The 120,839-nt window shown below is 30.2% G+C and overlaps 6 protein-coding genes and 1 long non-coding RNA gene across 8 annotated transcripts; 3 read left to right on the top strand and 4 right to left on the bottom strand.

Annotated features, from left to right (window-relative positions):
• Positions 1-3,743: 3,743 nt before the first annotated feature.
• LOC126674183 (uncharacterized) lies at positions 3,744-5,558 on the bottom strand. The gene has a single exon (XM_050368592.1). It carries the CDS (start codon positions 5,556-5,558, stop codon positions 3,744-3,746), a length of 1,815 nt encoding a protein of 604 aa, XP_050224549.1.
• A 3,768-nt stretch (positions 5,559-9,326) lies between these two features.
• LOC126674167 (uncharacterized) lies at positions 9,327-11,126 on the bottom strand. The gene has a single exon (XM_050368572.1). The coding sequence runs from the start codon at positions 11,124-11,126 to the stop codon at positions 9,327-9,329; it is 1,800 nt and encodes a 599-aa protein (XP_050224529.1).
• A 2,788-nt stretch (positions 11,127-13,914) lies between these two features.
• On the bottom strand, positions 13,915-15,344 carry LOC126678691 (RING-H2 finger protein ATL54-like). The gene has a single exon (XM_050373588.2). It carries the CDS (start codon positions 15,084-15,086, stop codon positions 14,103-14,105), a length of 984 nt encoding a protein of 327 aa, XP_050229545.1. The 5' UTR covers positions 15,087-15,344; the 3' UTR covers positions 13,915-14,102.
• A 25,493-nt stretch (positions 15,345-40,837) lies between these two features.
• Positions 40,838-42,669, bottom strand: LOC126679818 (transcription factor bHLH96-like). The gene is made up of 3 exons (XM_050374821.2): positions 41,865-42,669; positions 41,193-41,603; positions 40,838-41,076 (listed from the first exon to the last, which is right to left on the bottom strand). Exons 1-3 carry the CDS (start codon positions 42,276-42,278, stop codon positions 40,978-40,980), a joined length of 924 nt encoding a protein of 307 aa, XP_050230778.1. The 5' UTR covers positions 42,279-42,669; the 3' UTR covers positions 40,838-40,977.
• A 16,729-nt stretch (positions 42,670-59,398) lies between these two features.
• LOC126665258 (uncharacterized) lies at positions 59,399-60,539 on the top strand. 2 transcript variants are annotated; one of them, XR_007637573.2, is made up of 3 exons: positions 59,417-59,594; positions 59,691-59,986; positions 60,204-60,539. It is a non-coding gene; the product is annotated as an uncharacterized LOC126665258 (long non-coding RNA). The 2 variants fall into 2 exon arrangements; XR_007637572.2 differs by having other exon boundaries at positions 59,399-59,986.
• A 20,695-nt stretch (positions 60,540-81,234) lies between these two features.
• LOC126677454 (RING-H2 finger protein ATL11-like) lies at positions 81,235-82,889 on the top strand. The gene has a single exon (XM_050372084.2). The coding sequence runs from the start codon at positions 81,500-81,502 to the stop codon at positions 82,763-82,765; it is 1,266 nt and encodes a 421-aa protein (XP_050228041.1). The 5' UTR covers positions 81,235-81,499; the 3' UTR covers positions 82,766-82,889.
• Positions 82,890-114,200: 31,311 nt separating this feature from the next.
• LOC126664218 (2-oxoglutarate-dependent dioxygenase 19-like) lies at positions 114,201-120,543 on the top strand. Its single transcript, XM_050356499.2, has 4 exons — positions 114,201-114,503; positions 115,059-115,294; positions 118,956-119,283; positions 120,172-120,543. The coding sequence occupies exons 1-4, from the start codon at positions 114,291-114,293 to the stop codon at positions 120,403-120,405; spliced, it is 1,011 nt and encodes a 336-aa protein (XP_050212456.1). The 5' UTR covers positions 114,201-114,290; the 3' UTR covers positions 120,406-120,543.
• Positions 120,544-120,839: the final 296 nt, after the last annotated feature.

The raw sequence follows: 120,839 nt of genomic DNA, 5'->3' as shown, positions 1-120,839 counted from the left end.
CACTACTTAAGTAAGGATTAATATGTATGTGAAAGAAATAAAAGTGTCGTTTTATCATTAAAATCCGTGCAAAAAATCTCATAGACCTAATACCCAAAAAAAGGCTCGTTTGTAGTATTACTAAAATTGATAAAAATGATATTAATCATAAATTTAAGTACATGTTGTAGCTGTTATTGCCCATAATTTGAAAATAAAAATATTATATTTAAAATTATTTAAATTATAAAGTGCAAGTAAAAAATATATAAACAGATGGACTTAAATTGTAAATAATTTACAAAAAGTTGTTTAGTATATAATTTAGGTTAAGTAAATAAAAAATCACGACCTTTACATGTAGTCTCATTTTAATTACGACTTTAAAAGTTGGCATTCATATACACGACCTTTCACTTTGTTTCAAATCTATCACGAAAGTAAAATTCGGTATATTTTTATGACTAAAAATTCATGATCCTACATACTCTAACCGAAAGATAATAAGATTTGATGTCGATTTATAATTTCGGTCTTTAATTAATAATTTAGTGAAGAATTTAGTCAATAAAAATACATTAAAATGATGAATTTGAAAAAAATTAAAAGGTCGTGCCTTTAAATGTTATAATTTAAAAGTCGTGATTTAAATAAAATTTCATGTAAAGATGGTGATTTTTTATGTAATTAATTTTATAATTGAATGATTGCATATCTTCATGTTCAATTAAATTTTTTGGACAAAGATAATGAGCAGGAGAGTTCAAATTCAATTAGTCTACACTTTTCCGACAAAAAAAATTAGTCTACACTTGTAAAAAACTGAATGATGTAAAGTGTAAAAATATATAAATTAAATTAAATCGATCTGTATAATTCTTTATTTTTTGTAAAACAAGTGTAGACTAAATTTTCTTGACTTCTCATACTCATGAGAACATAAGATGATTCTAATCATATTTGTTGGGGTTAATTATTTAAAAAAAATTCACGTTGAATTTTTTTTCGTTTATACCCTAATTTTGTAAAACGGTCATTTTTACTTAATTTTGTGTTTTTATGTTTGATCGCTACCTAAAAATATTAAAATTGCCTTTTTTCACTTGAAAAAAAGTTTAAGATAATCCTTTAATTTATATTTATATACTAATTAAATGTATGATATAATTTTTAATTTAATTGTTTTTAATTTTTTCATTCTTTAATTCATTAAATTGTCAATTATATTCTTGTATTGGGTATAGATGAAACCTAAAAATTCAAAATTGAATACAAATAATATTTTTATAAAGTTAGGGTATAAACGAAAAAAAGTTGAAGGTGGTGGGTTTATTAAATAATTAGGCCTATTTGTCATATCAATACTTTTTCGTAACAACATTTCCAAAAAATTATCAATCACTCTAACAAGCAAAGTTTATCAACTATTAAAATATATAAATTGTGATTGAATTGCGCACGTATGTTAAAACTATTCTCTCATAGTTTAAGACGTATAAGGCAATAAAGCACAATCGTTGATCAAGAAATGTGTGACAAGAAAGATAATTCAATTATTATAATTCTTTTATCTGAGTAATAAATAAATCACATAATTATTTAAAAAAAAACCCACTTTATAATATTTTTTTATTTATAACATGACCTAAAAAAGTTCATTTGTACTATTTTTTTGATTTTTCGTTTTCAGCTCTACCCTAAAGCACTAAATTGAATTTTTTTTATTTAAAAAAAAGCTTAAAACAATCCTTCATTTTTTAATTTATTTATATTTTTTCAAATAGAAAAAGATGATATAATCCTTTTATTTAATTATTTTTAATATTTTTATCTTTTAATTAATTAAATTGTCAAAAAATAAAATTTTGGGTACAGTTGAAAACGAAAAATCAAAAAAAGGGTACAAATGAACTTTTTTTTAGGTCAGAGTTTAAACAAAAAAATATTTCAAGGTGGGGTTTTTTTTAAGTAATTAGGCCTAAATAAATTACAGTTCAAGTATACTAATTTATTAGATTGGCACATAACTTATGTTTGTGTTGCTTATTATCTAACTTTGGTTCTTTGATTAATTTCCTCTACCTGCATTTTTATTTACGTCCAGAACACTAATTTATCAAATATTGTAATTACAAGGCCAAATTCCTTAAGTTAAAACCTGTTGGTCCAGATGGCTTCTCAAGAGGGGGGGTGAATTGAGAATTAAAAACTTTGATAAAAATAACTTATAAAAATATTCGAAAGCTAATGCAAGTATGATTAAAGCTAAACTGGAAATAAACAGATAAGCAGTAAACGAAGAACACTGAATTTTTATAGTGGTTCTGCAACTGCATACATCCACTCCCCAAGCAATACTTCTTGGGAATTCCACTATCCAGTTTCTTTTACGGGCAAGAAACAACAGCCTTGAAATACAGAGCTAAACACTACCCGTTCTAGTCTGATTTCCCAACCACTGGTTTTACCAAGATCCAGAAAACTTAAACCCAGTAAACTTATCACCTAGGTGTTTACAAAAACCTTTAACCAAAACTGTTTATGCAAAAATAACTCGTTGAATACAAATCAACCTATTAAGTAAACCGAGTTAAGTAAAGCATTAAATAATGAAGCTCAGATTTAAAACCAAAGAGTAAAAAGCATCTTTTAGCGAAACATTAAAACCTCCATTGAAAAGCTTTGAAAAGATTGTTTACTCAGAAATCTTGCTTAAGGAGAAAGGTGAGGAAGATGGTCTATTTATAGAAAACCTTTTCTCCAAAAAGCCCTCAGATATTTTCAAAGATTCCTTTAAAGATTTGCCACCTATCCAGTTTCTAGAAGCAATAGGAAAGAGAAAATGATTGCTTGTGAAGAAACCGTTGCACCAGAAAACAAGAGAATGTTTTTATTCTTTGTGTGTGCATGTGACTGAAAAGGACATTTTGATGATGTCACAATCTTTAAAACCGTTTTGATCAAAAGAGAATCAAAAACATTTTCTAGAGCTTCAGAATTTTAATGACTTTATTTAGCCCATTTACCTTTACAGATAAATCTATAAACTCTTGAGGCCCATTGTACTTGATGATCCAGACTTGTTCATACTTTGTTCTTTCTTGATCTTTGACTGTTCTTCTGCTTCCAGAATTAGCTTGAGCCTGGTTCTGCATTTACTCAAGTTCCACTGAATACTCCACATTAGCCTTACTTCTTTAAAGTTTATGTTATATCAAAAAATAGGGGTAACCTTTAGCCAACAATCTCCCCCTTTTTGATAATGACAAAACTTTGAACAAGTAGAATGATTTAAGAGACAAGGAGTAAATCACAGTATGAATGAATGAGATGCAGATTTTCGAAAACTAGTTTGATCTCTGCTCAAATTAGCTCCCCCTGAATTTGTGCCAAACTAATTTTCAAGAGTTTCTTTAACTTCTTTCTAAAAAACAACTGCACGAAGACTCTTAATCAAATTATCTTGATAGAAGCAAAAAGTGGATAAGATCAGTTAGAATACATAAGACTTATAGCAGAAACAGCCATACTGAAAAGATAATGTAGAAAATTCTGCAAGCAAATGGCATTCATATATATAAGAGCAAGAAAGAAAAAGCACAAGTATTTACTCCCCCTTTTTGTCAGACATCAAAAAGAGTAAGGGGAATAAACAAAATAGCATGGATAGGAAAATAAAATGAAGCATAAGCTATCTTAGCAAAACATAAAGAGCATAGTTTTAAGGGAAGATAAAAAGTGCTAAAAATCTAGAAGCAGCTAGATTAATCTTTTAACACAGCAGGTTTGTCCTTGGAACCTATTTCACCAGGTGAGATCTTTGCGGTTTCAAACTTGGTGGATGAACGGGTGGCTCTTTTAGAAACAGAAGGGGGAATGCTGGACTGAACAGCTTTTGAGATAGGAGAATCAATGTTCAAAGGCTCAGTAGTTTCTGGATCAGCTCCAGAGATACTTCTCACCACATCAGTACCTTTTGATTCCTTCTCAACTTGCTTTAATGGAGATAAGGCAGGGATAGGAGCAGTTGGAATCATCAAGTTCAGAAGCTCCTTTTTCATCTCAGTGAGCCATAAATCCAAGCTTTCCCTTGCAGCTCTATCAAACATCTGAAATTTGTCAGCTAGGAGAGCTCTAGCTTTAGCTTCAGATGTGTCCATATTAGCCTCAGTGGAAGCAGCTTCAACAGTCTTCTTAGTTTTGCTAGTCTCTCCTTTTGTGTTGTCCCCCAAAGTTGTCTGCTCAAAGTCCTTCTTTGTTTCAATGTCTGCTTCCTCTGTATTTTTCCCAGTTTCCATAATGGCATCAATGTTGTAACTTGGAAGCTCCTGTGAGGGAGTTTTTGAATCCTTCTTCCTGTGAGCAGTTTCTTTTGGAACACCATGCTTGGTTAACACAATTTTTCTTCGGATTGGAAGCTTTGGAATTCGAGTACTAGTTGCCTTGATCTGGATGGCTTGATTCCTTTTCTTTTGAAGAGCTTCTTGCAGAGTCTCCATGTCTTCTGAGTCAGTCTTCTCTGAATTGATAGAGTCAGAAACCTCCAAAGCCAAATCTTTGCCTTTTGCAGATTCAAAAATCTCTTTTTCTGAGGATTCTGCTTCTTCTTCTGAGTCCTCCTTTTCCTCAGAGCTAACCGCTTTCTCAGATGCCTCTTCTGATTTTTCCTTTTCCTCAGTCTTATCTTCACCACTTGCCAGCTCTTCATCATCCACAAACTGAGTTGTTTCAATTTCTTTGGACTCCTTAAATTTCTTTGTTTTTGACACAAAGCCTTGACCTATAACATCTGACTCCTTCAAAGCAGTAGAGACTGCCTTTGACAAGTTTACACCAATATGATCAAACAACACAGTTAACAACATAGCATAGGGCATACCTTTAGATTTTGAAGAGTTGGTGAGCAAGTTCATGATCAAGTAACAAAGGTTGAACTTCCTTTTCTTAACAATGTGCCACATCAAACACAGCTCAATACTACTCACATAATCAAGAGAGCCTGACTTTGGGGCAATGAAAGCAGTAATGAACTTGTGTAATACCCGAAAGTTTGTACTTAGAGATGCTGAAGAAACATCTAAAAGCCCAGCTCTTTTTCCTTCACAGATTTCCTTTTTGAATTGATCCTCCTGAAAGTCTGAAGCTTTCTTGATCTCACTCTTCTTGGCTATTTTAGCTCCTCTGTTTGGTATTCCAAAAGCTTCTGAAAGAACATCAAGAGTGATGGTAAAGCTTTTACCTTTGAGAGTCACCTTAAAGCTGTCTTCTTTTCCCACAGAGAGTGTAGAGAAGAATTCTTTCACCAACAGAACATACATCACCTCTTTGATCTTTAGAAAGCTTAACCATCCTTGAACTTCGAACCATTCTCTGAAAGGCATGTCCTTTTTCCCAAAAAATTTCCAATCTATAAACTTTGGCCGGATCAAAGTGTTGACAGCCATTCCTCCTTCTTCCTTCAACCCTTTGCTTTTGACTGAACTAGCTCCTTCAGTTTTTGCCTTTTTCGAAGTGGGAGTCTTTGAGGTAGACCCATCAGACTCAATGACAGCAGCCCTTTTCCTTCCTTTAATAACCATTGCAGTCGGTTGAGAGAAGATGCAAGAATCAAGTGAGACCGATGTGTTGAGGAGTAACTCTAAGGGATTTGAACTTTAGAAATAAATCAGTCAAGTGATTTTCTTTTTAAAGAAGAAACCAAAGGTGGTTCCTTTTTGAATTTTGAAGAGCTGATCCTGTGGAGATTGCGTGTTATCAAGGATATTCACAATAAAGGGAGATCTTTCCACGTGGCAGAGATAGGAGGCAAGGACATATTACCGTTTTAAAGAGAAGTCTAGAAGCTAAAGATCCGTTAGAAACAGTTTTATCCCTTTTTACCAGCATGCTTCGAAATTTGAAAAGATAACTTATGATAATTTATTTTTCAAATTTCTGCTATTTGAGCTCAAATGACAAAACTGATCTCTTTTAAAAAAATAGCTACACCTTTTTTTTTTTTTTTAATATAATAACTATTAAAGATAAGATTATAAAGATGCAAAAAAAAAATAATTCAGAAAAGAGAAGTAGCACAGATTGATTGCTAGAAGAAATCAAAAATAAACTGAAAAAGCATTTAAAACCCAAAAACAGGAAAGATATTATTTTGAGCAGAAAAAAAATGCAGATGCATGACCAATCAACTTTCTAGGATCATAAGTCCTATCTCTCTACGAATCCTGCAAAAAGTTTCTTCATTTAAGGGTTTAGTGAAGATATCAGCAAGCTGTTTTTCAGTTGGAACAAAAATTAGCTCAATGTCATTAGCTTGAACATGATCACGAATGAAATGATGTCTGATTTCAATATGCTTAGTTCTAGAATGCATGACAGGATTTTTTGTCAAATTGATAGCACTGGTGTTATCACACATAATGGGAATCTTGGTGTACCTCAGGTTGTAATCTTCTAGCTCTTGTTTCATCCAGATTATTTGAGCAACACAGCTTCCAGCAGCTATATATTCAGCTTCAGCTGTGGATAAAGCCACAGAGGTTTGCTTTTTGCTGAACCAAGAAATTAGTGCATGACCTAGGAATTGACATGCTCCTGAAGTGCTTTTCCTGTCTGTTTTGCTTCCTGCAAAATCAGCATCACTATATCCCACAAGATCAAATGAGATATCTCTTGGATACCAAAGACCAAGTTCTTGAGTACCTAGAAGATATCTAAGAATTCTTTTTACAGCAATAATATGAGACTCTTTAGGATCAGCTTGAAATCTAGCACACACACAAACACTGAAATGAATATCAGGTCGACTGGCAGTTAAATAAAGTAATGAACCGATCATACCTCTATAGAGTTTGCAGTCAACTGATTTACCTTTTTCATCTTTCTCAACTTTGAAGGTGGCACTCATTGGAATTTTGGTAGCTTTAGCTTCGGTCATTTTGAACTTTTTGAGAAGTTCTTTGACATATTTAGACTGAGTAATGAAAGTACCATCCTTGCATTGCTTGATTTGCAGACCCAGAAAGAAGTTAAGTTCTCCCATCATGCTCATCTCAAACTCATTTTTCATCATGTCAGAGAATTCTTTGCACAAGCTATTTTTGGTGGATCCAAAAACTATGTCATCCACATAAATTTGTACAATGAGAATATCTCTGAGTTGCTTTTTGATGAATAATGTTTTATCAACTCTCCCTCTGGAAAAACCATTTTTAAGCATGAAGTTGCTTAATCTTTCATACCATGCTCTAGGAGCTTGTTTTAGCCCATACAGAGCCTTCTTTAGCTTGAACACATGATCAGGAAACTCATAGCTTTCAAAACCTTGAGGTTGTTCCACAAAAACCTCTTCATTCAGATAACCATTTAGGAAGGCACTTTTTACATCCATTTGCTGTAGTTTGAAATTCATGTAGCTGGCATATGCACAAAGCATTCTTATGGATTCAAGCCTTGCAACTGGAGCAAATGTTTCATCATAGTCAATGCCTTCAGCTTGATTATAACCTTTAGCCACAAGTCTTGCTTTGTTTCTGACAACATTGCCTTGATCATCAAGTTTGTTTCTGAACACCCATTTAGTTCCAATAATGGTTTTGTTCCTTGGTCGAGGCACAAGATTCCACACTTCATTTCTCTCAAACTGATTCAGCTCCTCTTGCATAGCTAGAAGCCAGTTTTCATCTTTCAGCCCTTCTTCTATTCCTTTTGGCTCTACTTTTGAGACATAGGCTATGTGAGCTACATTGGCAATCATCTTTTTTAGCTCACTCCTAGTCATCATTTTGTGAGAAGGACTAGTAAGAAGATTTTCTTGAGAGTGATACTTGTGATATCTCCATTCTCTTGGCAGATCCTCATTGCTGTTAGAAACAGCTTCGTTCTGAAAATTAGCTTGATCAGACTGCTCATTAGTCTGGTTCTCTGTTTCTTCAGTTTCAATTTGTTCCTGATTTACGTTCTGTTCATCCAGGATATTTTGCTGCTGATTCTCTTCTGAGTTGTTGCTGTTACCTGTAAAGAGTTCATCTCCAGACAAATCTCTACTGGGTAGAGGATTGTTAGTTTCTTTAAAGACTACATGCATGGATTCCTCAATAAGAAGAGATCGTTTATTAAAAACCCTATAAGCCTTGCTGTGCTCAGAGTAACCCATAAAAATAGCTTCATCAGATTTAGCATCAAATTTTGCAAGATGAGTTTTATTGTTATTATGAACATAACAAATGCAGCCAAAAATTCTGAAGTAACTTACATTGGGTTTTCTTCCTCTCCATAGCTCATACGGGGTCTTTTTCAGAGTAGACCTTACTAAGGCTCTGTTCTGAATGTAGCAGGCAGTACTCACAGCTTCAGCCCAGAAGTACTTTGGTAGATTAGCTTCACTAATCATTGTTCGAGCCATTTCTTGCAAAGACCTATTCTTTCTTTCAACCACTCCATTTTGCTGAGGAGTTCTGGGAGCAGAGTAGTTATGAGATATGCCTTGAGAGTTGCAGAAATCCTCAAATTTCTTATTTTCAAATTCCTTTCCATGATCACTTCTAATGGAGATGATTTTGAGTCCTTTTTGATTTTGGAGCTTTTTACACAGAACTTCGAATCTCTCAAAAACTTCATCTTTATGAGTTAGAAATAGTGTCCACGAGTACCTGGAGTGATCATCAACAACAACAAGGGCATAGAATTTTCCTCCTAAGCTAGAAGGGGTAATTGGTCCAAATAAATCAAGATGCAGCAGCTCTAAACAATTAGTAGTTGCAATATGACCAGAGGATTTAAAAGAAGATCTAGCATGTTTACCTTTTAAGCAAGCATCACAAACATCGTTTTTCTCATAGTTCAGTTTAGGCAAACCACGAACCAGTTCCTTTTTAGAGAGTTTAGAAATGAGATGCATACTAGCATGTCCTAATCTTTTATGCCAAAGCCAACTTTCATCCATAAGAGATGCAAGACAAATATCAGGGATAGGAGAGTCATTGAAATCAACCAGATACACATTTTCAAATCTCTTACCAAAGAAGAGAGTTTTATTATTGTGTAGATCCTGTACCTCACAGTGAGTTGGTTCAAAGATGACTCTGTTTTGCTTATCACAGAGCTGACTTACACTTAAAAGATTGTACTTCAGTCCATCCACTAAAGAGACACCTTCAATAGATGGATATTTGCCAATAGCTCCAATTCCGATAATTTTAGCTTTACTGTCATCACCGAAGCAAACTGTTCCTCTATCCTTTAGTTTGATACTGGTGAATTTTGACTTGTCACCAGTCATGTGCCTTGAGCAAGCACTATCCATATGCCAATTTTGATCATCCTTGCTCCTTAGGCAGACCTGTAACAAATCAAGCATGTTTAGGTACCCAAACTGATTTGGGTCCTTCTGGGTTAGTGACTTTCTCAGGTTTAGTTCCTTTGACAACCCAGATAAGTTTAGTCTGAGATATTTTCTGTTTAGCTTTACAAAACTTCGAAACATGACCTTTGATATTGCAGTAAAAACAGGTGGCATGTGACATGTAAGGAATGAAGGTCCTTTTGGTTATGGTTTTGATTTTTGTGGGAATATTTTTTAGGAATGATTCCATTTTCTTTGGTTTGGTAAAACCTTCAAAACCAATACCGCCAGTATCTCCATAGGGACGTTGATTTCCCAAAAGCATGTTCAGATTAGCTTTTCCCTTAGTGAATTTTGCGAGATCTTGAATGAGAAGATCAATCTTCTTTTGCATAGCATCATTCTGTTGCAAAAGATTGATTCTAAGGTTGTTTGAAGTTTCAAGTTCCTTCTTTAGGAATGAAACCTCAGTTTCAGCTTTCTGAATCTTTTCAGTCATTAAGTCAAAATCCTTTTGCATTATGTTTTCTTTTTCAGTTTCATTGGCTTGAGAAATTTTGACATTAGCTTCAGAAATGACATTTTTAGTTTTAGCTTTCAGTTTGACATACTTCTTTGAGACAACCTTATAAGCCATAAAGATATCATTACAGTTATGAAGTAATTCATCATAAGATAAATGTTTTAGGTTTTCTACCTCATTGTCAGATGAATCAGCCTCATATGCATCAGTTTGACCACTGTTATCTCCGGTTTCAATTGCCATTAAACAGAGATTAGCTTTCTCTTCTGGTTTATCTTCATCTGAGTCATCAGAATCACTCCAAGCTGCTAGACCCTTCTTTGGTTTTTCAACTCTTGTTGATCTTTTCAGTTTTGGACAATCAGCTTTGAAATGTCCAGGTTTGTTACACCCAAAACATAAGCCATCAGCTCCTTCCAAATCTACTTTTCCTTTAATGAATTTCTTCATGTTGTTTCTGTATCGTTTGTCTCCCTTGCGATACATCTTTGAGAATCTCTTGGTCATCAGAGCTATTTCTTCATCTGAGCTGATTTGATCATCACTTTCAGATTCAATCTTCAGAGCCAGATCAGCTTTCTTCCTTCTTTCCTGAGCTATCTCCTTTCCCTTGTATTTCACCATTTCATGTGTCATGAGAGAACCCATGAGTTCATCAAAGCTGTAGTTTTTCAGATTTTTAGCTTCAATGATTGCTGTGGTCTTGCTTTCCCATTTCTCAGTCAAAGATCTTAATATCTTTTTCACCAGCTGTTCATCAGTAAAGTTTTCTCCCAAACTTTTGAGACCATTTATGATGTTAGAGAATCTGGAGCTAAACTCAGACATACCTTCATCAGATTTCATTTGGAAAAGCTCATAATCACGTTGAAGAAGATTGATCTTAGTTTCCCTTACTTGGTCGGTTCCTTCATAGGTAATCTGTAGTTTTTCCCATACATGTTTTGCAGTGACACAGTTTCTAACACGATTGTATTCACTGATGTCAAGAGCACAGTGAATCATAGTAATAGCTTTTGCATTAGTCTGTACCACTCTCCAATCAGCTTCAGTAAACTCAGTTTCATCTTTTCTTACTTCTGTTCCATCAGCATTGACCTTGGTTGGAGGAGTAACTCCATACAAGATGCTTTTCCAGCATTCAATGTCCTGTGACTGAATAAAACTTTTCATTCTGTTTTTCCAGTAGTCATAATTAGATCCATTGAATAGAGGAGGTCTAGTAATGGAATTTCCTTCTGGTAGCCCAGAAGCACTTAGGTAAGATCCACCATGAGTAGCCATTGATCAACTCTGAGAATGCTAAAATAGCAAGAAGCAAGCAGAGCCTGCTCCGATACCAATTGTTGGTCCAGATGGCTTCTCAAGAGGGGGGGGGGGGGTGAATTGAGAATTAAAAACTTTGATAAAAATAACTTATAAAAATATTCGAAAGCTAATGCAAGTATGATTAAAGCTAAACTGGAAATAAACAGATAAGCAGTAAACGAAGAACACTGAATTTTTATAGTGGTTCTGCAACTGCATACATCCACTCCCCAAGCAATACTTCTTGGGAATTCCACTATCCAGTTTCTTTTACGGGCAAGAAACAACAGCCTTGAAATACAGAGCTAAACACTACCCGTTCTAGTCTGATTTCCCAACCACTGGTTTTACCAAGATCCAGAAAACTTAAACCCAGTAAACTTATCACCTAGGTGTTTACAAAAACCTTTAACCAAAACTGTTTATGCAAAAATAACTCGTTGAATACAAATCAACCTATTAAGTAAACCGAGTTAAGTAAAGCATTAAATAATGAAGCTCAGATTTAAAACCAAAGAGTAAAAAGCATCTTTTAGCAAAACATTAAAACCTCCATTGAAAAGCTTTGAAAAGATTGTTTACTCAGAAATCTTGCTTAAGGAGAAAGGTGAGGAAGATGGTCTATTTATAGAAAACCTTTTCTCCAAAAAGCCCTCAGATATTTTCAAAGATTCCTTTAAAGATTTGCCACCTATCCAGTTTCTAGAAGCAATAGGAAAGAGAAAATGATTGCTTGTGAAGAAACCGTTGCACCAGAAAACAAGAGAATGTTTTTATTCTTTGTGTGTGCATGTGACTGAAAAGGACATTTTGATGATGTCACAATCTTTAAAACCGTTTTGATCAAAAGAGAATCAAAAACATTTTCTAGAGCTTCAGAATTTTAATGACTTTATTTAGCCCATTTACCTTTACAGATAAATCTATAAACTCTTGAGGCCCATTGTACTTGATGATCCAGACTTGTTCATACTTTGTTCTTTCTTGATCTTTGACTGTTCTTCTGCTTCCAGAATTAGCTTGAGCCTGGTTCTGCATTTACTCAAGTTCCACTGAATACTCCACATTAACCTTACTTCTTTAAAGTTTATGTTATATCAAAAAATAGGGGTAACCTTTAGCCAACAAAACCAATTGGCAATATTTTTATGCACAAGCAAACTGAACTATTTTTTGTTTTTCTTATCTTTAAGTAATAAAGAAGCATGTCAGATTATTGAGTTGATGATTAAGAAGTGAAACTAGGCTTAAGATAATCTAAGCATGTTGATAACACATTTTAAATAATATAATAAGAAACCCTACAAAATTTTGACTTTTTCTAGAGAATATTTTTGACTTGTTATTACAGTAACTTAAATTAATACAAATTGTTCGATTTAATTTAAATTTTGACCACTTATTTTTTTTTACTTAAAATTAGCTTTTCAAATATACAAAAAACTAAAGCAAATTTATTTATCTACCTGTAATTATAGTTCGTTTGTCAGTACACTATAATTTTATCAGTTTAATTTTTTTTTTACTTTTGTCAAATATTATTAGAATATTGTTGATCAATAGGTAGAAGTATTTAATTATACATAATTAGATTAGAATGCACTAATATACATGCATATAAATGTGTTAGCTTTAACTATGACGTAGTAGTTAGTACTAGTTAATAGATGGTTGAACCATCGCACTTATAAACTCTTTATATTTGTGTTATTTTAACAATATAAAATTACCTTAATAAATATATTCATGTTTAGTTTGTAACTGACGTGACACAATGTTATGCAAAGTCTAATAATTTTTGTACACGTGAACATATAATATTGCATCATGTAATCTCTAAATAAGTAGTAATTATATCAAACAAAAATCAAATGAATTTTTTTTATTAAACTACTAAAAAAATCAATTTTTTAATTTGCTGTTTTATTTTACAGACTCAAATCAAATTATATAGAGTTAAGTACAAATTAGCACGATTTGCAATTATAACAATAATTTTAAAATTTGACAAAATCAGTTATCAACTTTCATGTTTTTGCAAATCAGAATATCGAGTTATGAAAAATACTGGCGTGAGTATTATAGTATACATTGCTCCACTATTCATATCAGCGTTTCTTTAACGGAAAATATGCTGGTGTTTCGAGTTACCAAAATTTAAAAATTGATGACTAGTTTTTTAAAATTTTAAAATCTGTATTATAATTATAAAATACAAGTTGATTATTTATGCAATTAATTCTATAACTTAAAGATGGCAATATATGACTGGTACGTATATGGAAAAAGTTGAGTTTGCGGCAAACTGTTTGCCGATATTTTAGAAACATGTTGGCGCTTGCAAGTTAGAGACATGCCTTTATTGGTCTAAGAATCAAATAAATATAAATAAAATGTTGAGTCTCTGTTTCTGCATATTGTTTAATGTTTTTTTAAGTCTCTGTTTCTATATAGCCTCAGGTCATGCATATTTTTGGTCAATACTACGTATCATCATCAAGAACTCTTCACCAAATATTAGGGGTTGTAAAACAAGGGGCAAGAGCAAATAATCTCGAACGGACGGATTAAAAAGAAACACATAAATTTCTAAAAAAAAACAAACAAATTTCCTCGATCTTGATAAACCAAATCAATGAGCCATCTATGCAGAAACAATTTTTTTTCACACATCAAATTTTTGTTTTAAAGGCACATTAAATGGATTGTTCTTGTTATAAATCTCTTAAAGCATTGAATTATTATTATTTTTCCAAATCACAAATTTGCGATACAGAAACTTATTATTTATTCATTCACAACCTCTTCCAAATCCAACTAATTACTTATCTTTTATGCTTCTTTCTCTCCATGTTTCAATAACCTACAGCTTATTTGTTAAGCCCTAGCTTATTCAAAGGGCATATATGTAACATAAACTCTATAGTAATCCAAAAAGGAGTATTCAAATATTTACAGGGGTAAAATTGAATTAAAGTTTCTGTTTTGTCTTGATGAGAAAAACCTACCACTGCATGAAAATGATCTTTTCATAGGATCTGGACTTTTACGCAAACATTCTGCAATAGAAGAGGTACCTGTAATTTGTTTAAAAGAACTCAAACTTTCAACTGATGTCAAAAAATCCATTGAAACAGATCGTCTGATGAGCTGAATTTCACAAATTATCTCAAAATTTTCTTTGTTATGATCAGAATCAACCTCTTCTTTTGAATTTATTTCAGTTCCTTCGTCTGGTGCGGCTCTGTTATCGATTCTTTCTCGAAATTCTCTATCAACGTCGGAATTCTCCACTGGAGGATTCAAACTCTGGTTAATCGGAGCGGTTACAGAGTCGTTGATGACGACAAGAGCACGGCATAACGGGCAGTTAGTGTGAGACCTAAACCAAGTATCAATACAAGAGATGTGAAACGCGTGGTTACACTTGGGCAACAATCTAAGAGTCTCGTCTTGTTGAAACTCACTCAGGCAAACTGAACATTCATTGCCTTCAATCAACCCTTCACCTTTTTTGTACTTACAAACCGTAATCGAGTTGATAACCGACTGTTGCAAACCGGCGGTGGTTATAAACCAAATCGGATGGTCAACCGCGTGATTCTCGTCAACAAACTCTTCATCTGTGGTATCTCCTTCTTCATTCTGCGGCGGCTGCCTTGAACTGCACCAACCAGGACAGGATTTAGCTATGATGACGTAATAGCTAATCAGAAGGAAAAAACTGGCGACAACAGAAACTATGACGATCACGTAGGGTGATAAGTGGTGCTCTTCCGGTAAGAGCGGCGGAGGCGGCGGCGGTGGAGGCAAGAAATAGTAGTCGGAATAAGGATAACAGCTGTACGGACAAGCTGGATCGCAGAAATCAGGGCAATCAACGGTTTGGTTAGTTGCAGAAGGAGCTGGAAAGAGTTTTCTGTGCTTGATTGCCATTAAAGAGAGGAAGAAATTAAAATGTTGAATTATGAAACAAGTGAAGAAAAATTAGTAGGTTTGTTTTTGATATTTGGTTGCAATTGGAAGAGAAGAAATGAATAATTAATTAAGGATTTGATTAAGCTAAATGTCATTTTCAAGTTGGAGTAAAGAGTGAAGGGTGATGTAGTTGGTATGTTGGGCTCATAAGTCGTATCTAGAAGTTCCGTTTCTAGTTTCCTCTGTGCAATACAAATCTCATCAGCTTTCTGTCATTTTAAATATTTCTCTGTGTATATATAGTATCTCTTTGCAAGATTTAAGGGGCCGTTTGTTTTGAAGAAAAAAAAAATGGAAATCGGAATGGTAATGATTTCCATTATTTGTATTTATTTTGTGAAATTGTACTAGGAAATGGGATTGTGATACCCTTCAATGAGAATCACCTATTCTCTCCCTACCACATGGGAATGAACTTTTAGAAATAAGAATCAAAATTTAACAAAATATTTTAATAATAAATAATAAATATATTATCATTAAAAAAACTATTTTTAAATATTTATTTTAAAATATATTAATATTTTAAAAAAATTAATCCTTTCTAAATTAATTTTTAGTTTTTTAAAAATATTTTTTTAATATTTTTTGTATAAAAAAATATTTTTAATAAATATTAAATATTCTTTTTATTAAAGTTTATCTATTCTCATTCCTGCACTAATTTTAAACAAAACAAAAAATAAAAACAATCATTCTCATTCTCTTTCCTTCCCATTATGATTCTCATTCTGATTCCATTCTCAACCTTATACCAAACGACCCTTAAATTCTTTGATTATTAAGCCATTAAAACTATTGCTAATACTAAATTTTGATTTTTATTAATATAGATGAGGCTAGTATTTTTTTTGTCTTGACATGTTTGTTTATATTGAATTCGGCTTATATCAAATTAAAATATGGAGTCATTAATATAGTATAAGAAACAACAAACATATCTGAATTTAACTGGAATTTGCGGTGGCGGGAAAACTAGATCAGAAAGTCGAGATTGAAACAAAAAATTAAGTGACTATAGTTTCTAACTTTCTATGGACATTTGCATTGGTCTTTGATAAACCTCAATTTATTGTCTTCTTTGCACCAATAATATCTACTCCCTGAACTTTTTCTGCTTCTTAAGCAGCATTTCTATCAGTTAGTGAGCTAATCGCATTTTGGGTTGATAGAAGGACGTATCATTCAAGCCTTTTTATGCTTTTATTTAACCTCTTAAATTTAGAGGCCGTTTGGTTCAAGGTTGGGAATGGAAATCGGAATGGGAATCGGAATGAGAAGAAATGGAAATGGGAATGATTGTCTTCATTTTTTATTTGGTTCAAAGTGTAGGAATGGAAATGGGAATGAGAATGGAAATGGGTAAAGTTTAATAAAAAAAATTATTTATTATTTATGAAAAATAGTTTTTTTAATTTTTTAAATATTTTTTTGTATAAAAAAATATTTTAAAAAATATTTTAAAAAATATTATTTTAAAAAAATAAAAAAAAACATTTTTTTTAAAATATAATTTTTTTAAGTATATTTTAAAATAACTTTTTTTAATAATTATATATTTATTAATTATCATTAAAATATTTTGTTAAATTTTGATTCTCATTCCCAAAAGTTCATTCTCATGAGGTAAGGGGGGAATGGGTGATTCTCATTGAAGGATAATCACATTCCCATTTCTTAGTGTAATTTGACAAAACAAACACAAATAATGGGAATCATTCCCATTCCCATTCTCATTCCCCCTTTTTTTTCGAACCAAACAGCCCTTTAGTATAAAAGATTAATTACCGTCAAGTTATGGTTTTAAAAAAACACTGTGGACTCGATGTTTTGGCTCGTTTTACCCTTTCAGCTTCAAATTGTCTAATAATATTTTGCCACATCAGTTTTAATATGTATAAAATGCTCTAATAATTTTTGGAAATTTCATCTATAGGAATAAAACGAAATAAAATGTTAAGTTTAGGATTATTCTCAATGCTGTAAACTTGATGTTAATTGATATTTTATACCAAATTTAGAAGGCCAAATGAACTTTTTAATAGTGGTGCAAATTTTGGTATGTACGGAATTTAAGTTTTTCTTTTATATAATTGTGTAGTTTCAAATGGGTGACAACAGTAGGTTTTATGAGGTGGGAAGTAATTTTCAGATTAAAATGGAATATTTTAAAGCAAGTGCAATTGACATATTCTTTTATTAAGTTTACCCCCGGTGGATTTTTTAACTTTTTTAAAAATCAGCATGCAAAAAGTTAGGTTCATTTGATATCTCTCAATTGTTTTCTTAGAGCATTTCTATTGTATATGTTATAATTTGTGCTATTTTTAACAAAATATATAGCAAAATATTAAATATAATATAGTATAAATTTTTATTTTTTAATTCCAATTCACAATTTTATATTAAATGACAAATTTATAATTTTGTATTAGTTTTTATTTTAAATGAAATAAACATAAAATATTAATTAATAATTTCAGTTTTATTTTAATATTTAAATCACATTCATAATTACTAATTAAATATTATAATATATATATTTTAATAAACAAATTATTTTTTAAATTTAAATATGTATAATAAAAAAATTCGAAAAATATTACAGAATATAAATTATTTATGTTTTTTATAATATATGATATTAATTAATTATTTAAAATATTATTTTTAATAATAATAATTTATTTATTCTTATAAAATATTTATTATATTAAATAAAATTATTATTTATGTCACTTTTGTAATTAATTTAAATAGGTAGAAAAATTTATCATATGTTAAATTTGGTGTCAAATTTAGCACGAAATTTAGAATATGCTAAATTTAGCACATGATATAACATAGCAATATAGATGTGCTTTTCATTGTAAATATTAAATTTAGCATAGTAAGACTAGTTTAGCATAGGAGTGGAGATTCTATTAAGTAGTAAAGATTTAGTTTATGTTTATTGAGTGTAATATCCATCTGTAATTTTTATTTGTTTCTCCTTTAAGAGCTGTGCTATACAATGAGTTTGCCAGGTATCAATGAAATTTTCATTCCTGTTAAAAAAAGGTCATAATTAAGAGCGTGCAATAACCGACCAAATTCGAATTGAACCAACAAATTTTGTTTGATTTTGTTTGATACAATAATAAAAATTTAGATTATTGGTTCGGTTCAGAGCTAAACAAAAATCTAATTAGGCGTTAACATAAACCAAACTAAAAAATCGATCGAAGCGATATATTCGGTTTGAAAATTATATTTTTCTAAAATTTTAGTTTGTTCCAATTTTAAAAAAGAGGAAAATTTTGGTGCGATTCGGTTTAAACCGAATGACACATAGTCAGGAGCCTACACATAAAGTAAAACTGACCTTTTGTATGATATGCTAATCATATTTATCTGTATATATAATTTATTTTATTTAATAGTGGTAGGTAAACCTAATTGTAAGAATGCCAATGCACCTAATTTGTTCCATTAATTAGCTTTCAAGAGAGTATTAGTTCTAGGTCTCTGTCACCGGTTAGAATTTAGAAACTCAACATTTTTTTTAGATTCAGGTAAGGTATATATAAGACAAAGGAAGTGGCTACTGTATTTATAAGTTTAAAGCAATGAAAATTGTGTATATATATTGTAAATACGTTAGCTAATATGTTCTGAATTCTGATCAAATAAAACATGGCTTAATGGCAAAAAAAACCCAAACCTTTACGACTTGTTGCAATTATATCCAAACCTTTTAATTTTTGCAATAATATCCAAATTGTATTATGTGGTTGCAATAATATCCAAATTGCACTTTTTATGTGAATTTTTTTGAGTTTTTTTCCATTTTTTGGGACTTTGACTATATTATTATACATCAAAACATAATAATACCCTAATATCTTAATTGAAAACAACAAATTTTGCCATAAATTTGACTATTATTGCTACAAAAAATGCAATTTGGATATTATTGCAACAAAAAAATGCAATTTGGATATTATTGCAAAAATTAAAAGGTTTGGATATAATTGCAACAAGTCATAAAGGTTTGGGTTTTTTTATACCATTAGGCCATAAAACATCGATATCAAAGGGGTTTTCAACTTTTTATTTAGAGGCTTAATCCAATATTTAATAAATTTGTACGTTATCTAGTTCTGGTATAAATAAAGGTAATCACCATGGAAACTAACATGTACGTCCCTTACCTTCCGAGTTTTTTTTTTTTTTGAAATATTTCGAGCTTAATTTGATTCTATTTATAGGTCTAATATTGTCAAAATGTTAAATTCTTTTATCGTTTGAAATCTATCCAAATTTAAAGTTGTGACAATCTATCTAACTGAAACAGTGAATTTTAATCGTCAACTCTTTTTTTTTAACTTTCAAATTAAAATAAATTTACATTTTTTTAAAAATTTGTTAAATTTTCAAAAATCAAAAAAGTTTTTCTTTTTGGCACATTAAACTTATTTACATCACCACCACCGTAACTAAACATATGGCAAAATATGTGAATTAGGCTGTTCAGCTGTTTCACCTACCTAGGTTTTCTCTCCTTCCAGTTAAAATTGAATTACTTCAGTATGTTAGCAATTAGAGTAACTTAACTTGCATTTTGTTTTATATGAATATATCAAAAATATTACACACACAATTATTTTGATAGTATATATATGCATCATACGCTATTAGTATTGTAAGCTGAACCAACCAGACCTTGAAAATGTTTATCTTCATCTCATTATCAATGAGATATTCAAATTACATTTATGTCGGTTCAATTGGCTCATGTAAATTTTATAATATTGATTCATTTCGGACCAGCACGTGTTTGTTTGTTTAGATGTTAAATGAGTCGAGTTCGAAATTTCATTTAAATGCTAAAAGACCAAATTTGAATTTGCCTCGTTTAGCAATTAATTGCACAAGAACCGAAGTTGAACTCAATTTTTTTAGCATCTAAATGAATGAACAATAATTTAGGCCATACTCGATTTATCTTTAAAAAATAAGATAATTTTAATTAAATAAAATAAATAAATTTAATCAAAATAATTATAAATCCATATGAGAACAAATATATATTAAATTAAAAATAAATAATTAATTAATAAACCAGCTTATGACCTAATTATTAAGTTTGTATATATGCCAGTTCGTTAACTCGTAATCGAACTTATATATTAGATCTTAATCTAACTCATATATGAGACGTTTATAAACGTAAATGAACTGAACACTATTAAATTTAAAATTAGCTTGTTTAAATAAATAGATATAAATTTAAAATTAAATCTAGATCATTTAAACCAACAAAAGAATTCGAGCCAAACTCTTTTTAAGCTAAATTCCGAACTGCTCACCAGTGGCTCAATTGTTTATGGCCCTGGTTGAATAGATCATTATGAATGTATATGTTTCTCAAATGAAATACTAGTAAACAAATAAAATGACCAAGTCTCTCTAATCTCAACTGCAAATATAGAGCACGAATGCTTGCGACAGATAAAAACATCTATAATAAACTTTTTACTATAAGTCTAAAACTGTTTATTATATAAAATAATAATAAAACTATGTTCCAATGAGCTCATTGTGACTCTGCACATCTGGAGAGTCGAATAAAAATCCAACAATGCATCTTACTATTTTTTGTTTTTTTCTATTTTTTTTTTAAATTTTAAACATCTATATCTTTAAATTTAGAGAGTTTATTGCATATAAATTTGATACTTTCTATTATTAAATATGTTTTTTATTTATTTAAAATACTATTTAAAATAAAGATAACTTAGAGCATTTCCGAAGATGCTATTTATTTTGGAGAGCATCTTTTATAAAATAAATAGCATTTTTAAAATAAAAAGGTGATATTTTTAATTTTACTCCAATAATCTTTTTAATATAAGTTTTTTATTTTATTTTATTCTTATAAATATTATAATAATAATAATAAATACTAATAATAGTAATTTAATAGACTCTCTGACATTAATTTTTTATTTTAGTTTATTTTTATAAATAATAATAATAATATTAAATATTAATAATATAAATTGATTTTTAAAATAGTTAATTAATTTAGTATTTATGTTAAAAATAAAAGATGTTATATTTTAAAGAAAAATAATTAATTTATTATTTAAAATTTAAAATTTTATCTCTTAAAAAAATAAAGTACAGAATGGTTATATGGACAACCATTTTCACTCTTTATTCTAATTTGAAAAAAAAAAAGATAATTAAGAGAATACCTAAATAGAGAAAATATTAACATTTGTAACTCTAAAATCCCAACTTGATTTACCTACCATAGCGTGTCAGAAATTTATTTTTTAACTTTTCTATTTATTTTTATACTCCATTTATACTTTATATGTTTTAGTCACAGCTAGGCTTGTGTAAAAACCGAACCGAATCGAAGTTCCGAACCGAAACTGAATCTAATAAGCAAGTATGGTTCGGTTAATTCGGTAGTGGAAACGGTTTAGTTTTAAAAAGGAAAGAATATGGTTTTAGGTATTATATTCGGTTTTGATAATTTTAAAACCGAAAAAACCGAAAACCGAATAAGCAAAACGACGTCGTTTATTCAAGTATAAAAAGATATCACTTTACATCCAAATTAAGTATTTGCCTATAAAATATTAACCTTTTTAATTTCCTAAAAACAAATATGAGCCAAAATACATATAATATCCCAACAATCAATATATGTGGATTGTGTCTTTTATTTTGTATGTAATATTTTGTATTTTTTGTCTATTACAGAACAAGCTACCAATAATTTTAAGTAGCTTTTTATTAGATTAAAAACCGAATTAAAAACTAAAAACCGTACCGAACCGAATAAAAATATCGGTTATAAATTATTTCGGTTATTGGTCATAAAATTATGGTTTGATTTTAATTTATATAACCATAAACCGTGCGGTTTTGCTCTATCAACTACCGAACCACACCGAAATACCGAATACACAACCCTAGTCACAGCTTCTTCTTCTTCTTCTTCTTCAACTCATTCAAAAAAAAAAACTAACAATTCAACAATTTAATTCAAAATCTTCAGCTCATAACAGTTCATCAAACTGATTTTTCTAATTCTATTATTACTTCTTGAAAAGTTATAGCGAATTTCAAATCTAGTTTTCGATTCGTTCGAATTTTTAATTTATAATCAAATTGCTTCAAATTTTGCTTCGAATTCAGATCTAACGATCATAACTTTCTTCAAAAGGAAAAAAAATATAAACTATTTATTTATTTATTTTTCTAATTGAAAATCTATTAAAAATTGTTTCAAACGGTTTTAAACAGTTTCAAAAGGTTTTTAAACATAAACAATTTACAAAAAGGTTTCAAATAATTTACAAAATATTTTAAACAGTTTACAAAAGTTTCAAACAGTTTACTAATATTTCAAACAGTTTCAAACAGATTATAAAATTTTCAAAGTTGTTTATAAATTTTTTTAAAAATATAATTTAAAAAAGGGCTTCAAACAATTTACAAAAGTATTTGAAAAAGTTTCAAACAATTTACAAAGGTTTAAAGAGTTTGGAAAAGTTTTAAACGATTTCTAAAAACAAATTTAAATAGTTTGTAGAACATTCTCTAAAAAAAGTTTCAAATAGTTTATAAAAGTTTTAAACAGTTCATAAAAATTTCAAACAGTTTCAAAAAGAACAGTTTCAAACAAATTACAATTTTTTTAAGATAGTTTATAAGTATTTTTAAAATACAATTTATAAAAAGAGTTTCAAACAGTTTACAATAGTTTTTAAAACAATTTCAAACAGATTTTAAGAATACTGTTTGCAACGTTTATCTAAAATAGTTTAAAAAATAGTTTCAAACAGTTTATAATGGTTGTAAACATATGAATAAATTAACAATTAATATATAAAAAAATAAAAAGAGGAAGAAGAAGATCTGAAATAAGAGGATAAGGTGATGGTGATGGCAGAATCTTGACTTCAACTTCTTTGAGACAAATACGATCGATTTTTTCATCGGTAATTTTTTATTTATTTTAAATATGAGATTGTTTGTTTATAAATCGAAAGTATTAGATGAATTATCGAAAATATAACTAATATTCGCTATAAAATTTGATTAAGAAGAAAAAGAAAAAAAAAGTTATAGAGAAAATAATAAAAAGAAGACGAGAAAAAAAAGAAAAAAAATATATATGAAAGACAAGAAGGAAAGAGAAAAGATGAGAGAGGAGAAAAAAGAAAAAGAGAAAAAAGATGAGATAAAATGAAATATTTTTATAAATAAAAAATAGACATAACTAAAGTACAAATAAAAATATTGAAAAAAATAGTAAAATAATAAATTTTCAGAACTGAAGTGCGCAAATAAATTTATAATTACAGTTTTCTTTATAAATTTTTCTTTTTAAAATAGAGTCTATTGAATTCTCAATTTATTGTCATTTATAATTTTAAAGAGTTTTTTGAAAATATTCTTATAAACAAATAAATATTATAAAAAACTACACATCTGCTTACTGTTTTTATTGTTACTAAATGGCTGAATAGTTTTATAATAACATATAGATCCATCTAGATAAAGAAATGTTGGGGTGTGCACAAAAAATGATCAAACTAATTAAACAAACCGAAATTCAGAAACCAAACTAAAAAAAAAGTGTGATCCGTTTAAAAGTTTAAATTTAGATTAAAAACTTTTATTTTTTTTTAATAATTTAGGTTTAGAATTATATTTAAAAACCATGGTTAATCGATTAACCGCCTTATAGTAATTATATATATATATATATATTAAAATATTAAAATATTTAAACTAAAATAGCGTTTTTGTTTTCTATTTATTTGTTTAAAGAATTGGAGTATAATTGTTGTTTCATATTAAAATACAGCTAAAATTCTATTTTTTTTTAAATCGTACCTTTTTATGGTTATATGAAAAAAACGCAAAACATAAAATTGAAACCATTATATATGATTAACTGGTTATATATTTAACTGTTTTGAATTTTTAATTTTAAAAATTTCAATATAATAGACCAGTTTGTAAATAATGCTCATTGTCCGCCCTTAAAGAAAACTCTTATAATTTATTAGGCCAAATGTCGTAAAAAGGCCAAATCTTTTAAAAAAGTTTCACAAAAGTCCTGATTTTTTAATTTTGTCGATTTTGGCCAAAAACAGATTATTTGATTCTAATTGTGGCCAACTCTCAATTTGATTTTAATTTGCCTATGTGGTGCCTACGTGGCATGCACATATATTGAAAGGTCGGGATTTTGTGAAACCAAATAATCAAATTTTAGCCAAAATTGACAAAATTGAAAGGTCAGGACTTTTGTGAAATCAAATAATCAGTTTTTGGCCAAAATCGACAAAATTAAAAGGTCGGAATTTTTATAAAACTTTTGTGAAAAGTTTGGCCTTTTTACGATATTTGGCCAATTTATTAAGGAACATGATGGGCCGATATTTTATCAGCCTACTCATAAGTCATATATTTACCCTAGGCTGTTTGTTTCAGAAGGCCCTATTGTCAGCTCTATTTTAATGGATAATTTATTCTTGAACCTCAATTAGATCTAAGGCCACAAAAAAAAGGGCTTTTTATATAAAATACAGAATTTGGGCTAGACTTTACTTTTATACGGCCCAATCTATATCTTTACTTTTCACACCATCAATTTTATGAAACCTAACCTTTTTTTTGGATTTCTTTCTTTTTTACCGTTTTTTTATTTTCCTTCTCAATTGGCGGTTTCTTCATTCTTCTCCGCCATTATCGCTTCTCTTCTCCACGATTTTGCTGTACGTTATCTCCACTACTGCACGACTCCTCTTGCTTTCATCTCTACTTCATCATTATCTCAACCGTTCTTATTTATATAACTGTAAATTCTTTTGAGTTGTGAAAAAGAAATTCACGATTTCTACTCCTTCGCTTCCGCCGTTCCGCCTCCGCTGTTGCGCCTCCGCCGTTTCGCCTCCATCGTTCCGCCTTTATCTCGCCGCGCCATCTTTCTTTTATCTTTTTAATTTTAGATCTGAAATTTTTTGTTCTTTTTTTTATTTTCAGATCTGTAATTTGTTTATCTTTTACTGTTTATTCACCATTAAACATGTATAAAGAGTATTTTTAAAGAATCTAATACTTATTTCATGTTATATAGAATAATTTTGTGATTTTATATAATAAAATTCTGTTATTTCTGCATTTTTTAGTGTTTTGTTGTATTTCTGCGTTTTTTTTTATTCTGCAGAACGATTTGTTGATGATGATTGATTGCTGAATTATTGTAATGTTTGTTGATTTTATGTTGACTTTATGTTGATATTATGTTGATATCTACTGATTCTTTTTATTTTAACATTGACAAATAAGATAATATTGTTTGTGAAATAAATTTTCGTTGGATGAAATGAAACTGTATCATAACCGTCTTTGTCGAAATTTAGTTAGGTATGAGAGGTGGAACGAAAAACAATTATATTAGTGATTTTGAAGAAACTGTGCAGCTGCAAAGAGAATTGAGAAAAAAAATATTTTGAAATAGATTTCTTTAATTTGTGAACTGTTGTGTTGGTGTATATTTAATTTATTTTTATTTTTATATGTAAAAATAATTTTATTTTTTCATTTGAATTATTGTCATTGTCATCAACATAATGTCAACATGATATCAACAATTAATGCTAATTTAGTCAAGATGTTTGTAAAATGAGAACATCGATTAATTTAAGTCAAAAACAATCAACATATTATCAAAAACATGTCAACAGCTCATCAATACAGCAATTTAAGCCTAACTTTACTTTTCTTTTAATGATTGAAAAATCAACATGTTATCAACAGTATATCAACAACATGTCAACATAAAATTGAAAATAAAAAAAAGTTAAAATACTTATCAACATAATGTCAACAATAAATCAACAACGAATCAACAATTAATGCTAATTTAGTCAAGATGTTTGTAAAATGAGAACATTGATTGATTTAAGTCAGAAACAATCAATATATTATCAAAAACATATCAATAGTTCATTAATACATCAATTTAAGACTAACTTTATTTTTCTTTCTATGGTTGAAAAATCAACATGTTATCAACAGTATATCAACAACATGTCAACATAAAATTGAAAATCAAAAAAAGTTGAAATACATATCAACATAATGTCAACAATAAATCAATAACGAATCAACATAAGGAATAAAATAGTACATAATTTTTTGAAAAATTGTGACAAACGATAAAATATCAACAAGAAATCAACAATATGTCAACATAATAATGCAAACATATAATTATCTAGTCTCGGTTAAATTTTATTTTATTTAGTTTATTTCGCTGACAAAGTTATCTAATTTGCCAATTTTTTTAAAAAAACAAATTTTTCCAATGTTAAAATCAAGGAAATACCAACTGATTATCAACACAAAATCAACAACAAATCAACAACACTATAACATTATAATAATTCAACAATCAACCATCATCAAAAAATCGAGCTGCAGAATAAATAAACACAAAAATACAACCAAACACAAAAATAAAATGCAGAAATAACAAAAAATTATTCCATATAACTATAATTTTATATTACATAACATGAAATTAACATTATATTCTTGAAATATAATCTATATACATGTTTAATGGTGAAAAAACAGTAAAACAATTGTAGATCTGAAAATAAAAAAGAAGAAGAATGAATAAATTGTAGATCTGAAATCAAATAGATGATACGACGAGCAGAGGAGATGATGGCGTTGGCGAAGATGACAACGGAGACGATGATGAGAACGATGACGGAGGAGCGGAGAAATAGAGGACGGCTAAGCGGAAGACGACGGAGAGGAAGAGAGAAGAAGATGAGCTGAGAGGAAGAGAGAGAAATATGAGTTGAGAGGAAGAGAGAATTGAATGATGAGGAGAGAGAAAATAAATGAAATTATGATGATTGTGCTATTAGGGTTGAATATATAAGATCCGTATAAAAGTTATAATCAGCTCCGTGTATGGTAGTTTAGTAAGTGAAAAATATGACATGTATAAAAGTAAACAATTAGCCAATATAGGTTGTTTGTGTAAAAAGCCCAAAAAAAAATTCCTTGTTGGAAGATTGTCCATTCCATTTCCGTTTTTTCTAATTTTATATTTTTATTTTCGAAATTAGAAAATTTATAATTTTACACCGTCATCAATATCAGTATCATAAACATTGTCATTGGTATCATAATTCTTTTGTAAAATTATTTTACATACTTTATCATACTATTATCATAACCTACTTTCATTATAATATCATAAAAATTATTATAATAGTACTTTATCAATAACAGTATTATAATATTATCATTAACCTTATTATAACCTTATTATACTATTATTATACTATTATCATAAGATTTATCATAATATTATCATAGCCTTATTTATCTATTATCATAATCATATCATATTATCATCATAATCTTATCATACTATTATCAGGGACAAAGTTATGATTTTTTTTAGGGGAAAAAAAAATTATAATTTTAATTTAAAAATTATCATAAAATAAAAAAATTTATAATAAGATATAACTTAAATGGTATAAACATTGTGCAGTAAATTGTTAGATCGTGAGTTCTACACGTCTTCTTTTTATAGATTAATAAGAGTTAGACTTAGTTAGGTATAAAAATATTTTAATAACATAATTAATTTTTTTAATTAAATGAATGATCAATTAAATTAAAAAAATTGTATTAGCTAGATTAATATAATGCATATGAGTTTTACAATGTTTAAGTTGTGTAAAAAAATATTACTCTTATAAATTTTCTATCAAACTAAATGAAATTTTGATAATTTGGATTTTTGGAGGGGCAAGTGCCAATGCAACCCCCTCCCCATATCTGTCCTTGACTATTATCATAATCGTATAGTGCAAAAATATTTTATATACTTTATAATTAACCTTATCATATAAAAATACTATAATTGGTAATATCATGATACAGATATGACGATCAAGCACTGTTTTCTGTTGTCAAAATTGAACCGACCTGTCAATTATATTGGAAAACCTATGAACCGGTCGAATTACCGATTCGGTTTGCAGTAAAAATTCTTATAATAGCAAATTTGCAGCTTTTTTTATCAAACGGTCGGATAACCGCTGAATATGAATAATTTAATCGGAAACCTGGGTTCGATTCAAACAACAATAGAAAAGCCAACAATTGTACTTACCCAAAAAATAAATCAAACTAAACACCCTTGCAAAATTCAAACCATGCATGCTGAGGTTGTCTAGTTACGCACTGTACCACCATTTTATCAATTTTATATCTATATTTCTTATTTTTTTTCTGATATATGTATAACTATTGGTAATTGTAATTTCGCAACTTTTATATTTTTATAACACGGGTTTAATACCGGTTGGACAACTGTTGAATCTTAAACCCTTAACTCTTTACCGCCCATGGTTCAAGCACCGAGCAAGCAACATTATTTTATCTGTAGATTTTTAAATTTGAAAAAAAAAATCAATAGCAATTTTTTTAGATTTAAAAATTAAAATAAATCGTAATAATCACCACGAGTTAAGAAAAAAATTGCTAAAATTAAATACGAAAGAATGGCGGAGGGACGACGGCAATTCGAAGGAGAAATGACGAAGAAGAAAAGAAAAAAATGGAGAAGGAGAGAAAAGAAATGAAGAAAAGGAGAAAAGAAACGGAAAAAAAGAGAAAAAAACACGCAGAGAAAATAGAGAGAGAGAGAGAGAGTGAGAGAGAAAAGAGAAAAATATTATGTACATAGTACTTTTCATTAAAAAAATAGCCATCATTACAGTAAAAACCGATTTTGGAGTAAAAAAAATAAAAATGCTAAAATGTACTCCCTCCGTCCCAATAGAGTTGCCACTTTGAGAAATTTTTTTGTCCCAAAATACTTGTACACTTTCAAAAAGTAACTAACTTTTACACTTAGTTTTTCTATATTACCCCTATTTAAAATCCACTAATGAGTAAATTGAAAGTAAATTGCAAGTGGGCCCTATATTAAATAGGGGTATAACAAGAAAAGTAAGTAAAATTTCACAAAACCCACAGACAGTAATTACTTTTCTTAAACTGTGTGATAAAGGCAAAGTGGACAACAACTCTATTGGGACGGAGGGAGTATTTTTTTTTTTTTGAGATAAAATTACAATTATTCTTAAAAATAGAGTATATCCATCAATCTTTTAAATAAAATAAAATTCATCCACATTAACTTCATTTTTATAATTTAATCATTAAAATAGTTATGTTTAAAAAAAGCATTAAAATATTTCAAACTTAGTAGTATTTGGCATAAATTTTACTTAAATATTTACGGAAAAAGGCTCAAAATTAATTCTAATATTGCCACTCAGACTCTTATAGCTCCTTCATGTTTTTTGAGACTCAATTATAATTCTCATATTACTAAAATCTAAAATTTGCACTCTCATGTTAACGTTTTAAGTAGGGGTGAGCACGGATCCTGGATATCTCCAAAACTGAACCGAAAACCGGACCGAAAATATCCAGGACTGAAAAATATTCGTTGACCATTGACTTTTCCCGAACCGAACCGTACCGAAAATTTTATTGGTACAGTTCTGGATCTTTTATAAATAACCGTACCGAAAACCGAACCGTACCGAACCGAAGTATCGAACTTATACCCGAAGAACCGAAATTATATATATATATATATATATATATATATATATTATTCTAATCTTCATTTGATTATTATATTTGTATTAACTTTAAATTACTAAAAATTAAAATTGTTTTATCAAATTAAATAATATATATTAAAAATATTAGTCTATATATATAATTTTTTTTATTAATTTACATAAAAACAAAATACTTATATATTTCAATGAAAATTATATGAATTTGTCAAGTATTTAATAATTATTAAAGTATTTTTTATAAATTAATATGAACAACACATATTCATTATTTTCTATCATTGACCAAATTACATAGTTTTAACAAAAATGATATATTTTTAGACTTGAAAATATTTAAAAGTACCCTTATCAAATAATCAAAAAATTAATATTAAATCGAACGATAATATACATGTTGTGCCTTTTTATTTTATTGATGATTATTTACTTGTGATAGTTGAAAATATGAATGAATGAGTAGCTAATTAATTTTAAAAGTCAAAATAATATATTATAATATAGTAGAGATCACATTTTAAATAAAATAATATCCGTGGTTTTAGTGATATCCGTACTGAACCGTACCGAACCATTAGAACCGAATCCCCGTACCGAACCGTACCAAAAAATAAAATCTCTGAACCGAACCGAACCGACTATTGGTACGGATCCAGATATCCAATTTTTGATATCCCCGACTTTTAGTTTGGTTCCGGAGATTTGTCAATCCCCGGATTCCCCGAACCGTGCTCACCCCTAGTTTTAAGTAATAATGTCTTAAAGAGGGGGAGCAAATTTTAGATTTTAATAACATGAGGGTCATAATTGATCCTCAAAAGATATGAAGGAACTACGAGAGATTGAATAGCAACATAAGGGTTATTTTTGATTCGTCCCTCAATATTTATAGAAAATACTCAAAACTCCGCTTAAACTGTTTTTTCATGATTTCATTTAAATTTTGATTTATTTTTTGATAATTAATTCAAATTTAAGTATGTTTTACAATAAGCTTGATAAGTTTACTTAATTTTCACTTAACGTTTAATTTCTTTATCAAATTTTTTGGATTTCTATTATGATATCACTTAAATTTCACTTGGGTTTAATTTATTAAAAATTAATTAGATATCAATTTATAATTTAATTACATATGATACCTTTTTTTTTGGTTTACAAATTTTTTAGTTCAATTCATTTCTCAACGGTTTTCTATAATTTTACTATGGTTAACACTTAGATTTTACTTAAGCTTAAATTTATATTAATTGATTTCGAATAGTTTACTATTATCTTACTTAAGTTTCAACCATTTATGCAAGGATGGGGTGCAATCTTTACTTAAGTTTCAACCATTTATCTAATTATGGTTAAGGTAAAGGTATTTATCAGAAAAAAAAACAAGAGGTTAAGGTGAAGCTAAGGTGTAACTGAGTGGAATTAATTAAAATGTTGCCCAATTTAAACTCGACCAAGCTTTACTTTAAAAACTCGAGCTTAGTCCGTAGGGATTTGATCTAATGGTTTAAATTTTAGCCATCTGGGCGCCAAAGATAATGGGTTCGAACTCCGGTTATGTCTTTTTTTAATATGGAGTGGTTGACATTAGATTGCTGGCCATTAGAAGCCGGAATTACCAAATATGTGGGCTTGCAGGCGGTCCACATTTCAGAATTTGACAATGATATTGAGTTCCGACTTAATAGAGTGAGTACTCGTCAAAAAAAAAAACTCGAGCTCAAACTGTTAGAATATTTGAGATTTGAATTCAAATTCTATTATAATTCGAACTTGACTTGGACTCTACTCGATTATTTATATATGTATTTAAAATTAAAATTTTAATATAAATTAGAGATATTATTATAATGGCTTAATACATTAGTGAACCCTCAAACTTTACCACTTTGTTCTATGCGACCTGTAAACTAATTTTTTGTTATACTGAACCTCTTAACTATTTTTTTATTCTATTTAACCCCTAAAACTTACCACTTTATTCCATGCGACCTCTAATCTAATTTTTTGTTGCATCGGACCTCTTAACTATTTTCTTGGTTCTATTTATCTCAAACTATACTATTTGTTCTATTTAACGCCTTAACTAAATGTTTTTTCCAATGAACATCTAAACAACCTTTTTTACCCATTTAACCTCTCACGCAATGTATTAATTTTAAAAAAGATATAAATATGTTTCTTACATTTAAAATAAAGAGCGATGTATTTTATATATTATTTAAAAATCAATTTAAGAATTAATTGCTTTAAAATCATGAACTTTAGTGTGTTTTACAATTTAAACACAAACTTAAAAGATTCGTAATTGATTTAAAAAGTTTGAAATTGCAAAAAATTAAAAGTTGGTATGTTAAAATTAAAAATTCGAGTTAAATTTATGAAACACACTAGAATTTATAAATTTTTAAACAATTGAACATTCATTTAATATTATCAAAATATAATAAATTATGTATTTTATAAATATTATTAATCAAAAGAGACAAACTCCTTTTATCATTGTTGGAATGTAAAAAAATATTTACATGTTTAAGAAGTAATATTATTACATATCCGACTAATTCCGATCAAAACAGACCTACGGATCTGTCTGTGAGTGACTCCCTCCGTCGACCCGAAAGCCCACCAGTATTTGACATTGAATTGAATAGCGTAAAGCTCTTGCGTTTCACTATAGTCTAAATCTTGCGCGGAACTGCTTTCTTGGAAGGAATATAGTTGTAGAAAGCAACTCTAGTTTTGCCATCAATTGGCTTTAACAGAGGAATAATGACTTTTCACGCTATTACCTCATTTATAAGGATATTTTACATTTATCCTTGTCTTTTGAGTCTAGTTGTTTTGTTTTTATTAATAGATCCTACTATATATCTACAAATGCTTTAGATTAAATTTGACATATCATATCCAATAAAGTTGTCCATTTTGAAAAATATTTTTATCTCAAAATACTTGTCCACTTTCAAAAGTAACTAACTTTTATACTCAATTTTCCTATATTAACCCTATTTAAAATCTATTAATGATTAAATTGCAAGTGAACCATATATTAAATAGGGGTATGACAAAAAAAGTATGAATTTTTTTACAAAATCGATAAACAATAATTGCTTTTCTTAAACTGTATGATAAAGGCAAAGTGGACAACTCTATTGGAACAGAAGGAGTATTTTTTTTATCAAAGATATCATTGATGATAAAATCTATTACAAGAGATTTAGACCCAGTCACAGAATCAGATTAGAGAATTATTGCAAAGTAGGGCATTTCGGCTATCGAAAAGAAATCAGATCTAAAAAACTAATAAGAAAATTTTAAAACTATTACACATTTAATTGTAATATATTTCAAATGTGTAAACTAATAATTCAAACGAAACGTAAGAATATTTCCAATTCTTCGATTACCACCCAGTTGTGGACAATTTCTAGACGACAAATTGTAAAATTTTTATATTTGAAAAAGAGCAAGTCTATCTAGAATAGTTTACTTAATGTGTTGAGAAACCGTTAATGTATTTTTTATTATGATTAATGGAAGTTTTAGCCTTTAACAAAAAAAATGTAAAATTTATATGAATTGTTTTTGTGATGTGTAACGCTATTTAGTATTTACTTAGTAAATGTCGCATAAAAAGAGAAACAGAAACAATAAAAGTAAAAGCAAGAAATAGCAGTAGCCCAAGCCCTTCGTGCGGCCAGTATCATATTCACATCCATAATCATTAATTTTGATTCCTAATCATTTCACTAAAGAAACTCCTTCAATCCCCACGAAATAAACCCCCAATGTATCATGTCAATTCCACAACACTTCTCCAATTTTAATCATCTCATTCAAAACTATATATCTCCGAACTTTCTCCATCATAATGAAAAATCAAATTAAATTAAATAATCGAATCGGATAATAAATTTAATTTGATTCTATTTTGAAAAATAAAAAGCTTCAATAAATGTCTTTGTATAAATCAAATTGAAAAAGTTAAAAAAAATAATCGAACCAACTAATTTGATCCATCTTTTCTTCTCAAATTTTACATCTTTATAAATTTAATTCACTTCAGTTTAAAAGAATAAAAAATTTGATCCGGTTTGATTGGAATAAAAAAATACCCCTCTAACTATAACATTTTTAGAATTCTGATTGGCACTTATTTTGTCAAATCTAAGCAAACTAAATTTATCGATTAATTCCATAAAAAAAAAATTGATTTAATTAAATTATTCAGTTTGGTTCGGTTTTTTCATACCTGTAGCTGCAGCTGCAGCTGCTTGTATTAGCTGATATTTAGCTTCACTTTTTACCCTAAAGTGAGAACAAAAATCCAAGGGACCTTAACCGTACGGCTGTGGATTGAATAAAAAGTTAAAAAAAATGACTGTTTATGTATCATAAAGAAGTTGAAACCCATGTTTCTGGTTCAATTTTGTGACGCATGTGCCTTCTTTGAGTAACTTTTTCAACTTCGTGATCATTCTTCAATTTGAAGAATTTTTTTGATATTTTACTCTCAGATGAGATGCTCTCTGTGTTTAAATATATATATATATGGCAGTCTCTTTTAACATAAACTAATTATTCCGCATGTCAGTCATCTTCCTCAATAAAAAATATCTTATTTGAAATGGAATTGTAGGAGCTTAACATCATTATTATTCGGCTCTACGATATTCAAATGATACACTATTAGTCTCATTTTGCTCGTCTTTTTTTTTTCTTTCTAAGGCTACAACTTCCACTCATGTCATGATAATAAAAATTACAGAAATAAATAATTTCTTAACAAATTGAAAAAATTATTTTAAGAGAATGAAAACTGTAAATATAATCATCGAAACTATCAAAAGGTCTTACAACCTTTCGATTCTTAGAACTTCATACTTTTCAAAAATCATTTTCAATGTTGATCAAAATTATATAATAAGATAAGAACAACCATCATTAAAATAACCAAAAATTATAATTTTTTTAAAAAAATTTTATTTTTAAGTTTGAGGTTTTAATCCAATCAAGAATATTTTTAATTTTTTTTAATCGGGTTGAAAATTCTTCAAACTAAATCAAGAAAAACAAAAATAAAAACTCTCTCAATATATTTTGAAAATAAAAAATTACTAGATAAAAATAGAGATGGTTTTCCGGCCACCAAAACTAGCCATCTCTTTTTATTTAGAATTTTTTAATTATTTATGGTGAGAGAATTCTCCATGTAGAGTTTCATTAGAGAAAGAAAGTAAAGATTGAGAGGATGATGGAGGTATTTTTTCTGCTAAAAAATCAAGATCACCTCCTCAACACTATAAGCTTAGTTTTGCATTTTAAAGAGAAATGAGATAATTTATTCTTAATCAGAGAGTGAATATGAATATAAGTATTGATTCGCTGTTTTAATTTTTTGATTTTTCAAAAAGAAAATCACTTTTATATTACTATGATATATTTTCCTTTTTCTATCTGTAGCAATATCATTGATGAGTTTGATATATATGTTAATCATGAGTAAAACTAATGATATAATTGATTAGTATAATATATCTTTAAGATTAAAAATAAATAAATATATGCATCACATTTAATTAATGTGTTTTTTTATATGTGTGAATATGAAAAAGTAATAAACAAAAGGGTTTATTTTTCAAATACATATTTTTGACAAAATATTTACACCATTTTGCCCATCTTTTTCTATTTTCCAACGCTACCTAATTCGCTAATTTATTTACCAAAAATATCCACTATATAAAGAAGTCTTATCTCATTTTAGATTAAATTTTTATATAGCCACGTTTTTTTTCTCTCTTCTCTCTCAAAGTTCTCTCTTTTTTTTTCTTTTTTTTTTCGTTTGATTTTCAGTTTGCTATTCTGATTATTTTTCCGTTCGTCTTTTCCGTTCGCGCTTCCGTTCATCTACTTGTGATGGATTTCTCATCGTTTCCGGTGGTTTTTCCGTTCGTCTCTTTCGTTCGCGCTAGTCTGTTCGTCTCTTCCGTTCGCGTTAAGGATTTCTCAACTTATTTTTAGATTTGCGTAATTTTTTAGGTTTTTTGTAATGATTTAAATATTTTATAAATAAATTATTTTAGAGTTATAATTTTTTATTTATAAAATTATTCTATTATTGATATAATTATTTATTTTGTCTTTCTCTATTCATAAATTTGTTCATTGGTACTGATTTGGTAAAAAACAAATTGATTTATGATGCATTTGTAGTAATTTTATAATATATTTACGTTTTAGTGTATTTTTGGTGTATTTATAGTGTATTTCTGCCGTTTTTTAGTATATCTATGGTGCATTTACAATGTTTATGGTGTATTTGCAGTGTTTCATGGTATAAACCACGAAAAACACTACAAAATTTCGTAAATACACTATATATACACTAATCTTACATTATAAAAACACCATAAAAACACTATATATACACTATTGTTACACTATAAAAAAATAAAAATAAAATTCCAGGGAAAAATATATAAAAAAATAAATTATTAAAAACTGAAAAAATAGGGTTGTGTAATCGGTCGGTTCGGTCGACCGAATCGAAAAAAGCGAAAACCGAAATTGAAAATTGAAAAAAGTATTTGTGAAATTAAAAAAAGGTATTTTTCGTAAATAATAAAAATCAGAAAAAAATTAAAATTTGACAGGTAAAAGAATAAATAAATTATCAAAATATGTATTTCAGAAAATTATCACTAAATAAAATGAAACGGATTATTAGTATATTATTAGATAATTTAATTTTTTTTATTGATCAATAAAGATGGCCTAATACCTTTTCGTATTTCTTTTGTATCAAACAAAAAAATATGATCTTACAATAATGCTTTTCGGATTTTTATAACTGTTAGAAGATTAACATAAGTGGTTCTATAAATATGAGGACATAGAAAGTCAGAAACACTACTAGAAATTATCAATTTGTTAGAGAATTTTTTACATAAACTCAGTCCACTGCGTCATCCGTAAATTATGCCTATCATATTATGACACGTCATTAAAATGATGGTTAACTATGCATAACTTGCCTCATCCCGAATTATTTAGCCAGTATTTTTATTCCTTACTTGTTTTTTCAATTAAAAGAAAGTACTTTTAGGAACAAAAAATAATAAAATTTTTCGTTACTAGTGATGATTAACTATGCATATTTTAAAAAACAATTTAATTGACAAAATAATTTTATATATCTATAATTTTAATCATTTGATAAATTTATTTCTTCAAAAAATTAATTGGTTGATAGGTTAATTTTGTAAATTATGACAATCTAGTCCTACGTAATTCTTTTACGTGAATTCAATTGATATAGTTAGAAAAGAAAACTTCTACAGTTGTTATTAAAAATTGGATATAATTATTCCAACTCGTCAAATTAACAAAAAAAGAACTGTTCAATTTGTTCTTTTTTCTTCATCTATTCATTTTTTAATTTAGAAAAAAGGTAAATAAATAATCATTAAAAAATAATATTTGAAACAAATATTTAATTAGATATCGTCAAACAAAATTTAAAAGTTGAAATTTTGGTTAAGCAACAAATAAATTGTGAAAGCACATTAATACATTATTATATATGTTTATAATGTCCAATTGGTAATATAATAATGCCTTTCGTAATCTTGGGTACTATAACAATCCTTTTGTAATTTTGCATTAAAACATCAGATATTTACAGCAGTCCAACTGATAATTTGCATTTCTCATATGTACGGAGAGAGAGGCAACCAGCAGAAAACTGTGCTTATCAAGGAAAAAGCAAAGAGTACTAAATGATATTGAAAGTGCAAAGACTTATAAGATATGTGCTATGTAGTACGGAAACGGAAACGACACGAAACAGATACGGAAAAATGACAAATTTTTAAAATGAAGGACATGAAACGTGGGGAAAACGTGTCAATAAAAAAAATGTAAGGATGTATTTACAATATTAGAAATTATAAAATATTATATATATTAAATTTATTTATATATTAATGTCAATTAATAAAATAAATCAAACATAAATAAATCCAATAAAAATAAGAAGATAAATTTTATTGTATATAAAATAACAATAAAAATTATGGATAATTGATTCAGAAAAATTATTAGTTGAGAATTTTTTAGATTTTTTTATAACTATATTTTTTTTATTTGTGGAAAGACTCGAAACTTTTTCTTATGAGTCTTTGAGAGTTTTCTGTTTTCAAAACGTTTCCGAAGCGGAATACGCAATTTTATCAAAAATTTCGTGCTTCTTAAAATATGTGGCATCCCACTCAGTTAATAATTAATTAGTTATTTAAAAAAAGAATAAAATGGTGAATACTAGGTCCACTTTTTTTAAATGTTCGTAGATTATTTTTAATTCTTCAAATTTTATTAATTGAATATGATACAATATATTATAAAAAATTGGGAAAAATATTAAAAATTAAACTTGATGACCTAACATGGGATAAAGAACATATTGTCTGATTCACATATTACTTAGAATAAATCATTTGCCACTAAAATGCATTCTTCAAACTTTTTCATCATCCACATAGCGATTTTTGGAATCCAGAAATTACATTCATGATATCGGATACAACAACCACCTAAAAAAACCTTCATAAAAAAGAAATAACAAACTTTTTACAGAGAAAGGACAACAAATTTTTCACACAGATAAGACTAAACAAAATTATCAAAAAGACAAATAATACAATACATAAAAAAAATGAAAAAAATGCTATAACCTATAAACGATTTTGTTTGAAAAATCTTAAATATATTTTCGATTTTTAATTCTAAAAAATTGAATTAAATTTATGCTTATTTGATAAATGTCAATCTATCATAAAATTGAAAAGAAATAGGCTATTTATTGTATTTTATAAAATTAAAATAATATAAATAAAAAGATAGTTATTGTTAATAGTAAAATTAAACTATCAACGGCAGTTAAAAAGATTTAGGAAAAATTACAGAAGGCTACGGTGTTTTTTAAGAAAATAGAGAGAAAAAAAAAAAGCTAGCATTTTTTATTATGTTATTCATGCTCATTAAAGTAAAGCAAAATAGTTTTATAATTTTACATTTTTACCGATAATAATATTTTATTTTCATAAATAATTTATTACAATATGACATCTTAACAAAAAAAATACATAATTTATTTTAATCCAATGTCCACATGACATTGGAATTTTGTTTTCGTTGGTTTAATTTGCACCTGATGGAGGTCTTACATTTGATTAATTTGGATTTTCATAAAAGTTTTTTTTAATAATATTTAGGCCTAATGGTAAAAAAAATCAAAACCTTTACGACTTGTTGCAATTATATCCAAACCTTTTAATTTTTGCAATAATATCCAAATTATATTTTTTTTGTTGCAATAATATCCAAATTGCATTTTTTGTAGCAATAATAGTCCAATTGATGGCTAAACTTGTTATTTTCAATTAAGATATTAGGCTATTATTATGTTTTGATGTATAATAATTTAGTAAAAGTCCAAAAAAATGGCAAAAAACTCAAAAAAATTCACATAAAAAGTGCAATTTGGATATTATTGCAACAAAATAATGCAATTTGGATATTATTGCAAAAATTAAAAGGTTTGGATATAATTGCAACAAGTCGTAAATGTTTGGGTTTTTTTTGCCATTAAGCCTAATATTTATCGCATTTAGGATATTTCTGTCCGTAATTTATTGAAAAAATACAATAATACAAATAAAAAAATTTCATTAAATATTATCACAAGATATATTTGATTCGATTAGGCGTAAGGAATTCCTTGTGCCCAATTTTTATTGTCAGAAGATATAAAAACAACTTCATTAATAAAAAATGACTTATAAAAGTCTCAGTTATAGCCACACTAACAGTGCTGGGCGGATTATTATAAAATGCACTATCTGTAAGGGCTGTTTTGGCAACGTTATGTATCATCCTTCTAAAAGAAAGAATGCGATTCTATATTATGCTCCATCCGCTAATGGACATTAATTCTTCACTCGTTTCCAGACAAGAGAAGAATTTCATATATAGCTTTTAAAGAGATTCCTTGGCGTACTTGTTAATTATGCGATCATTTTCATATAATTACAACAAGTAATTATATTACTTTCTTATTAATAAAACAATATTTCTATTTTATTATGGCCTTAAAAAGAACTTGCTGTCATGCCTCGAAAATTGATATTTGGGTGCCTCAAAAGCACCCAAATTTTCGGATCAGTGCCACTTTCGGAAATAATTTCAAAAGAGTGTCTGGACCCACATGTTCCGCATTCTAGGAATGCGGAACCCCACATGTTTCGCATTTCTAGAATGCGGAACATGTGGGTCCAGACACTCTTTTGGAATTAATTTTAAAATAGGCACAACAATGGAAATTTGAGTGCCTATAAGACACCCAAATATCAAAAACCCCTTTTTCGATTCTTATTACATTAATATATTAATCCATCCCCTAGATTTGGAGTCACTATAAAATTTTCTTTTAACTAAAGTATTTGTATTTTAACAAAAGCAAACATTTGTCTAATGCTCTAATTAATTATATTATTCTTTTAATTTATCACCGTATACTGTTTATGTTACATTTGTCTAATACTCTAATTATATATTATTCTTTTAACTCATTTTATCTTTTTCTATAATTAACTTTTAAATAGATGTAATCTAGTAAATTGTGTAAATTTAATGTGATAAGAGGATATAAAAGTAAAAAATTATACTATATTTAATCTAGTATTATCTTAAACAATGTGTATAAAGATTTTTGACTATTAAAATGAGACATCCTTATTATAATTTGTATTTTATTTCTTAATTTATATTTTATTTTTTATAATTAGAAAATCTATTATCTAGTAGTTTGTTGTTCAACTCATATATTATCTAAGCTGTAGCTTATTGGTTCTTAATTTATATTTCTAAATCTGAAAAAAACTATTAATTGGAATGTATGGAGTAATTCACAACCCTTTAAGAAATTGCACAAAATTGATCTAGAAACGAAAATAATTAAGGGAGAAAAGGATTTTTTTTTTTCGAAAACAAAATACTCAAATTACATTAACAACCCCTTTTACAGAAACAAATTAGGGTTTACAAATTTATTAAATATCATGTTAATTAGCTAGCTAGCTAAAACCAGCTTCCTCTTCATAAACTCTATGTAGCATTTGATTAACAGCAGCTGCAATATCATCCACAGTATTAAGATGGCACCCTTCTTCAATCTGATTAAAAAATATCACAAAATTTAATCAAGTAAAAACAAATGCATAATAATTTAAAATAACTGGGTCAATTATTAAAAAACAAAAAATAGACTGATTTGACTAAATCAACTGACCTTAACACTAACTGAATAGAGAACCATTGAATCAACAGTGGTGACATTTAGGTGAAGAACACTTAATCTTAGACCTTGCAAACCTGCGACAATCTTCAAGAGCTGTCTAGCTCTTTTCTTTGAAAGTATTTTAAGGTTAGCATGGCTTTCCATCATTGTCACTTCTATATCCGCCACCGCCCATTGATTTTGATCACCCACTGAAGCCAATGACTCCTCCCCGGTGGCCGGAGTTCGTGTCGAATACTGTGGAAATGTGAAGAAATCGGAAAACGGTGAAGAAAAGCCGCCGTTGAGATGACCATTAGGTTTCTGTAGCTTGGTGTTCTTGTGAACTTCCATTGTTTGCAAGAGTTGTTCAAGCTCCTTCACAAAATTAATGGCGCCTCCAATTATGGATGCTTGATCACCCTATACAATTAAATTAATGGTAATTAATCAGAAACTAATAAAGTCCTATTAAAACGACATTCTGAATTGCCAAGAACTTAGGTCAGAAAAATTTGGATGTTTTTGACAGAAAAAGTCTAACATCAAGATAAGGCTGACAAAAGAAAACAAAAAAAATTAAAAATCATATGGTTTTACTATAAACTTGCCAATTAAGGATTAGACACAAAAAGAGGCAAATATTTGTCTTCATTACTAACTTATACTAATAATAAAACTTACCCTCTGAACATAAGAAGAAGGCATCAGAGACCTGAGTACAGCTAAATATTCATTCATTTGCTTCCTCCGGTTCCGTTCAACAGCAATGTGAGTCATCCTTTGATTCTCTATCTCCTCCTTGTTCTTCGTGCTCCTCGTCCGTCTTCGCTTCTTCCGCCCAGTGGTGGCAGCAGTCGGTAACGGCTGCGGTGGTGGTTCGAGGACTGGATTTTCAGGTGAAGAATCTGGATTTTCCCATTTATGATCCGACTGTTGCTCTATATTATTGGTTTCAAGAATCCCAAGAAAAGATTTATCATCTTCTTGAAAATCAAAATCATATCCGAAAGCTTCTCCAGCTCCGGAATAGCAATCTTTAAACCCGTAACTACTAAACGAGTAGTCTTGTGGGTACACAACAGCATCAAGAGCCATATGTATTAAATTAAAACAAGAAAAAAGACATAAAAATGTAACTTTTGGGTCACTAATTAAAAAAGAATCAAGAAAAGTGATGTTTGAAGAGTGGAAGCATAATAAGCTCCAAATACTAAAAACCAAAAGACCAAATAAAGAGTGCCTTTTACTTTATTATCTTCTCACCATGAAGAAGAAGAAGAAGAGAAGAAACGCTTTTAAAGACGTTTAATCAAACCCTACAATTGCATAGCTACAGCGTGTTGCACGTGAGATTGCATTGTAGACCAGTCACTGCTATAGACACCAGATATATCGAAATGGAGAAAAAGAAAAAGAAATAAAAACAGATTCTATTTTGCTCTCTCTTCTTATGGAGATTGTAATTCGTAAATAGTGTCTCCTTAAAGTTTATCATAACAAACTAATTTTAAGTATAGATTAAACAAATTTAATATGATTTTTTAAGAAGAACGTACGATCATATTTTAAAGTTTTCTATTTAAACTCTCAATAATTTCAGAGTTCAGTGAGATGGATACATAATATATAGTATTTTCTTTATTATAACTATCCCATATTTATAATTAAAAAGGCAAAACAAATTTATTTACCCACAATTTAAATAATTTTACTAAATATATCATAATTTTTAAATTTTGCCAGTTTAATCTATATCTTTGAAATTTTTGCTAAATATACCAATGATTCATTTGGAGTTGACATAGCGAGTATACATCATGCATGATAAATTTTATGCATGAAGATAAATAACATTGAGTCACATCGACTCATATGAATCAAAATGAGTCTTGAGTTTATTTGGAAAAAATCAAAAAAATTATGGATCAAACTAGCAAAATTTAAAGATCGCGGTAATATATATTTGACAAAAACATTAAAGTTTCGAAATTTATTTTACCAATGAAAAAAATTATATAATGGGTGTCTCATTTTTTTTGAAGTTGATATTTATATAAAAAATGAGAAATAAAATACTGAAAAAAAGTGAGAATGAATACTGAAAAAATATAATTTATATAAAAATTATAATTAATATCAGAAACCGGACCGGACAGGCAGCCGGTTCCCGGTTAATCCGGTCCGACCGGCCGGGCCGGTCCGGTTTTCAAAACATTGTAAAACACAGTCTTCTCCTTTGAAAACACTGTTTATTTCTGATTAGATAATGGGTAAGTTGGTCACGAATTTGCTAAATTAATTTATGTGCAAAACCAAGAAGTGGCTAACCAGAGTATGATAATAAGTTTCATTTGGCAATTATATGGTCGGAGACTTGGACATGGAAAAGAGAGAGATGACAATTGTTCAGAGATTCTGATAGAGAGATCCATAGAAAAAATAAATGGTAAATGTAAAAAGAAATAGCTAAGCCTAGTTCTTTGGGTCTGAAGACTTTCAGAGGGAATCCATGTGACTTTATGTAATCATCGATCTATTCTCTACACTTCATCTATATGTGTATACCCTTTGCTTCTTTTTTGAAAAACTAATCACATTTTCCTAATACTATTAACTAGCTGTGAAATTTTATGTTATTGTCATCGAGTTTGAGTAACCGAGGTCAATAAGACATTCTCTAGGGTTTCCCCCTTCTTCCTTGGGTTCCAAATTCTAATTCAACTAAATTCTAGTTCAATTAGAATAGAACAAAGGGTGAACGCGCTCTTTGAACTTGTGATACGGGGTCATCTAACTCAATTTATACTTTTTTGAGCAAGTAGCCCCAAAACTCTTCATTTTTGGGTCAAATAACCCATAATTTATATTTTTATTTCAAAACATGGATTTAGGATAATTATATCGCAACAATTAGGAAAGTATCTAATTATTTTTTTCATCCCTCCCCTCCAATTTGTATTTTACGCATTTTAAAAATTTAATTATGGGTTATTTGACCCAAAAATGAGGAGTTTTGGGGTTATTTGCTCAAAAAAGTATAAATTGGGTTAGATGACCCCGTGTCACAAGTTTAGGGGGCGCGTTGACCCTTTGTTCAATTAGAATATATAAATCTCGTAGCATTAGTTCTACGGAAAAAGGTGCAAAAATGTCTCTCATATATAGCCCGTGTCTCTTGTTGGTATCTCATGTATTTCGAATCTCAAATATAACCCTATCGTCTTAAAAAAAGTATCAACAAAACACAACAAATTAACGGAAGTTAGTTTTACCGTTAAGTGTGTGATGTGGTAACATATTTACACACATAAGCATTAAATTAATCTAACACATCATCATTTTTAAATTAATATGACACATAAGCAATAATTATAATTATTCTGAAATTAACTCTAATTCACCTAAAATAATCTTAATTAACCTAACTAAGCTAAATTAATTTTAAAACACAGTATATATGTTTTAATGCTTATGTGTGTAAATAAGTTGCCACATCATACACTTAACGGTAAAACTAACTTCTGTTAATTTGTTGTATTTTTTTGATACTTTTGTAAGACGTTAGGGTCATATTTGAGATCTGAAATACATGAGGTGCCATTAAAAGACACGGGCTATACATGAAAGTCATTTTTGTACCTTTTCCCTAGTTCTAAATTACTAAAAAGGTAGACTTTTAACTCTTTGAAAATTCAACGCAGCACAAATAAACTGTAAATAAACCGAGACAAAACAAACTTTGCAATATTCATATTCAACTCGTTAATTAAATATTTGGTTCATTTTTTTTAACTTTGAATAAGGTGTTCATATTTAGTATATATATTATTTAATGTGTTTATCTCCGTTTCATGTTCAGCTCGTATTCGTTCGTTTAGCAGGTAAATGCATGTGCTTGTGGTGGTGCTAAACGAACGCGTCCACAAATCCATTCCTTTAGTGACTAAATTATACAAACCACAAATCCATTTCTTTAGTGGCTAAATGATACAAACCTAAATTATGTAGTTTTTTATATCAAAACTATATAATATTGTTTGAAATAATATACTACCTTCATTCCAAAACAATAGTCTATTTTCTTTTTTTTTGTCCAAATAATTATCCATATTCTTTGTAAATCAGCATTTAGAGTGTTGATTTTTTCATATTGCCCTTATTTAAAATTTACCATTTATTTCTATTAGTCTAAAAAATAGATTAATCATAATATTTTATAAAGGTATGACAAGAAAAATGAAGATAAGTTATGAAATATTAAGTCATTAATTGTATTTATTAACCTGCGTGAAAAAAAGTGGACTATTATTTTGTAACGGAACGAGTTTCTATACGAGTTAGTTCGTGAATTTTTTATCGAACTCCTACACAATTTCGTTCACAACATCGTAATCGAGCTCATTCACGAACAATTAAACGTGTTGTACGTGAACGTAAACGAGCTGAACACAGCGGTGTTCATTTTTAACTCGTTTAAATGAATGAAAATAAAATCAAAATTGAACTCGGTTTGTTTACAATTAGGAATGAACACAGACCAAGTTCTTATCGAATCAAACGCACGAGCAGCTCAATTCATTTTCAACCTTGACTATTTAGGACAAACACAATTATTAAAAGATATTTAATTTAGTTAATAAATACAATGAGTTAATTTTTTAAAATAACACTACACTACACTTAATTTTATTTAATATAGTTCTAACTTTAATCATTATGTACCCTCTTCGGTTAATAATACTTGTTGTTTTAACTTTTGATACAAGAATTGAAATAATACTTCCGCTGGTTTAATAAAATTATCCATTTTCTCATTATCACATAATTTAATAATACAATTAATATTGTAAATTTTATAATATTATATCTTTATTTAATATAGACATCAATTTTTGTTTTTTTTATATATTTTAATAAATAATAAATTATTAATGAATTTTAAATAAGAGCAAAATAAAAAAGTTAATTTTAAAAATTATTATTTACTATAAGTAGGCAAGAGTTTCGAAATAAAATTAATAGAGAAAGTGAACGTCTCTATTGAAACATAAGAAATAATACTTATGTTTAATTTATAAACATTTTATTAAATATGTCCTACTTTGAAACTTCTTGATATTTATTGTTGATTTTATGTTATTATATTCTTTCAATATATTAATACGAGTTAATTTAAAAAGAAATAATAGGAACATGTGTAGTAGTTATTCAGTAAAATAATACGTGAGCGTATTTTATATATTTTGTGATAAAATGTGTGTAATATTTTACCAATTGAATTTCAAATTTATAAAAACAGAAATGCTATTATATTTTTAAATTTATTTATATTAAATATTAATAAAATAAAAATTGCACTATAGAATAGTTCAAAATGTACATTTGACAGGTTTCTCTCCCTTTAGTTAAAAATAAATTGTTTTATAAGGAAAAATCGCATTTGACACCATCTCCAAACGGTTAATTAATGAATTAAATAAACAAAAAATATCAAAAAATCCCAATAACTTTATTAGAATGTACAGTCATATATATTACTACTACTTTTTGGCCCTAAACATCTACCAACATTTTTTTTTCCAATCATGCCTAAGGCATAGATATGTAGATCAACGAACTAAAATTAAAAAGTTAAGCTATGAAACTGCCAGCATTAAGTAGGCTTAGGCTATACTTCTGATAAAGATCAAATTTGATTATAGTAGGATCCAGAGAGAGAGAGAGAGAGTCATATTAATCACAGCTCATCCCCAAATACTAATTAATTAATATCATTCTATTACGTAACATAACATGTGGAATCAACCGCAAAGTATGCCACCAAAAATTCTACTTAGATTAGAAATGTTTTAGATTAATTCAATGAATTAAAGCTGTACTTATTAATTTGATTTGACGATTTTATCAGGAAAATGCGTATATAGAGACCAGGTTTAATCTAATACTGATTAGCTTAGAGCTTAATTATGGTTATCGGCTACTTGCGCCAATATGGCAATATGGGGTTCGCTCCTTTGCTGACGGATGGGCTCAGCCTGCCTGAGATTGGACGCAATGTGATTAAGTTTGGCCCCAAATTATATATTATTCATGCCCACACTCAAAAAGAGAGAGATTATATCATTTACTTATTAAAAAAAGAAAAAGTAATAATTAGGGATGAGCAAACGTTGGAATCAATTTTTTTTGAATTCATCAAATTTCATTAAATCGAATATGAAACAGTTACATTTGTAAGAAATTCGGGATAATTCGAAAACGAAACCCGATAACCTGACATGGAACAGACAACATGCTGCCTGATTCGCAGATCTTACTTACGAAAACAAAAATTAATTATTAACTGTTTCGCTAATTAAGTGCAGTTTTCAATCAATCTTCGATCAAATTTCATCCATCACCCATCACCCGCAAACTTACATCATCCGGTTCAACCACCACTTGATAACTCCTTCATAAAAAAGAGACATCAAACCTTCCACAGAGGAAGGACAACAAACCTTTCACAAAGAAAGGACAAAATAAAACATTCAAAAAACAAAACAAAACAATGAAAAATAAATAAACATAATATAGCTCATAAACGATTTCATTTTATTGTTGATGATTTTCAATTTATCTCCGGTTCTTGATAATTGAATTGCACTTCGTTGATAAATCTAAATCTATCAAGAAAAAATGGAAAAGAATTGGCTATTTATTATATCTATGAAATTAAATTAACATATGTAAAGGGATGGCTACCGTCAACAGCAAAATCAAACCATTGACGGCTGCCGGAGAAGAAACAACAAAAAAACTCTAGACGGCTAGGGTTTGCTTTGAGAGAAAAGAGAGGTTTTAATAAACGTTGGAATCAATTATTTCAATTAAAATTGTATATGAATTATTTATATTTTAAAAATTGAATTTTCAATTTTAATCCAAATAGATTTAATTAAATTGATCAAAATTATAAACTTGTAAATCTAAATCGATCAAATAAATCGATAAATTCAGTTAATTTGGTTAAACTAATTAAATTATAATAAATAACAATTAAAATGTGTAAAATGTATTAAATACTCATTTAACAAAAAAAATATAATTTTTAACTGCAACTAAGCTAAGTTTTTTTATTAATTAAATTAAAGTAACCAAATTAATTAAAAAATAGATTACCAAATAGATCAATTCAACTTATTAATTGAATTTAACTGGTCGGTTGCTCTATTTTTATTTATGATGGATCACTCCTATAGTCTCATATGTATGAATTACAATACTTAAAATGATTTAAATTTGGGTGAGACAAGTTTATAAATATATAATACTAGAACGAAACCCTCGTTTCGCTTCGGAATTCATATTTTTTTTATCAAATGACAATTCAAATTGAACAAATAAATAATTTATCATATTAATTAAATATTATATAGTAGTAAAGTAGATGAATATAAATATAAATCATATACGTAGAAAATTAGTTAAAATATATCTCTTAATCTAATTTTTTTCAAGGTTGACATATTTTCTATTAAAAATATTTTTTTACAATAATATAAAAAGGCATTCGGTACGGAATTTATACTTAAATCGGCGATAATATGAATTTTGAAAATGTCATAGTATTGTTTTTGTATATAAAATCAAATTTTTTAACTTGGTTAAAAAAAATATTCAAAATTACAAGTCTTAAACCAATAGCTTTTATCCACACAAGCAAAAAAAATAGTAATCAAATTTAATTTTAAACTTCAAAATTCATTGTTTTTACAGATTTAAAAAAATATTTATGTTTTCTGTTTTCTATTTAAAATTTATTATTTTAATTCATCTTCACTGATTCGACTCCTATGACACCAACAACTAACAAGAAGAGATTAATAATATAAAAAACAATAAATAAGTAAAAAATAATGAAAAATATTCAAATATAAAAATTAAAAAAAAATATTTTTACTTCCTAAGCCAGGAAAAATAATTGTTTTCTGGTATGATATATGTAATAATCTTTTGGTAGCTTATGTGTTAGTTTTTTCCAATAGGGGTAATAATTGTCTTTAGCAAAAAAAATAAAATAGGGGCATAAAAGGAATATAAAAGTGAGATTCGCAAGGCAACTGAAATTAGTTTCCAGCAAGGTCAAGAGACTTAATACTTAGTAATAAAAAGACAAACATGGATAAAAAAGAAAATAAAAATATAGAGTTATATGGCACTAAAATTTCTTAAAATTTTCCGTTAAGGACATAGCAAAGAAGCATTATTCTCTGATGATTAAAAATTTAAGGGGCATTAAAAGAAGAGTGTTTATCCCATGCATTGGTTGTGTCATGTCATAATTACAACAAGCCAATGAGAATTTGCGATAGGGAATCTTTCATTTATTATTTAATTTTTTTATTATGAATTTTTCCACATGGCTAACGCACCATTGGTTTGTTGCACGAATGACATGGCGCAACGGTTGCGTGTAATAATTTTTCTTAAAAGAATCCTCAATTACTGTTTATAGTTGGGTTCAGTTTTATACTAAAGATATATAGATTCACAAAAACACTTCATTAAAACTCAAAAAGTAAAACTGATAATAACCCTATGCCATCACCGCTGCGCTAATAACCCTACTCTTTCGGTAAGTGTTTTGTCCATTATTTCTAATATCAGATTTTTTGGATATGTAAATGCCCCGGAATTCAGAAAAATGGTAACTGCTCATTCTTTATTCATTACTAATTTTTAGTTTTTGAAACTTCAACGTTTTTCTTAATTTTCATAGTTTTTTCTCATTTACTGTCACTTTGTCTAATGCTTTAAAAATGTATCAATTTTCATTTATTACAAATTTTATTGTTTAGTCAAAAAATATGGCTTTAACCGCTCCACATCTTTTCAAATAATAGTCATTCACAAAAAGTAAAACTTAAACATCTGATTTTGTGTGACTTAATTAATTTCTGGTACCAATTGCTTTTCACATTTACTGTTCATCTCGTTCTAAATTTTCTCCATTTTCACTGCGAGGATTTCATAATCTGAAACCAATTATTTTGTATTGTCTTGATTTAATTATTTAAATTTTAAAGTGTGGTTTTTGAAAATTACTGTTTGGATTCCTTATTTCTGGGGTATAATCATCAAATATTGTTTGAATTCTGTATTTATTTCTCGTGTGGTTCTCATTTATATGAAATATTGTTTTTGATTAAAACGTTAATTACTATCATTTTGCGTTTTTGTGTAACTGCTCATATAACCAAGAAACTATAACTGTTTGCATGAAACTAATATCAAAATTGATGGAGTTAATAATTATAATAATGTTATTTTGATTACAAGACCGTTACTTTTTCTTTGATCTTTAAATTTCTAAATATGAATTCTTCTAAATCTAATCTTTTTAGTTTAAATTTCCTTTAATAATCTATAACATTATGCTAGTGAAGAATGATTATTTTTGCTTTTTCCTGAAACAATTATGTGGTTATCATGCTTGCTATTATCACTATTTTGTGAAAAAAATTGAAATTATTACTATTATCATGCTTGATATTATCACTATTATTACTAAATCCTAAAATTATTTTTCTGTTATTTTTAAAAAAATAATTAAACTTCAGTTGTTTTAAATTAGATTATCAAATTTTATACAAAGATAAATTTGGCATTATTGTGATAAATTTGGCGTGATTATATATCATTTCTTGGCACTTTCTCTTTAAAGCATCTTAAATGGTCTTCTTTATTTTAAAGAGTATTTTAAAATAAATTAAAAGTAAAAAATGTTTAATACTTCTTAAATTTAAATGATTGTAGTTTTTATAATTTAAAATAAATGATAAAAAAAGAAATGATAAAAATAATATTTTGTAATTTTTTTTAAAAGAAATAGAAATTTATTTTAACAGTTTATACTTGGAGAATTAAATTATTTTTTTCAAAATAAAAATTTATTGAAATTTCAATTTATATTTTTTTTAATAAAGAGTATTTATAAAGAGTCCACAATAGATGCTTTTAAAGAGTGAAGTTTATATATTTGGCAATATTTTAAATTTGGATGGAATATGAAGTTATTCAACACCGTGGGACATCACAACGGTCACCTCTCTCATTTACACAGATAAGTACTTTCCTATTCTTTTTCTATTCAATTTCAATTATAAGTTGATAATTAATATTTGTGTAGTTTTGGTTTTATGATTATTGAATTTCCTTTTTTAAAAAACTTTTATGCATATTATATTTTATTAACTTTGTCCTTTTGAATCTGCTAGATAGCAAACATTAAACAAAATAAGTTTGATAACATATCTATTTCTAAGGTTAAAATTTTTGGGTTAGATGTGGTTCTTATTGTAGAGCCATTTTCAATTTGCACTTAAAGCCAAATTTGAAATTTTCAATCGGCAATTTCATTTAATACAAATAAACTTAATTAAAAAATATATTTATCTCTTCTTTTTAAAAAATAAATTTTTCATAGCGTACTTTTCATCAACTATATTATTCAAGTACATTATTTCAATTTTTTATTAGTCCTTTATCTAAAACTAATTAATATTTTCATCAACTTTTGATATATATTTTAAATAAATATTGAAATATTTGATCGTTTAGTAATGTTTCCATATTCAATTTATCTAGTATGGCGGTAATATACAAAATATAATTTTTATGGCCGTTTCTATAGTTACTTTGTGTTTATTTATTTTATCTACTTCACTATTGGATGAATGTCATTACTATTCATTTAATTGTGATAAGTGGATAAAATAATATTATTAAAAAAAACAAAGTAACTATAGACCTATTTTAATGGCAAATTATTTGTTTTATTATTTTTTGCTTCGATTTGGCTTTTTCAATTATGGCATAGGCACGATGGTTCCTTGGTGGTGGATGCACTAGGACTATAACAGCAATGGAAGAGTTGTTGATTTCAGACATGTCGTCAAGAATGCTGAAGTAGTTTTAGCTGATATCTTTGATCTATTTTTTCGAGTTTCGAAATTTAGATTTTAATTGGGTAGCCCATTCGGTGGCTAAAAAGCCCTTGTGGATGACTGCTTTGCAGTTCTCATCATTTCATCTTGGAATAGCTTACTCATTAGTGTTGAGGAGTTATTTCCTATTTGTATATATATCTTTCTTCATTTAATGAAGTTCAATCTTTGACAAAAATATTCTTTTTTAGAACAAAGGACATTATAGTAACACTAAAATTTAATATATTTTGTAGTTTTATCCTTCAGATCTCTTAATATTTTAAATTGTATATATAAAATCTAAAAATGAAAATAAATCAAAGAGATTTCTTTTTCTTTTAAACAATAACCAAAACAATGATAATGAAGGCATTGAATAGATGTTTAGATGATAATGAAGGCATTGAATGTAGATGTTTAATGTCGGCATTCCGAAACTATGTTGGGGGATGGCGGGATGCTAGATTATGTCTGAATCCAAAAACACAAATAAAATAAAAATATAAACTTCATTTTACTTTAAAATATTATGCATTCCCAGAGAATAAAGAGTGTGAGATATACACATTTCCTATTTGGCAAACAACTATTGATTTTTTATGGTTTATGACTAAATTACTATTAAAACTCATACTGCACGTCACTATTCTATATAAAAATAGCATGAATAATTCTGAAAACAATAGTATTGCTAAATCTGAAAACGACTCATCTAAAATTGAATCAGAATTCATGGGTTGTATATCAGAATTTCTGGTAGGCAGCCAACAAATGATCATATAATTTCAAACAAAATTAGAACTGTGAAGACGTCATAGTGCAAAGGTTACACACTGAATATATGCAGGAAAAATGCAATCATTTCTGACAATTATGGATCTATATAAGACCAAACATTCAGAACAAAACAAATTCATATATAGATTCTTAATTAACCAAATTAAATTTATCTCGATCGGTTCAAAATATTTATAATCAAGATCAAGAAAATGTAACAAGAACAAACATGACAAACTTGATTTTTTTTTTTACTTGCATGGGAACAGAAGCTGTCGGAGTATTACGTATACATGATATGGACAGCGTCAATAATCCAATGCATTTGGACAAAAATACAGTGGCAAGTATTAGCCGTACACGTGTTGAATAATTTGCTCGTGACTATGTCCGCTCTACCTCGCGGCAGGCGGCACCGTGAAACCGCGGTACCACCATAATACAATGGGCTTATTTCTTTAATATTTTCTCTTCTTTTTTTAGGAAATTACACCATTTATAATAAACAAAAATAATAAGGATTAATGTTATTATATAGGACAACCTTTAGCGTTTTTCGATTTAAGCCCAACTTTTAAAACGTCTCAACTAATAACACAACCTTTCATTATGTCTCATATATTAGCATAAATGCCTAAAACGACGTCATTTTGGTCGTCCGTACGATAAAAAACGACATCATTTTAACATAAAACAGAGCATAAAATGCATACCGGACTATAAAATGAAAAGGTTGGAAAGGTTGAGCTAATGGATGAAACGTTTTAAAGATTGGGTTTAAATCGAAAAAAACGCTAAACATGGTGCTATTTGGTAAAATTAACCCTAATAATTAAAATATATATATTTTTTTATTTGTGATTGTAGTTTGACTTTTATAATAAATTATTTAATTTTTTTTAATTTTATAAAAAATACCGTTCGTTTGGTGCTACTGAATACATTATCTTATTAGTGTCAAATTGCTACAAATCAGTTAATTTTCATTATTAAATATATTAATTTTTTAAAATCAGTTAAATTTCGGTGTAATCCTAATGGAATTTTATTTTTTATATTCAGTCCTCACTGGTTCAAAGGCCATTCGGATTTAACAACCACAACCCCACCTAGAGGTGGCCATGGTCTAGTTCAAACCCGTGAACTGCGTGGAAAATTCAGTGTGAAACCGATCAAATTAATCTTAGACCGGGCCAAAACCAGCTGGAACTGCGAGAAGGTCAGTTTTGGGCTAGTTTCAACTTTCTTTAAACTAGAACCGTTGATTCCGGTACCAAATCAGATGTTTCGGTACCAGACCAGTTGTTCCGGTTTCAACTATTTAATTTTGCATGTCTACGCTACTCTTGATAAATCACAAAAAAATAGCCGATGATTTAATCAAGTTATGGAACCTGAAAACTGGAGATGATCTAATCAAGTTCCCCTATAATATAGGCTGAGATAGCCTTTCTGTTATTTGGGTATAAAAGATGTGTGTGTTGAGCGCGGATGGTGTAGGAGTGTGTATTTATTCTCGTCATATAATCTTCTGTGGTCCCTTATCTAACGTGGCTTTTATAACTTTCTTTGCAAATAATGCGAGTTACATCTGAATCTCAGCGTCTTCTTTGGAAGATCTTGTCCTATATATAATATTAAAGGAAATCTCGGACTAAATGTTGTATTAGCTCGAGATTGACATTCTCGTGGGTTGATGGGCCTAACCGTATTATTTTGCTAGAGTTAGTTATATTTATATCTTCGTAGATTGTTTTGCCCCTACTGAATTATCAACTCTGATCATTGATAATATATTCATGTCTACATTTAGTTAAATGACATTTGATTTATTATTCGATATTATATAGATAAAATATTTGTCTTTTTATAACTCCAAACTATTAATAATTTTCATTATACATATACTACATTTAGTTGAATGGCATTAATTTTATAGATTTTTTTTTCTATTGTCTAATTATCTATAAAAATTTAATGTTAGTTGCAATCAAGTGAGACTGATATTGTGATATTTTAATTTTAAATTAATATATATATTTTTTCAAAATAGACGAAACTTGAACCGAAACCGATATGGAACTGTCTAAAAGGCGGTTAAGGGCTGGTTCCATTTTCTTGAATTTTGGCCATGACAGTTCCAAATCTAAAAAATACCGGTTGACAAAATCTATTGTAAAAACACTGTTATAATTTGCAAAAATATAGCTTTTAAAAGAACTCTTTATTTAAATTTATTATTGATTTACTAAAAAATAAATTTACTATTAGTGTACTATCAGTTTACCTAAAAAAGTAGAAATCATCAAGTCGTACTTTAAAAGAACCGCAATATAATTTATAATCAGAATACTTTCAGTATTGTAAAATATGTGTGGAATTAGTTTTAATTTGTTTAATTTTTATTTATTAAAAATACAAGTTTACTAGTATTTTACTATCAGTTTTATAAAGAAAAAACACTTTACTATTAGTTTGCTTTCGGAATTACAAAGTTAAATTAGACTATTTTACATAGCTTACTATTAATATTTTCTTTATGTAATTTTAGTATATTTATTTTTATTTTATTATCGGTTTACTTTCAGTTTATAGTTTATTATCGATTTATTTTCAGTTTATTATTAGTTTACCGTTTCCCATTTCAATGTGTTCCATTTTCAATTTTTCATATTATGTTAGTAAAATGTTTAAAGCATCAATCGTGGCTTCATGGGTCTACAAAATGAACAGATAGTCGGCCAATCATTTAACAGTCTCTAATTACATGTGTTCTGCTTCATTGATAAAGCAAATAAATTTTAAATTTAAAAAATAAACATGAATAAAGAAAGAGCAGTAAAATCATCACGTCGTACTTCAAAAGAACGGCAATATAGAGCGCAACCATAAAAAACCAATTTCACTTGAAAGAAACTAGAAAAAAAATGGAACTCTAACAAAAAAATGAAACAAATACAAAAATGTAACTTGTACCTAAAGATGTAAAGCTAGATCAAAAGCAAACAAATTCCAAATATACTTCGTTAGATGAGAACGAGATTCTGACATTTTGTCAAATACAGAGTGCACCATTCTCTTAATTTGTTCTTGACACCATCACAAAATATAGTACTAATTCTTAAAAACAATAGCAGCCATGAAGAACAATAAAGATAAAATGTGGACATGAAATTTCAGGCCATCTCCAACCCACTCTATAATTGGAATTCTACTTTTTAGAGATAGAGTAAATTTTCCTCCAATCACAAACTCTATCTCTATCTCTAAATAAATTTTACTCCAACCATAAACTCTATCTCTAACTCTAAAACAATATTTTAAAATTATATTATTTTATTATTTCAACAATTTAACTTAAATTGAAACTTTTTTTACATATTCATCCTAAAAATAAAAATATATATTTTTTTTATCAATAATTAAATAAAAAAATTTAAATAAATAATTTTATCAAATAATAATATATATTTTACTAAATAAAATTGAATAAAATATTATTTAATATGTAAATCAAAAATTATATCTAAATAAAACACACATATTAAACATTACATAAAAAAAGATAAAAAAATAATATTAACATAAAAAAATACAATATTATTGTTATTATTATTATTGTTATTTTTATAATTTTTTATATTATTTATTAATTTACATATTATTAATATATAATATATGCGGTTTTTAAACATACATAGTTTTATTAGAAGTTATAAAAAATATAATAATAAAGATATAAATTTTTAATATTTATATATATTAGGATATAATTGTATAAATTAAAGTTAATGGGTTAAATTAGTAATTAATAAATATAAAAAAATATAAAATAGTCCTTATAAATATGTGAATAGTGAAACTCTACATGTAGAGTTTACTATTCAAAAACTCTAAAAAAAATGAGTTTATAGAGTTCGGTTGGAGTTATCCAACTGTAAATGGTAGGACCCAACTTTTTTTTAGAGTTGGGTTGGAGATGCCCTCAAAATAGGATTGAGATTCCCTCAAATTTATTTGAACTTGAAAGGGTCATGTTCACGATCTACACTGTTTATTATAAAATGAACGGTGTAAATTATTTTAATTAAAATTGTGCTTTTTTGATCTACACCGTTCATTTTGTAATAAATGGTGTAGATTGTGAACATTACCTCCTCAAATTCAAAATGAACTTGAGGGAATCCCAATCCTTCAAAATAAATTTTATTTCCTACTTTTTTTCAGGTTTTTCCATCGGCGACAACTTTTAAAAAACAAAAAAAAATCTTAAGGAAAGAGATAATGTAGAAGGCACGGTATTAATGAGGTAGATTAAAGGTAAAATGAAAAAAGAAAGTTAATTATGCTACACGCTCAATTTATACAGTAAATTTGTAACTAAACGAGCCACACTGTATTTTTAGAATAAAATAGACTTTTCTAGTGACCAGCCTAATTTCCTATAAGGCTTTAATTGGACAGAAAATGGAGAAATGATTAGGGTACAATTAGATTGATGCGTATGGAATTCATAAATTTTTAATACATAAAGACTTAAAATATCTATCACTTGAATTGAGTTTAAAATTAATAATTTTAAAAGAATATTTTAAAATATAATATGGTAACAATAAAAAAAATATAAACTTTAAGTTTTTATATTTAAAAAGTGAAGTCAAGCGAAGAATTTTTGAGAATGATAGATTTTAAAATTCAATGACTTCCATCACTTTTTAATTATATTAAATAATAATTTTAAAAAAAAATTGATAATTTTTTTTGTAAGATTTATGAATTTGTTTCATCCAGAATCTCTAAATTCAAACAGTCCTTATAAAATTATATCATATACTATAATACTAACAAACTACAAAATAATTATCAATATATGTAGCTATCTTTTTCATTTATAACATTTTGTTTTACAAATTTTTTGTGTTCCCTATAATTTTGCTACGATTATACGACGATTTAAATGACAATTTGCCCCCTTAATTTGTAAATAATGGACAATAACGTATAAATTAACTTTGTGGGCAAATTAGTTATAAACTTGATAATTATGGCAGATAACCCCATGTGATCAAATTAGCTTACAAGTTGAGGGGGTAAATTGTCAATTTAAGGAACAATTATCTTACAAGTTGAGGGAACAAATTGCCAAAATAGTTTTAGTTGCCAATAATTAACAACTTCATGACTAATTTGCCCATAAAATTAATTTATATGTTGATTGCCCATTGTTTACAAGTTGAAGGGACAAATTGCTACTTAAGTCAATATACAACTTCAATATTTTCTTCATCGAATCTTTTTCCTACTATCTACCATCATGAGCTTATCCAACACTAATATCAACCACCAATGAGCTATAACTCAAATGATATAAGCGCTAGACAGCAAACTGTTAAGGTTGTGGGTTCAATTCCTCCCACAAACGCTCCCCTTTCTTCCAATTATCAAAAAAAAAATACACTAATATTAATTGCATCGCAAAAGTAAGTTATTCCATATAAGGAGAAACATAATAAATTGATGAACACCAAAAATTAAAAAAAATTATAAAATATAAAGTTCGAAACTGGAACCGATGTCTCCGGTTCTGAAAAATATTTGCTTGAAATCGGCCTCTCCACATTTATGGTCTGGTTTTTGGCGCAGTTTAGAATTCGACCATTTTCGAGCCAAGTTTGACCTGTATGGTTCTGACCGGTTTATTAATCAACTGTGCCCATGGCCATTTCCGCCTGTGGGATTTAAGTATAAACATTAGTTAAGCAATTATAATCTTATTTGGGTTAAATATCATACATCTTTTTCTTATTTAGTTGTTCACGGTGATTATTTACTAAATTTCAAATTTGCAATACATTGTTATCATTTTCTCAAATGCATTATATGAAGAAAAAAATTAAAATTAAAATGAGAATTATTGCTGGAATTTCTTTTAATTGTCACAGAGTAAAACTTATTTTAAACATAATCAACGGCCATTATTTTATTTTTGAATTATGCCATACATAGTTATAATATAAAACAGTTGCTTAACACATATTTCCTCTTCATATTTAAAAATACTTATTTTAAATTAAATATTGAATAGTTAAAATTCTGATTTTTTTAATATTTTTTTTTGAGATTATACAACATCCAAGTAAAATAAAAAATACGAGAATCTCATGAAAAATAAAAAGTATATTGTTGAATTTTAAAAAATAGAATATAGAAAATACTAAATAATATTCAATAAGTAAATAAAATTTTGATTTTTTAGTTTTCTATATAAAAAATAAAAAAATCAAAATCAAAAAATTCAAAAAATCAAAAAATATTTTCCAAAACTAAACATGACTTCATAATTTTTTTGTATTTCTTTTGTAAAAATCTCTAATAACTAATCTATTAATTACGGTTCTAAAAAAAGGGTAATCTACACAAATCCCTCAAAATAGACTATGTCTAATGTTTTTACCTTAACCTTTTTATTTTGACAAAATCTCTCAAAAAAATAGAAAAGTTTTCGCAATTCCCTCATAACCCAAAACAAACTAAAAATAAAACTGATAGGACAATTATACCCCCATACTTGTATTCTTCTTTGTCAAATCGAATAATGTTTGAACGCTTGTTGCTACTAATAAAGGCCACTGACCAGCAGAGATCCGGTGGGAGTCCGGCGACGGTGAGTGTTTCCCTCAGATTTTATTCATGTTTTATTTTGATTCTGTCATCTTCTTCCACCCCAATCGAATTCATATTTAAAATAATATTCTACCAGAAATTTGTCAGTATCCAACCCAAAGCAATATGATTACACAGTTGAAAAATGATGTCTAGTTATTTTGATCAACCAATAATCGTAGCCGAGGTTGATGATGATGATGGTAATGGGGAATGACGGAGGCGACGAGTGACTAAAGAGGAGCAATGGCGGTTTAGCTATTGTGATCAACCGATTACGAGTCATAATCAAAATATGATTATAATCAAAACAAGTACAGTATCATAATCCAAACTTACAACGAGCGTCTCAACATTGCTCTCATCGTTTACCCAAATTTTTAAAAATCTCAGGTACTTCAATTGCTCTCTGTTTTATCGCAATTTTTGAACCTATATATTATATTTGATCATAATTAGGTTTCACACTTTAAGCAATGTTCAGTTAATCTACAATTGTTAGTTTGTTACTGCAATTATTCATTTCCAAAATTATTAGTATGTTACTGCAATTAATTTTTATAATTATTTACTATACCAGTGAAACTGTTACTTTTCTTGTTATGTTTAGGGATGTTGACTTTGACATTATATGTGGATGATGGAAGTCCCGATGGTACTCAAGTCGTTGCAAAACAGTTGCAGCAAGTTTACGGTGAAGATTGCGTTATCAATATTTTATTTATGTTAGATACTTATATTTCATTTTGGTGACATGCGCTTAAATTTGCTTGTTGTAACTGCCTCTCTATTCCTACTCTTCTTGATTGATGCAGCTGTTAAGACCTCTTGGTTTAGGTGGTTCTTATGTGGTTTGCTACATCTTTTTAATGCTAATAAATGTATTTTGTATGGTTATATGACAATCTATGATTTATTTTAAGTTTTCAGAGCTGTTTGTACTTGATTTTATATTATCTAAATCTTACATTAGTTTGCTGGAGTTCAAAAAGTTTTAGATTGTAGTGGGTGATTTTGTAGTTGATGGTTTGTCATTCATGGTATTGCATTATACTCTTATACCTCATAACTTCCTTAACCATTATATGCCCAAAGCCATTTCATGAAGATAAAGTGGAACATGGCCTTCAATTTACAATCAAATCAATATTGAACATTTTTGTGCATCAGATCATGGCAGAGATGTATATTTTGACTTTATCTTGAACATTAGTTTACTCATATCATCAACCAACGCACTAAAAACAAATACTACTCTTCTTTTGCATTCGGTATGCATTGTCTCAATAGCATGGTTAACAAATTCAATGGATTTGTATGTTTAGATATATGAAAATATAATTACCTTATATGTGGAAATTTTTATATTAAGATTCACATCAGGTTGATTTTCGGTTTTATAGACTACCAAATATATTTCACTTAAAAGAATTTTAATTTCTATATTACACTAAATTTCAAAATTCTCTTTATATAAAATATCAGATAAGATTGTAAACAGCAGCAAGATAAATTTTATTAAAAATTGAATTAATGTAGTTCAGTTAATAAAGGTTCATTCCAGGTTCACATAAGGTTGATTTTTGGTTTCATATACTGTCAAATACATTTCACTTAAAAAATATTCAATTTTTATATTACACTAATCTCAGACTTATCTCTATATAAAATATCAGATAAGATTGTAAAGATCAGTAAGATAAATTTTATTAAAAATTAAATTTAGGTAGTTCAATTGTTATAGGTTCATTTCAGTTTCACATCAGGTCGATTTTCAACTTTATAAACTGTCAAATACATTTCATTTAAAAGAGATTCAGTTTGTATATTACACTAAATCTCAAAATTCTCTCTATAAAACATCAGATAAGATTGTAAAGAGCAGTAAGACAAATTTTATAAAAAATGAATGAAGGTAGTTTAGTTGATATAGTTTCATATCAGGTTCACATCAAGTTGATTTTTGGTTTTATTCACTGTCAAATACAGTACACTTAAAAGAGATATTCAATTTGCGTATGACATCAAATTTCAAAATTCTCTCTATAAGGATTTTAAAAAGCAATAAGATAAATTTTATTAAAAATTAAATTAAAATAGTTCATTTGATATAAGTTCACATCATGTTGTTTTCAGTTATATTTCAATTAAAAACAGTTATTTAATTCTTATAATAGACTATATCTCAAAATTTTCTCTATATAAAATATCAAATAAGATCGTAAAGATCACCAATACAAATTTTATAAAAAAAATGAATTAACGTAGTTCAGTTAGTATATGTTCATATCAGGTTCATATCAGGTTGATTTTTAATTTTGTAGACTACCGATATTCAATTTATACATTACAATAAATCTCAAATTTTTTATAAAATGTCAGCTAAGATTGTAAAGAGCAGTAAGACAAATTTTATAAAAAGATGAATTAAAATGGTTCAGTTGATATAGTTTCACATCAGATTAACATCAGGTTGATTTAAATTATAGACTCACTTTTTATGTTCACTCATTTTTGAAAAAAATTAAAAGTCTCTCTTTTTCAATTGCAATTTTCTTACTCTCCAAGTGTCGTCTTTTATAGGATGAGATTTAACGTTAAAGATATGAAGTGTTGAATATGATAAAAATTTAAAAATGATAAGTTAAGTGTTGTCATTACATTTTAATCTGTATTTTGTTTTCCTTGTTTCTTGCCCATATAATCTGGAAGGAACTCAAAAAGCACAAAAATATCAATTATCATATGAAAAAAATTGAAAATTATTTGAATAAATTGAAAAAAGTGTAGTGTTCAACAACTGCATGTCGTGTTAGTTCCATTTGCAATTTTTGCTGCATCATCACAAGTTTCTTTATTTTCCACCAAAAACATCATTCTTTTCACCATGAACAATCTATTGAACAATGTTTTCGAAGTTCGTTTTTATTTCTCTTATATTTCTGAGAATTCGAAGTACTATTTCTTAAAAATATACAAATTCCTTTTTCAAAATTTTCACCGCCGCATCCTCTGTTGCCATGATCGGAGTTTCATCGGAAGTAGATTTTGTTGCGATGTCAAAAAATTAGAACAAAGCCAAAGAAATAAAAGAATCACTCGATCTCTTCCCCCAACAAATTTCTGCGCTGCTCCACTATTTGTAAGTCCAAGAGTTTTAGCAAAGCCACCACCGTCAAGTCCGACCCCCGCCGCAGCCGACCATAGCCAGGTTCGACGACCGATGGTTTAACCAACAACCAACCACATCCATATTCTAACATAAGTTGAGATGTTGAGCAGTTGCGATGTTGTAGAGTAAAAATGAGAGAATAATGAAAAGCAGATTTGAAAAATCGAAGAAGAAAGATGAAGTGCAGAAAATGATTCATAGTAACAGACACACACTATAAAATATACAATGAGGATAAAATAGTAAATATAAATATAAAAAGGTAGGCATGAAAATCATTTTATAAAATTGAGGAATTTTTGCAAGAAAAAAAAGCTGGATCACTAACATAAATTTTTGAGATTTTGAGTGATTTGGTGTAATTATCTCTTTAACTTTTAGGTCTAATATTCATAGAATATGGACTTATTTGTTCGAAAGTTGGGCTTGAAATGTGGCACATATTTTTATTATTGAGATATGAGAGAGTATTATAATTATAAGAGAATATATTAATTTATGTCAGCTCATGTTTCATATTGGAGTATCTTTTATTTTGCTCAAAGCGGTTGAAACGACGGTTGGACCGGTTGGACCAGTTAAGCCGCAAATCGGCTGTTCCACTGGTTCAGTCGTTGGTTCGGTTTTTAAAACTCTGCTTCAAAGGGAGAATAAAAAAAATAAAATATATATATATTTTTACAATTTTATATTTAAAAAATTATTGATAATTAATATAAATTAAATAATTATTATTAGTTTAATTTTTTTAAAAATAAAGTATTTCTATACTATTAATAAAATCAAAATCTAATTAGAATATAGGTTAAAAAATGAAGGACTATTTTAAAAGTTTTTTTAAATGAAAAGAGTGCAATTTAATATTTTACGGTAGAGACGAAACATATAGGGTTCAATTGAATTTTTTTCTAAATTAGGATATAAATGCAAAAAAATTGTAAGGTGATTTTTTTAAAAGTAATTAGGTGTAATTGTGTAATTTCACTGTAGGAGCATGATCTTGATACGAAAAAACTAAAAAATCTTACATACATGATATAGCAACTGTTCATACACTACCCATTTGATGATAACTATTTTCAATTAGGCCAATTTCGAGGCTGAATACATAATTTGGCCCCTGAACTTGTACCCTTTTACCCATCTAACCTCTAAATTTAACATCTCACCTATCGAACCCCTGAACTTGTTAAATAATCCGATTTGACCCCCAAACTTGATAAATACGTAAACATTTAACCCCTCCGTACACAATTTCTTCTAGAACGTTTCAAGTGACAGATGGACACGAAGGGTTCAATACTTACATATTTATTAAGTTCAGGGGTTAAATCGGATTATTTAACAACTTCAGAGGTTCGATAGGTGAGACGTTAAATTTAGGGGTTAGATGGGTAAAAGGGTACAAGTTCAGGGGTCAAACTATGTATTAAGCCCCAATTTCGATAAGTCAACTATCACAAAATAAATAACTTGTGGAAGAGTATAAGTGTTGAGCGCATGACCATTATTATAATGTTGATTAGGGCATGAGATCTTTGAACAAATTTCACAAGCTAAAAAAATAAATAAAAATTAAAAGCATGGGTTACGATTTTATATATATATATATATATATATATATATATATATATATATTAATTATAAGCATTCTCAATAGACTCTGTAAAGAGGCAAACTCTTTAAATTAAAGAATGTAATAATAAATTACAAATCTAATGGACTAGCTATTATATATATTTGGAGAAGAGAGTGAGTTTGACTCTCTACATGTGGAGAGCCAATTTTTACTCTTTATTTCATATTTTATCAATTATATTTAATTTTCAAACTAAATTAAATATATATTTTTTAATATATATAATTTTTACTAATCTAATATAAAAATAAAAATAAAAAATTTATTTAATTAATATTTATTGAAAAAAGGCAAAATAAAGAGTTAAAATTAGAGAGTATATCGTAATAGAATTAAAAAAACTAATCTTTAAACTTAAAATGCTCTTTATTTAAGAGAAGATGCTCTTTATTATAAAGAACATCACTGATGATGCTCTAATATGTATAATTTTGATAATTTTACCAAATGAATTTCTAAAAAATAATTTGGATATATAGTTTGTTAATTTTATAAATTAAGACAAATATATTCAACCTTCAGTCTAAATTTATTTTCGAACACACAATTTTCATTTGAAACTTGCTTGACCTTTCCTAAACTGACATAAAAAAATCAATAATATAAAATAATTATTTATGGAATCAAAAATTGATAAAAACAAATTCTGAAAATAGGTAAATTTTAGGAGCTAGAATATTAAATTTATACTTCAGGACTGTAATTGACAAAATGGCAAAAGTTATAAATATTGAAATCAATTTGCCTTTTTTTTCTTCTGTTTATATGCCAAAATCTGAAAACTAGCTCCAGAAATGATCATCAACACTAAAGAATCAGTTTGATTATAAGATGGAGCTGTGGTTAATCCCAAGTTTTGCAAATTCAGCATGGCCTATTATGGTTATCTCTTGTGTTTCTCTTCTAGTCGTATCAGTATTACTGGCTACTTGTTCCTTCGTCCGTAAATATTGTACGAGAAGAGATCACTATTATTATCAGCAACCTCGTTCTTGTTCTGTCCGAGACTTCCATAGGATGAGCAGTTGCTTGGTGGAAGCAATGCTGCCGAGTCTTATTTTTAATGCTGTTTTAGAAGATGACAATTGTGCCATTTGCCTTGAAGAGTACAGTGGAGGAGACAAGCTTCGGATTCTGCCATGTCGACACAGATTTCATGCTTTGTGTGTGGATTCTTGGCTTACTTTATGGAGAAGTTTTTGCCCAGTATGCAAGCGTGATGTTGTAACTAGCAAAACTGGTGATCTACAGCCACGGGCATCAGAATCTACGCCATTACTTTCGTCCGGTTCTGCTTCTACGGCTACCGGTGATTCTTCAGTTCATGTGGTCTTCGTTTAAATCATTATTAGCCCCTTCAGTCTCTTGGCCCAGTGGGTAAAAGTTTATGAATAATTGTTGAGTACTGCAATTTCATATTTTTGTTTCCCAAATTACAAAATCCGAAATTTTATAAAAATTAAATTATCATTTCTTTTATTTAATATTTTCATTTTCATACGACATCTCAATGCCATGAATCTTGAACATAGAGAGATAGTAAGTGGCCATCATAAGATCTTAATATCCAACCATTAGGCGTATGAAAATCTTATGAGTACTTTCACATAATTATAAATTCACTATTATATTTTATTTTATTTCATTTTAGTTAGAGGAAATTTTCTATAATACACTATTTTATATTTTACTTACGACTTTATATTATTTTTAAAAATATTTATAAGTCCGACCATTTTTATTTACTAAAAATACCTTAATTTTAAAAATACATTTTTTCACTGATTTATGTTGTGTTTTTTTATCGTTTTTTTTTGTTAGTGTATCTATTGTGTTTTTTTAGTGTAATTATAGTGTTTATATAGTGTATCTTTTTTTACCCCCTTAGTAGATTACAGAACAAGCTACTAAGAAACGTAGGTAGAAGAAGCGCTAGCAAGGCGGAACATGTGCTTTTCCGATTGGACCAATTGATGATCATCCTTGTTAGCGTCTCGCTTTATCCGATTGGACCAATTGATGAGCATCCTTGTTAGCGTCTCGCTTTATCCATTTGAAGAGGCAGTGATCAAAGGAGTTTAAAGTTAGCCATATATCTTGACAGATTCTCCATGCTATAGTGTATCATTAGTGCATCTTTTGTGTTTTTATAGTGTACACCATTAAAATATTACAAATACACCAGAAAAATATAGATATACCATAAAATTACCAAAAAACATGGATAAACCAAAAAACCCTGAAATATACTATTGGTACACCAGAAATACACTATAACATAAATACACCATAAAAACACTACAAATACACGGCTTTTAATCCCTCATAGCCCCTGACTTTTGGGGGTTCGTGTCACGACCCGATTTCCACCTCGAAACTCGAGCCGAGACCGGCGCTAGGGAATGGGAATGGTTGTTCCGAAACCCGTAGCAAGCCTAAAACCTCTATAAATTTTTCGCCTCTTAAATATAAATATATATCGTACATCGCGTACGACCCGTTTTCAGAAAACACCGTTAAAACATTTTTCCGTTTAATGTGGAAAACACATTCTGAAAATATTCATATAGGCGATATCGCGCTTTCAGAAATGCTGGTTGAATAACCCTAGTTATTCTGACCCACGCGCATTTCTGAAAACCGGTGCGGTGGTACAGGGACTTAGCTCACGTGCCTTGCCTCGCAGGCAGCCCTGTTTCAAACCGCGCACCCGAACAATATGTTTAATAAAATATATCGAACACTTTCCTTTTCAAAGCGTTGTATCAAACATATTTAAAGACATGCACAGCAGGCACACAAACGTAAGGCCAGCTAAAACTACACACAGTGTCTTTGCAGACCAAAGACACGAAGCTTGGCCACCCGTAGGGGACACCATAAAACACCATATGCCTATTGAGTAGCCACTTATTAGAGCTAGACAAAGTCAGGTTCCTATCAGAGTATATAGACAGAGGAACCATGACGTGGCCACAGGCATATCAAACATATATACACTATTGCAGCATCTAAGAGTTTAAAGTGTTATATACATAACAACAAGATAAGCTTCCCTGATGGAAAAGGGTGGAAGCTCGACCAGACCCGGTAGCTAGGTACCTGAAAATGATAAACAACAACGGGGTCAGAAATATAAATATTTCTGAGTGAGTAGATAGGTTTACAATTAAATACCAAAATCGCGTATATACAAAATATCGGTATATAAAAATATTACCAGTCCTCGATCCAAATGAAACCCTAATCCTGATTACGTTATAGTGCTATCATATATAATGCATATGCACAACTCTTGTTTAATACAGGATGAGCTGTATACTTATGTATCACAGCCCTCTTAACTCTGTATAGGGTTGCTGGGCCGGAACTTAAATCACTGCCACCTCAGGACTACCCAATAGGTTTAAGCCGCTTCGCAAGCATCTGGCTTAAAACCTAATCTCAATATGTATGCTTATAATATTTACCTCTCATCTAGTTCATTAACACCGGTGATCACACAGTCCTATTGTTGCCCAATAGATAGCTCGTTTCAGTGGATCTTCCTTGGCTAAGTTTCATACTTAGTGCGATTTATGGAGTTAAAAACAATTGAATACTAATATTCAAAAGTAAACAAATGAACTCACAAACACCGCTAGGTCTGGAACTTAATCCTGTGGTTGTGGTCAGACTGCTGGCTAGCTGGTCGGACTAAACACACAAAGCAAACAGGATAAAACACATCAATATATGTTTCCTATAAAACTTCTAGGTCCTTAAACCCAGATCTAGGTCAAACATATAATCATTCAAACACGTAACACTTATGGTCTGTTTTCTTTTAAAACCATATTATAAATTCCCATTTTGAGAAAACGTTCTAACTTCACTGTAGAAGTTATTTTAGGTATCACAATACCTAAAGAAAACCATTTATAGTATAGACCTAATTGTCAAAACAATTCTCGGTCATATACTAAGCATTTAGCAAAACCGATTGCTAAATCTTCAAAACCGTTTAAACGTTGACTTTAACTCTTTTAAAGTCCATTATAAACGTTTAACTTTACTTTTAAAATATCATTTTAAAAGTATATAAGTTTAGGTTATAAAACCTTTTCACTTTCTTCTAACGCAAGTTATCGTTTTTAAATAACTAACTTTAATTAAAAACATTTATTAAAAATGTTTTAGGTTCGGTTGGAAAACACCTCGGGTTATTAGGCGAAAGCACGTCGGAATCGCCCCCGGAAAGTCTCCCGAAAACCGAAGAAAATTCAACCCCAGACCGCTCGTTGGGGCAGCTGTGCGTTCGCACAGCTTAGTGTGCGTTCGCACAGCACAGTGTGCGTTCGCACAGCACAGTGTGCGTTCGCACAGCACAGTGTGCGTTCGCACACTGTGCTCGCACAGCACAGTGTGCGTTCGCACACTGTGCTCGCACAGCTCACTGTGCATACGCACAGTGGGCTGTACTTCCGCACAGCCCCAGAATTAAAATTCCGGGACTTCCCGTCCTGCTTAAACGTCCAAAAACGCAATTATAACGTTCACAATCACGTATACACAATTCAAAATCAATACGGACGTTTAAAACGATAATTCGATACGGTAACCGTTTATAAACAAGTTTATATTCGAAATAAATCGATATAAACGTTTAATACGGATATACTACCTCGATTACTTGAGTAATCGTTGAAGAAATGGAGTTAGAATCGAGAAACGGATCAAACGGCCGGAAACCTAGGGTTTCGTTTTTGGCTTCTGAGCTTAGCAGCTCAATCTTTCTTTCTGAGTGAAAGAAATGAAGTTGCTGTGCCAATATTGGTGCAAGTTAAGGTTATATATACATATTGGTTAAAGTGCAGTTTAGTACTAGCTCAATCATGCACTTTAAACCAACTTCTAAACTAGTCGTTCATAGCCTAAACGGAAACGATTTCCAAATTTCGTGAAAATTTTACCAAAAATCTAATAAAATATAACAAGAATAAAAATATTATTTTTATTCCCATCCGACATATATTTTATCCTTAATAAATCATTTTTGATTTATTAAGTCCGCATTGACTGCGCTTGATAAAATTTCTGCTTCCAAATTTTATCAAATTTTCACGATAACCTTTTTAAAATATTTTGCGAATATTGGCACCAAAAATATTCGCTAGGGACTTATGAATTATTCTGCACCCAATTCATAAATCCATATTCTCTCCGTTAACTATATAACTAATCAAATTTAAATTCTAAAAATTTAAATTTGCAATCCTATAGCCATATTAAAAATTTAGGGACACTTGTAAATTAAATTTATCTTTAAATTTAATTTACCTACTCCCGTCTAATAAAATATTAGACACGTGGCTATATTTTAAATCCTTAAATTTCCGGGTTATTACATTCTCTCCCCCTTATATAAATTCGTCCTCGAATTTACATATACTTACTTTTCACTTATAATCCAAATTTCACTTATACCTAATCTCACTTCATGCTTCGGAAAGCATAGCACCACTTTGACTGGCATCTTCAATTATATCCCTCTTCCTTACTGTTGTTCTTATCATCTGTTTGAACTTCCGTTCTACAAACAGATTGTTCACTTTGTATACTCCTCTTGATCCTATAATTCGTATAGAATACCTTTTACTCCTTAGCTTAGCGTCTTGCAACCATTCCAAGGACTAATCTCTAGTCTTTCTTGTTAAGCGATCCAAGTAGGTTGGTATAAGTTAATACCATTTAACTTACTCCGGGATTATCATAAAACTAGGTTACCTTTGCTAGTTTCTGATAACTACATTTTTAGTATACCACCTTTGTCGCACATCTTTATTTACTTTATTTTTCTTTCTTTTGTTTTCTTTTCAACCTTAGTTGTTTGTTTATGGCTCATCTTATTATTGAGATGACTTTTAGTATGTTTTATGATTATTGTTGCATAACTAACCACTCATCTTTTAGTTTCCTTACACTTCTATACCTTGTATAGAATGTCCTTTATTTTCTTCCTCAATCTATCGTAACTTCCTGTTACAGATTGGGTAACTGATCTTCTCTTTTGCAGGAATGTGGTTGTGTAGGTGTGGGTGTGGTTATAATCTAACTACCTCACTATGAAACACCTTTTAACGTTCTTTACAATCACCGCAAAACTATATTTCCATTACTAGTTTTCGGGATATCCAATGTTAATTAGACTTCTTAACTTCTTCTCCATATACATATCTTCCTTGTTCACAGCTAACAGTTTTCATAACTGTGCTATAGCTGTTACTATCATGTTTAATTAACTGACTATCAACTTTAGCTCCACTTTCAAACCGTTTTACATTAAAACAAAATGTTCATTAAATATTTTCTACTTTTAGTCGGCCATGCATTATGCATTTCTAGCTCGACACTTAAAATACATGTATGCCACACGTATATTCCGTTATCAGTCAGCCTAGACTTCACAGTCATATGGCCCGGTTCTCGGAATTTATCTTCTGAAATTACTGTCTCAACACAGTTTTCAAATTCATTTTGTATACATATATGGAGCTTATGTTGACAATTCCAAGCTAACTAAAGTTTATACTTACTATCGTGATCACTTGCGCTTTTGGCTCACTGCCAAAATTCACGCAAGTTTCACAGCATCATCTTCATCTTCAAGCATCATATTCCTCTCCGTTCGCCAATCACAACGGTTAAAACTTAGATAACCGTCCTGGGATTATCCTATCCCAATATCAAACCGATCTAACGGTTCGATCACTAGTTAATGAGGTTTTACTATACTCTGTTAGTTCCAGATAACATCTGAAACTTACTCCTTTAATTCACTATCTTTATCTCTTTCTTACCTTGATAACATTTCCATTTATGTTAATCCAAGGTTTATTATACTGTTTAAGTATATTATTTATTCATCAAATAATTAATAATTATTTATTAATGAATACTTTCTTTGACACGACTTCACAAAGTCTGCCAGTCATTAACATAATCAACGACTCTCTTTATTCAAATCAGAACTAGTAGTGTAACTACTTGGTTCTGAAAATTATTTTCCTCTTCATCATCTGTTCTTTTAACTATTCGTTATTATTTATTAGTTAAGTGCTGAGGTTTACTCCTCTCAGACTTATGAGTTTTGGTTTATCTAACCACTCGTTTGGATTTAAGAGATATGTCCATTACTGACATCTGCTCTGTCTGTAAGACTAATCTCAGATCCATTTTAATTAAACACATGCGTATGACTTTGTTCACCGACAGTTACTTGAAGTCAAACTAACCGAGTTGTGTTTAATTAGATCCTACTCTCTCTTATCTTAATCGCAATTATCTTCTATTATCTACTTTTGAACTTTTATTTATCACAAAAGTCCATCACTAGACTTACCTCTTAGTCTATCTCAGAGTAAGAATGTAAATTCTCACTTCCTACTCTTCTCAATCCTTAGTAATTTCTGATGTTTCGGAATGAAACATTAGAATCCAGATCTTTATTGTTTATTATGAACAATAAAAATCACGACATCTTATCTTCGCTATCTTGAATCCTATCTTGACATTATTACAGAGTTTTCGTTTGAGTATGCTTACATTTTAAAACAAATACAGTTTGTTTTGTAAAACAAATTGTTTCTTAACAATTTATTTCACAAAGTTTTATTTTATAAACAAATGGTTTCTCAAAACAATCGTTTCAAACATATGTGCATATACACATATTTCACCCACATATACAAGTATATGTGTGTACCAGCTGGATTTTCTTTAAAATTTATCTCTTCAAAACTGTGAATCTAACAATTCACATTTTAAAACTTGTGTACAATTGTGGCTCAGGGTGATGACATCTCTCATCCCCAAAGAGTTGCTATATAATCCACTTTCTCTTTGATATACTAATATACATGATGCATGTCCTAACAAAATCATTTTATATAGGTATATGGAATTCAAGTATTCCTTTTTCTATAGTGATTGTTGCAATGTGCATTCATGATGCATCTGAGCACAATAATACATTCTTTTAAAACAAAACTGCAATACTTATTCTGTAAGCTTCTTTCAAACTACTTCTCCGTAACATTTCAAGTTTCTTAATCCTAATAATTTATTCTCACATTAGGATTATTATTGCTTCACATCATTTGGTTGATTATCAATAGTTATTGATTTCAATTTTAAGGATGCACGTTTTTAACATCCCTAACTTGTCAATTCTCATTTCTCATTCATCTTTTAATGTTTACTTATATGTGTATTTCTTTTTGTTTAAGAATATAATTTTTATCTGTAGTTTATGTTTTCCAATTCTAACGTGAATATTGAAAACATATAAACAGACTAACTTAAACATCAAACACATAACTAAACATTACCTGACGATGATCGCGAAGACGGAAACGCCTCACGAATCATCGGGCCTTTACCTCGCCCTCCGCGGAATTTCAGTTTTCCCTTATCCTTTCCCCCTCGCGGAACAAAGTAGGGGTTGTAGTGCCTCGCGGGTCCAGAGTTTCCTATCCTAGGAAATGTAGCAGTAGGTTCTTCAGGTTTGGTGTAATAGTACGGCTGGAGGGGTATGTCATTCCTCCTCAACTTACTTTCTATCTGCTTTGCACGTCCAGCCAGATATGCTACAGAATCAGACTTTACTGCCATGAGTTCCTCGAACTCAGGCCCTAAACCTTTGACGTACCTACTTGCAACTTCCTCACCATCACGAACTAACTCAGGTACTTCTTCGCATAAACGCATAAACTCAACAGTATATGCCTCCACATTCAAATCTTCCCTAGTATACTTGTCCATATAATCCCTCAACTTATCCAAACTTTGGTTCTCTTGCACCTCCCACTCGCTCACGTATTCCCATGACTGATTTGGCGAGTGTCTTATTTGCTGTTGAACCCTCCTTAGATGGTCCACCTCAGCTAAGAACTCTTTTACCTTAAATCCCAGATAAGCTGATGTAGCAGTCGATTCAGACACAGAGCTATGGCTATTTCCAGTACTGTTTATGTCTTCATTCAACATTCTCTCTAATTCCTCTACTCCAATAGCATCCTCCCATATGTCCATGTCACATGCTGATGTTGAGTCAACAGCCTCTATGGGAACAGATGTATCAGGTATAACAGGCAAACCTGGTACATTATGTGGATCAGACCCCACATGCGTATGAGCTCTACTTGGCCCAGACATACTGAAACACATGAAATTTCAGCATAAGTACCGTATGTAATAGTTATAGAAAAATCACATTTTCATATAACAGGTATCAACTATTAAACCTATATAAGCAAAACATATAACAATCACACACAATTCAGAGAAAATCTAACTATTTTCTCGAAAAAAAAATTCAGAGGAAATCTTTGATTTGTCCTGTATTCTAACAGAACCATTCTCCTCGAATACTGGTCATCTGTTCTGACCATTCCGCTCCATGATTGTAACGTGTTTCCAGCTTGGGAACATCTCACATGTTCCATCAGTTGTAACGTGTCTCGAACATAAGAACAACTCATGTGTTCCTGATCAAAACATCAATACATACTACACACATGTATAGTTGCTATCTATAGCTGAATGTATTCAATAACTGACAACTGATCAAGACATGACTCGAATCCTATGTTGCTGCAATAGTTCACTAGGAACTCTTATGACTTCTAGTACCTTTAGTACCTCTACTTATCATATATCAGCAACAATACTTCGGACATTCAAGTCCTAAAACATTGCTCTGATACCAACATTGTCACGACCCGATTTCCACCTCGAAACTCGAGCCGAGACCGGCGCTAGGGAATGGGAATGGTTGTTCCGAAACCCGTAGCAAGCCTAAAACCTCTATAAATTTTTCGCCTCTTAAATATAAATATATATCGTACATCGCGTACGACCCGTTTTCAGAAAACACCGTTAAAACATTTTTCCGTTTAATGTGGAAAACACATTCTGAAAATATTCATATAGGCGATATCGCGCTTTCAGAAATGCTGGTTGAATAACCCTAGTTATTCTGACCCACGCGCATTTCTGAAAACCGGTGCGGTGGTACAGGGACTTAGCTCACGTGCCTTGCCTCGCAGGCAGCCCTGTTTCAAACCGCGCACCCGAACAATATGTTTAATAAAATATATCGAACACTTTCCTTTTCAAAGCGTTGTATCAAACATATTTAAAGACATGCACAGCAGGCACACAAACGTAAGGCCAGCTAAAACTACACACAGTGTCTTTGCAGACCAAAGACACGAAGCTTGGCCACCCGTAGGGGACACCATAAAACACCATATGCCTATTGAGTAGCCACTTATTAGAGCTAGACAAAGTCAGGTTCCTATCAGAGTATATAGACAGAGGAACCATGACGTGGCCACAGGCATATCAAACGTATATACACTATTGCAGCATCTAAGAGTTTAAAGTGTTATATACATAACAACAAGATAAGCTTCCCTGATGGAAAAGGGTGGAAGCTCGACCAGACCCGGTAGCTAGGTACCTGAAAATGATAAACAACAACGGGGTCAGAAATATAAATATTTCTGAGTGAGTAGATAGGTTTACAATTAAATACCAAAATCGCGTATATACAAAATATCGGTATATAAAAATATTACCAGTCCTCGATCCAAATGAAACCCTAATCCTGATTACGTTATAGTGCTATCATATATAATGCATATGCACAACTCTTGTTTAATACAGGATGAGCTGTATACTTATGTATCACAGCCCTCTTAACTCTGTATAGGGTTGCTGGGCCGGAACTTAAATCACTGCCACCTCAGGACTACCCAATAGGTTTAAGCCGCTTCGCAAGCATCTGGCTTAAAACCTAATCTCAATATGTATGCTTATAATATTTACCTCTCATCTAGTTCATTAACACCGGTGATCACACAGTCCTATTGTTGCCCAATAGATAGCTCGTTTCAGTGGATCTTCCTTGGCTAAGTTTCATACTTAGTGCGATTTATGGAGTTAAAAACAATTGAATACTAATATTCAAAAGTAAACAAATGAACTCACAAACACCGCTAGGTCTGGAACTTAATCCTGTGGTTGTGGTCAGACTGCTGGCTAGCTGGTCGGACTAAACACACAAAGCAAACAGGATAAAACACATCAATATATGTTTCCTATAAAACTTCTAGGTCCTTAAACCCAGATCTAGGTCAAACATATAATCATTCAAACACGTAACACTTATGGTCTGTTTTCTTTTAAAACCATATTATAAATTCCCATTTTGAGAAAACGTTCTAACTTCACTCTAGAAGTTATTTTAGGTATCACAATACCTAAAGAAAACCATTTATAGTATAGACCTAATTGTCAAAACAATTCTCGGTCATATACTAAGCATTTAGCAAAACCGATTGCTAAATCTTCAAAACCGTTTAAACGTTGACTTTAACTCTTTTAAAGTCCATTATAAACGTTTAACTTTACTTTTAAAATATCATTTTAAAAGTATATAAGTTTAGGTTATAAAACCTTTTCACTTTCTTCTAACGCAAGTTATCGTTTTTAAATAACTAACTTTAATTAAAAACATTTATTAAAAATGTTTTAGGTTCGGTTGGAAAACACCTCGGGTTATTAGGCGAAAGCACGTCGGAATCGCCCCCGGAAAGTCTCCCGAAAACCGAAGAAAATTCAACCCCAGACCGCTCGTTGGGGCAGCTGTGCGTTCGCACAGCTTAGTGTGCGTTCGCACAGCACAGTGTGCGTTCGCACAGCACAGTGTGCGTTCGCACAGCACAGTGTGCGTTCGCACACTGTGCTCGCACAGCACAGTGTGCGTTCGCACACTGTGCTCGCACAGCTCACTGTGCATACGCACAGTGGGCTGTACTTCCGCACAGCCCCAGAATTAAAATTCCGGGACTTCCCGTCCTGCTTAAACGTCCAAAAACGCAATTATAACGTTCACAATCACGTATACACAATTCAAAATCAATACGGACGTTTAAAACGATAATTCGATACGGTAACCGTTTATAAACAAGTTTATATTCGAAATAAATCGATATAAACGTTTAATACGGATATACTACCTCGATTACTTGAGTAATCGTTGAAGAAATGGAGTTAGAATCGAGAAACGGATCAAACGGCCGGAAACCTAGGGTTTCGTTTTTGGCTTCTGAGCTTAGCAGCTCAATCTTTCTTTCTGAGTGAAAGAAATGAAGTTGCTGTGCCAATATTGGTGCAAGTTAAGGTTATATATACATATTGGTTAAAGTGCAGTTTAGTACTAGCTCAATCATGCACTTTAAACCAACTTCTAAACTAGTCGTTCATAGCCTAAACGGAAACGATTTCCAAATTTCGTGAAAATTTTACCAAAAATCTAATAAAATATAACAAGAATAAAAATATTATTTTTATTCCCATCCGACATATATTTTATCCTTAATAAATCATTTTTGATTTATTAAGTCCGCATTGACTGCGCTTGATAAAATTTCTGCTTCCAAATTTTATCAAATTTTCACGATAACCTTTTTAAAATATTTTGCGAATATTGGCACCAAAAATATTCGCTAGGGACTTATGAATTATTCTGCACCCAATTCATAAATCCATATTCTCTCCGTTAACTATATAACTAATCAAATTTAAATTCTAAAAATTTAAATTTGCAATCCTATAGCCATATTAAAAATTTAGGGACACTTGTAAATTAAATTTATCTTTAAATTTAATTTACCTACTCCCGTCTAATAAAATATTAGACACGTGGCTATATTTTAAATCCTTAAATTTCCGGGTTATTACATGTTCGAGCACAAAATCTCCTGATATTTAAAAACGGGCACAAAACCCCCTGATATTTGTGGCGGCGCTCACAAAACCCCACAAACCCCAAATATGACCAAAATACCTTTAGCGCCGTCTTTTTCGGTCAGCTACCATTCTTAAAAAAAGCTGACGGCGCCACGTCAGCTGCACTGTGTTTTTGCCCAAATAATTCACCTTAAAAAAGATATTTCCACTTAGTGCCTCCTCTATAAATCCGCAATTGTGAATTGCACATTATCCTATGAATCCGCAATTAAAAATTGCGGATTCCCCTTAATTGTAATTAAGGGGACTTAAATTGATTCCCTTCTCTCAGCAGGGAATTAATTAACCACTGGTTAAGTCCCCTTAATTGTAATTAAGGCGAATCTGCAATTGTGAATTGCGGATTCATGGGAGAATCCGCAATTCACAATTGCGGATTAATGTGGGAGGCACTAAAAGGGAATATTGTTTTTTAAGAGGAATTATTTGGGCAAAAATCCGCTGCCATGTCAGCAAAATACCTTAAAAATTTCAAACGCCCAAAATACTTCTAATTTAATTTAGAAAAAAACAAAAAAAAAACAACCCAATTTAATCTAAACCATTCGATTAACCTAACAACCGACCTGACCACCACCCCTACCCAACCATCGCCGCCACCCAACAACCGCCGGAAAATTTCCAGTCATCTTCTCCGATTTAAAAATGACCGGAGACGACCCAGCTGGGTCGTCTTCTTAGTGAATCTGTTCGCCAAGAACAGATCCACTTCTGTTCGCCAAGAACAAATCCACTTCTTTTCTTGGCGAACAGATATGGATCTATTCGCCCAGATCCAAATATGTATTTGATGAACAGATTCAAATCTGTTCGTCAAGAACAGATAAGATATGTTCTTGAAGAACAGTTCAAGAACTTGAACTGTTCTTCCATGAACATATTTAGGGCTGGAAGACAATCGGCGGCGGCGACAAGTGGGTTGGATCGGCGGCGATAGGTTGACCAATGGGTTGGGTTGATTGAGTGTGGTTGGATTTGATTGAGTGGTAGATTTGTTTGAGTGTGGTTGGATTAATTATTTTTAAGGGCAGTTTGGGTGTTTTTTTATATTTGATGACGTGTCAGTTGACACGTGTCAATTTGGTGATTGGTCGGAATTTAATTATTTTAAATAAATAATTTTTTATTTTTATTAATCTTTAAATATGGAGAAGATAGTTTTTATAGTATTTATAACATTAAATATTATTTAGAATATGTGGTAAATATAAAGGACTTATTTTAAATTTTATCCAATTGAAAAGAATTCAATTTAATGCTTTAGGATGCTATTGAAACGTAAAAATACGAAATAGAGTGCTATAAAGGTTTTTTACAAGATGAGGGTGTTATTAAAAAAATTGAAAAGTCGGTAGTTTTACAGGTGATTAGCCTTATGAATTACTCCCAAACTATAATTTTTTGATTTAAAAATTAAAAAAAATATTATTTTACCCACCAAACTTAACCATCTTCATATCCACAAGCTATTTCTATAATATTATAGTGTGTTCTGATGATGTAAATTTCTTTCTTTTTCTTATACCACTTGACGTGTCAATTTTTCATTTGCTTAACATTCTTTTTAAAGTTTATGTTTCAATTTTTCTCTTAAAATATATCCACTCGTTTGTTGACATGTCGGACGGTACAATAAATTAGATTAAAATAAATGGATTAAATAGCATTACTTTAAAAATTACTAACATCAAATTAACATCACTGGCTGATTATTAAAATACCAGCCCTGGGCAAATTAATTTACAACTCTGCAATTTGTATGAGGAGTTGATACAAAAATTAAGACATGTATTTATTGCAGGCTTGCACAAAAACTTATGAAAACATCTCTCAATTTTCTATCAATAAGAATAAGCCAAAATACCCTTCTTGTTAAATGAATACGAGGATTATGCCGAACAGAATTTAAAATTAAGAAGTAAAATTTCCAATCTTCTAGATGTTTCGTTTGCTATTGGATAAATCGACAATTGATATGTAGTTAGCAGCTGCTGTTGTTATTACATATATTCAGCAATTGATAAGACAAAAGTCACAAACCATTCTTATTTCTACAAAATTTTCTGTAAAAATTTTAGACTAAAAAAAAATGTCCAATTAACTTTCTACCAGTATTAGTACCAAAATTCAATCACAAGGCTGCAGGACAGGACCATGTACTTTAAATTGTTCAAATTGCCATTTCAGATAATAAAATTAACCTTTAAGCGGAAAATTCATCTACACAATGCCAACACTTGATTGCATATATGTGGCAACATCACCTACCGTATAATTAATAATAAAAAAAATCTCACTAATAAATAAAAAAACCCTTACCAATAATTAATAAATATCAGAAAATACTCTTAATCCAATAATATATATATATATACATTAAAGAGTAATATTTATCTATCTGTCTATTTTGGACGATTTCCACAATCTCAAAGTCAAACTCATGGGTTAAGAATTAAAACGATACCAAACCTTTCTCCATGAATCAATTTGACACTTTACTTTTAATTTATTTTTGTTTGAACTAGTTGATCAGAATTATTTTTATTTCAGGCGACACTAGCTTATGAAAGTCAAACCGATTGCTTTATTGGAGTGCGAATATTTTTCTAGTATTTGCCCATCTCAGCTGTCACGTCAAATTTATAAATTAAAAAAAAAATACTAAATTGTTATATAATTGAAATATTTAGTACCACCAAGAAATTTAATTTCATTTTAAGAATAAATTTAAATAATTATCTAATAATGGGTTAAAAAAAATTTGCGGCTACTGAACTATAAATATTTTATCCTTTGTTTATTATGACTTCATTTTTTATGTTTTGGTAATTAAATTTTTATTTTATTCAAACGGAATGTTTTTATAGCAATCCCGATTAATAATTTGTTATCTGCAATGAAAAAGTTGGTTTGCCGCATAATTTTTCGTCAACTAAATAAGTGATAATTCGTGAAATTTACTTTGTAACTTTTCATTGTTGAAAAAATAAAACGATAATATATGAAGTATAAAAAGCATATAGTTAAGTAACCATATTTTTTTAACCCATTTAATGATATTTTCTCATTCTTTCACTAAAGTTTAGCTAAGTTCAAATTAAAATAGACATATTCAAAGATAATATATAAACAAAAAACCTTTATATTTTATTTGGAAGGTAATTATAAAGAAACAATAAGAATAATAAAAAAATAAAAGCGAATAAAAGTTTCAAGTGAAAGAGATAAAATAATAAAAGGTATAGAAATGTTATAATAATAAAAAGAAAAGTAATTTTGTGCTATATGTTTGATTGGACTGTTGTTGATAAATAGCTAATAGTTGTTGCTAATAGCTCATAATTGATAGTTGATATTTTTTTTGTAGTAATAAAATTGTTCTTTTTTCCCCTCAAAACTCTTGTCCATCTTTAATAAATTATACCTAATGTTTATATTATAATTTCTATATTATTTTTATTTAAAACATTCTTATGTAATTAATTTTTTTAATCTTCGGCAGGAAATTAAGATAATAATTTGGATGAATTATTAAATCTAGTAGTTCAGAATGAGATTCGTCGGAAAATTAAAAATAATGTTTTGGATGATTTATTAGATCTAGTAGTTCAAAATGAGTTCAAACAGTCTGAATAGTGAATTTTTTTATTTTTTTATTATTAATTTTGATATATATTTTTTAAAATATGTATTGATATTTATAATTAATTTTTATTTCGATATGTATCAATTTGATTTTTTATTTTGTACTCAGTATAGATTTAAAAAAATTATCTAATATAACAACTTAGGTGGACGAAAATGCAGAGAATTTTCACACTCCGATTGTCACGTCAGAAGCTATTTCTTTGAATTTTATAAAGTAACGTCATCTCAAAAAAATAATATCAAAATGATATAAACTAAAAAGAAGGTATCAAATTGATAGATGAAGAAAAGATTTAGTATCATCCTAGCTTTTAACCCTAAACTCATCGATTCCTCCTTGCCTAACCTGTACGCCTCCTCCTGTTCCTTATTAGTACCTACAATGTTTCTCTGTTGCGATCTCCTATGCATAAATCATTACCTCTTTTCTTCTCCTTTAATACTAATACATTATACTGTCTTTTTAGGGTTTCCTTTGCGTTTCTTTTTAGCAACAATCATTCAAAAACCCATCACTTACAAAATATCACTCTTAACTGTTCCATTCAACTCATGAGAATCATCACTCTATTGATTTTCCAAATAAGCCATGTCTAATACTAATAAACAAATCTCAAATCATGGGCTGGTTTTTGTTAAGCTCCTTTTCTTTCTCTATACGGCACCGTTTATATCAGCCCAGCAAGAAACACCGTTACCTTCTGACCCTGGAACCCCTCCGATACAAAGTTTTAACCCTTCACTTGCAATATTAATGGTGATCATCGTAAGTGCTTTCTTCTTATTGGGCTTTTTCTCCGTTTACATTCGCCAGTGTGCTGACCGGAGATATCGTCATGGAGGTAACTTCAACCCTTCTGGCTCCCCTCTCGGCGGCGGAGGACGGTGGTCGAGGAGAGGGCAGCAAGGTCTTGACGCTCAGGTTATTGACACGTTTCCTACATTTCTTTATTCTATAGTCAAAGGTCATAAACTCGGCAAGGACTCGCTAGAATGTGCGGTGTGTTTAAACGAGTTTGAAGATGATCAAACGCTGCGTTTAATCCCCAAGTGCTGCCATGTTTTTCATCCTGATTGTATCGATGCATGGCTCGCTTCTCATACTACTTGTCCTGTTTGCCGCGCCAATTTGGTTCCCAAGCCAGGTGATTTGGCTTTTGATTCGGTTAGTTTCTTTGAACCGAATAACAATAACAACCCGATTGAACAAGACCAACTCCCACGGTCTAATAACGAGATACAAACCGATGTTCTAATTCATGTTTGTGATGATGATCCCCATCAACAATCTCCAGAAGTGATTATCTTAAACACAGGCAACCAGAATAGGCCACCTCGATCATGGTCAACTGGGTGGCGATTCGGTAGGTTATTTCCAAGATCACACTCGACCGGGCATTCATTGGTTCAACCGGGTGAAAATTTGAACCGGTTTACTTTAAGATTACCTGAAGATATACGGAGCCAGTTGATGAATACCCATTTGAACCGTACAAAGAGCTGCGTGGCATTTCCTAGAGCTTCAAGTACAAAGAAAGGATACAGAAGTAGGAGTGGAGGCAGTTGGCGCAGTAAAAACTTTTTTTACCATGAACGGGAAGCTCGACCGGACCGTTCTGGTTTAACATTGACTCCGCCATTTATTTCTAGAACCGGTTCGGTCCAGTCTTCGAAGGGAGTAGGTGGTAGTGATGAGGTGAATGCTACTCCACCAAAGAATTTCTTTAAGTCCGCAAAATCTCCGTTTGATCAGTTTTTTGTTGGACTGGAAAAAAACAGCAGTAAAAAAGACATTGGTGAAAGGTCCTCTGATTGGCTAAGGGCTGATGACGTGTCATCTGATAGTAGAATTTAGACTTTTAGAGGGCATCTATGGATGGGTTTCACCAAATTAAGAATTTGTTGTACATAATTTCATCTGTAATTGATTGATTGTATTTTCTTTGAAATCTGAAATCTATATTTTATATTTTTTTGAATGGCATGCTTGTATTATTTTGTATATTTATAAAGTTAAATGACGGTTTATACCATTATATGATATGATAAGGGGCCAATGAGTGCAAAAATTGACTTGGTATTTCCTTACATATGACATAAAGAAGAAAAGTAGAAGCAAAATTATGTGGATTTTTTTTTAATAATTGGAAAGGGAAGAGTGTTTGGAAAAGGAATTGAATTTATGATTTTAAAAGTTTACTGTTCAACACTTATACTATTTGAATTATAATTTGTTGATTATGTGGAAATTTTTTAAACAATAAAACTATTTCAATTGAAATTATTTTTTTCTTTATAGATAAATGAGAGAGAAAATCCAAAAAAAAGTTCAATTATTTTAATATAATATAGAAGTTTCTGTAGTCTAAATATTAAAGTTTTGGTTTAATAACTGTATTTATATATTTGAACGTGTAATTAAAATGTGAATAATAACCGAAATAACCGTACTCATGTATGCAGCCGTTTAAAATTTGGGGCCAGAGCTTCGCCTTCCGAAAGGGACCTACCCGGCTCGAGTGGGGATTAGTCTGAATGTGAAAGGTTTAAAGGTGCCGTCTCATAGTTGAGACCCGTTCAGGACACCTCATGTACCCTGTACCAAAAAAAATGTGAATATATTTATTCTTTTTTAAAAAAAAAAATTACAAGCATCTGTGTGCATAAATATGTTAGAAACATAGTATTTAAATTCCATTTAATAATATAAACTTTTAGATTGTATTAGTTATTTGATATTGTAATGTTTATTTTTATTTATAATTGGTGGGTTTAGTTGGAAGTTTAATTAAAAAAAATTAAGTTAGTATTTATTTTCTCTTTACTTTGAAAATGTTAGAAATAATAATATAATTTTTTTTACCTCTTTGACAAAAAAAATAGTTTTTTTTACATGACAATTTAAATTTTCAAATTAGATATTTGATATTTGTGATGTTTATTTTTATTTAAAACTGGTGGGTTTAGTTGAAAATTAAATTAAAAAAAATGGGTTAAGTTAGTAGTATATGTTTTTTTTTTCTACTTTGACTCTTATCCAAAAATTAGATTAATGAGAAAATGAGACGGTGGATGAGAGAAGCAACGTGGCAACATAAACTAGTCCAATCTTCTTCGTCACATAAGTAACACGATAGCGACCGTATAGCTAATCGGAGAAACCCATTTTTTATTGAGATTATTAGGTATTTACCTAAAAAAAGAGAATAATAGGATATTCTACCTCAATGCGTAAAAGATATTACAATTACCTCAAGAATTTTTTTTATTTATTTTTACACTCTCCGTATCAAAATATTTAAAATTTTACTCTCAACTGACAGGCTAGCCTAACCTAACCTACTCTCTCTCTCTCTTATTTTATTTTGTCAATTTTTTCAATCCTTAATTTCCATAAACATTGAAAGATCATGGATTCAGTTTTGAATCGCAAGGAATCTGCTTCGATGGCACCCCCTCACAAGTAGTTTCTCCTCATCCGTTAATTTCAATCTCAGATCCGGTTCGATTTTTGACGGTAAAGTTATTGGCGGCGAAAGTAGAGCCGATCTTCGGCGGCGCAGGCAGAGCTGATCTGCGGCGGTGCAAGCAGAGGCGATCTTTGGAGACAGCAGTGGAGGCGATCTTTAGCAGCGGTGGAGGAACGAGGAACAGTGGATTGATGATAGCTTTGGTTACATCGGCAATATATTTGGTTACATCTATAATTTAGATTGATAATAGATTTTGCTGTTTATTTTGATTTAAAAATTAGTGAAAATTGTCATCTGTTTATGTAATTTCTCGTTAATGTTATATATTTACTGGTCCTAGTTTTCTTAGTGTTCATTTTTCTTTTTGATTTTTATTAGCAGGTTTAGCTGTAAAGTTTATAATCAATGGTTCTAAAGGTGCTTCTTTTTTGTACTTATCAAGTTATTGGAATTTATGGGTTTCTTTTAAAGTTTTGTTTGTTGTTCAAATGTTCAAGTTTAAAAGCAATTGGATTATAAAAATTTTGCCATCTGTTTACTTTCAAATTTCAATCTTGCGTATATATGGTCTTCCTAATAGACTTTAAATTTACAGCCTAAAAGATCAAAATAAATTTGTTTTGAATTACATTTATATTATCATAATATTATCATTAAATTATTATAATATTATCATTATTTTATCGTAGCCTTATCATAAAATTATCATAATTTTAATTTACAAATTTATTTTACGTATTTTGCCTTAATATTATCATTAACATTATCATAATATTATCAATTATCATAACTTTATCATCATATTATCATAATTTTATCATGATATTATCATAGACCTATATGTTATTATCATAACTTTATCGTAATATTATCATAACTGTACAATACAAAATTATTTTACATGATTTATCATAATTTTATCATAATCATATTATAAAATGATTATAATTGCATTATAATATTATCATAACCGTATAATGCAAAAATAATTTACATACTTTATCGTAATATTATCATAACATTATCAATGATATTATCATTCGCATTATCATATTATTATCATATTATTATCATAATATTATCATAACTGTATAATGTAAAATTATTTTATATACTTTATCATTAACCTTATTATAATTTTTTTTACATATTTTATCATAGCCTCTTCATAATATTATTATAACGCTTTCCATGACGTTATCATAATATTTTCACAACCTTATCATAATATTATCATAATCTTAGCATAAGATTATCAATAACCTTATCATAATATTATTAGTGAAATTTATTTATATACGTTATCATAATCTTATCATGACTTTATCATGACTTTATCATAATACTATCATAATATTATCATAATATTTGTATAACTTATTTTACGTAATTTATGCAGAATTAGATCACATTTTTATAATAGTTCATAATATTATCATAATTTTATCACAAAATTATCAAATAATCTTATCATAATTTTATTATAATATTATCATTAATTTATCATAACTTTATCATAAACTTATCATAAATTAATTAGATATTATAAAATTATCATAAACTTAATCATAGATTAATCAGTTACCATGCATCCAACAAATAATAAGTAATCAGCACTAAGTAAAACATATAAGCTATATTTAGATGAGAATTATAATTATAGCATTTTGTGAATTTAACTTGTTAATTTGTTTGTCCAAAATTTACAAAGAGGACATAATATAAATTTATATCTCATAACCATGATCATATCCATGATCGTGTATAAAAATTACGCATGAAGAACACAAACTACAAATGAAGGATTGGATAACAATTCACAACTTTAATAGAAATACAGAATGCTTAAAGAAAAGGAAGCCTCCAATTATGTTAAAAATTGTCAAACGCTATGATAAATGCAATCAAATCTATCATCCACCCACAGCTTTCCCGTTCCACAAACGGCGCTGAAGATCGTTCCAGTATCGCCTCCACCTCGCCGTTAAAGATCGCCTCCGCTGCACCGTTAAAGATCGCCGTCGAAGATCGCCTCCACCTCGCCGTCGAAGATCACCTCCGCTGCGCCGTTAAAGATCGCTGTCGAAGATCGCCTCCACCTCGCCGCTTAAAGATCGCCTCCACTGCGCCGTCGAAGATCGCCTCCACCTCGCTGCTGAAGACCGCCTCCACTGTACCACCAAAGGTCGTGTGCCTTTTAAAGAAACAGAAGAACTAGAAAAAGAGAAAGATAGAGTAAAGATTAAATTAAAAGAGTAAAAGAATAATTAATTTCAATTTTGAAGTAAAAATATAAAACACAGAAAAAGCGAGAGTATTTTATGTATCTTTTTGATCCTGAGGTACGTTTTACAAATATTTCAAAAATTGGAGTATTTTTTCTAAATTTCTCTTTTTTATTGATGAGCTGGCCTGTGTTGCTTTCTGGGCTTTTTCTTCGTCTCTTTGGGCCAAAATGACACCCAATTCACATAGTTTTCTTGAATAAATAAGGCCTGATTTTAAATTATTAAGGGCTTTTTATTCAAATAACCAACATTCAAGTTTCCATTCTTTTATAAATATTTTTAAGTCAACTTAGTATTCTTATAAATGAAAAAAGTCAACACCTATTTTTATAATTATTTTCACTTTTTTTTGATAAATGGTGTAATTTCCTCTTTGGAAAAAGATGGTATTTTTAGTAAAATTCTCTTACATAAATGCTAAATAGGCCCATTTATAACATTCGTACCTAAAAATATAATTTTTACTATACAATACTCCCTCCGGTCCATAATATTTGTCGCATTTGGTTTTGGCCCAAGAACTAAGAAAACAATTAATATGTCTTAATTTGTAAACATTTTTACTAAGTTAACCCTACATTGAAACTTGTTTACATTTATGACTACCATTTTCATTTGTTTATTGTATTCTTTTAATAAATTAATGGAGGGCAAACATGAAAAAATAGTAATTAATGCTCTCTTGATATTATAACATGACAAATATTATGAACCAAAAAAATTTCTCAAATGCGACAAATATTATGGACCGGAGGGAGTAATATGGTGGTTGGTGTAATTTTTATTTAGTATTAACAAAATATTAGTATGTATTGATATGTATAATTTTGGTATAAAATTGATATAATTTTAATATATTTCCAGTGTTTATACGTTATGCACAAGAATTTAGTATACTGAAATTATACCAACAGTATACATACGTATTTTTGTAATTAGTTTTTATTTTTTGGTACTTTTATAAATATTTTAAAGTAAACTCAGTATTTTTGTAAATGAAAAAGTCAAAACATATTTTTATAATTATTTTTATTTTTTTGGTAAGTGGTGTAATTTTCTCTTTGAGAAAAGATGGTATTTTTAGTAAAATTCTCTTACTGAAATGCTAAGTAGGCCCATTTATAACATTCCTACTTAAAAATTTAAAATTTTACATAAAATACTCACTCATTCTAAAACGTTCTTAAACCTACCCAATAACTTTAAACTAATCCAAACGACCACCAACAACTTCCAACCACCACCACCTCCGGGCAATTTTCGATCGCACTTAGGGCGGCCACTTTCGGCCACCACCACTACCCCTATTAACGGCTACCGGCCACCATCGCTCCTCCACCGCTGACAACCTCCCGCCTCTGGCCTTCAGCCACCTACCACCTCTGCCGCCACCCTCACCTCCGATCGCCATCTCACTGATGGTCAACGGTGCATACCCCGCCGGCTACCGGTTGCCGCTATTCCCCATTTGCCAACACCAACCGCCTAAAGCTATACCTTAAAGTTAATTTATACATTCTAAATGCTAATTTGTACCCTAAAAGCTAACTTCTGTTCTAAAATGCCAGCTTTGTGAATGTTTTTATAGTAAATGTCAACGTCTTTAGGAGGAAAAAATTTGTAAAGATTTAAGTTGGTATTGAGAAAAAAAAAGTGGAGTGTTTGTAATAATTTTGTAATTTTTTCACTTAAATACGATTTTTTCAAAAAAAAAAAAAATTAGTACGGTAACAATTTCAACGTCCTTTTAGTAAGTTTGTGCACAATATCGAGAGCCGAAAATTAAAAAAATCTCTAAAACTAAGCTGAAAAACTGAAACTCTCTAAAATGAGATTTTTAGAACTATACCAAGATGATGAACTTTCGTAACAAACCAAATCAAATGAAGATTCGATTCCAACAGACTGGCACAATTTCAAATAGTTACATTTAATAATAAATATTAGTTGAAAAATAGACAAATAATACTTATGAAAAAAAGAATTACACACTTTCACGAAAAAGAACATCTCATTTTAGGGGCCAACTCGACGAGCTAGCCCTTGATCAGGGAATATTTTGCTTGAGAGGAGCCCAAATGTTTTCAAACCGTTGCTGAAAATTTCATTAGCATGACGAGCTAGGGTTCATGCATGATAGAAACACGTTTTATATAACCCCAAGGCGTAGATGAGTTGGTAAGGCCCTCTTCTAGTTTAAGTGAGGTCGCGGGTTCGAACCGTACTCATGTATACAGCCGTTTAAAACTTGGGGTCAGAGTTTGCCTCCCGCAAGTGACCTACACGGCTCGAGTGGGGATTAATCTGAATGTGGAAGGCTTAAAGGTGTCGTCTCATAGTTGAGACCCGTACAGGAAACCTCATGGACTCTGTACTTAGGGGTGTAAATGAACCGAGCCGTTCGCGAGCAGCTCGGTGTTCGGCTCGATAAGAGCTCGGTTCATGTTCGTTCGTATTCTAAACGAACCGAGATCGAACTTGATTTTATGTTCGTTAATATAAACGAGCCGAACATGAACATAGTGGTGTTCGGCTCGTTTATGTTCGCGAACAGCTCGAATAAGAGTTCATGAACAAGTGATAGGAGTGAAATACTCCTATCTTTAGGATGTCTTTTCGTATGCTTTTATGTGTTTCACCCCGCTTTTATATGGAATTGATTAGCTTATAGAGGGTGTTTATGTTTCAGGGAATCAAGAGCATTACGAAGAGTTTTGAGGCCGAAATAGTGGAAAATGAGCGGAAGCGGAAGTCGAGCGCGAAAGAAGTCGAAAGCCGGAAGCAAAAGAAGCAAATCCTCCCCCTTCTGAAGAGGTGTCTCGAATCGAGACATCCCACTTAAATGGGTGTCTCGAATCGAGACACAAGTTCTAGAGAAGCAGATTATTCTGCTTAGTGTGTCTCGAATCGAGACACACTCATAAGTTGAGTGTCTCGATTCGAGACACTTGACTAAAAGGGGGGATTTTGAAATTTTCTCATTGGCTCTTATTTGTTTCACATGGATTGATGATGTGGCACGATCCCAACCCTTCAAGATTCAAATTTTTGACATGGATCACCAACTTACAACACATCTTGGCCCTTCAATCCATAGCTATGAATTTAGCCATAAAAAGGACTCCATCACTTCATCTTCTCCACCATTCCATACCTAAATTAGAAAACCTCCATATCCAAAAGCTTCTTTCTCTTTCATCAAGCCAAACCTTCAAGAAGCCCTAGCCATCACTCCATCTACCCAAATTCAATTCCAAACACATTTCCGAGCACCCTTTACGCCACTCTAGCCATGTCACGAGCTACACGATCAAAGAAGACCGTCGCGCAAACTTCGAACCCACCACCACCAGAGGTTGAACCAACGCTAGGAACCTTCCGTTCCAATCGTAAGAAAAGTGCTTCCGGGTCCAACGTTTTCGGAGTTAACACTCCGGGGGCTCTTCGACACCGTTTTGATACGCCTTTTGATATCCGTACCGAGGCGGAAGGAAATATGTTCAAGAGCCTTAAGAAGAAAGGTATTTCCGTTCCATACAAGGTTTGTTGGGAAAGCATGACGAAGTTGAAAATCCATGGGATTGTAAAGCCCTATTTCGAATGGTTGGATTTTACAAAAATGGAAGCTTCTCCACATGAGTATTGTGAGGAGCTTACTTATGAGTTCTTCACCACACTCAAACCATCACCAACAAGCGAGACAACTCTCACTTTCCGGCTAGAAGGGAAAGAGCGGGAATACACGTTGGCCAACTTGATTGAAGATTTTTCGTTGTGGGATATGGGATTGAAGTTTATACCGGAAGAATTTGATGACAATTTGGTTTGGAATGGGGCATCGGGTAAAGCGGTTTTTGATAGCCACAATGCGAAGCTAAATGAAGTGAGGGATATCGCGGCCATAGTCTTGCTCAAATGGTATGCTCACTCTTATGCCGGGCGCCATGAGTCCAACAAAGTAACACGATCGGATTTGCTAATTCTCCGGGTACTCAAGGATGAAACCAACCCGGATGTGCATGTTAATGTGGGCTATCGATTCATGAAAATCTTGTTAGAAGCTCCGGTGAAAAATAAGAAACTCGGCCATGGTTGGTTTGTGATGCACTTAGCAAGAAAAGACCCCGAGTTTGATGAAAGCAAATACAAGTTGTTACCTCCAAAGATGATCGATGTGGATCATCTCTCGCATGGGGGCTATGCAAGGAAACAACGGGTTGTTGGAAAATACGTACAAGAACATTGGGAAGACACCCATCCCGGCGAACCTTACCCTAGAGCGGGTTGGAGTGAGCCAAGAGAAGAGCCCATACCGAGGCGGCCAAAGGAGCAACCTAGACGAAAAGATGAGCATATGGCCGGCACTAGTGCCGAAGGTGGGGAACAATTTGCTAGTGTTCCGGAGGGAGTCCAATGGGAGCAACCACCCCCATACGATTTCCAAGCGGATCAACGTGCTTTTATGGCGGAACAAAGAAGGATGTGGAAGAAGATGGAGTATAGGCAAGAAAGGATGCAACATCGCATGAGGAGACATGAGCAAAAGATGCAAGAGTTTTACAATGCCCAAGGCGGTCCGCGTTTCCCGTCTCCTACACCTTCGCCGGAGCCACCCGAGTTCGATTGAACTCGAAGATTTGCTTTCTTCAACTCTAACTCATGCAATTTTCCGTTTTATTTCATTGCCATGGGGACATAGCATAGAAATAGTGTGAGGAGGGGTTGTTGAAAATATGAATGCGTTAGAGTCTCGGTTTTATTGTTTTGTTTTTAATGTAGGAGTCTAGTTTGTTTGTTTTATGTTGTTTATTTTGAGTCACCTCGCACTAAATCGTTGGCTTGTGTATGTTGAAGCATGATTAGTGACCTTGGTGTATTTGTGAAATGAAAGTTTTATTCCCGATCAATGAAGTTAGCAAGTGCATTTTTCTAGTTTAAATCAATCAAATGTGGATGTGTTTAATAAGATGCAAGTTGTATGACATGGTTCAATGAAATTCGAGTTAATTCCATGTTAATTGGTGTTGTGTTTTGACAAGTTGTAGTGCTTAATACGGATGCATGATGTGTGCTTTTAAATTGACAATTTGTGCCATTTTTGGAAAGTTGAGTATGATTGGCATGTTTTCATAGGAATTAAGTTTTTGGCATGACACCCTTTTATTGAGTGATTATTGAGCCTATTCGTTGTTGTGAGTATTGATTGCATGCTAAATTCCTAGAACTTGCTTGGTGTCCGCTCAAAACTATAGAGGTTGAGTGTCAATGACTAGATGAGTATGGCATTAGGAATACCCCAATCTTTTGAACAAAATCACTTAAAAGCCTACCCTCTACCTTTAGAATCACCATTTTGAGCCTAAGCCTTTCCTTGTCAAACACAAATCACACAACTCATTTCAACAACTTACCTCTTAAAACACCCAATTTGATTTGAATGACTTAATGATGAGAAAAATGCGACACTAGCTTGATGACTAGAAAGAAATGTGAAAGTGTTAAAAGAATAGAAATTTGCCTCGAGAAAAAAAAGAAAATCAAAAGAAAGAAAGAATAAAAACAATTTCAAGAAGAAAAAGAAAAAAAAAAGAAAACAAAAATAAAAAGAGGAAAATGAAGAAAAGAAAAGAAAGAAAGGATAAACAAAGGCAATAAATAAAAATAATTCAAATGTTCACAAGTGTTGAAAATCCGAGCTAGGTCGAAAGTATATTAGAAAAGAGTCGTTCAAATCAAGTTTTAGCCAAGTATCCAAATCTACCTACCCCTAACCCATAGCCAAGTTACAACCCTCACAAGTCCATATGATAGTTGTTGATTACCGAACCAAATAGTGGAGTTCGGGACTAAAGGCAAGCTTATGGTGAATAAGCACGATGTGAGTTTAATTGTTTACCCTAAACACTTGTGTGTTGGAGTGATATCTTGTGAGTTTCATTGTGCTTTGCTTGGTTCCTATGAGAGTAATGCCATGATTTACCATTTCACTTTGGCCAATGTGTGCATGTCCCGTAGATGATTGTAACTCCGAATTTGCTTAACACAAATGCCTTACCAATAGTATTCTCAATGTCATTGGACTATGTCATTATAATTGCATTCATCGTTGGTTGCATCGCTTACAATTGATAACACTAGAAATTTGTCTTGTGCCCTCATTGGTTGGGAGTTCGTGTGTTGTTTTGTGTTTACAATCACCAAGGTTGTTAATGGTTGTGGTTGATAGTGAGATTCATTTCTTGCTTGGGGACAAGCAAGGTTTTAGTGTGAGGAGGTTTGATAGGAGTGAAATACTCCTATCTTTAGGATGTCTTTTCGTATGCTTTTATGTGTTTCACCCCGCTTTTATATGGAATTGATTAGCTTATAGAGGGTGTTTATGTTTCAGGGAATCAAGAGCATTACGAAGAGTTTTGAGGCCGAAATAGTGGAAAATGAGCGGAAGCGGAAGTCGAGCGCGAAAGAAGTCGAAAGCCGGAAGCAAAAGAAGCAAATCCTCCCCCTTCTGAAGAGGTGTCTCGAATCGAGACATCCCACTTAAATGGGTGTCTCGAATCGAGACACAAGTTCTAGAGAAGCAGATTATTCTGCTTAGTGTGTCTCGAATCGAGACACACTCATAAGTTGAGTGTCTCGATTCGAGACCAGAGTAACAAGAGGGAGCTCAGATTTTCTTGGTTTCTTTCCCTATTGGGCCAAACATTCTAGATGGGTTGTATTTTTATTCCCTATTTTGGGTAGTACTATATAAGGGTACCCTATTTTCCCTTTTTAGGGTTATGCACTAGATTTAGATTTGTAGCCCCCATTTCCTATTACTATTCTCAGATTTTTAGATACAATTGTTCTTAGTTTTAATTCCAAATTCTTGTTCTTAACTTTGGTGATTAATGCAAGATTATTATTATTCAAGCTTCATTATTATAGTTATTGTTGAATGTTTTTCTTCTACTTATTAAAGGTAATCTTTCTACATCTTAATAGTATGTTTAATTCTTGTTTAATTATTGCTTTAGTTTTGATAATGGCTAGCTAAACTCCTTGTTTGGGGGTTGTTGATGATTGCCATGATTAGTTGAATAGTTGATTAGGGTTGAGTTGTGTTGGGAGTTTGTTGTGATTATTGGGGCTTAATGCTTAGATTAACTTGATCTATTAATCTATGTTTAGAGACTAGTTAATTAGGCGAGAGTCAATTAATTAGACGGACTTAGTTGATCACAAACCTAAAATCTAATCACGCTAGGGCGGTTTAGGGAATAGGTGGTTAGAAGTTAGCTTCATGATTGGATTAGATTGTCATTGTTGAATTCTAATTACGCGAGAGCGATTTAGACTCCAACTTGTTAATCTAATCTCAATTAGACCTAATTGCGGACTCGAGAGAGCGGATTAGGCAATCTAGGAAAACTTGACCCGAACCGATAACACTACTATACCCAATTTTTCTAGGATTCGTTAGTGGCATGATTTAACAACCTTTGAGCGCCTTTTTCCTATTGTTTTATCCCGTTATTAATTAATTGCTTTAGTTTTTAATTGCTCAAAGTGTTGATTTAACTAGTTTTAAATTCCGTAGTCATTACTATAAATCCAATTGATCATTGCTTTCCGAATTGAATTTCCAATTACATGTTCGCTCACTTTAAACCTCTTGTCTTCGTGGGATCGATTCCGTATTTCCGGATTACTACAAGTTAGTATTTTTGCTAACAACAAGCTCGTGAACGAGCTCGATTAAGAGTTCGTAAACAAGTTCGTGAACGAGCTCGTATATAGTTCACGAACAAGCTCGTTTAGAAACTCGATTAGGTGTTCGCGAACTAATTCATATTTAGATTAATTTGTATAATTATGTTTCTAATTTATTCAGCTCATATTCGTGAACGAGTTCGATTAGATTGTTTTTAATTTATTTAGCTCATATTCGTATTTGTTCGTTTAAAAGTTCGTGTTCGTTCGATTATCCGCTAAACGAGCAGGCTCACGAACAAGCTCGTTTAGTACTTATCGAGTTTATTCGCGAGCTTGTTCGTGAACGAGCTCGTTTAGTACTTATCGAGCTCGTTTAGTACTTATCGAGATCGTTCGTGAGCTCGTTCGTGAGCTTGTTCACGAACTTGTTCGTTTAGCGGCTAAACGAACGAACACGAGCTGAACACGAACCGAACATGAACACTATAAAATTTAAACGAACCGAACATGAACACTCTGTTCAAAGCTCGACTGAACATGAACCGAACATGAACATCTTGTTCGCTAAACGAGCCGAACATGAACACTTCAAAGCTCGGCTCGGTTCATTTACACCCCTATCTATACCAAAAAAACACGTTTTATATCAACTATAATGACGGACTGAGTCATATTAAGATTCGGCTAAAGAATCCTACCTGAGAACTCGCCCTGAAGTAAACCAACGACATGGTGGAATTCTAAAAAATTCGCCTATCTAAGAGTGCTGGAGCGGACCTCGCCCAATCAAGACATTGGCCGAATCCTCTAAAAAATCGGTCAAAACTCAAAAGACCGACCTCTATGATATATTATGGTTAAAAGATCAAGTCCTAGTCAACTATTATACGGTAATCAAGAAGAGAATCTAAAAGATAAGATCTTCTAAATCTATCAAGATATATTCTCCTAAACGAGAATAAAGACTAAAATAGGAAACATTTCTATTCAGGACTCTTATCCGAATAGGAGAAAAGATAAGATCACGCTAAAAAATAGGATCCTTTTCCTACTTCGAAGCTTATTCCTTAAAGGAATCCTTTCCTTGTAGGACTCAATCAGATCAGATCTCACTATCACAAAAGAAACTGAGGTAATGCTTTTACACACAATTTTAATAATACTTCTCTCGCTTCAAGCCTAAACCGACTTAAACATTAGAGAGTTAATCGGACAAAACATCGTCCGGTTAATTATCTATCTTATTTTGCAGGCCATATCCGTCAATTGGAGTTTACAGTCCATCAATGCACAACCATCTATCATATGTTGAGGTAGACACCTGCAAATAACTTGATTCTTCATTAATTCATTGTAAACTTTAAGAGGTATGGTTTAATTGTTATAAGAATATAAATTCATGGCCAATTAACTAAAAAAGGCCAAAAGACCAAACCTATCTCAATAACATAAAAAAAATCACATTTAAATGAAAAAAATGTATATAAATTGAGTACACCTAGTCAGTGACTAGTAAGAGCAAGTACCTTCCTTCTGTTGAAAGTTGAAAATGTTGCATTTCCTATACCTAACTTCCAATTGACCAACATTGAAAGTTCTCTTTGTGTCGACGACATTTTTCGTCTATATTGCTCTATCCACCATACACTGTTGATATGATACCAATAAAAAGAAGACTTGGATTATAAAAAAATATTTTTAAAGTTTAAAAAGCTAGATAAGGATAGAAAGATAATTTGAAAACTTTAAAAATTAACTTGTTTTATTAGACAATTTGTTTTTCTAATTGAATGAATTACTGTAATAGGATAATTTTTCCGAATCCAATCTACTTCTGCAAGGATAAACAAATGTAAAATGAATATTAAAAGGGAAATTTTAGTCATTGTCATTATGACGTCCAAAATCATATAAAGAAGAGAGGAAAAGGATTAAAAGATCACATAACCTGTATGATTCTGCTCATGTATTTCGATATTGATACTGAGATGTACGTTTTTGTGAATAGAAGAATGTATGCCATACGTATGACACGTAAAATACTTGTTCTTTTAGAGAATTTAGGTGGTCCTATAGTCTTCTGGTTCGATAAAGATTTCTAAGAACTGGACTTGAAAATTTGTTATGGTCTTGTTTTGATTTAGCCCTTACTAGGATCTTGAGTTTATCTTTGTGCCAGCTAGTTTTTGCTCAGGTCTAGATTTTACAGTTATTTCGGAATTTTAGTCAGTGTTATTTCAAAATGGGGTTAATTGCTCATAGTCAACAAGTTCGTGACTAATTTGCCCACAAAATTAATTTATATGTTAATTACTCATTGCTTACAAGTTGAAGAGATAAATTACCACTTAAATCTCAATTTGAGCAACAAAGTTGGAAGAAACCCACGAAGATATGTGTGAAAACAGAACATACCGTGTAAACTTCTCTGAACCTTAGATGTGATCTCTAGATTTAGATTTTTGTCTAAATCTGAAAACACATCTAAGATTCAGAAAATCTACGACTCCAAGGCAAGAAACGACGGATCCACCAGATTACATCGAAAAGAACCTACATATAAATATCTAGTCGACGCAAAAATCTGGAGAGAGGGGAGGGAGAATATTGATGGAATACTACAAAATCTCATAATCCCACATCGCAAGAAAAGAGAAAGAACACGGTAAGAAGCCTATAAAAGAAGATAACAGTTTCATTTCCTGTTTTCTCTCTTTTTTTCATGTACATTTATTACCTCTGTTTAATACTCTGCTAATTTAAGCATCAGAGTGAATTCAAGGTCCAAAATTCAAAGTTCTTTTTTGACTATTTACGATATTTGTCTTCTGTAAAAGATGTGATTCATTCATATACAACGTCCAAATCCATCGAAAACCATATCCAACCATCTCTTTGAATCCATCAATCATAATTGTTCAAAATTTCCATTTTTTTATTTTTTTGTGCATCTAACAAAAATTTATAATTTATAATTTATAATATAATTTAGAAAGTTGATAGCACTTTTAGTTTGATTTCACTATTTGATCCTTTTGACATGTATTTTTATAATTTCATCGAATAACTAAATTATTTTTAAAATATCTAATTTTACACATAACTTTTAAGTATTATTTTTTTAAATATGTAACATAATATAAATATTTATTAATGTTATAAAATTGGATTGAAATTAGTATCACTATTCCAAATTTGACGAAAATTATCAAACATAATTTTAAAAATATTTATAAAAATTCAAGTGTCTTGAATCTTCTTTTTTGATAAATGATAGTTTTATTAGCACATGCACAAAAAGTGGAAGGCAAAAGAAACTACAAGACCGGGACCACCGGAAAAAAACATTGATCTTTCACAAAAATATTTGAACTTCTAAAAACGTTATTAGTATCATAAACAAAAGAAGAGTTATGATATTTGTAATGAATCACACTTTTATGAATACAAATGAAAACTAACTCTGAGTAATCTGTTGCCTCATCTTTAAAGAAACCTCTTATTTCTAGCCTTCCAAATCTCCTAAATACTAAAAACTTTTTTTTTAGATAAATGGTGATTATATTAGCTCTACCACAAGATGTGATAGGCAAGAAATAAAACGAGCACTAGAGTCTTGTGAAGAAATCTAGGCATCAGAATACATCGTTACCACCAAACAAAAAATGCGTGTTGTGATATCTATAATGAATCACCCCCTTATTGATACATTGAAAATCAAATCATTGTAGCTTGAAGCTTCATTTCGAAAAACCATCTTTTTTCTTGCCTTCCATATCTCCCAAACACCCAAAAAACAAATTGTAGCCCAAAGATTTTTATATCTAGATTTCGCCAAATCCATCCACTGAAAATAAAAGCTTGCAATATCACCCGACATTGTCCAAGCGACAATACCAATCTTGGATAAAAAAATTCGACCTAAAACCCCAAGCTAACAGACATAAAATAACAATATGAATTGCTGTTTCTATCTCTACGCAGTTCAAACAAAACTACTGTTCTTGAGCAAGGATTCTACGCTGTGTCAGAAAATCCTTCGATGATATATGCCCTCGATGCAATAGCCAAGTAAAAAACTGAAGTCTGGGTAGGAGTTTCTACTTCCAAACCTTCATCAAAAACATGTCCTGCTGAATGCCAACATCATTGAGCAACTTATAAAAGCTTGCTGTTGTATATGGCTGTTTGCCGCACCAGAAAACAGCATCAGATTGACCAAAGAAGACCACCGACTGAAGCTGCTGAGTAAGGAGTTGCAGGTACTCCGATTCTCCCAATCCTAGTCGTCTTTTCCAGCTGAAATTACAGTTGATCAGGTTTTCATTTCCCGTCAGAGACAGACCTGAATTTCTGGGCACATAAATCGTCAAAATAGTGGCTCTGGGATGATTAGAAAGCTTGAATAAATTCTAGAATTCCATGTTTAAAGAATTAACTTGATTAGTAAGCCATAAGTCTCTCTAAAAAATAATATCCGAGCCATTCCCCACCTTGAAACTGACATTAGATCTAAATAAATTTCATATCTTAATGTTTGATAGGAGTAGAAATACTCCTATATTATATGTGTTTTATATGTCATATATGTGCATTTGACGTTGGTTTTGAGCTTCTTTGTACTTATTTTTGTGTTTGAGCATTTCAGGCATAATGTGGAGTTTTTCATGATATTCAAGCCATTTGGAAGCCATTGGGATCATAATTGAAGCTTTGAGGAAAATTGTGCGAAAATCCGATGAAAATAGGCGCCGAGAGCACAAGTTTCTACTTGTGAAATTGACCCCTCTTCATTGATTGACGATTTTGGAATACTTAGAGACTTCAATCGACTTTATGTTCTTCACAAGAAATAAATTAGACATCCTAAGCTTTCCATAGAATCAAGAATCGACTCATTCCGACGTTTCTACACCGAGTTATGACCTTTTGAAGTTGACAGTTGTGCAGCAGAAAAAGTGCACGAACGTGTAACCTAAAGTGCACGAACGTGTACTTTGGCCGAAGGGAAATTGAAGGCGAAACTGAAGAAAAAAGTGAAAAATTGGCTAAGTGCTGGGGTGCACGAACGTGTACCCATGGAGCACGAACGTGTACCCCCAGAATCAACAAAATGTGCACGAACGTGCACCAAAGTGCACGAACGTGAACTTGAGGTTCCTGCGACCTGTTTTGGACGAAAATGCCCCGAAACATTGCCAAACACCACCAAACTCGAGGGCACTTCTGGGTTTTCACTTAAACTCGACCTAAAGTCATTCTCTGAGCCAAAAGACATATAAAGACCGCATTAAGACATTGAAGGGGGGGTTCGCTTAATTCGCCACATTAGACATTAGTTTTACATTAGTTTAGTTTAGCTTTTGATTATTGTTCATCGTTTTAGCTTGTATTATGGATTTTCTTCATCATTGTTTTGGGATTATTGTCGATTAAGGTACGATAACTATTAAGAGATTAATTATTATTGTTTCTTATTCAGCCATGAATTCTTATTACATTATTGTTGAACTTTCTTTGAATATGTGTAGCTAAACCTTTCATTAGGGATTATTAATGGGATTTATGTCTGTTTAAACGAATTGAATTTGTGGGTTATTGTTATTACTATGTTTTAATTATTGTTCTTAACGCTTGAATTTATTTGGCCAATTTATTCATTGTCGCGTGTTTTGGTTTTAGCTCGAGAGAGTAAAACTGGAATAGACCAACATAATTAAGAACGTAGGAGTTAATTGCGCGAGAGTGAATTGACGAGTACGTGTTCTTAGGGTTTACTTCATAAACATTAATTGATTAGTAATTTAGGTTAATCATTGTGCGAGAGTGAGTAATTAGCCTATTACTACTTTGTTATCTGTTTTTGCCTGCAATTGCTCGAGAGAGAATTTTAGGTGCTTACGATTAGCCTGAACCTTAGTAGAACAACCAAATCCATATTCCAATCTGATTAAACAGCATAATGAAAGTTAATAATCCCTGTTCTTCCCATCATTGTTAAAACCTTATTTTCATTACAGCTTTAGTTAATTTTATCCATAATTGTTATTTCAGTTTATTTAGTTTAATAACAACATTCAAATATATTTTTGGCTATTCGAATCGAGTTTCCTAACTGGTTGTCTTTAGAATCTTTCTCTGTGGGTACGATATCCGGACTTCGCAGTCTGTATTACAAGTTGGCATACGTACGCTTGCGTATTTTCACCAACAAGTTTTTGGCGCCGTTGCCGGGGAAAGTTTTTCTTTAACAACTAAGTTGGGATAGCTCGGCTTGATTTAGTTTTTTTATTTTCTTGTTTTACGCCGTGGGTATTTGTTGATTTATCTTCAGGTACCTTTTCCATGGTGCACCGTTTTTAAAGAAGTGTAATGGCTTGGAATCATAATTGCATTGTTTGTGGGAGTTTCTATCACACTGAGTCCGAATGTCCAATACTTTTTCCAGCTTCAAATGAAGATGTCAACTTTGTGGGCAGTCAATGTCAAGCTAATGATCCCTATTCCAACACGTACAATTTGGGGTGGGACAACCATCAAAAGTTTTGTTGGAACAACAATTGGGGGAACTTCCATACATATCAAGACCAATGTAACTCTAATTTCAACTTTGGCGATGAACTGGTGTATTCATATGAGACTGAACAACACCAGAGAGCTCTAGAAGAGTCACTTTCCCGCAAGATGGATATGCTACTTGATATGATGGAAAAGAGTGATGCTGAGTTCCAAAAGATGTCTAAGATTCAGTCTGAATCTATTCACAATCTTGAGGTACAATGTACTCAATTTTCTAGTGCTTTACAAGTTGAAAACCAAAACGGGTTACTGACAACAATGGAAGCTACTCCAAAAGAACAAGCCATGGACATGGAGTTTGAGTTGGAAAGCGACAAGGCATTGGTGGAATGTCATTCCACAAAGGTGTCTGCAGAGGGCGAGAAAGGACAGTGTGAGGGTAGTAATCTTGAAGCTTCAGTTCCTGACCCACTTACTTTTTCCATGAGCTTCAATGAGGAAAGTGGGGAGGAATTTGGTATTACAGTACTCTATGAGGAAATCGACAAAACCTTTGATTACAAGGATCCATTCTTAGAAGGGTTTGATTCCGAGTATGATGGAAATAATATCAAACATATGAATAAGCTTAACACTCCTCCTGTTCTTTATTACAGGAACAATGATTATTCTGTATTATCTGATCTATATTTGAAGGAGCCATCAAAGGAAAGGAGGGAGAAGATGCTACCAAGACGGCTTCCTCATGTTAGGTTGTATTATTAACAACCTTACGCGAAGAGTCTAGCTTTGGACTCTAACTAAAGCGCGCTTGGGAGGCAATCCCAAGGGTATCTTTCCTTTCACCCTTTACACTTTTATGTTTCAGTTATGCTTTTTTTTTTTTATTTCATTGCATTGGGGACAATGCATGAACTAGTGTGAGGGTGGGAAAAACATTATGTTTTATGTTTTTAGCTTAGTTTTTGTTTTTGGTTTTCGTTTTCTGTTCATGTTTGGCATGTAGGATAATTTGTGGCGAACCTCTTTATAGATGTTTTTGTATGTCCTTTGCTTAGCATGTCATGCCTTGCTTGTTTGGTTTGTCCTCTATATCATGCTTATGCCGTATTTCTTGCCAATGTCAGAATTTTGAAATTGTAGTGTTTATGTCCCCCCTATTTAATGAGTTAGTTAAGTTGTGTTTTTGTGATTGAACAACATGTTTAGAATGACAGTCAAATAACTGTGTCTTTTAGCCGACATGATCTAATAGGATTGAGAAGAAAATTTGTACTTCACAAATGCATAATTTATGTTGAAAGTCATTTTTTAGGGCATATGAACTTGGCAAGAACATTGTTGAACAACTGAATCTCTGAGCTTTTAAGCAGGATGTATAGAAAATCATAGAGTATTAACCCGATTTGTGAGAGGATTTTGAGCCATATCGAGCATATTATTTTTATGTCTCATTTGTTGTGGTGTGAGTCAATGAATGTTAATTCTCTAGAATTTGCCATGTGTCCGTAGTAAAATTGCATGATTGGTTGAATAAATTGAAAATGATAATTGGCACCTAAGATTACCCATTTCCTTAAACTACTTTAAATAGCCTACCCAATTCCCCCTAGATAACCCAAGTTGAGCCTTAGCCTTATTTTTTGTTACACCTATGTTTACACATTTTCCTTTTCTCATTTACCTCTTTCTACCCATTTGACTTTGTCAAATTGAATAAGTATTAAAAGAACTAGTGTGAGGATGGTAAACATCCAAAGCTCGTGTTGTTAGTTGATTATCTCTTGTGCTATATGATTAGTATGCCTAGTGAAGTTAAGAAAAAAAAAAGCGAGAAAAAGAGAAAAAAAAACTTGTTGGTAAAAAAAAAAGTTGAGCTTAAAAGATAAAAATTATGAAAAACAAAAGTGTAAAGCTTGAGGCATGAAAAGTAAAGAAAAAGAGATTGAAAGTGTTTATGAGCTAAGAGTTTAAGTGTTAGTTTCTTTTGATATTTTTTTAGTTTGTCAAGTCACTTTACCCATATTTGTTTATCCGTACCATACCTTAACCCAAACCCCATTACAACCCATGAAAAGTCCATTTTGATTCTTTTTATTTGATTTAATTAGTAGTGGAATTGTGGACTATTGGCAAACTTATGGTAGAATTGCATGTTTTGGCATGAGAGTTTTATTGATTACCCTTAAACACTTGTGTGTGAGAGAGTACCTTGTGAGACACATACTTCTTAGTTGCTATGCATGTTGTTTTTCCGCTCAGAGTTTGTTGTTCATCGTTGTTTTGAGATTGTTTAGACCGCCTTAGAGATTGAATTGATTTTTGAGTTATGCAAGAGTGAGTACATTTGAGTATTCTCGGTGTTATTATTTCATGTGTGAGCATTGGACATCATTATTTGTTGTTTTTCTCTTTACGTTGTTCTTCTCTAAAGCATAATTTGATTGATTCATTACTTAGGGGGGGTGAAAGTGCTTTAATTTCTTATATTCTGACATGGTTGTGGATTAGCATTTGGGCATTGTTCGTATTTGCTTGAGGACAAGCAAAAGGTAAGTGTGAGGGTATTTGATAGGAGTAGAAATACTCCTATATTATATGTGTTTTATATGTCATATATGTGCATTTGACGTTGGTTTTGAGCTTCTTTGTACTTATTTTTGTGTTTGAGCATTTCAGGCATAATGTGGAGTTTTTCATGATATTCAAGCCATTTGGAAGCCATTGGGATCATAATTGAAGCTTTGAGGAAAATTGTGCGAAAATCCGATGAAAATAGGCGCCGAGAGCACAAGTTTCTACTTGTGAAATTGACCCCTCTTCATTGATTGACGATTTTGGAATACTTAGAGACTTCAATCGACTTTATGTTCTTCACAAGAAATAAATTAGACATCCTAAGCTTTCCATAGAATCAAGAATCGACTCATTCCGACGTTTCTACACCGAGTTATGACCTTTTGAAGTTGACAGTTGTGCAGCAGAAAAAGTGCACGAACGTGTAACCTAAAGTGCACGAACGTGTACTTTGGCCGAAGGGAAATTGAAGGCGAAACTGAAGAAAAAAGTGAAAAATTGGCTAAGTGCTGGGGTGCACGAACGTGTACCCATGGAGCACGAACGTGTACCCCCAGAATCAACAAAATGTGCACGAACGTGCACCAAAGTGCACGAACGTGAACTTGAGGTTCCTGCGACCTGTTTTGGACGAAAATGCCCCGAAACATTGCCAAACACCACCAAACTCGAGGGCACTTCTGGGTTTTCACTTAAACTCGACCTAAAGTCATTCTCTGAGCCAAAAGACATATAAAGACCGCATTAAGACATTGAAGGGGGGGTTCGCTTAATTCGCCACATTAGACATTAGTTTTACATTAGTTTAGTTTAGCTTTTGATTATTGTTCATCGTTTTAGCTTGTATTATGGATTTTCTTCATCATTGTTTTGGGATTATTGTCGATTAAGGTACGATAACTATTAAGAGATTAATTATTATTGTTTCTTATTCAGCCATGAATTCTTATTACATTATTGTTGAACTTTCTTTGAATATGTGTAGCTAAACCTTTCATTAGGGATTATTAATGGGATTTATGTCTGTTTAAACGAATTGAATTTGTGGGTTATTGTTATTACTATGTTTTAATTATTGTTCTTAACGCTTGAATTTATTTGGCCAATTTATTCATTGTCGCGTGTTTTGGTTTTAGCTCGAGAGAGTAAAACTGGAATAGACCAACATAATTAAGAACGTAGGAGTTAATTGCGCGAGAGTGAATTGACGAGTACGTGTTCTTAGGGTTTACTTCATAAACATTAATTGATTAGTAATTTAGGTTAATCATTGTGCGAGAGTGAGTAATTAGCCTATTACTACTTTGTTATCTGTTTTTGCCTGCAATTGCTCGAGAGAGAATTTTAGGTGCTTACGATTAGCCTGAACCTTAGTAGAACAACCAAATCCATATTCCAATCTGATTAAACAGCATAATGAAAGTTAATAATCCCTGTTCTTCCCATCATTGTTAAAACCTTATTTTCATTACAGCTTTAGTTAATTTTATCCATAATTGTTATTTCAGTTTATTTAGTTTAATAACAACATTCAAATATATTTTTGGCTATTCGAATCGAGTTTCCTAACTGGTTGTCTTTAGAATCTTTCTCTGTGGGTACGATATCCGGACTTCGCAGTCTGTATTACAAGTTGGCATACGTACGCTTGCGTATTTTCACCAACAATGTTAGCAACATAAATTCTCCGAACACCATTCCAAAGAGGCGACAAATGACGATTGTTAGGATCTATCAAATCATTCCATGAATTAAGGCGAGAACTTGACCGAGTGACCATAAACCAAAGTGAACCCCTGTCACAAATTAAAAGCTTCCAAACACATTTTAAAAGTAAGCTTCGATTCCTAAGCCATAAAGAGGGAACATTTAGACCACCAGAACATAATGGTAAACAAATATCCTTCCAAGTGACTTTACAAATTCCTCTCACAGAACTCGGACCCGACCAAAGAAAATTCCTCGTATATCTATCCATTAATGCTAAAATTCTAGAAGGAATAACAAAACAACACATAGAATAGACAGGTAGACTACAAAGGACTGACTTTATCAACACTAATCTTTCGGTTGGGGATAATAAGTTACCCTTCCAAAGAGTCAAATGTGAAGAGAAGTTTTGAAGGATTGAGCTAAAATTTGTCACACAATGTTCTCCGTGAAAGAGGTAAACCAAGATAGGTAATGGATAATTTCTCAATCTTGCAATTAAGAATAGAAGCAGCAGATTAAATATCCTGATCAGACATATTCAATCCTATGATAGAGTTTTTATGGAAGGTAATCCGCAAACCAGAAACAATCTCAAAGCAGCAAAGGATACGAAGGAGATTACTAACAATGGACAAGTCATTAGGAAGAAACATGAGAGCGTCGTCTGCAAACTGCAACAAGGACAGAGTTTCACGACAGGCATCAATTAAAACCCCTTCAATCAGCCCCAAACTCTTCGCCTTATCAATGATAACTTTGAACCCCTCAGCTGCAATAACGAAAAGCATTGGGAAAAGAGGATCACCTTGCCTCACACCCTTTTCCATAAAGAAATTTTCTGTGGGAGAACCATTAAACAAAATCGACATCTGCGAAGAGGACAAGAGACCAGAAATCCACTGAAGCCAAATATTATCAAAGTTCATGCTCTGCATAATTTCCATGATAAAAGTCCAAGAAACACTGTCGAAAGCTTTTTGAAAATCCAACTTAATAATGAAAGTTGACTCCTTACGCCTAGAAGCAAGATGAATTACCTCTGACGCAATCAAATGGCAATCATGAATATCTACCCTTGATGAAACCAAATTGGTTGTCAGAGATAATCGTTGGAAGAAGAGGAGCAAGTCTATTCGCTATAATCTTAGAGAGCATCTTAAAGATTCCGTTGATAAGACTTATGGATCTGAAATTTTTGATGTCGGAAGCTTCTTTCAACTTCGAAATAAGAATTAGAAAAGCCGTATTTAACCCCGATGGAAAGGTAAAAATTGGATATACTTAAGGTAAGATAGTATAAGAGATAGTTTTTTTTTTAAATAAAATAACTATTATTATTTTTAACCAAAATAACAATTACAACAATGTAAAGATGATTTGCAAATTTCTCTCGATTACAATCATTTTAAAATTTAAATATTATTAAAAATAAATTGAGACTAATCGCGAAACAAAATTTCATTTTGAAACATCAGCCAATCAATCCTAAAATGTCCCACATTTTTTTATGTAAATTATAATCCAACCATTTTAAAAACTTCAATTTTGATCTAATTTAAAGTCGTGCATTGGAATTGTTGCCGATTGTATTTATCAAAAAAATAGTCCAAAGATTTTAAACATTTTTAATTTATAACAAAACATAATTTTTTTCCAATCAAAACTTACCTTTTAAAATCAGGATACAATTCATGAAATTAAAAAATTTGATTATAAGTGAAAAAAATTATTTTTCTTTGTTGTTTTTTATTAAATTGAACAGTTGGTTACAATAAAAAGGTATCTATCGAAATTAACGTATTTGAAAACTTAACTATAAATAAAAAATCTAATATATTAAATTTTTTTAAATGATTATCTCTTGATTTGTTGATTCAATGGACTAGTGAATCCCGATTTTCTTTTAAAGAAGTCTGGTAAGAAAGGGTAGAGTTTTCCCCGCCAGATAAAGACAGAAACCGGGCCCCGAAACTATCTAGTCGAGTGGGTTATTAAAAAAGGGGAAAGGGGCAAATATGCCCCTATGGTATATGACGGGGAACAAGTAAACCCTTAATGAATTTTTGATCTCAAATAGCCACTTAACGTTTTAAAGTTAGACCATATAAGCCCATGCTGTTAACTAAGTTAATTTTTAGCACAATTCCGTTAGGTTCATCCTACGTGTATAGTCAAATGTGTCAGTCAACATAGAAAACAATCCTGACATGGCTAATTTTTTCATGATAATATAATAAACAAATAAAAAACAAATAAAAATCCTTAAATTTTTCATTCATCTGTTCCCTGTCTCGTTTTCTTACCTATCTATCACCACCGCAACAATTTTATCTATCTCACCAGTTATATACCGCTCAATGGCCACCACAACCACCGATGAGTTCTCTATCAGTCTTCATTCAGGTGGTGTTCTCATAGGACATGGCCACATATGCTGTATCGATCTTCGCCGCTGCTTCAGCCAAAAATCATCATCCATCGATGCTCCGGTCTCCGGCGGTGGTCGCGGATCAAAAATGGGACGCTGGCTATATTTCACGAAAGTTCTAACTGTTTGAATCCCATGAAAGCTGGATTTCATTGTTAATCTTTTTGTTATGGATGTGGGGATTTGTTTAAAGGAATGTGAAGAAATGGGTATTTGTTTGTCTAAATTGGCCTTAGTTTGATTGATCTGTTAACATGCAGTTGTTGCTACTGTTCGCCATCTTAAAGCCATATGCACATTTTGATTAAAATTCTCATCTTTGGGGGTCCTTGTTATTACTATGGTTTTGTTGCTGATTTTTATATGGAGACTCAATGGCAGAGCGGTGGCTTAGCGGTGGGAGTGTATAATTGTTGCATAATTTTGGTTGATTCCATAGAAATTGAAATAAAAAGTACTTGTTACCATATTTACTAGTTTTAAACAAATCATACCAAAATAAAAATTGTCCAACTGAATATGTTATTGATGCATTTAAATATCATGTTAAGCAAGAAAGGGTTAGTTCCTGTTCAATAGCCATGAAAGAACTGATGAAGGAGCCACAATTTTTTTTTAAAGAGAAGTAGTAGGAAAGAAGGGGATAGCATGGCAATTTTGTCATTTAAAATGCCAACTCATGTTTTGTATCAGTACTTACTTTTACACATAGATAAAAATTCACACCATCTAACATCTGTTACTAACAAGGGCTTATATGCTCCAACTCTAAAACATTAAGCGGTTAATTGAGATTTAAAATTCATTAAGGACTTACTTGCTACTTATCATCTATCATAGGGGCGTATTTGCCCCTTTTCCCTTAAAAAAAAAAAGAAGGGAGACAACTCATGATGCGACAAGAAAATAATAGAGAAATCATAATGTACTTTTAAAATAAAAAAAATGTGCTCTAAACTTTAACTACACCACACCCTCACCAGCAAAAATCACACCCACACATTGGTTTAAAGAAAAGTAGAATAATGTTGGTGCCGCACTAATTTAAACTAGGCTAATCCTCTAAAAAACCCCTCACCTTTCAACCCCCTTTCGTTTGCACCCTCACCTTTTAAAATCTCCAATTTTACCCTAATTACCACCTTTCACTTTCAATTGCATCCTCGAAATATTAAATTGACATCTTTTCACTTAAAAAATTTCAAATCAATATTTTTTATTTTAACTCATTTTCTAAATAGTACTAAATGTTAAAATTTCAACAATAAAAGCATCTTTCCTAAAAAATATTTCAAAAATTACTAAATTTCACATTCACTTTTATTTAATTTTACCGTTTTAATTCCATAAAATTAATTAAATTAGATACTATTATAATATTTATTGAAATAAAAAGTATTAATTTAAACTTTTTGCAGTAAAAATAGGTCAATTTAATATTTAAGGGTGTAATTGAAAGTAAAAGGTGGAAATTAGGGTAAAATTGGGGATTCTAAAAGGTGAGGATGCAAATGAAAGAAAATTGAAAGGTGAGGGGTTTTTCAGGGGATTAGCCTTTAAACTAGCGGACAATCAAAGAATTGGATCCCAAATCTACTCTTTCATATTGGTTAAAGTTGGGGCAAACCTGCGATAAAAAAAAAAAAAGTTGGGGCAAACCTCATATTAACTTGGGAAAAGTTGAAAAATACTTGATTTTATTAAAATAATCTCAAAAATATTTATGTTCGTCTTTATTTACGGACAATACTTATAAAAAAAAATTGCACCTAGCACTTGATTTAATAAAAACATTAAATCTAACATTTAAAATCTTATTTCTCTAAACCCTAAACCCTAAACCCTAAACCATGCTAAACCCTAAACCCTAAACCATGCTAAACCCTAAACTCTAAATCTTAAACCCTAAATTCTAAATCACCCTAAACCCTAAATCTTAAACTCTAAACCCTAAATCATGCTAAACCCTAAATCATGCTAAACCCTAACCCTAAAATCATAAATCCTAAACCCTAAATTCTAAATCATGCTAAACCCTAAATCTTAAACCCTAAACCTTAAATCATGCTAAACCCTAACCCTAAAATTATAAATCCTAAACCCTAAAATCTTAAAATCTAAATTCTAAATCTTAAAAAAATGGAGTTAAATGTTGGATGAATAAAAAAATGGTAAATATTGGATGAAATAAAAAAATTGGGTTAAGTGTTGGATGAAATAAAAAGGTGGAATCAAGTGCTGGATGAAATAAAAAGGTGGAATCAAGTGCTAGATGAAATAAAAAGGTGGGATCAAGTGTTGACAGAAAAAAAAAGATGCTCAAGTATTTTTGGAATTATTTTTGATAATCAAGTAGTGAGTGTAATTTCCTCTATTAACTTATGGGACCTCTAACTCAAGGAAAAAACAACATATCTTTTGTTGTGTGAACTAAAATGAAGCTGAAGCCTGAAACACATGTGACTATTTTTTTTTTTTAGTACATGGTCTATGAGGTTTCCTGAACGGGTCTCAACTATGAGACGCACCTTTAAACCTTCCACATTCAGACTAATTCTCACTCGAACCGTGTAGGTCCTTGCAGGAGGCAAACTCTGGCCCCAAATTTTAAACGGCTGCATACATGAGTACGGTTCGAACCCGCGACCTCACTTAAACTAGAAGAGCGCCTTAACAACTCATCTACGCCTTGGGGTTTACATGTGACTGTTTCTTATTAGGCAGAAAATACAAAAAAAACCCTCGACTTTTAAAAAAAAAATATATAGATTAATCCTTTTATTTTTTGGGTATAATTAAACACTCGTATTCTTATAACTGAACAATTAAATTTTTGTAGTTTTGAAATTAAATAAATAAATCCATTTAGTTTACTTTTGGAACACTTACACCCCCTCAAATTTTTGGTAACTATTTTAAATATTAAAATTATGTTTGAACTTTTTTCCTATATGATTATGAAAGACATTTCAGCCATCAACGAATGATTCTAACGGTGTTGGACGAAAGAAGTTATTTGTTCTATTTGAAAACAAAGAGGGATTAATTATACCTAAAAAAGTAAAACGGCTGATTTGTACTTTTATAAAAACTACGAGGATTTTTTTATATTACCTTTTTATTATGAAAAATATTTAACCTAAATGCTAGTATTTTTTTTAATTAATTATAACATGTGATTTAGTTAGGTTATGCGTTTTTTTAAATTTTTTGTTTAACTACTAAATATTTTCAAAGAAAAACTCAAAAGTTAAATTCATAATTTATAAATGGGTTAATGTCATAAAAATTCACCAACTTTATATATTTTCTCATTTTAATCACGCAATTTAAATTTTCTCATTTTCATGCAAGAACTATCACTTTTTTTCAAATTCATGCACGGTGCTGAGGTGTCACAACTCCATTGGTATAATTTGCTGAGGTGGAGGTCATTTTACACCAATGAATGAATGCCACCTCAGCACATGCATGAATTTGAGAAAAAGTGGTAGTCCGTACATGAAAATGAGAAAATTTAAACTGCATGATTAAAATGAGAAAACATGTAAAGTTCGTGAATTTTTTTGACATTAATCCTTTTTAAATTTGACTTTGATGTTTTTAATTTGCACCACTACTTTTATTTCATGACCAAACACAAGTGATGGCAAATAAGTGTGACAAAAGGACATTTACATCAAATGCTTAATATGCCGATGCCTAGTTCACATCATTATTGCGGGAAAATTTATATCCGCCTCATATACTTTTATTCAATTTTTATTTATGCTTTAAACTGTTTTTTTTATTCACAGCACATCCCTAAACTTTCTTTTTTTATTAAATAGACACTCCATTTGTCTTCAAAAAGAAAAAATAGTCCCTCCACTATTCCATGTATTAGGTTATTGCACGTTTATTTTTATTAATATTAAATTTCTCAAACAAATTTATTTAATCTAGTATTAGTTTATATTTTTATTTAAAAGAAATACATATATCATACGTTCAATAATATCAAAATAAAAATAAAAATTCAAATATTAAAAATTTATTTATTTATATTGTAAAATTTAATTTTATTAAAATTTAAGAAAAATAAATAATTGTAGACTTAAAATGTCTAATCATATGTAACTTATAAATATGCATTTATATATCTCATCACAATAATATTAATTAGTTAAATCAATGAAGACATAGTTATAATAATATTTAATGATTTTTATGATTTTCAATGTTCATAAAATAAAAAATATATTAAATTGTGTTTTTTTTAAATAATTAGATTTTTAAATGTAATTATGCCACGCGACATATCATTAATAGACGATTTATAATCCCATATGGTGGACTAAGTTCACCTAAAAAATTCTCCTCATTTTGACTACCGCTTTAGATATTGTTCTATTATATAATTTAGGTATTCAAATTAATTTAATAGTACGAGGGATATGTGACAAACATATAATAATAATAATATTTATTTTGATATATCATTTTTAAATAATTTAGAAATGTTAAAAATATATGCACTAGGAACCATCTAATTAAAAAAATTATGAATTTATAAATTTTATTGTTTAGATTAAATATAAATTCATAAATTTATAAAAACTTATGAAAATTTTAAAATAATATATCACATATTACAAATGTTGATTTTATGTTTTTATATCTAAAAAGTGAAAATTTAAATAATAAATTTTGGAGGAAAATGTAGTATAAATTCTACAAACTTTATGAACTTTTTATCTTATCAAACCATATATTTTTAATTAAATTTATAAATTGTATAAAGTATATCAATTTTGATTATATAAAATCTAACTATTCAAATGCTGTTTACAATAATATTTGTTGAAATTATTTTGCTAATTTATCAGTAATAATGAAGATGGGCTGTCTAGTCTATATTTGCATTTACAGGGAGGTTAATTTCTACAAATCTAGGGATATCCTTATTCTAAAAACAATGCTTTTTGTAGTTTATATTGTTTTTAGTATTCCTTATTGATTTTTTTTGTGAGACTTATCTTTTATAAAAAAATATTATTTATAAAAATAATAATTTCGTCTATATAACATGTTGCTAAAAAGATATATTTCTACGTTTCATAATGTTTTTTCTCTGTCATGAATAAAATATATACCAGTATATTTTTATTTATCATCATTGTATAGTTATTTTAAATTATTAAAATTTTGTTGTTTCCTTATTGCAATAAATACTCATTCCTTTCTATTATAAAATCTCATTTTCTATTTTAAAATGTCTCATTTTAAAAGTGATATTTTTATTTTAAAAATATTTTTTATATTGAAGGAATCTTGAAAAAAATTATCAAATAAAAATTTAATTACCATTAATAAATATAAAACAAAAAAGATATAGTAATAAATATTTTTTTAATTTTTATATGAAATATAATGAAATTTTTAAAATGAAGAAAAAGATTATAATTTATGCCTTAATCTTTTTTTTTTATCTTATGGAGTCATAAGAGTTATTTTAAAATAATTTAGTGTTAAGTGGAGATGTTCAACCAATATTTAAACACATGTCCATTCACACAAACAAGTAATATGAGACTCCCACTTCAACACTCTCCTCACATGTAGCAATATCCGGACCGAGCAACCAATTTTCTTACGTGGGCCGGGCTAAATTTAAATTATGTGAATTGACAAGATTTTTATATTATGCTAAATTTCATTTTAAAACCAATTAATATTAAGTGGAGATACCTAATTAATATTTAAATACATGTCAATTCACACGACCAATGTTTAATACTCTCACTCCAATATTATCCTTATCCTAAAAAGTGGCTGATTTGTATCATAAGATTCATATTTATAATTGAAAAGTCGTGCTTTAAAACAGCATCAATTACTCCATAAGAAAAACTAGTTAAACGAATAATCACCGGTGTTTGGGTTACCAGTTTGTTAGTAGAAATGCAAATAAAGTAGCCCATTCTCTGTTTGGCTGAGAATGATATTCAAAATGTCTGGATGGAGTCTGTTCCCTCACTTGGTTTAAAAATAACATTTAATTGGTTAAATAGAGGTTTATATGTAGACTTATTTTATTTTAAAAGCTTAATGACAAAAAAAAATCCAAACCTTTACGACTTGTTGCAGTTTAAACTAAACTTTTTAATTTTTGCAATAATATCCAAATTGCATTTTTTTATTGCAATAATAGCCAAATTGATGGTCAAACTTGTTGTTTTCAATTAAGATATTAGACTATTATTATTTTTTTGATGTATAATAATATACGAAAAGTCATAAGAAATGGCAAAAAAATTTAAAAAAAATCACATAAAAAGTACAATTTGGCTATTATTATAAAAACTAAAAGATTTGATTTAAATTGCAACAAGTTGAAAAGGTTTGGTTTTTTTTTTTTTGCCATTAAACCTATTTTAAATAGCTGAGGTATTGTTTCTCTCTAAATAAATCAAATATGATCGAGTCTCTAAACTTTTTAATATGAAATTTCTAATGCCACATATATCAAAACATACTTTTAAATCGTTAGGTGATGCTCCATCTATAACATCTAACATTTTAAAGATGTCCCGCAACCACAGCCACATCCTCTATATAACATTATCAATCTTCACCTCAAAATAGAACCAATAATTTTAAACCAACATTTTATATATTTCTTTTTTTTATCTTAAAATCTCCAAAATGTTAAGTGTGAAAGGGTTAGTGGACTCAAGTTGTTTGAAAAATGTTCCACAAAAATATGTGTGCAAAAGAAATCCAGTTGAATTTATTTCTTATGAAGAAGAGACAATTCCCATAATAGACCTTTCCCTGCTCACTTCTGGTACTCCTACTGAGCGTTCCAAAGTTATCGTAGAACTCGGCAACGCCTGTACGGACTGGGGATTTTTCATGGTAATCTCAATCTTTAGCTTCTTGTATCTTTTTTAAAATATCTTAGCATAATATGGCAATTCGCACGTAAACTGAAGAGTCTGGAGCAATTTATTTATGAGTTTAAATATATAATTGATTCTATGAGTATTTGTTTTTGAGGGAATTGTATGAGTATTTAAACTATCGTCTTTTTTCATATTGGTGATCAAATTTTAATTTTCTTTTGTTTTGGTTATTAAACTTCAATTTTATCTCAACAAGAAGTTTTCTGGCAAAAAATGCTTATGTGGAGCTGAATTTTTATTTTATTTTACTAGAAAACTTTTCATGTATGTATAATTTACCTTAACAATTCTCCTTCAAATCGAAATTATGTATATGTGACAAGTTTTCAAAGTAAAACTAACAGAATTCAATTGCCACTTATGCACTTTGAAAAATCTCATTTAAAATAAAATTAAAATGTAGTGACCAAAATTAAACAAATTAGAGTTTGATCATTAAAATAAAAAAAATGATAGTTTGTATACTCACAGAAACGATGTTTTTGATAAGTTAAATATATGTTTACAGGTGATTAATCATGGAGTGCCGAAGAAAGTAACAGACGACATGATAAATTCAGTTGAAAGTTTCTTTAATCTGTCGGAGGAAGAAAAGCAAGAGTATGCAGGAAAAGAAGGGGTGAATCCAATAAAATATGGAACCAGCTTCAATTTAACAGTGGACAAGGCACAATTCTGGAGAGATTATCTTAAGATTTTAGTTCATCCTCATTTTATCTCTCCGCATAAGCCTGCTGGCTTCAGGTATTTACTTACGCTTGACTTTCAGTGTTTAGTACGGACTACGGTTGGATTTTGGTTAGAGAGAAATAATGCATGTGTGATTAACTGCAGAGAATCCAGAGAATAAATTTTAATTTGAATACCTAAATTTTATATAACATGAATTTTTCTAATTATTTTAAATTAGGCTGAAAATAAATTGTTTAAAGAGTAGATTTCAAAAAAAATAATGTCTAAAGAGTAATTAAAACTTTAAAACATTTCATAAAAAAAAAACTTTAAAACATTAAATGACAGATTATTACAATATGTATCTTTTAAACAACGGTTACCAACATTTAATTCATTATATTAGCAATTTAACTATTATTTTTACAATAATATGAAACTATGTACTCCCTCCGTCCCATTTAAGAAGGGATATATCCCATTTTTATTTGTCCCACTTAAGAAGGCCATATCGTGTTTTTTGTGCCAATTTATATGAATTTTTCTTTTCTACCCCCATTTCTCTTTCCATAATTAATGACTATTAGTCTATACACAAAATACAACACTATCATAAATAGGGGTAAAATAAGAAAACACTATAATAATTAATGCTTTCTTAATATATGTGAAAAAGTCATTTGTCCCTTCTTAAACGGGACGGAGGGAGTATCATTTTAGGTTAACTTTTGGGGATGTAGAAGACATAAAATAATGCAGTTAAGGCACTATAAGTTTTAATATTTTTTGTAAAATTATTATCTGAGTAATCAAAATAATAGTTAGGTTATTAAAAAATATAGTAATAAAACGTTAATAGCCATTATGTAGTAACCGTAAAATATTTAATCCCTTTAAAGCCTTAACTTCCAACAGTTACAGAAGGTAACTTCTCTTTTAGCTTTTGAAGTACCAACTTTCATAACTCTTCAATCCTAATATTAGAAAGTACTCCACTTAGCACACGTTTCTCTTGTTTTACATCTAAGTCAATTGTTGTTTATTTCTAGCCCACATTCTTGAAGAAATAGTCACCACAAATAAGTATATTAGTGGAAAACTTTCATTATTGGTATTTGAATTTTCTTTTCTTTCTTAATGTGGCACCTAATTTTCAATTCCTAACTATAATATATCTAAGGCAAATGAACTTATCTACCCACAACTGCACCTTTTTTGCCTAATATACCATGAATCAAATTTTGTCAATTTGATCCGTCATTTATTTGATTTTTGCCAAATATACCTAAGGCTCATTTGGATTTTGCCGATTATATTCGAACATACTCAAGTCTCGGGTATATTTGGTAAAGATCGAATAAATAATAGACCAAATTAATAAAGTTTAAAAATCATGGTATATCTAATAAAAAAGACTATAATTATGGATAGATAATTTTATTTTGCTTATATCTAAAATGTAATTTTATAACAGTACGTTAATAAATCTTCATTTCCATCAAATAAGACTTATATGGTAATGACCGGAACATTTATCTAGCGCGAAAAATCACTTTATTCTTCAAAATGTTAATAACTTTTTTCCCCCACCGCTTTCACTTTAAACTTCTAAGAAATTCAGATAGAAGAAAATATATTTTACAGTGTTGGTTCATATATTTTAATCGTTTAGATGGATATAGTGGACGATTTCCACGTATCATGTATTCATATCACTCCATATAAATTTATTTTGAAGATTTTTTTTAATGGAAGGTACTTTTAAATTATAATGTAGGTTATTATAATAATGGATTCAAATGTAGAAACCGAGTAGGGAGAGAAAGCAATTTTTATAGCATGCATGACCATGTGTGAGAATTTTCTATGTATAATTACTTGAATTTGATCTGCCATGCATCTACTTTTCACCCGTTTCTGTTTGTTTGTTACTTAAGAAAATAATACAAACATTTAAAGCTAAAGAAAAGATCCATGCACTAGACATCACCACTCTCGTGTCTTTTCTTTTTCATTTCCGTCGGATTTTGTACTTTGAGAGATTACTCTGTATATGAAATAAAGCTGATTGGCAAACCAATTTGACATTTCAAATATTTTGAGAAATTGACATTAATTCATCTTCTTAGAGAGTATATTTCACATTTTAATTAAAGTATGTAATTTAGAAAATGTTAGATTTAATATTATTGCAGTAATCTCATTTAACAATTTAAACTTTTAAATAAATTGGGTATTTGACATGGTATGAGAGTCCTCTATATTAAAACATCTCATTTGATTAATTATATGTACGACATAATTATATGCATTGCTTGTGGCATTCACGCATGTTTAATTAGAAACAATAATTTCTCATCGGACAATTTAACTTTTTATTAGATTAATTATTTGATAATAAATATATAAGATTGACATGACTTGTGAACTAATCAATTTGGTAATTAAATGGTGAGTCTCTTAAGGAACTAAGAAAATAATTATTATGTCTTAATTTGTAAACATTTTTATTAAATTAATCCTACATTAAAATTTATTTATATTTATGACACTATTTTTATTTGTTTATTGTAACTTTCAATAAATTAATGGGGGACAAATATAAAAAAAATAAAATTGATGCTCTTTTTTTTTTTGATAATTTGGGGAGGGGGAAGCGCTTGTGAGAGAAATTGAACCCACGACCTAACAGTTTGCTGCTCTTTTAATATTCTAATGTGACAAATATTATGAACAAAAAATATTTCTTAAATACGACAAATATTATGGAGCAGAGGAAGTAACTGTTAAGAGTAGAGGAGCTCTAGGCAATCATACATGTATCTTTGATGAATAGTCTAATTGGAATAGAAAAAATATTGAATAAATTTGAGGCTTCTGTAATTTTATTTTTTTGTTTATCTAATCATCTTCCAAAGTTTTGTACTTCATCCGTTCCACAAAGACAGGCCGTTTGGACAAATACGAGAATTAAAAAAAAAGTAGTTAGATTAATTAGAATTAATTTATTCATGTACTTTTTTATTTTTAGCTTATATAATTTTTAAATAGATAAACAATATATTGATGACTAATTTTTGTATTGGTGTATTTTGCATTGATATTAAAAATTGACATTTATTTCATATTGAAACATGGAGCAATTAATTAAATTGAAGATAACAATGTATATTTATTAGAGGTAATTAAGATTTTTAGTTTTAAAATTATTATCCAAAAATAGAAGATGGCCTATAATTTGAGACGCACAAAATAAAAGATTGACTATAACTAAGTCTTTTGTACTCACAAATTTTATTTAAAATGTTCTTTTTTGAACGGAATCACCATGCGTGTGTTAAATTGTCATTACCATTACCACGTGGGGAAATATTTAAGTGAATTTTAATTAATGGTAATTTTTTTTATTCAATAGTCCCCGTATTTTAAACTTTTATTTATCTGATCTTTATACTTTCAAATTTTTATTTATTTAGTCCTTATGTTTTTCAAATTTTATTTATTTGGTGCCTCTTCAAGTTCGGCCTCACGGCAAGTGTAATGCATGCTCTTTTTCATCCAAAAAAGAATTTAGAAATTTAAAATAAATTAAATGCGGAGACTAGATAAAGACAAAATTTTAAAAAATGACCATATAAATAAAAAGATGGGTTTGTAACGAAATAATCATATATTTTCCTTAATTTTAACAAATAAATTTAGAATTATTAATGCTCCTTTGATTTACTTACAGCAAAGTTCTTGAAGAGTATAGCAGGAGAACTAGAGAATTGGCAAATGAGTTGCTCAAAGGTATATCAGAAAGCTTAGGGTTGGAAGAAAACTATATATTAAAGAAAATGGAAGTGGAAGAAGGATCGCAGATGATGGTAGCAAATTTATATCCACCGTGTCCACAGCCAGATGTCACAATGGGATTGCCACCTCATTCTGATTATGGTCTACTCACACTACTTATTCAGAATGAATATCAAGGGCTTCACGTTATGCACAAAGAAAAGTGGGTTGCTATCCATCCCTTGCCGGAATCTTTTCTTATCAACACCGGCGATCATATGGAGGTAATTTACTTTTTTGGCAACTCGGTTTCATCGGCATACCTAGTTTAAGAAAGGAATTAATGAAAACAAATCATGAATTTTAATAGGTTTTCCAATTTTAACACAAATTTCAAAAAACAATTAAATTTTAAAAATATAATTTAAATATCCATAATGTTTTTGATTAAAGAATGCAGATGTAGATGCTGGAATTGACAGTGTAGTTACATAGAAATGTTTAAATCTACACTAATCACTCGTTTGATAAATATATTATGATTTTTAAATGTTGCTAGTTAGTGCATTATTTTTGCGATTTTTATTAAATATATTTAGAACTCATTTGGAAATGACGTAGTACGATATTTTACCTCCATGTATACAAAACATATCATATTTGGTGTATATACAATGTTACGTCATGTCCAAACTAATATAGTTGGCAAAGATAATTAAAAATATGGACTAAACTAACAAAATTTAAAAATCATGATATATTTGACAAACGAGTTATAGTTGTCAATAGACAAGTTTATTTTGCCTAATTAATATATGTCAGCGTCAACAACAATTAATTTATTATATAATTATTCGGTATTTTGAATTGTAAAAAAAAGCATATTTTAAATTACTAAATTAAAATTTCATATTAAAATTATATGATAAAGTTTATATTTGTTTTACATTTAACCCTAAAATTTAAGCTATCAAATACACTATAAAAATTATTTAAAATAGAAAGAATACAAATAAATATTATATAAAAACAATACCATACAAAATAAAATCTATTTATAATATAAAAATACATAATTATTTTAAGTGATTTTTAATGATTAAACATATGACTGTTTTATACATTTAATTATCTAACTAGAGAAAAACTTGTAATATTGAACATGAATGTAGATACTTACCAACGGTAAATACAAGAGTGTAATACATCGAGCAGTAGTAAACCAGAAAGGAACAAGAATTTCGATAGGAACAGCTCATGGACCACCACTTGAGACCACTGTAAGTCCTGTGCCAGAGTTAGCTGATCCTCCTGCATATCTTGGAATGAAGTTCCGAGAATATATGGAGCTTCAACAAACCAACCAACTTCAGGGAAAATCTTGCTTAGATCGGATTCGGATATGACAAATCTATCTTGATTTCTTCTTCTCTCTTATAAATAAATAAATAATATTTGTTTTAGTTTTAATTAATGCATGTATAATTGTGTTCTAATTTTAGAGTAGTATTTAATGTTCAAAAATAATATGTGAATATTGTATTCGGAGTCGTTTTAGTTTAACTGAATTTCTTGTTTCTATAAAATGTCCTTAATTTCATATTTTTATATATAGTGCTATTTTCTTTTGCATATCAAAAATATTTTTTCATCATAAGTTCATTGATTTTATTATAATTTGAACCTGGTAAAACTATAAAATTGAAAGTAATAAATTTGAATAAATTTAACCAAATATAAATATTTTGAATTTTCCATTTTTTTTTAAATTATGAAATTCACTATGGATGGAACCCCAATCTCACATAGTAATATTATAAACTGAGTCATATGAGATTCA

This window comes from Mercurialis annua, linkage group LG1-X (assembly GCF_937616625.2).
Source record: "Mercurialis annua linkage group LG1-X, ddMerAnnu1.2, whole genome shotgun sequence".
Lineage (NCBI taxonomy): Eukaryota > Viridiplantae > Streptophyta > Magnoliopsida > Malpighiales > Euphorbiaceae > Mercurialis > Mercurialis annua.
This window is presented reverse-complemented; position numbering and strand designations above follow the sequence as displayed.

What these genes read in the sequence shown, in the direction of transcription:
- LOC126674183 (XM_050368592.1), bottom strand. Translation starts at nt 5,558, where the DNA reads ATGGTTATTAAAGGAAGGAAAAGGGCTGCTGTCATTGAGTCTGATGGG.
- LOC126674167 (XM_050368572.1), bottom strand. Translation starts at nt 11,126, where the DNA reads ATGGCTACTCATGGTGGATCTTACCTAAGTGCTTCTGGGCTACCAGAA.
- LOC126678691 (XM_050373588.2), bottom strand. Translation starts at nt 15,086, where the DNA reads ATGGCAATCAAGCACAGAAAACTCTTTCCAGCTCCTTCTGCAACTAAC.
- LOC126679818 (XM_050374821.2), bottom strand. Translation starts at nt 42,278, where the DNA reads ATGGCTCTTGATGCTGTTGTGTACCCACAAGACTACTCGTTTAGTAGT. An exon ending in CTTCTTCTTATGTTCAGAGG is followed by an intron (nt 41,604 to 41,864) that starts GTAAGTTTTATT and finishes TTAATTGTATAG; the next exon opens with GGTGATCAAGCATCCATAAT. An exon ending in TCTATTCAGTTAGTGTTAAG is followed by an intron (nt 41,077 to 41,192) that starts GTCAGTTGATTT and finishes TTTTTTAATCAG; the next exon opens with ATTGAAGAAGGGTGCCATCT.
- LOC126677454 (XM_050372084.2), top strand. Translation starts at nt 81,500, where the DNA reads ATGTCTAATACTAATAAACAAATCTCAAATCATGGGCTGGTTTTTGTT.
- LOC126664218 (XM_050356499.2), top strand. Translation starts at nt 114,291, where the DNA reads ATGTTAAGTGTGAAAGGGTTAGTGGACTCAAGTTGTTTGAAAAATGTT. An exon ending in CGGACTGGGGATTTTTCATG is followed by an intron (nt 114,504 to 115,058) that starts GTAATCTCAATC and finishes ATATGTTTACAG; the next exon opens with GTGATTAATCATGGAGTGCC. An exon ending in ACACCGGCGATCATATGGAG is followed by an intron (nt 119,284 to 120,171) that starts GTAATTTACTTT and finishes ACATGAATGTAG; the next exon opens with ATACTTACCAACGGTAAATA.